The sequence below is a fragment of the Molossus molossus genome, unplaced genomic scaffold, assembly GCF_014108415.1.
Source record: "Molossus molossus isolate mMolMol1 unplaced genomic scaffold, mMolMol1.p scaffold_m16_p_1, whole genome shotgun sequence".
Classification (NCBI taxonomy): domain Eukaryota; kingdom Metazoa; phylum Chordata; class Mammalia; order Chiroptera; family Molossidae; genus Molossus; species Molossus molossus.
This window is the reverse complement of record NW_023425344.1, coordinates 193,954,477-194,098,655: the sequence shown is the minus strand read 5'-3', so window position 1 is coordinate 194,098,655 and position 144,179 is coordinate 193,954,477. Positions and strand designations below refer to the sequence as shown.

Below are 144,179 nucleotides of genomic sequence, written 5' to 3'. Positions count from 1 at the left end.
GGGTGAGGATTAAAAAAAAAAAGATTATTGTAATCCATTGAGGAGACAATGACTCTGAGCAATGTGACTACCGTTAATAGTTTCTCTCATTTGAAGAAAGTTATAGGTATAAAATCAACCTGAATAAATGATACAATTGGTGAATCATTTTCCAGACTTCAAGCTTTAAGAAAGTTTGAGGGGTTAAGCTTTACTTCTTTACAATGAAACACAAGAAAGTCGAGATGCAGTAGTTGGAAAGAAAAAGGAAAGATGGAACAGTCAGAGGAAAAGGGGAAGTTAAAATGAATGATTGCTTCTCTCTGAAATTATAACTGTTGGTAAACACTTTGATTATCGTGATCTACTACAGGTGAGAATAATTTTTAAAATATAAAGTACAGGTTATGCGAAAGGCATCAGGAAAGACTAGCACCCAGTAGAAATTGAAAATCAAACTTCAGTTAAGTATTTTACTTATTTACATCTCATTCTTCTATTGCTTTTTCCAGCCTTCTCCTTTTTAGGTAAGGGAGTCTTGGTTTGCTTTGGCTTTTACTGTGAATACTGAGATAGAAATACTAGGGCTCTATTTCCAACCTCCTGAATCAGGCTGTCTGACAAGTGGGATTCATTCACCTGCAAATTTTTAAATATGTGGTAAAATAAGCATAACATTACATTTGTTAATTGATGCTAATCATTTTTAAATGTGTACAGTTAAACAGCATTAAGTACATTCACACTTTTGTGCAACTACCATCCATCTCTAGAACTCTTCATCTTGCAAAACTGAAGGTCTAACCTCGCCCTTCCCCTTCCGCTCCCTCTTGGCAACTACATTCTACTTTCTGCCTTTATGAATGTGACTATTCTAGGTGCCTCATATAAGTGGAATCATACAGTATTTGTCCTTTTGCGACTGGTTTATTTCACTTAGCATGATATCCTTGAGGTTCATCCATGTTGTAGCATGTGTCAGAAAGTCATTCCCTTTTAAAGCTGAATAAATTCCAGTGTGTGTGTGTGTGTGTGTGTGTGTGTGTGTGTGTATACCTTTAAAAAAAAATCCATTGATTGGCACTTGGGTTGTTTCCACATTTTGGCTATTGTGAATAATGCTGCTGTGAACTTGGGTCTGTAGAAATTTCTTCAAAATCCTGCTTTCAATTATTTTAGGTATATGCCCAGACATGAAATTGCTGGATCATATAGTGATTTTATTTTTAATTTCTTAAAGAAGCACCAAACTTTTCCATAGTACCTGTACCATTTTCAATTCCCACCAACAGTGCACAAGTGTTCTGATTTCTTCATAGTCTTGCCAACAGTGGCTGCTTCCTGGTTTTGTTTTGTTTTTTTTAGAAAAACAGTAGTTATCCTAAGGGGTGTGAGGTGGTATCTCATCACTTTGAGTTTCATTTCCCTAATAAATAATCAATGATTCATGATGTTGAGCATCTTTTCATGTGCTTCTTGGTCATTTGTTCTATTCTTTGAAGAAATGTCTATTCAAATCCTTTACCCATTTAAAAAATTTATTTATTTTTGTTGTTGATGATGAATAATAAGAGTTCCCTGAATATTAATGACCTATCAGATATATGACTTGCAAATATTTTCTTCCATTCCATTGTCTTTTTACTCTGTTGATTGTGTCCTTTGCACAGATGATTTTTATTTTGATGTCCCATTTATTTATTTTTTTTCTCTTGTTGACTGGGCTTTTGATGTCATGTCCAAGAAATCATTGTGAAACCCAATATCATGAACCTTTTCCCCTGTTTTCTTCTAATAGTTTAATAATTTTGGCTCTTATATTTAGGTATTTGATTAATTTTGGATTAATTTTTTTATATGGTGTGAGGTAGAAGTCCAACTTTATTCTTTTGCATGTGGCATCTATACTTATACCTAAAGTTTCACAGATGTTTCTGTTGCTTGTGAACCAGTACATTATTTCAGTGACATCCCTCCAGTTCCCATGTCCCCCCAAAATCAGATGATCCATTTGTGGCAAAATCGGTAAAAAGGCTAAGCACAGAGACACACATTAATACAAAATCCACACCTGATTATGCTTATTGTTTGAGGGTAATTTAAAATGTGGAAAAACTGCTATCTACTATGCTATTTCCATATTTTCTCTGCTCTTTTAACATCTACTAACTGTTCCAGATACCCTAAACAAAAAATAAATAAAGCCTAGAAAAAAGCATTTAAAAAACACTGCGGGGCCCAGGCGTCACTGCTGCAGAGCATACTCAATCAGATCTTTGAAATCACCATCCGGCCCCCACCAAGCCCATCGGGAACCATCACCGCAGCCTACAGCCAGCCTCAGAACCACTCCATCCCCGTGTATGAGATGAAGTTTCCAGATCTGTGTGTATACTAAGTTCAAGAGATGGAGCTCCTCGAAGAGGTGGGGTCTGAGGGAGGGGCTCGCCCTCACACCCCACCACTACTACATGCAAATCTAACTGGGACCTCAGAAAAGTCACCTTGGATGGCAGCACCTTCCCAACTAAGCAAGATGGAGCCCAGACCCTCCCACTTCCACCTTGTCTTCCCTGAGGGCGTCGGCCACCTGGCCCTCTACAGCCAATAAGCCTCTCACCTGGAAAAAAAAAAATGCTTGGAACAAAAACAAATCTTCCTGTTGGTGGACATATCTGCAACCTGGGCCTCAGAGTGTTCCCACAAATAATGCTTCTGTAAAGATGAGCTCATGATCCAAAATTATAAATATCCAAGGGAATAATCACCAAGTGTGAGAGTCAGAAAAATTGAATACCAAAATTAGATCCCTAAGAAATATATAAATGAAATGATCAAATAACAATAAACTTTAACTTATTAAAAAATAAAAGATGAAATAAAAATTATAAGGCAAATAAGATGAAGGTATTTTCTATTTTAACACAGTATATTTTGGAATCGGTGTCCCCAAGGTTAACTGAGTGAGCAAGCTATTGCTCAGGATTACAAGCCCATCCCACCTACTCTCACAAAACAAGCAAGTAAGAATGTTATTAGAACTGTTCTGGTGGACATTAACTGATTAATGAAGAAAAAAAACTGTTATTCTCTGAATATAAAAATAAATCCTAAAATTGAATTCCCATTTAGGATGAAAACACTTCACAAGCAAGGGAATAAAATACAGTGTGAGAAGCAGTTTACAGCGTGTAACCTTTATACTACAGAATAAACAGTATAATCAACTTCTGTTAAACATCTATAAATACATGTGTATAGTTTCCTAAGGTGTTAATAACTGTAGTTTCTGAGTGACAGAAATATAATGTTCTGGTCTTATATTTAGTCTTTTATATGTCCTTTGTATAAGTCCTTTCATTTGGTCATCTATATATTCTTTCTACATATATTGCTTTTGCAATAATAAAAGCAAAAACAAAAATATTACAGCAAACATTGTACTTAGAAGTCAGATGTCAAACATATAAGTCAAGGATACCCCTATTAGTTCTTCTATTTATAATTTTATAATTTTACTGTTGGTTTTAGTCAGTTCAATAAGGGGGGAAAATTTACGGTATTAAATAGAGGAAAGAAGAAAAAAATGTTTATGGACACAGAAAACTCAAGAGAATCCATAAGATAAATAGATTTTTTTTTTTAATTCAGCAAAACTAGTGGGTATAAAGTAAATATATAGAAAGTATTTTTATTCTTATGTAATAGCAATAAACAGAAAATTATTTTTTAAAAGAACAGTACTTGACATCTATTTGCTCCCCCAGACTTACTCTTCACCCTGTCTACACTAATGCTCTACTGACTCTCAGTAACAGGCTCCCCTGTTCTCTGGCTTCTCGTTCGTTTCAGTCCGTGGCAGCACCAGCTGGAGCTCAAGAGGAAAAAAGAAGATGGGGATTATGTTACCTCACCTCTCTCCCTGTGGGGTTGTTCTTGGCTGGCTGTATGCCTTGACTGAAGGTCATAGTTCCCATCAAAGGATTCTCTCCACATAGCTTTTTGTGTCTTTGGGTTTTGGAAAATCGCCTCCATCCCTTGCCCTCACATTTAGAAGTAGTAATGGTTCCCCAAAGTTACTGAGCCTGGGTACTGTACAGTCCCTGGAGGTTTCCTTAAACCTTGTTTACATCTTTGTAAATGACCCAAATGAGGGTGCTGTTTCCTACTTAGACCGTAAGTGATTTAAATATTATTTATGATAGCAACAATTATAACACTCAATTGAAAGACATTTTTAAAAAGACATCATGGAGATGTATCCTCTACGTAGATAGGGGACATACTATCATGAAGACAAATTGATCCATAGATTTAATGAAATCCCAATCAAATTCCCAACAGTTTTTTTCTTTTCTTTTCATGAAAATTGACAAGGGAAAGCTAAATTTATATAGAGGATGGAGGGGAAAGAATAGCCAAGAAAAACTTGAACAATAAACCAGGTAGCAAATATTATTATAAGTGTGCAGTAATTAAAGCTGAATTGGTGGGTTACAGGTCAACAAGGAAAGATAAGTGCTGGGACAATGGTCATCCACATTAACAAAAGAATAAGAAAGTTGTACACCCACCTCATATTCAAAAAAATCTGTAAGCCCTATATGAAATATAGAAGGATCATGAAAACGTTATGGTCTCACATTATTAAAGGGTTGTTTAAGTAAGGCAAAAAACAAAAAACAAAAAAAACCCCAAACACATAAAACATAAAAGAAAGAATTGATCAATTTAACAACATTGGATTTTACATTTCTGCACATTAAAAGGCATTTTAGAGAAGCTTAATATATGTGATAGCTTGGAGAAAACAAAAATAGATGTACATGTAATACCATGGAATAATCTCATAAACATAATGTGGAATTAAAAGCAATTTGCAGAAGTATAGCTTAGTCTTATCATTAAAGCATGCAAAACAATATCACATATTTTTAAAGGTTGACTGACTCATAGTATTAAAGTATAAAGACATGTATGGGAATGATAAATGCTATTAAGTATAGAATAGCATCATCTCAAGGGGGAAGAAATGAGAACTGAAGATGTATACCAGTACACAGTTTCTACAGTTTTTCTTATGTCAGGTATGGAAACATGAGTGTCCATATTGTTCTTCATACCTTTCTGTAGGTCAGAAATCTTACCAATGCAAGTGGACATGACAAAAGTAGAAATAAGATATCAGAAATCAAAGTTCTAAAAATGTGGTGGGATTTAACTTTTTTTTTTTTTTTTTTATCCTCACCCGAGGATATTTTTCCATTTTTCGTACAGATAGAGTGGGAGGGAGAGAGAGGAAGAGAGAGAGAGAGAGAAACATCGATGTGAAGGGACACATCGAGTGGCTGCCACCCGCACGACCAACCAGGGCCGGGGACAAACTGCAACCGAAGTACGTGCCCTTAGCGGGAACTGAACCCGGGTCTCTCCGGACCGCAGGCCGACGCTCTAACCACTGAGCCAAACCGGCCAGGGCTAACTTTTAGCGCCTAAACTAGATGTGAACTATAATAGTTCAGGGAAAAATAGGAAAGGATCAGCATTATTTAAATGAATAGGTATTAAAAGGAAGGTAAAATAAAATACTTCTTACTAACTGGAAATCAACACTTTTTTTGCTAGAAAATTAACCAACATGTTTTTCTACTAATACAGTTCAGCTTTGACCCAAAGTAAAGGCAAGGTAAGGAAATGCAGAAGAATTAGAAAAACATAATGAAATTAGATGAGGTAGGTGTGTACAACTAAAGTCCCTGACCTCAGATGTCCTTGAGCACTTCAGAAACTGGTAAAGAATTTCACAAAACCACTGTCTGTCATTTGATAAAACTCTGGTAGAGTGCCCTCTGAGGTTCAGCATACAGGGGGGAAAAGCCACCCCAAATACTTTTTTTCTAAATGAAAAGAATGGCCTTAGTAGTATTATGTCTATGAGGTCAAAATTCTTGCCCAGAAAGCTATTGAACCTTTTGTGAAAGCATTAATTTGCAAATCTTAAAAAACAATGTTGGACTTAAAAGCAACATGAGTTGGTGAAGATTAAAACCTGTCAGTTGAATCTAATTTTCTTCTGTGATGTGTCTGTTAAAGGGCAGCGACAGTGTAATTAATTGCTTGAGGCTCAGAAACCCAATTAATCTTTACGTTGACTTTTATTTCATAGACTGTTAGTGCTAGAAGAGGCCTCAAGGATTATCTAGCCCACCCTCTTTATTTCATAGAGGAGCAAACAGAAGGCAGGGAGGTTAAATGGCTTTTTCAAGGTCAAAGAGACGGTCTGTCTTTGCCACTGCATCTTGTAAATAGGTTTAGTATTGCTTCCTTAAAGCCTTTATGAGTTTCTTTGCATCTGATCTCGAAATATATTGTTTGAATACAAGTTTTTCTTATGTTACAGCCTTTCACAAAATACATGAAAATTCATCTCATAAATGTCTCCTTGCAAGGGTTTCCAAGCTTCTGTTTTTAAAATCTGAAGCCTGTTCCATAACATATATGCAGCACAGAGGAGGTGGGAGAGGCGCCGTCCTAAGTCTACGCATTGGACAGAACTGTGGACAGAGGAGCAGCCTGCGTGGACCTGTGGGAAAATGGACCCAGTTTGGCAGTGTGAGTGACACCTAATCCTGTGGTACCTTGCCGGTCATGCCATCCCTTAAGCAGGCTTCTTAGTAGTGCCTGATTTCAAGATATAAGTAGAAAGAGCTGGTGCGTGGAGTATTTTTAGAGAAGGTATCAGTAGGGCAACAATGATAACAAAGATGACATGTGAGAAGGTCAGAGGAAATGAGACAGCCACTCTAAATGTGGGAAGCAAGGTGGCAAGCCATGTGTCAATGTGGCAGCCATGGAGATGCTCCGCTCAAATCTCCCTTTAAGGGAGCCTGCTGTGCAAAAAGTGGTTGTTGGAGAACCTCCAGCTGCTGCAGCTCGATCTGCTGCGGAGCACACGCAGAGGCCACGCTCACCCAGAGCTGCTTCCAGCCAGTGTCTGAGCACAGCCCGGTGTTAGAGCTAGAACTTTCTGGCTCTCATCTTTAATGGGAAGTCTTTGCTTGGGGATGCCCCATAATCCTGGCACTGACTTTCTCAGTTGTGCTGCGTTTGAAGCTCCTGCCTTCTCCTTTAACAGGTGTCAGACCTGTATCACGTCCCACGGCTGGTACTACTTACCTCGACTTCCCCCTCCCACTTTATCTTTTATAGGCCTTTCCCCTTGATCAGCCAATTCTGTCTTGGCATCTGCATCTCAGAAGACCCTGGCCAGTGCAAAGTATGGCATTTACCCGGGTTGATGCCAAGAAGGGATAAAGGAATGACTTGAGGAAGAACTAGGATCCTACTTTGCTGGTCCTGGGGGTGTAATAGTAATGGTTTCAGTTTGGTGGTTGTAGTTGCCATTATTGCAGTTCCTTACTTGTGCTCCTTCACAATGGCATGGCCTTGGGATATATGTACTATTGTAGTAAAATTTACTTCCAGTGGAAAAACTCCAGGTTTCATACGTTGTAAGATACTTGGGGGGGGGGGGGGGGTAACCTTTCTGAAATTGAGATGGGTCTAAAAATAGATGATGTGCCAATTTGATTGGCAGTTTTTTTCTTCTTGACTGATGAATAGTATAAGGTTGCATCCTACCGCTGACAGTGGTGTAGATTCACTAAAATACATGAGCTCAATTCAGGTCACCAGATGCCAAGTACTGAAATAGATTCTAAAGAATGAAGGGGCTGAATTAGCCTTTGTGGGTTATTATTTGGCTATTTCTTAGGTATATCTATTGGGAAAGGAAAACCCTAGGGAGCAGAATGATATGATGGAGAGGTGTATAGTGGGTAACTATGGATATATTAGTGTAGAAATAGAGATCTAATAAAGCATTACAAATCCTAAGAAGCAAGAAAATATGTTCTTTCACTTCTGACTCTATTCACTCTTTTATTCTTCCCTTTTTTGCTACTTTTATGACTGATGTTTATTTGTAGACCATGTCTACCTTGTAGTTCTGGTTATTCTGTCACACTCCCAGCAGTATCTTGTATAATGGGACATATGATGAAAGTTTTCACTCTCTGTGTCAAGCCCCATGTTGATGTGGTTAGAAGGACCGAGCGGATTCAGCAAGCTTACCAATTGTCTTCAGAGAAATGGGTGAGATGGAGGGACCAGTTGCCTGGATTCCCCAGAAATAAATCTGTTTATCTAACCACTGGGTTCCTTGGCACTGACTTCTTTTAAAATTAGGATTAAAACCACTGTTTCCTGCCCTGGCCAGTTTGGCTCAGCGGTTAGAGCGTCAACCTGCGGTCCTGAGAGACCCGGGTTCGGTTCCCGCTAAGGGCACGTACCTCGGTTGCAGTTTGTCCCCGGCCCTGGTCGGTCATGTGGGTGGCAGCCACTCGATGTGTCCCTTTCACGTTGATGTTTCTCTCTTTCTCTCTGTTCCCCTCTCTCCCTCCCACTCTACCTGAACAAAAAAATGGGAAAATGTCCTCGGGTGAGGATAAAAAAACAAAACAAAAAAAAACCACTGTTTCCTTTCTCTGCAGACAGTCTTTAAATCTAGATCGGTTTCCACTCACATTCCCTGTATTTCCAATAAGAGAAGTCTTTGCCTCTGAAAAAAACATGAGTGTATTCCTTATCTGTTACACAATTTCCGGGCCATTGTTGTCTGTGACTCTGTCAGTTAACTGATTCAGCCTCGCTTTCTCTCCCCCCTCTCACTTCCCGCGCCCGCCCGCTCTCCTGGCCGTCCACGAGCAGGGCTGGGTCTGCGGACGCTCAGCAGCCTCGCAGCAGCGCCCCTCTGCTATCTCCAGGTGCGCACGGCCCGCTCGGGCTCTTTGCCTGCCGTCGTCATCTGCCATTCCTCCTGGAGGTCACTCTGTCCCTCCTTCTCCCAGGACTTTACAGTTGCTGCTCAGGTACTGAGTGCCCAGTCATTCTGCCTTCCCAGGAGGCTGCTCGGGCTCCCAAACATCACCGCTCCCTGGCCTGCCCCTCGGGCCCCCTCGACACATCCACATTTCTCTTGGTACAGAGCTGATGTGCTCTCATTTACTTAATCATTTCCTTAGCATTACATAGTTGGCTAAACTAGAAAATTCGACAAGTGAAATAATGCACTTACTGGTTTAATTTTTTTGTTCTGGTTACTTTTTCATTAGAAAAAAATGGCCATAAATGTACCATATTTGATCAAATTAGGCACTTTTTCTAAAGTTAATAAATGAGAAAAAAAAACCTTCTGAAGTTGGTTTATATACATATGTACATATATATTAATATGTATACACATACATTTTAAAAATCAATAAGAGCTTTATAATTCAGGAGAGGACTCCTGTGCTCTTCACAATGAATTAAATGTGGTCATGTTTGCTTCACCACTAACCAAAAGACTGTCTTTGTGCCCCATATGACAAGTCCCTAAGCACCTGTTATCGGACATCACATGTTCTATATCCTGTTTATGATACATGATCTGCATGTGCTGATCCTCTGTGGACTAATTTCTATCACTTCTCATTCTCATGCCTATACCTGTTGTGTATTTGCTCTGTTTTTCAACCATGCTTTTCATGCAGAAAAATGGACAGCTGAGGCAATCATCTGGATGAAAGTCATTTTTTTTTCAATTACATAGCATTTTAAATAAAAGTGGATTTTTATAATATTACCCAAATAAAATTTTCATATCCACAATGAATAAGCATTCTTCTGTGTAGTGTTCCCAGACCCTGGAAATGCATAACAATTCTGTAGCTATTTCCCAGTTTTATTTTATTTAAAAAAAAAAAAAAGTTTTTCAGTTAATCCTTGCCCAAGGATATTTCTCCATTGATTTTTTGGATAGAGTGAAAGTGGGGGTGGGGGGTAGATAGAAAGAGAGAAAGAGAAAGACAGAGAGAGATCAATTGGTTTCCTCCCACAGGACCACAACTGCCTGGGGGTCAAACCTACAACCCAGGTACGTGCCCCTCACTGGGAATCAAACCTGAGATGCTTGCGTCCAAGGGCCAACGCTCCAACCACTGAGCCAAACCAGCCAGGGATTCCCTGGTTTAACTTTAGAATTCACAGTCAGCAATTTCCTACTTCTATAGAATTGGTGAGGGTACAAGAGCAAGAGTGAAAGTGAGACAGCAGGAAAGGAGAAACCCACTAATCTAGGTTTAAATGGGCAACAAATAAGCCACTTAATAGTGCCCTTATCTCCCCAACAATTATTTAGCACTTGCTCACATCATCACATAGTCAGTGTGATTCCAGATCATGGCAGCTAAAATATCCAGAAACAGATCTTACTTTCTTAATGAAACAATCACATTCAACATATGGAAGCTGGCCTATTTGGAATCAAGCAGAAAGTAGTCACTTCCTAACTGCATATAACAGAGACAAAAAGTAGGAAAGGAACTTATATACAATGAAACCATTAAATGCAGATTTGCCACAAGGCAAGATGGTAATGCTTGAACATTATGAAGTGCGAAAACTGCACAAACACATTATATTTTAAACACTTCATCTATTTAACCAACTATGTACTCTTCAGCTAAATAAGATGAATTGAGATTCAAGAGGCAGCATCATACTGGCAAATCTCGTCCTAAAGGCATCCATTAATATAAATCAACAGTAGCAATTTGCTTTGATCATTTATTTGCAAGAATCATTAAGGTTTATTAGCATAATTATTCCCTGTGGGATTTCATGTCGAGAAAATGAAAAATGGCATTATCAATATTTAAAAGATAAGTGTGTAATGTTCAGAGTACTTAGTCATCTGCAGGTGGTGTCCAGCTGCAGTAAATTAGATTAGGTTCAGGCATTCTTTTAAACGAAAGAAAAATTGTTTTCTCATTTATTTCATAAAGCAATCCAACTTTGTAAATAATTTCTACTGTATGGTTAGAACTTCTAAGGTATATCTATTAACATGTCTTATTTCAGATTAGCAGCTCTGATATGTTCAACCCTATTATGTTGTAACTATTGGGAAACATTAATCAGTATAATCCATCATTTATTATTAGGAAAAGCTCTTTCCCTTCAGCACTCTAAACCTTTGGTCTAGACCTGTAGGTGAAGTTATCTTCCAAAGGGAAATGAACCAGATTTCTCCTTCATGCTGGGAAGGCATAAATCCTTCCTTAACAATGAAATTCCTTTTACAATAGTAATAATTTATCATGAGAAATAATCTTTAAATGTAATAATTGTTTTTTAAAAAGCCATACAAAAGAATATTATTCAGTGATAAAAATAAATGAGCTTTCAAGCCACGAAAAGACATGGAGAAACCTTAAATGCATATTACTGAGTGAAAGAAGTCCGTCTGAAAGGCTCCATACTACATGGTTCCAATGCTGTAACATTCTGGAAATGAAAAAGTTATAGACAGTAGAAAGATTAGTGGTTTCTGGGGATTTGGGGCAAAGGAGAGAGGGACAAATAGGTGGACCACGGGGGATTTTTAAATTAGTGAAACTATTCTGCATGATACTGTGATGGTGAATACATGACATTATGCATTTGTCAAAACCTATAGACCTGTACAAAACAGAGTAAACCCTAATGTCAACTATGAACTTTAGTTAATAATGTATTAATATTGGTTCATCAATTTTAACAACTGTTCCACACAATGTATGATACTAGTGATAACGGAAATGGTAAGCAGTGGTTCTCAACCTTCCCAACGTTGTAACCATTTAATACTTACCGTTCCTCATGTTGTGGTGACCCCCAACCATAAAATTATTTTTGTTGCTACTTCATAACTGTAATTTTGCTACTGTTATGTCTTAGGCGACCCCTGTGAGTGGGTTGTTTGGTCGCAACCCACAGGTTGAGAACCACTGGTATAGAGGGACACCATGGTCTATCAATTTTTCTGTAAACCTAAAACTGTTCTAAAAAGCAAAGTCTATTAATTAAACAATATTTTTAGACTATTCTTTCCACTAAAATAAGCTAATTATTGCAATACATTAAAGTTGTTTTTTATTTAGATAAACATTCAGGCCAAAAATCCTTTTCTCTGACAGACCACCTATTAAATTACATAGATTCCTGTACAATCTACAATATCCTTAGGTAGACTGGAAACAAAGAGCTATCAATAAAATTTCCCTCAGAACCAAAGGTCCTCAGTTAGGGAAGCAAAAAATAATGAAAAGCATGCATGTTTGCGAGAATACTTCACAAACTAGGAATTTCGCTACTAGGAATTAACAAATGTTTCTCTATGCAACCTGTTAATACCCTGTTGTACCCTGGACTCATCCCCATCTTTTACCCTCATTACAAGAAACCTAACTCTTTGGGGAGAGGCTCTGTTTCATCCCAGGTCAATTTGTACAGAACGTATGGGTTACACATGTATGTTCTTGGCTAATCCTTGTACCTTCTTTCAACCAGTCCCCTAATCCACCTACTCATTGAGATCTGTCAGTCTGTTCCATGTATCCATACCTCTGGTTTTATTTTGTTCCTCAGTTTACTTTGTGCATTAGATTTCACACATTCTCATATGGCATTTGTTTTTCTCTGATTGTCTTATTTCACTTAGCATAATAATCTCCAGGTTCATCCATGCTGTTGAAAAAGTAAGAGTTCCTTTTTATGGCTGCATAGTATTCCATTGTGTAAATGTATCACAGCATTTTTATTCACTTATCTACTGATGGGCACTTGTGCTGTTTCCAGATCTTAGCTTTTGTAAATAATGTTGTTATGAACATAGGGGTCCATATAGTCTTTTTGATTGGTGTTTTGAGATTCTTAGAATATATTCCCAGAAGAGGGATTGCTGTGTCAAAAGGCAGTTCCATTTTTTTTTTTTTTTTCATTTTTTTGAGGAAATGCCATACTGTTTTCTACAGTGGCTGCACCAGTCTACATGGGTACCCCTTTCTCCACATCCTCGCCAGCACTTGTTCTTTGTTGATTTATTGATGATAGCCATTCTAGCAGGTGTGAGGTGATATCTCATTGTGGTTTAATTTGTGTCTCTCTGATGATTAGTGACATTGAGCATTTTTTTCATATGTCCATTGGCCATCTGTATGTCCTCTTTGGAGAGGTGTCTATACAGGTCCTTTGCCCATTTTTTAATTGGATTGTCTTCCTGGTGTTGAGTTGTATGAGTTCTTTACATATTTTTTTAAATTAACTCCTTATCAAATGTATCATTGGTGAATATGATCTCCCATACAGTGGGTTCCCTTTCCATTTTGTTAATGCTTTCTTTTACTGTGCAGAAACTTTTAAATTTTATGTATTCCCATTTGTTTATTTTCTCCTTTGTTTCCCTTGCCCTAGGAGATGTATCAGCAAAAATATAGCTATGAAAGATGTAATGCATTTAAACTATTGCTTACTGTGTTTGGTGTTCTGAAATACTGTCTATTTTAAGAAGCAAGTGGTATTGATATACCTAACAGCCTGACTTAATAATCTTGAGTGAGACGCTTTGTTTATTTGATTGACTAGTCTTTAAATTATAAATATTACCTTCCAAAAACATATAGTGTGATTCAGAAGTTCACTGTACATGATAGAATTTACCTTTATCAAGTAACTAAACCTTTAATGATCAGATTTATGCCCTGTTTATGCTTTACAGACATTTATTTATTCATCTGTGAGCACTGCAAGTAAATAATGTTGACCTGAATGTATTCAACCAAAAAAAATTGTCATTTTGGCCCTGGCCAGTTTGGCTTAGTGGTTAGAGTGTCATGGGCCATGGATTCGATTCCCAGTCAAGGGCAAGTACCTGGGTTGCAGGTTCAATCCCCAACCCTGGTCAATCCCCAGCCCCAGTTGAGGAGGCAACCAATATGTCTCTCTCATATCAATGTTTCTCCCTCTTTCTCTCTCTCCCTCTCTTCCATTCTATTAAAAAAAAAAATCAATGGAAAAATATTCTTGGGTGAGGATTAACAACAATAACAACAAATTGTCATTTGGTTGCTAAGCAATTAATTGGATTATGATAGGCAGTTAAGGCATATGAGGGAATCGTAATGAATCTTGACTTTAGTCATGTCTTTTTGGAGAATTATCCCAGTGAATAATTACAGAAAAGGTATAGAAATATTGGTAGTATATTAGTAAAATCAGTGCATTGGTAACTAGTTGAATGATCATGCTCACTAGTTGCAGATCTGCAGACAGTGGGAAAGAGATTCTAGTGGTGGATACCAGAGCTCTGCGTCCACCCAAACTTAGTCTACATTTTTATCTGCAAAATGCTTGAAAACATAAAAGGTATGCTCATCCAGTTTGTAAAGGACACGACCCTGGGTTTTATGAAATTTCTAGACAAACATGTTGCATTGATATTTTGGAAAACAAAACCAAGAATCAAATGTGATCAAGACTCTGAGAGCACATAGATTAAGGGAAAGGAAAAACTGGCCAGTAGCTTCTAGAAGTTAAAAAAGGGAGAGAGGAAAATATGAGAAAGGAAATCAGAGTTTTTTCACTCTACCTACTAATCTTCAAAATCAAACATTGATTTAAAAAGGCAATTAATGCAGCAAAAAGTTTTGTTTTTCTTTCTATTTTGTTGTTGAAATTATTACAGATGTCCTCCTTTTTTCCCAATTGACATCCTCCTCCCCACTCCCACCCACCTCCTGCTCTCCCCAACATAATGTCTGTGTCCATTGGTTGTGCATATATGCGTATAAGTTCTTTGGTTTAATTCTTCCCGCCCTTCCCTCCTCCTTCCCTCTGAGGTTTGTTAGTCTGTTCTCTACTTCCATGACTCTGAATTTTGGTTGACAGATTATTTTGTTCATGATGTTCCATAAATAAGTGAGATCATATGGTACCTGTCTTTCTCTGATTGGCTTATTTCACTTGGCATAATACTTTTCAGGTCCCTGCCTGTTGTCTCAAAGGGTAAGAGGTCTTTTTTTCTTACAGCTGCATAGTATTCTATTGTGTATATGTACCACAGCTTTTTTATCCACTCATCTACTGATGGACACTTGGGTTGTTTTCAGATCTTAGCAATTGTAAATAGCACTGCTACGAACATAGGGGTGCATATATTCTTTCTGATTGGTGTTTCAGGCTTCCTAAGATATATTCCTAGAAATGGAATCACTGGGTCAAATGGCAATTCCATTTTTCATTTTTTGAGGAAGCACTATATTGTTTTCCATAGTGGTTGCACCAGTCTGCATTCCCACCAGCAGTGTGCTAGAGTCCCCTTTTCTCTGCATCCTTGTTAGCACTTGTTGTTTGAGGATTTGTTGATGGCAACCATTCTGGCAGGTGTGAGGTGATATCTCATTGTCATTTTAATTTGCATCTCTCTGATGATTAGTGACGTTGAGCATTTTTTTCATATGTCTCCTGGCTATTTGTATGTCCTGCTTGGAGAAGTGTCTATTCAGGTCCACTGCCCATTTTTTAATTGGATTGCTTGTTTCCTTTTGTTGAGTTGTATAAGTACTCTATATATTTTGGATATTAACCTTTTATCCAATGTATCATTGATAAATATGTTCTCCCAGAGAGTGGGTTCCCTTTTGATTTCGATACTGATTTCTTTTGCCGTGCAGAAGTTTTTTAGTTTGATGTAGTCTCATTTATTAATTTTTTTCCTTTGTTTCTCTTGCCCTAGGTAATGTATCAGTGAAAATTCTACGTATGATGTCTGAGATTTTGCTGCCTACATTTTCTTCTAAGATTTTTATGGTTTCACAAGTTATACTTAAGTATTTTATCCATTTTGAATTTATTCTTGTGTATTGTGTAAGTTGGTGGTCTGGTTTCATTTTTTGCATGTCTTTTTCCAATTTTCCTAACACCATTTATTGAAGAGAGTGTCTTTTCTTCATTGTATGCTCTTGCCTTCTTTGTTGAATATTACTTGTGCATACTGTCTTGGGTTGATTTGTGGGTTCTCTGTTCTGTTCCATTGATCTATATGACTGTTCTTGTGCCAGTACCAGGCTATTTTTATTACAATGGTTTGTAGTATAACTTGATAGCTGGTATTGTGATCTCTCCAACTTTGTCCTTCTTTTTCAAGATTACTGTGGCTATTTGGGGTCTTTTTGGTTCCATATAAACTTTTGGAGTATTTGTTCTAGATCTTTAAAATATGCCACTGGCACTTTAATAGAGATTGCATTGAATCTGTAGATTGCTTTGGGTAGTATGGACATTTTAATGATTTTTTTTTCAATCTATGAACATAGTATATGTTTCCACTTTTTTATATCTTCCTCTATTTATGTTTTTTGATGTCCTGTAGTTTTCTGAGAACATGTCTTTTACCTCCTTGATTATATTTATTCCTAGATATTTGGGTGTTTTTTTGTTTTGTTTCAGTGGTAATGGGATTTTTTTAAGTTTCCTTTCTGTGTGTTCATTATTGGTGTATAAGAATGCCATTGATTTCTGGATGTTAATTTTGTATTCTGCTACTTTGCCAAATTCATTTATTAACTCAGATTTTCAATGGAGTCTTTAGGGTTTTCTATGTATAATATCATGTCATCTGCAAATAATGACAGTTTCACTTCCTCCTTTCCAGTTTGGATCCCTTTTATTTTTTCTTCCTTTCTAGTTGCTGTGGCTAAGATTCCCAGTACTATGTTAAATAAAAGTGGCACAAGTGGGCATCCCTGTCTTGTTCCTGTTTTTAAGGGAAATGCTTTCAGTTTTTGCCCATTGAGTATGATGTTGCCTATCGGTTCATCATATATGGCCTTTATTATGTTGAGATATGATCTCTCTATTCCCACTTTGCTGAGAGTTTTTATCAAAAAATGGGTGTTTGATTTTTTTTTCTAATGCTTTTTCAGCATCTATTGATCTGATCATATGCTTTTTATCTTTCATTTTGTTTATATGGTGTATCACATTTATTGATTTGCAAATATTATACCAGCCTTGTATCGCTGGGATGAATTACACTTGGTCATGGTGAATAATTTTTTAAATATATTGTTGTATCCAATTTGCTAATATTTTGAGAATTTTGACATCTATGTTCATCATGGATATTGGCCTGTAGTTTTCTTTCTTTGTAGTGTCTTTATCTGGTTTTGTAATTAGGATTATGCTGACCTCATAAAAAGAGCTTGGAAGTTTTCCTTCCTCTTGAAATTTTTGAAATAGTTTGAGGAGAATGGGTGTGAGTTCTTCTTTGAATGTTTTATTGGTCTATTCAAGTTTTCTGACTCTACCCCCTTCAGTTTTGGGAGACTGTGTGATTCTAGTAATTTGTGCATTTCACCTAGGTTATCCAATTTGTTGGCATATAATTATTCATAGTATTTTCTAACAACCTTTGTATTTCTGTGGTGTAAGTTTATTACTTCTCTTTCATTTCTGATTTTGTTTATTTGGGTCCTCTCTTTGTTTCTTGGTGAGTCTGGCTAAAGGTTCATCAATCTGGTTTATCTTTTCAAAGAACCAGCTCTTTGTTTCATTGGTCTTTTGAATTGATTTTTTAGTATCTATGTCATTTATTTCTGCTCTGACTTTTACTATTTCTTTCCTTCTACTTGCTCTGTTTTTTTTTCCTTACTTTCTAGTTCTTTATGTTGTAGGATTAGATAGTCTATTAAAATTTTTTTGTTTCTTGAGGTAGGATTGTAATACTATGAACTTCCCTCTCAGGACTGCTTTCACTGTATCCCATAGATTTTGTGTTGTTGTGTGTTCATTTTCATTGATTTCCAGGAAGTTTTTTTTTATTTCTTCCTTGATCGCCTTGGTAACCCATTCATTGTTTAATAACATGCTGTTTAGTCTCCATGTGTTTGAATGTTTTTGAGTATTTTTAAAGTTATTTTTCTTCATTAATTTTAGAGAGAGAGGAAGGGAGAAGGAGAGAGATAGATTCAGTGAGCGAGAACATTGATTGATGGCCTCCTGCATGCCCCCCACTGGGGATTTGGCCCACAACCTGGACATGTGCCATGACCAGGAATCAGACTGGCGACCTCTTGGTGCATGGGTCAACCCTCAACCACTGAGCCACACCAGCTGGGCTGTTTTTGAGTACTTTTATTGTAATTCATTTTTAATTTCATGCCATTGCGACCTGAGAAGATGCTTGATATGATTTCAATTCTTCTTGAACTTGTGGAGACTTAGTTTGTGTCCTAGAATGTGGTCTATCTTTGAGAATATCCTGTGTGCATTTTAGAAGAAAGTGTATTCTGCATTTCATATAATAATATATCTATTAAACCAATTTGATCTAGCGTGTCATTTAGAATCTCTGTTTTATTGTTAATTTTTTGTCTAGAGGATCTATCCAGTGATGTCATCAGGGTGTTGAAGTCCCCTGCTATAATTTTATTGCTGTTGATTTCTCCTTTGATGTCCTCCAGAAGTTTTTTTTTTAATAAATATATTTTGGTGCTCCTATATTTGGTGCATATATGTTTACCAAGGGTATATCCTCCTGTTGGATAGATCCTTTCAATATTATGTAGTGACCTTCTTTGTCTTTTGTTATGGCTTCATTATGAAGTTTATTTTATCGGATATGAGTATTGCTACCCCAGCTTTTTTTTTCTTTCATTTCCATTTGCTTGGAATTTTTTTCAATCCCTTCACTGTCAACCTCTGTGAGTCTTTTGTTGTGAAGTGGGTCTCTTGTAAACAACACATATAAGTGTCATGCTCTCTTATCCATTCAGCTACTTGTGTCTTTTAATTGAAGTATTTAATCTATTTACATTTTATGTTATTATTGATATGTAGTTATTTATTGCCATTTTTATTTATTATGGCTGTGTTTCTCTCTATTTCTTCTGCTTATTACAGCAGTCCTTTTAACATTTCCTGTAATGCTGGTTTGGTGCAAATATATTCCTTTAGCCTTTTTTTTTTTTTTTGTCTGGGAAGTTCTTTATTTCACCTTCTTTTTTTAATTATAGCCTTGCTGGATAGAGTAGTCTTGGATTCAGATTCTTGTTTTCATTACCTTTAATACTTTATGTCATTGCTTTCTGGCCTGAAATGTTTCTGTTGAAAAATCAGCTGATAGCCTTATGGGGGCTCCTTTGTAGGTAACCTGTTGCTTTTTTCTTGCTGTCTTTAAGATTCTTTGTCTTTAATTTTTGGCATTTTAATTATGATGTGTCTTGGTGTGGGCCTCTTTGAGTTCTTCTTACTTGGGGCTCTCTGTGCTTCCTGAACTTGTATGACTTTTGCCTTCACCAAGTTAAGGAAGTTTTGTGCCACTATTTCTTTAAATATATTCTCTAACCCTGGCTCACTTTCTTCTTCTGGTACTCCAATGATGAGGATGTTGTTGCATTTCATAACAGCTCTCTTAAACTGTCCTGTTTTTTAATTGTTTTTTTCTTTTTGGTTCTCTGATTGAGTGATTTCTTTTTTTCTACCCTATCTTCTAATTCATTGATCCAGTCCTCAGCTTCCTCTAATCTACTAGTTATTCTTTCCAATATGTTCTTTATTTCTGCTGTCATTCTTCATTTCTGCTTGATGTTTTTTTATTTCTAATTGGTTGATTTTTATTGTTTCTATATCTTTTTTTTTTCCCTCACCCGAGGATATTTTTCCATTTTTTTGTACAGATAGAGTGGGAGGGAGAGAGAGGAAGGGAGAGAGAGAGAGAAACATCGACGTGAAGGGACACATCGAGTGGCTGCCACCCGCACGACCAACCAGGGCCGGGGACAAACTGCAACCGAAGTACGTGCCCTTAGCGGGAACCGAACCCGGGTCTCTCCGGACCGCAGGCCAACGCTCTAACCGCTGAGCCAAACCGGCCAGGGCTGTTTCTATATCTTTACTCCTGTTGTTGAGCTCCCTCATAATCATTACTCTGAACTCTACATCTGATAACTTGCTTAACTCCATTTCGATTAGCTCTTCTTCTGTAGAATTCTCTTGTTCTTTCATTTGGTATTTGTATCTTTGTTTCACCATTTTAGCTGTTTCAGCAAGGTTTGGCGCCTGCCAGATTTTCCCTGTGAATGTCAATGTTCTGCTGATTGTGGCTTCCTCTGCTGGGTTTGGATGAGTATGGAAGGGATGGTGGAGTGTCAGTCTTACTTTCTTGGGTAGAGTCTAAGGCCAAGCAAAGATTCAACTATCCCAAACTAGCTTTTGCCTACAGGCTGACTATTAATCTCAGTTACCTAATGAGCCTCAGCTTGTAGCCCTCTGCTGAATGAACAATCCCATTTTGGTAGGCAGGGTAAGAGGTTTTCCAATGGGTGGGTCAATTGCTTTACCCTGGGATAAGGTTGCTTTGAGCAGAAAATGGTTTCTGCAATGTGGGTTAGTGGCTTAGTACAGGGACCCAGTCTTTACAGCTCAGTGAAACCTTACATTGAGAGCCAGGTCCAAGGCTTAAAGCCTCAGAGGTTCTTCTCTGCCTACTGGTTGGCAGGTAGTCTCTGGCTCAAAATTTTGTTTTTCTTAATCACTTTACCCATGGGATTAAAAAGAGATAGTGCTTGTATCAATTAGGAATTACATTTGGTCAGCAGTAATAGAATCCTGGGGGAAAAGGAAAACATAGAGGCTTAGATAAAATATGAGTATATTGCCCTGGCCGGTTTGGCTCAGTGGTTGGAGCATCAGCCTGTGGTCCGGAGAGACCTGGGTTCAGTTCCCACTAAGGGCATGTACCTCAGTTGCAGTTTGTCCCCGGCCCTGGTTGGGTTGTGGGGGTGGCAACCACTCGATGTGTCCCTTTCACATCGATGTTTCTCTCTCTCTCTCTCCCACTCTATCTGAACAAAATATCAAAAAAATATATATGAGTATATTTTTCTTTCATATAGCATGAGGTCAAGAATTAGGCAGGACCAGTATGGTAGCTCTTCAGTCATAAAAACAAAACAAAACTCCTGCTCTGCTAGCCAGAGCATTTACTATCTCATTGACAAGGTGATGGAGTGTCAACTTGGAGTGTCGACGGTTGGTGGAGTGTCAATCTTATTGTGGGCAGAAACCCATACTTACAAAGGCCCTCTGGCAGAAAGGAGCTAAAGCAGTCCACTGTGACTAAAGTTTGAAGAAGAAACTTGAAGTAGGCATACAAATCTTTACAGACCAGGTTAGGAGTTAGGAACTTTCTTTAAAGACAATGAGACAACAGTGAATACTTACCATTAAGGAAAAAATCCAATTTATGAGCCATTTCTCAGCTAGCTGACCTAATGCTGAGATTGAACCAAAACAAAAGAGAAACCCCCTCCTCCCACCACCTGGCTAGCAAGCATGAGCAACAAAAAACAGGGATCTACTGCTGGGGGCAGGAGCTGGGGTGTGGACAGAGCCACTCTCTGATGTACAGGAACATGGGGAGAGCCTAATGTTAGGGGTGTATCAGGAATACTGAGAGAGCATTCTGGAAAATCAACCCAATATAGCACAAGATAACGCTAAAGAAAGCTGAAGACAGTGGAGCACTCAACCTCTACACTAATGTTGTAGCAGAAGAATAAGTATTTTTATTTCTAGTCATAAATATATGATTTACTATAGTCTCTATTGTCTTACACATGATGTCTGGCACTTAATAAAAAAATGTAAGACCAACAAAAACAAGAAAAAAAATTGTAAGAAGTGTATAAATATGAAGCAATCGATAGAACAAAATTCACATGTGACCCAGATGGTGAAACTCTCAGATAGGAAATTTTAAATACTATGATTAATATAATTAAAGCCTCTAATGGAAGAGGTATATAATACATGAAAAGATGGGTAATTTTTGCTGAGAAGATAAAAACTATAGGAAAAAGTTAGATAAAATGTTAGATAAAAATCAAAACAGTAATGTATATGAAGAATGCCTTTGACAGGCTAAACAGAAGGCTTAACTCAGAGAAGAGTCAGTGAATTTGAAGATATAGCAATAAAAATGACCCAAACAGAAACACAAGGAGGGAAAACAAAAAACAAAAAAACCAGAGCATTTGAGAATGTTGAGGTAATACCAAACAGTCTAACATATATATACTGTGGATTTATATATGTAAAAGTAAAAATGTATGATAATAGCACAAAATATGGGATAGAGGAAGTGGAGTCATACTGTTGTAAGATTTATACACAACAAATGAGACAGTATTTGAATATTTAAATATACATATATTAAATCTTAGGGCAATTACTAAAAAATAATGAGGTATAAATAATAAGTTGATAGTGAAAATAAAGTGGAATCACAAAAAAATTATCAGAAAAGATAGAAAAATAAGAGAAAATGAACAAAATAGGTGTAACAAATTTTAAAATTAGAAAAATTGTATATTTTAACCCATCTATATTAATAATATGTAAATGTCATAAGTATCCCAATTAAAAGACAGATTGTCAAATTGCATAAAAAACAACAACATCCAACTATGTTCTTGCTATCTATGGAAAGACATTTTAGACACAGATTCAAAATAAAAGCATAGAGAAAAATGTATCACATAAGCACCAGTTTAAAAAAATGTTCAAAGTCACTAATCATCACAGAGATGCAAATTAAAACAACAATAAGGTATCACCTCACACCTGCCAGAATGGCTGCCATTTACAAATCAACAAACAACAAATGCTGGTGAGGATGTGGAGAAAAGGGAACCCTAGTACACTGCTGGTGGCAATGCAGACTGGTGCAGCCACTGTGGAAAACAGTATGGAATTTCCTCAGAAAGTTAAAAATGGAACTGCTGTTTGACCCAGTAATCCCACTTCTGGGAATATATCCTAAGAAACCTGAAACATCAATCAGAAAGAATATACAACCCCTGTGTTCATAGCAGCAGTATTTACAATAGCTAGATCTGGAAACAGCCCAAGTGTCCATCATCTGTAGATGAGTGGATAAAAAAGTTGTGGTACACAATGGAGTACTATGCAGCTGTAAGAAAAGAAGGATCTCTTACCCTTTCAGACAGCCTAGATGGACCTGGAGAGTATTATGCTAAGTGAAATAAGCAGTCAGAGAAAGACAAGTATTACATGATCTCACTTACATGTGGAATCTAATACACAAAATAAACTGATGAACAAAATAGATCCAGAGACACGGAAGCATGGAACAGACTGATGAATCTCAGAGGGAAGCGGGGAGGGAGGGGAGGAAGAGATTAAACAAAGAACTTATATACATATATGCAGAGCCCCTGGACACAGTGCTGTGAAGGCCTGGGGTGGGGTGGATGGGAGCTGGGTGGAGGAGGTTAATGGGGAAAAGGGAAGACATCTGTAATATTTTCGACAATAAATTTTTTAAAATAAATGTATATGCTGTCCAGCCAGTGTGGCTTGGTGATTAAGTGTTGACCCATGCACCAAGAGGCTGCTGGTTCAATTCCCAGTCAGGACACATGCCCACGTTGTGGGCCTGATCCTCAGTGTGGAGCATGCAGGAGGCAGCCAGTTGATGTTCTCTCCCATCGATGTTTCTGTCTCCCTCTCCCTCTCTCTCTCTAATATCAATAAAGAAAAAAAATTAATGTATATGCTCAAAGTAGATAAAAATAAAATTCACCAAGGCCACCATGCAGAGGCAAATTTTGTTAACATTTGCTGTATTTTTTTTCAGATTTCATATATTTTAAAAATATAGTGTTGGGCTCATAAAACTTCCTATGCTGTCACATTCATCATAATAGTGTAGGCATTCTAGCTATAAACTTAATTTTATAGTTGTATAATAGCCCATTATATGAGCATATTGTAATTTACTTAATCAGTTTTTGGATGTTGACTTTTTTTTCATATACTGAAATATTATACTATTTTAAAATAGTACACTAACACTACATACTATAGAATATACATACTTTCTCTGTAAGTTTAAAATTATTTCAAGATAAATTATTTATAACAATCAAATAATACTTTGACAAAGAAAAGAATTGTATCCTTAGAACAAAATTATCTTTGGCAATTCTTGTAATTTGTATTGAAAATTTTAGAGTTCAGCTTAAATTATGCAAGAATTTTGTAACTTACATACACACATACATCTATAATCATTTCTATATTTATGTATGTATATTTTAAACATGGTTTCACTAAAAAGTAATAACTAGTACTTGAACAAAATTAAAAACTTCTGTAAAAAATAAAGCTGGAGTGGCAACATTAATATCAAATAGACTTCAGAACAAAGACTATTACCAGTGATAAAGTCATTTCAAAATGCTAGTGTCAAAATGTTATCAGCACACAACGATAATCCTAAAGGTATATACACCTAACTAAAAAAGATAGAACTGAAAAGAAAAATAATCAATCTACAATTATATCTGATGACCTCAACACTTCTCTCAGTAACTGATAAAGCAAATAGAAATAGTTTAAGGCTTTAGAATACAACATACTTGAACAGCATGCTCAACCAACTTGACTTTATTGACGGTTATAAAACACCTCACCAACACCAGAGTACATTATTTTCCAGTGCATATGAAACACTCACCAGGATAGATCATATTCTGTACAATAAAACAAACACCAACCAATTTAAAAGATTTAAAGTTACTCAGAGTATGTTTTTGATCATATTGTAATTAAACTAGAAATCAATAACAAAGATACCCAGACAACTGAAATATTTAGAAAGTTTACGAAACACTTCTAAATAATTCATGGGTCAAAGAAGTATTTGAATAGTTTGAATTGAATGAATGAGAAAGCACAGCGTATCAAAATCTGTGGAAGGTGATTAAAGCAGGGCTTAGAAGGAAATTAATATTATACATTTGTATTTCAAAAGAAGAATCATCTTAAAGACTTAAGCTCCCACCCTGAGAGAGTATAAAAATAAAAGCAGATTAAACCCAAAGCAAGCAGAGAAACAACTAACGCTGGTAAGAGCAGAAAGCAATGGACTTGAACATAGAAAAATAGTAGAAAAAAATTAATAAAGACAAAAGTTTTTGCTTTGAAAATATAAATTAAATTAATAAAACTGAACAATATTTCTTCAAAGTTATTTCTGGGTAAAGCTTTCTCTTATGTGTATAACAGCAAAATAATTTTAATAATTTGCTCATTTGATAACTATTTATTTAGCATCAGTTATATGCCAGGCCCTATCTTAAATGCTTGGGATACATCATAGTCCAAAACAGACAAAAATTTCTGGTGACAACCTAGTCAGCAAGTTTTCATTAGAGGCTGCTTTATGAGAAGCTATATGTAAGCTATGTTTTTGGTAGAGTCCTTATGGTAGCTGCTCAACTAATGGGATTAAATGCACATGACCGTTGCATCCTACTTTCAAAATGTTTTGCACTGTACACACCCTGTAGTCAGGTTTAATTTTGTGTTAACTAGGTTTATAATAATAAGCCCCTCCAAAGACAGAAACATTGACAATACTCACCCACCATACACACATGTACGTTCCTCTTCTAATGTAGAAAAATAATTTTAGTCTAAGGTGAGGTCTCCAAGCCCAGCAGGGTTATCTTTTCTCTATTAATCTTTGAATTTCAGTTTGGGAAGTTTCTATGGACATATCTTTAAGCTCACTGATTCGCTCCTCAGGGGTGTCTAGACTACTGCTAGGCTTATCAAAGGCATTGTCATTTGCTGCTGTTTTTGATCCCTAGAATCTCTTTTGGATTCTTTCTTAGAGTTTCCATATCTCTGCTTACATTACCCATCTGTTCTTGCATGCTGCCCACATTTTCCATGAGAACTCTGTGCATATTAATCATAGTTATTTTAAATTCCTGTTCAATAATCACCAAATTTGTGTCAAAGGTGAGTCTAATTCTGATGCTTACTTTGCCTTTCAGACTGTATTTTTCCTTGCTTTTTAGCAACTTGCCTTTAGCCTCGTAGTTTTGTTGTTGAAAGCTGGACCTGGTATATTGGGTAACAGGAACTGAGGTAAATAAGGCTTTAATGAGGTGTGACGTTATTTATTATATCATATCGCTAGAAGTTGGGCTGTGTTTCATGTTTGCTCTGTCTGTAGGTGCCAGAGCTTCAAATTCCTCTAGTGTTTTGTTTTTGTCTCTTGTTGTCCTTGGATTTTCCTAATAACTTCTCGTTAGCTGGAGTGTGTGTTTTGCAGCATTCCCAGGTGTAATCAACTGTTATTACACCGGGGCACTGTTGGTGTGGTGGTAACCCTCAGAAAAGGGAAAGCTTTTATAATTTTATGACTAAATCTGTAGGGCTTTGTAGGGCTGTGACCTCCACAGGTGTTTCTAAGCTTCTCTCTCTCTACTCAGGTGAGACAGGAAGGCTGGAGGAGGCTGTAGTCCAAGAGGTGTCCCAGGTGGGATAAGGCTGGAGATCTTTCTTGGCTTTTCACTGTGAGAACCTACTGAGGTTCCTAGAGGCAAAACCCATGGAAGTGTGGGGGCCTCTCTAAGACTGCAGCCTCCAGTGGTGTCACTCAGCTAGTCCACACTCAGTCTCTATCAGTTCATCACAATTACCACTTACGTGTTACTAGTGTATGGCTTCAGTGGCTTCGGCTCCAGGCAAGTAGTTCTTGGCAGTGACTCCCTGGTTTCAACTTTCACTCCAGATTGCAGGGTGGTGGGCTGTCCTGTGACCTTGGTTTTATGATTAGGCCAAGAAAATGTATTAATTTTTACTTTATTCAGCTTTTTCTGGTAGTAAGGATGGAAATAATGACTTCCAAACTTTTTATATTTTGGATCTGAAACTGGAAGTCCTTTTTGCTATTAATCCTTAAGCAGAGATATTGCTACACAAGATGGACTTCAAATTAGACAACACAAACTAAGGTTCTCACACTACCTTAATTTTTTTTTTATTTTTTATTTTTAATAAGATTTCTCTAAATATGTCATCTCTAAAATCAATATTTGACTAATTTCCCCAACCCATTCCTGTCCTTAAGTTCTTTTTTAAAATGGACTTTGGTCCTGGCAGGTTTGGCTCAGCGGTTGGGGCAGCGGCCTGCAGACCAGAGGGTCTCGGGTTTGATTACCCGTCAAGGGCAGGTACCTGGGTTGATTCCACCTCCCCGCTCCAGTTGGGGTTGTTCGGGAGGCAGCTAATCTGTGTCTCTCACACATGTTTCTCTCTCTCTTTCCGTGCTTCCCTGCCACTCTATATAAAGGATCAGTGGGAAAATATCCTCAGGTGAGGATTAACTAAAAAATAAAATGGACTTTAGCATCTAACCTGCCAATAGAATAAACCAGACCTACATCCTACCATCTTTATTTTCTCTAATTGGTACCCGGGACCAAGTATTACATAGCAGGATAATATCCATGTGGCCCACACATTGCATCCCCAAAACTTACTAACAGCCTCAGTGTGTGTGGGAAGGGGATGGGAGGTTGGGGAAGGCTCCTGGAAGCGGGTGCCACCCAGTGCCGCACGGTTTCCCGGCAGAGGCAGGGTGAGGCGGGGGCCAGAGGCAGGGTGAGGCGGGGGGCAGAGGCAGTCATCTGCCCAGGCGGAGCAGGCATCGAGCGCACAGAGGTTTTGTGCGTCGTAAGTGACTTTGCCCTCATGCTAGATAGGAGTTTGAGTATTTTTACGCAGTTTCCTCGACCTGGCTCCCTAACCCACCAGAGTGGGGCCGGGAGGGAAAGCCTGGGCTCCCTAACTGACTGTGAAGGGATCACGTCAAAACACTAGATCTGAACTTCCCGCCGCTCTGCTGTAGACCTATGGAAGTAGACGCCCTGCCGGCCTCCCAAGAAGCTCACAACCGATTGGGTCCTGCTTGTCCAATGGGCGGCCGCACCGTGCTCAGGTTGGGGGGGCCGTTGCCGGGAAACCACGCAAACACCAGAGAGCACCGCTGGGGTGTGGCCTCGGGAGCCCCGGAGCCCGACTGCTGGATATTTCGGGGATTTTTGTGCTCCAAAATGGTGAGTGAGTGGGGAGGGTGGAGAGGTCTCGAAACTATTCGTGTATCTGTTGATTGAGTTGTAGTTTACAGCAAGCCTGCTTCTAGAAAAAGGATCTGAAACGCCCAACCTCAGGTGGGAAAGTTGTATTTAGTTTCAGAGGCCTCAGGTGCAATTACTTTAGGGCCGCTCGCGGTAGATTCCAGCTTTTTTTTTTTTTTTTGCATTTTCTCTACACTATCAGATCTGCCTGGTAAAAATCTAATTTCCCATACTTCAGGGAACTTTGGGAAAAGATTAAGGACCGCTGAACAAATGAATGAGTGGAAATAAAAGCCCGGGAGAGAACGAAGGAATAAGTAGCAGTGGGTTGACTTATTAAACCTGATGGGCATCTTAACAGCACTTTATGGCCAAGCTGGGGGATGGGGGAGGGGAAGGGGAAGGGAGGAGGGGTGAGGAGAGGAGGAATTCCCTGCGTAGAGATAAAAGAGCTGGGCGTATAGAGCTCGACTGCATGTCTTTGAATCCTAGTACAGCTATTTATTATCTGAAGAACCTTGTAAAGTTCCTTTCACTTTAGATGCCTCGTCTATAAGGTGGGGAATAATAATAATACCTACTTCATTGATATATCAATATATTTACCTAGTACATTTACACTTTTATTATGGTATAGCTCTCTGAATTTAGGAAGGTAGCCAAAGACCCTTCTTTTATTACATTCACCTATATTTGTATCATTTGTTCCTGGGGCTTACATAAATACATTAAAAAATTAGATTTTGGAACACCAAAATATGCATACTTTTATTTATCTTTTGCATTACAGGCTTCCAAAAGGAGAACTTTGAGCTTCAGTGAAAGGCACCAGAAATTAGTAGAAAAAAACTACAGCAAAAAATTGCATGTTGAGGCACTAAAAAAGATAGAGAATCAAGTCAGGGACCAAATGGTGCAGAATGAAAATGATGACCGTGCTGAACGTAAGAGATTCCTAAGATTATTACAGAATGAACAATTTGAGTTGGATATGGAAGAGGCCATTCAAAAGGTAAGTTTTACTATTCATTCTTATACCATTTTTTTCATTTTCATTTTCTTCTTGGAAATGATGAAAGCTAACTGCTCATACTAGAATTGAGTAGCTAGACATCAGGCAAAGGATGCCTGCCCCACTGTTAGTCAGCCCAGCTTAGTGGTTAAGAGTTGGGTTTTTGGAGCTAGATTAGGTCTTTGAATCCTTGTGCTGCTGTATATTGGTTGTGAAATCTTGGGTGGGTGGCTTTTACTTTTTATGCTTTGTTTATAAAATGAGAATAATCATAGTACCTACATCATGTGATTGTTTTAATGAGCTAATACATGCAAAGGCCTTGGGATAATGCCTGGAACAAAGTTAGCACTCAGGTTTTTGTTTTGTTTTTTTCATAAATATGAAATCTGTAATTACTAATGAAATCTGTCCACGGTTTTGTTCACATAAGTATAATTCTGTTGTCTTCCATAAAATTAGAAAGGGAAAGTTTAATACCTTTTGAATCTACTGAAATTAAATGTGTATTATTAAGAGGTAGAAAATGAACACTTACATGTTTGGCATAAATTTACTCGTACTTTTTATTTGTGAAATACTGCCTTGAAGAATTCAGATGCAAGTTATATGTATATAACTCCTAAAATATGTAGATACATTTTCAGTGGAAATTTCTAAATATTTAAAGTGATGAGGGTGGTAGAAAAAGGGAAACAAATAAGAAAATAAATGAGTTCTCAGTAATGTGAAAAAGGAGTTCTGATATTTCATTATTTTTTGAGTATCTGTTTTATATTCAATATTTTTTAGGAAGTGACAACAGCAAGTTTTTTGTTTTTTTAAAATTTGTTTTTATTGGTTTCAGAGAGAGAGGTGGTGGTAGTTGGGGGTGGGGGGAATAAAGCATATACATGCCCCCTACTGGGGATCAAGCCCATAACCTAGGCATGTGCCCTGACCAGGAATAGAACCAGTGACCTCTTGGTACATGAAACACACTCAACTGAGCCACACCAGCCAGGCTGGCAAAAGCAAGTGTTAAAAGTAGTATCTATCTCTCTGAGTTCCAAATTCCAGAAACAGACAGGACTTTTTACCCTGAGCAAGATCCCTGGATTTAGATTTTTTCTTATTCTTTTTTTTTTTTTCTTTAAAGCTATCCTATCAGTTATCTCCTGCATACTTCAGTTTGCATTCTATAAAATAGATATTTTCTTACATAATGCCATTATCTCACCCAATAGAATTATCAGTAACTTCTAGGTATCATTTATTACCACTTCATAAGCAAATTTCTCTGATTGTGTCAGAAATCTGCTTTTTCATTTGGTTTGTTTTAATCAGGGTCTGAACAAGATTCATACAGTGTATTTGATTGTTATGTCTATTAGGTTCCTCTTAATCTAAGACAGCCCCTCCGTCATCCTTAATTTTTTTTAACTTCATGTTTCTAGCTTGTTAGCTAGGCCAGTTGTTGCATAGGATATCCCACATTCTGAATTAATCCACTTACTTCCTCACTGGTTTCTTCGATTTGTTCTATCCCTTATATTTCCTCTAAATAGAAGTTAGCCTTAAAGGCATGATTAAATTTGTGTACTGTACAACTTTTTGGCAATTACTCCATAGATGATGCTCTCCTTGACATTGCATCACATCAGCAGGCACATGATAACTGGTTGTTTCACTTTTAGCAATGCTAATGTTGACAGTGGGTTTAGTGACCCACCTGGTCCCTCCACTGTAAAGATCCCCATTAAACTCATCTATGTTTCACAGTGAATCATTTCCTTCATTAGGGGTTGCAAAACACTGATTTCTAATTTTTTTATTCCTTTCACATTTAGCTGAAATTCCTCTATAAAGAACTTTCCCTCATCAGCTATGGTTATTTGGTACCCTAAAATGCAGTTCTTACTGGACAGGGAGATAGTTAATTTTCAGAGTAAAGAATTGGTGCCCTAGTCACTTCCATTGGTGTCTGCCTATGTTGTTGTTTAAACTTTTGTTTTGTTTAGTTTTTGACTTTTAAAAAAAATATCTTTATGGACTTATGAATTGCATTTATTATTAATTAAAAATTTTATGCTCAAATTGTCCCATCTTTGACCAATGGATGCCCTTTTATTATTTTTGTGTCCTTTTGACAAGACTCCCTTAATTTATGATATTTTCCTTACCTTCTGTCAGAACAAAATGTTCCAGGCTAGTGATGGTTAATTTTATGTGTTAATTTGACTGGTCTGTCGGGTGCCCAGATATTTGGTCAAACATTATTCTAGGTGTTTTTGAATGAAATTAACATTTAAATTGGCAAACTGAGTAAAGCAGATTGCCCTCCCTAAGGTGGATCAGCCTCATCCAATCAGTTGAAAGCCTGAATAGAACAAAAAGGCTAAGAGGACACTCCTCCTTCTTGACTGCCTTCCACCTGGGAGGGACACCAGTTTCTTTTCCTACTCTTCCTGAGTCTTAAGCCTGCCAGCCTTCAGACAGGAATTACACCTTCAGTTTTCTTGGTTCTCAGTCCTTCATACTTCGACTAGAACTAAGCCATTATTAGCTCTCCAGAGTCTCTAGCTTTCCAACTCACCCTGCAGATCTTGGGACTTCCTGCCTCCATAATCACTTAAGCCAATTCCTTATCATGTTAGTTCTGTTTCTCTGGAAAGTCCTGACTAATACAAGGCAGCTTATCTTGTATGTTTCTTGTTTCACACCTGGAATTGGCTGTTGTACCAAGGAGTTTTTATCGTTCAGTGGAAATAATATTTAGCGTCAATTTGGGTGCCAGATTTATTATCCTTGGGTTATCATTGATTCTAGGTCTTTTAGTAGAACTTGGAAATATGCATATTTCTAACTTTTTATTTTGAGATAAATTTAGATTTATGGAAGAGTTGCAAAAATAGAATAGAGAATTTCTGTGTACTCTTCACCTGAATTCCCTTTATGTTAACATTTTTTTTTTTTAAATCCTCACTCAAGGATATTTTTCCATTTATCTTCAGATAGAGTGGGGGGAAGGGAGGGAGGGAGGGAGGGAGAGAGACAGACAGACATTGATTGGCTGCTCCTCACTTGACCCTGACCATGGTCAGAGACCGAACTGCAAACAAGGTACGTGCCCTTGACCAGAAGTGAACCTGCGACTCTTTGGTCTGTGGGCCGAAGCTCTAACTGCTGAGCCAAACTGGCCAGGGCTATGTTAACATCTTAAATAATTGTAGAACAATTACTAAATGCGGAAATTAGCCTTGGTATAATACTGGTAACTAAACTACAGGATTTTTTCAGATTTTAAATACTGATTTACATTAGTTTTTCCATTAATATATTTTTTCTGTTCCAGGATCAAATTGCATTTAGTTGTCATATCTCTTTAGTCTCTTCCAGTTTTAGTCTCCTCCGGTCTATGAAAGTGCCTCACTTTTTCCTGTCTTTCATGATCTTGACAATTTTAAAGACTACTGTTCATTTGTTATTAGTTTCTGTTGCCGTGTGACAAATTTTTACAATTTAGTGACTTAAAACAATACCATTGATCACCACAGTTTCTGTAGGTCAGAAATACAAACGTGGTATAATAGCTGGATAGTCTGCTCAGTCTCGTGAGGCTGAAATCAAGGTGTTGGAATGCATTCTCATTTGGATCTCAGGGTCCTCTTGGGGTTGACAGATTTTATGTTTTTATAGTAAGACCGAGGCCCTTCTCGCTCAGAGGTTGCTGAATTCCCTGCCATATGATCCTCTCCACAGCATAGCAGTTTGCTTTCCTGAGTTCCACAGGGCAGTAACTTCAGCTATTCCTTGTCAGTTTAAAGGCTTACCTGATTAGGTCAGACCCACCTAGGAAAATCTCCTTTCTGGTTAACTCAAAGTCATCTGATTGGGGACTTTAATACCCTATTCGTGCATTATATCAGGGGCACATGATGTTGATATGTATTATTCTTAATAGCAACCTTGATCACTTGATTAAGGTGCTTATCTACCAGGATTCTCCCCTATAAAGTTTGCACTTTAGAATTGTCTTGCAGTTTGTAAATAATAAATATTTTGAAGGAGATACTTTGAGACTCTGCAAATATCCTGTTTCTGTTTAAATTTTTGCCCTCTAATTTAGCATTCATGGGTGAATCTTACCATCAGCAATTATTACTTTTGGGTTCTAATGATAATTTTCTATTTGTCTCATTCTTCATTTATTTATTGGAATTTTTCTATAAGAAAGAGTGATCCCTTCTCACTCATATATTTGTTCAGTTATTTATATCAGTGTGGATTAATAGATATTTATTTTATACTTTTGGTTATAATTCATACTATTGTTACTTACTTTGTTGCTCCAGTTGTTCCAATTTTGCCTTTTGGAAACTTTTTTCATGTTGTCTTTTGTCCTCTTCTGATATCATGCTCTACTTTTTATTTTCTTTCCTTACCCCATCACCCCCTTACTTGCTTTTTGATACCAGAAGATGTTCCAGGCTCATCTTATTCTCCCATTGTCTAAGAATCAACTATTCCTCTAAGGAGATTTTATTTCTTTTACTGGAGAATGGTATTTAGAAACCAAGATATGAATGATAGGTGTGCTCATTACTGGGGTCTACTCCCTGTAGGTGAAAAGAACTAGAAAATAAATGTATAGTAATAAATGCATACATACATATCTATGTTTACTTTTGTGTCTATCTACATAGATTTATTAATAAAAAAAAATATGAGCCAACAGTGGTACTGCTGACTCCAATCTGGCACCACATTGGTCATTATAACCTTTGCCTTTGCCTTATTTGCACCTGCTCTCTCCAACAAAAAGAAAGCTGGCTCTCATTATCTATAATATACCTACTCTTGCAACCCTAGTATACAAATAAAGTGGTTTCATAATTGCTAACCTGCACCCCTGTAAACAACAAATTTACTTACTATGATGCAGATTTGAGTACAGTTTTTTCTGTCTTTAGCCTTATGGTATCTAATCAAACAGTTTTCCAAAGTTACTTATGTCCACTCCTGCCTGTCTTCATCATTGTGGTTATGTGATTACTTTTTAATACAGCTAATTTGTCATAGTCTGCATTCCATTGTTTCCCCCACATCTGGTTTATTTCATTAAAACTTTTTTAAATGTTGAAATAATTACAGATTCTTGGGAAGTTGCAAAAACTGTGTAGGGAAGTCCACTGTGTCCATGGCTGGTTTCCCTCAATGGTTACATCTTACATAACTGTAGTTTAATATCAAATCCTGGAAAATGACATTGGTACAATATGCTCATACCCTTCTATGTCATTTTATCACATGTATAGATTTGTCCAACCCTAATGTCATTCAGGATACAGACTTATTCCATCACTGCCAAGATCTCTTTCGTGTTACCATAGTGTAGTTACACACTTGGAAACCATCAATATGTTCTCCATCTCTATAATTTTGTCATTTCAAGAATGTTATGTAAATAACATACATATGTGGAATCATGTCTGTGACCTTTTGAGTGGGCTTTTTTCATTCAACATAATGCTGTTGAGATTCAACATGTTGTTGGATGTATCAATAGTTAATTCCTTTTTATTATCAAGTAGTAGTACATAGATGGGTGTACTGGTTGATTTCTTTTTAAATTTGCATATTATAAAATCCATTCTTTGTGATGTACAGTTCCATGGATTTTGACAAATGCTTAGATTTGTTTCCATCATCACAATGTCATGCAAAATTCCGTTACACCAGAATCCCCCTTCATGCTGCTGCTTTGTTGGTCAGCTGCTCACTTCTCCATCCCTAGAAACCACTGACTTCTTTTTGTCATAATAGGTTCACTTTTTCATAGTATCATATAAGTGAAATTATATAATATGCAATCATTTGGGTTTGACTTTTTCAATTAGCAAAACAAATTAAAATTATATATTGTTGCCCTGGCCGGTTTGGCTCAGTGGTAGAGCGTCAGCCTGCAGACCAATGAATCACGAGTTCAGTTCCAGCCAAGGGCATGTACTTTGGTTGTGGTTTGTCCCCGGCCCTGGTTGGGGTTGTGTGGGAGGCAACCAGTCAGTGTGTCCTTCTCACATCAATGTTTCTCTCTCTCTCCCTTCTGTCCCTCCCACTCTATCTTGAAGATAAAGAGAAAAAAATATTCTCGGGTGAGGATTAAAAAAAAAAGATTCCATATTGTTGCATGAGTTATCCACCACCCCCCCCTTTTTTTAAAGAAATTTCCTGTGATTGATTTTAGAGAGAGGAAGGGGATGTGGAAAGAGAGAGAGAGAAACATCAGTGTGAGAAACATCGATCAGTTGCCTCTTGCACGTGCCCCAACCAGGTATCACACCCACAACCTGGGTATGTGCCCTGACCAAGAATCAAACCTGCCACCTTTTGGTGTATGGGATGATCCTCTAACCAACTCAACCACACCAGCCAGGGTGAGTTATTCCTTTTAATTGATGAATGGTATGGTAGTATTCCATTATGTGGATATACCATAGTTTATCCATTCACAAGTTGAAGGAAATCTGAGTTATTTCCAGTTTTTGGCAATTATGTATAAAGCTACTATAAACATTTGGTGACAAACATTTGTGTGAACATAAATTTTCTGATCTCTTGAATAGAAACCTGGGATGGAATGGTAGGTACATATTTAATTTTATGAAACTGCCAAAACATTGTACAAAGTTGCACTATTTTACATTTTCCCAAGTAATGTGTGAGAATTCTAGTTGCTTTGCTGTTGCTTTTTGTTAATTGAAGTTTTTATTGTGGTAATTGCATATTAGCTTTATAACAAACTACCAAACTGTTTTTCAGAGTGGCTGTATATTACATTCCTGCCCAACAATGTGTGTGTAATGGAGTTTCTTACAGCATTTGGTTTTGCCTCTCTTTTTTATTTTAGCCATTCTAATAGGTATGTAGTGATACATCATTGTAGTTTTCACTTGCATTTCCTGGTGGCTAATGATGCTGAACACGTGCTTATTCTTCTCTAAATACAGAGTTTAATCAAGCCTCTAGATTTTTCTACCATTTTACAGGAAATACAAAAGGGAAACAAGTTAAATAATATCCTTGGAACACAATAGGTCAAATTCAAAATATGGAACATTATATGGGAGATAGGTCCTAATTTCTACAATAGGTCAATGGCTCAGAGTGAAAAAGTGTGTATATGGGGGTGACTGCTGCAGAATAAAACAAACTAACAAGAAATAATAAGATGCAATATATGGACCTTGTTTGGATTTTTATTTGAACAAACCAAAAAAGTATCTTTGAGACAATCTGGGAAACCTGAATATGGACAAGGTATTAGATCTTACTAAGGAATTATTGTTAATTTATTTAGACATGTTAATGGCATAGTTGTTATATAGGAAGAAATTCTTATTAGGTAAAGATCAGTACCCAATTATATACATGGTAATGGCATATCTAGGATTTGTATTAAAATATTCTAGGGAAAAAAAAAAAGGAAAAAGTAAGAGTGGAGTGGAAGACTAGAGCAGACAAAAAAAGGTTAGCAAAATATTGATAATCAACTTCCAGTCAAGATGGCAGCATAGATAAATGCCTCCTCCCACAAACACATCAAAATTGCAACTACAGAATAACCATCGTTCAAAACCACCTGAAATCAAGCTCAATGGAAGTCCTACAACTACGAAATTAAAGAAGAAGCCACATGGAGACTGGTAGGAGGGGTGGACGCACGGACGGGCTGGTCTTACACCCACGTGTGGCGGATAAAAATCAGGAGGACACCTTGGCTATGAAGGTCCTCCCTGAGGAGTGAGGGGTCCCCATCCCACACCAGGTCACCAACTCAGATTTTCAGTGACAGGAAGAAAAGTCCCCATAACTTCTGACTATAAAACCACCAGGAACTGAGGCTGAGGGAGGCTGAGGCTGTTGGAGCCTCAGGCAGCTCCTCTTAAAGAGCCCGCACATGGGACTTACTCAGACCTGCTCCCTCTGAGTTCCAGCGTTGGGGAGGCAGCTGGAAAGGCACCAGAGACATACAGGGAAGAACTGAATTGTATGGCATTGGGCAAGGGCTGGAGAGGCAGTTTTCTCTTGGGCAGATATGTTGACGGAGGCTGATGTTCCTTTGGTGAGCCCTTCCCCCACAAGACTGGCAGATAGCCACCATATCTGGGACTCCAGCAACCTGGCTCATACTATTTGCCCCGCCCTGGTGATTCCCTGAGGCCCCGCCCCACCCAACTTTCAGGCTTACCCAAGCTGTTCCCAGTTGCTTTACCATAAGAATGGCCAGTCTTGGATACTGCTTCTGATTTTCCTAAATTCTCTCAAACAAGCAGCATCTGGTCTCAGGAAGCCCCATACCTCTTGTTAAGTGGCCCCAGCCTTGGCACTAGGAGCAGCCAGCCTGGGTTCACAACTTGGCTTTTCCTGGGCACCTCCAAGCCCAGCACAAGAAGCAGCCATCTTCAGACTGCTTTGTAGCTTATGCTTGGTGGCCCAGGGTAGAACACAGGCAGTGGCTGACCTTGTCCCAGACCAGCACACCCAGTGGACAGCTCAGACCACATGGAAGCACCACCATCCAACTACCTCTACAAGTGACACACTCAAGGAATGGACTCAGTGGGTACCAGAGCCTTGCTGAAGTAAGTCTTGCTCTGTGTGGTGGGCCCGTGCACAACTGATCATCCAAGGTAGTCAGAGGTCGGTGGATAGTGGGCATAGCCAGTTCTTACAGCTGATCAGCCTAAGGAAAACCCTCTTGATGTGCCAACAGCAATCAAGATTTAATTATAACAGAAGGGTGTAAAGTCCACATGAGGGGTGCACCTTGAGGGCCCTGCTGGGAGACCAGGGAGGCTGTGCCACTGGACCCTAAGGACACCTACTACAATAGGCCACCCTACGAAGCCCAGGAGACATAGCAACTCTACCTACTACATAGAAACAAACACAGGGAGGCAGCCAAAATGAGGAGACAAAGAAACATGTCCCAAATGAAAGAACAGAACAAAACTCTAGGAAAAGAACTAAACAAAATGGAGATAAGCAATCTAGCAGATGCAGAGTTAAAAACACTGCTTATAAGGATGCTCAATGAATTTAGTGAGATCTTAAGTGAACTTGGTGGGGCCTCAAGAGCATAAAAAAGGACCAGTCAGAAATGAAGGATGCACTAACTGAAATAAAGAATAATCTACAGAGAGTCAGTAGTAGAGTAGGTAAAGCCAAGAAGCAAACCATTGATTTGGAATATAAGGAAGCAAAACACACCCAATCAGAACAGCAAAAAGAAAAAAGAATTAAAAAAAAAATGAGGATAGTGTAAGGAGCCTCTGCGACAACTTCAAGCATACTAACATTTGCATCATGGGGGTGCCAGAGGAGAAGAGAGAGGACAAGAAATTGAAAACCTATTTGAAACAATAATGGCAGAAAACTTCCCTAACTTGGTGAAGGAAACAGACATACAAGTCCAGGAAGCACAGAGAGTCCCAAACAAGATGAACCCCAAGAGCCCACACCAAGACACATCATTATCAAAATGCAAAAGGTTCAAGACAAAGAGAGAATCTTAAAAGCAGCAAGAGAAAAGCAGTTACCTACAAGGGAGCTCCCATAAGACCATCAGCCGATTTTTCAAAAGAAACTTTGCGGACCAGAAGGGAGTGGCAAGATATATTCAAAGTGATGAAAAGCAAGAACCTACAACCAAGCATACTCTATCCTGCAAAGCTATCATTTTGAATCGATGGACATATCAAGAGTTTCCCAGCCCTGGCCGGTTTGGCTCAGCGGTTAGAGTGTCGGCCTGCGGTCCGGAGAGACCCGGGTTCGGTTCCCGCTAAGGGCATGTACTTCGGTTGCAGTTTGTCCCCGGCCCTGGTTGGTCGTGCGGGTGGCAGCCACTCGATGTGTCCCTTCACATCGATGTTTCTGTCTCTCTCTCCCTTCCTCTCTCTCCCTCCCACTCTATCTGTACAAAAAAATGGAAAAATATCCTCGGGTGAGGATAAAAAAAAAAAAAAAAAAGTTTCCCAGACGAGAAAAAGCTAAAGGAGTTCACCAAACCAGTATTATATGAAATGTTGGAAAGTCTTCTTGAAGAAAAAGAAGATAAAAAATATGAGCAATAAAATGGCAATAAATACATATCTATTGACAATTGAATCTATCAACAAAATGAACACGCAGACAGAAACAATCTCATAGATACAGAGAACATTTTGTTGGTTGCCAGATCGGAGGGGGATTGGGGGAATGGGTGAAAAATGTGAAGGGATTAAGAACTACACATTGGTTGCTAGACTGACAAACATCAAAGGGAAGGGGGGTGGGGAGGTGGGAAGAAATAAACCAAAGAACTTATATGCATAAACAATGGACAGAGACAACAGTGAAAAGGCAGGAGGGGGGCGGGAGTGGGGAGGAGGGGGTCAATGGGGGAAAAATGAGGAACATCTTAATACAGTCAACAATAAAGATAAGTTTAAAATATATATATATTGATAATCATCGAAGAAGAATTCTGGCCACCTGAGGGTGTATTTTAATATTTTTATTAACTATTGATATTTGAAATTTTCCATGCTAAAATATTTGGAAAATTATTTATTTATTTATTTATTTTGTTCAGGTAGAGTGGGAGGGAGAGAGAGTAACAGAGAGAGAGAGAGAGAAACATCAACATGAAAGGGAAACATCAAGTGACTGCCACCTGCATGACCAACCAGGGCCAGGGACAAACTGCAACTGAGGTATGCACCCTTAGCAGGAACCAAACCCAGGTCTCTCGGGACCGCAGGCCGACGCTCTAACCGTTGAGCACAACCGCCCAGGGTGGAAAATTATTTATTTAAATAATAGTTTATATATATTTTTTGTTGTTAATCCTCACCAGAGGATATTTTCCATTGATTTTTAGGTAGAGTGGAAGGGAGGGAGAGAGAGAGAGAAACATCGATGTGAGAGAGAGACATCAATAGGTTGCCTCCTGCACAACCCTGACCGTGGCTGGGGATTGAACCTGCAACCGTTCAGTCCCTGGGCCGAAGCTCTAATTGCTGAGCCAAACTGGCCATGCCAATAATAGTTTGTATTTTAAAATAAAACATAAGTAAGTGATTGTTGCTTTGAAGGCACTTGCAGTTTCCTATTATAAACAAATAAATTCAACCTTGATGAAAAAAATCTGATTCTGGAAGATAAATATCTAAAGTTATGTATCTCTTTTTAAATTATTATTCAGGCAGAAGAAAACAAAAGATTGAGGGAACTCCAGCTTGAACAAGAAGAAAAATTGGCTGTGGAACTGGCAAAACTAAAACACGAAAGTCTAAAGGATGAAAAGATGAGGCAACAAGTAAAGGAAAACAGGTATCTTGGTTTCTTTAAATTTCATTTATTTAGTTTTTATCTTTAAACTTTTATGTAATGCTTAGTACATAAGAGTGAAATGTCTTTATATCATTGCATTTAGGTAATATTTTGCCTGGAAATAATTACTGTTTTATATCCTACATAGATTCATTTGAGAAAAGAAATTGTATTCCTAGAAGTAAAGTGATAATATTTAAGGTGAAAAAAATGTTAATTCCCTCTGTGCCTTCCTCTAGACATAATTTTAAAAATGACCTCTTATTAAAAAAATATAGACTCATGGAATTCTCTTCTTAAGAGAAACTTTTGGTGATACCTCATTTGATTTTATACTCATGTACACTTCCTACAGTATTTCTGGAAAGTGGCTGTTCAGTTGAGGTCAACAACATGACTCTGATAGGAACTATGGGAACTTTCTTTTTCATTCAGACCTAACATTTTTTTTCTTTTTATTATTTATTTATTTTTTACATATGTCTCTCCTTTTTCCACCATAACACTTTCCACCCAGCTACCCCCGACCCCGCCACCTTCACTCTACTATTATCTGTGTCCATTGGTTATGCATATAAGTTCTTTGGTTTATCTCTTCCTGCCTTTCCACCCCTCTACCCTCTGAGGTTTGTCAGTCTGTTCCCTACTTCCATGTCTCTGGATCTGTTTTGTTTATCAGCTATTTTGTTCATTATATTCCACAAATAAGTGAGATTGTGTGATATTTGTCTTTCTCTGCTTGGCTTATTTCGCTTAGCATAATACTCTCCAGGTCCCTCCAGGTCCTCTCAGAGGGTAAGAGATCTTTCTTACAGTTGCATAGTATTCCATTGGGTAAATGTACCACAGCTTTTTTTTGTTGTTGTTATCCTCACCCGAGGATATTTTCCCATTGTTTGTACAGATAGAGCGGAGGGAGAGAGAGGAAGGGAGAGAGAGAGAGAAACATCGATGTGAAGGGACACACCGAGTGGCTGCCACCCGCATGACCAACCAGGGCCGGGGACAAACTGCAACCGAAGTACGTGCCCTTAGCGGGAACTGAACCTGGGTCTCTCCGGACCGCATGCCGACGCTCTAACCGCTGAGCCAAACTGCCAGGGCTACCACAGCTTTTTTATATACTTATCTACTGATGGGCATCTGGGCTATTTTGAATTGGATTGTTTGTCTTCCTTTTGTTGAGTTGTATGAGCAACACATTTGTGGCTGAGTGATAGATATATCATTGCATATATGTACCACATATTCTTTATCCATTCATCTATCTAGGTTGCTTCCATATCTTAGTTATTATAAATAACACCAAAATGAACACAAGGGTGCATATATCTTTTCAAACTAGTGTTTTGAATTTCTTCAGATAAATACCCAAAGGTGGAATTGCTGGGTCATATGGTAGTTCTATTTTTAACTTTTTGAGGAAGCTCCATATTATTTTCCATAGTGGCTGCACCAATTTATAATCCTACCAACAGTGCACAGGATTCCCTTTTCTTTACATCTTGCCAACAGTTGTTGATTTATTGATTGATGACAGCCATTCTCACAGATATGAGATGATTTTACTGTGGTTTTAATTTGCATTTCCCTGATGATTAGTGATATTGAGCATCTTTTTATATTAGTCTGTTGGCCATCTGTCTGTCCTCTTTGGAGAAATGGTCATTCATATCTTAATGACCTATTTTTTAATCAAATTATTTGTGTGTGTTTTTATAGTAAGTTGTATGAGTTCCTTAAATATTTTGGATTTTAACTGCTAATTATATGTATCATTGGTGAAAATCTTCTCCCATTCAGTAGGTTGTGTTTTTATTTTGTTGATAGTTCTCTTTGCTGTGTAAAAAAAATTTTAGTTGATGTCCCATTTGTTTGTTTTTTGTTTCCCTTGCCTAAGGAGACATATCCAAAAAAATATTGCTAAGAGTGCTGTAAAAAACTTTACTGCCTATGTTTTCTTCTAGGTATTTTATGGTTTGGGTTTTACATGTAAGTCTTTAATCCATTTTGAGTTTATTCTTGTATATGGTGTAAGAAAATGATCCAGTTTCTTTTTTTTTTTTGGTTTAAACATATCTGTCCAGTTTTCAGCACTGTTTATTGAAGACACTGTCTTTACCCCAATTGTATATTCTTGCCTCCTAGTCATAGTTTGATTCACCACATAGCTGTAGGTTTATTTCACAGCTCTCTATTCTGTTCCACTGATTTATATGTCTGTTTTTATGTCAGTACCATGCTATTTTGATTACTATAGTCTTGTAGTATAGTATGATTTCACGTAGTGTGATACCTCTGTTGTTCTTGCTTAATATGCTTTAGCTATTTGGTGTCTTTTGCAATTTCATATAAATTTTAGGGTTATTCTAGTTCTGTGGAAAATGCCTTTGGTATTTTGATAAGGATTGCATTGAATCTGTAGATTGCTTTGGGTGGTATGGACATTTTAATCACGGTAATTCTTCCTATCCATGAGCACAGTATATCCTTCCATTTATTTGTGTCTTCTTTAATTTCTTTCTTCAATATCTTACAGTTTCCTAAGAATAGGTATTTTACGTCCTTGGACAAATTTATTCCTAGGTATTTTATTCTTTTTGATACAATTGTAAATGGGATTGTTTTCCTAATTTCTCTTTCTGGTAGTTCATTACTGTTGTATAAAAATGCAGCTAATTTCTGAATATTAATTTTGTGTTCTGTTTTATTGAATTAATTTATTAGTTCTAATAGTTTTTTTGGTGGAATCTTTAGGATTCTCTTTACTATCATGTCATCTGCAAATAACAACAGTTTTACTTCTTTCCAACAATTTGGATGCTTTTTATTTCATTTTTAAAATTTGGCAACTTCTGTGGCTGGGACTTCCAAAACTGTGTTGAATAAAAGTGGTAAAAGTGGATCCTTGTCTCTGATCTTAAAGAAAAAGCTTTTAGATTTTCACTGTTGATTATGATGTTGGCTGTGGGTTTGATATACATGGCCTTTATTATGTTGAAGTATGTTCCCTCTGTCCCTACTTTGCTAAGAGATTTTATTTTTTAATCATAATGGATGTTGGATTTTGTCAAATTCCTTTTCTGCATCTATTGATATAATCATGATTTTTATCCTTCATTTTGTTTAGTGTATCAGGTTAAATGATGTGCAGATATTGAGCCAACCTTGCATTGCAGAGATAAATCCCACTTAATCATAGTGTATGAACTTTTTAATGTATTGGAGATTTCTATTTGATAATATTTTGTTGACAATTTTTGCATCTATGTTCATCAGGGATATTGGCCTAAAATTTTATCTTTTGGTAGTATCTTTGTCTGGTTTTGAATTGGTAACACTGGCCTTGTAAAATGAGTCTGGGAGCCTTCTTTCCTCATAATTTTTGGAATAGTTTGAGGACAGGTGTTAGTTCTTCTTTGAATGTTTGTTAAAATTCACCCATGAAGCCATCTGGTATAGGACTTTTGTTTTTGGGAGGTTTTTTGTTTTTTTTTTTTTTCCTCATCCGAGGACATTTCTGCATTTTTTGTTCAGACAGAGCGGGAGGGAGAGAGAGGAAGAGAGAGAGAGAGAGAAACATCGATGTGAAGGGACACATCGAGTGGTTGCCACCCGCACGACCAACCAGGGCCGGGGACAAACTGCAACCAAGGTACGCGCCCTTAGCGGGAACCGAACCCGGGTCTCTCTGTACCGCAGGCCGACGCTCTAACCGCTGAGCCAAACCGGCCAGAGCTGTTTTTGGGAGTTTTTTGATTAATGATTTTATTTCATTAGTAGTTATTTGTCTATGCAAGTTTCTGTTTCTTCCTGATTCAGTCTTAGAAGATTGCATGTTTCTAAGAATTTATCCATTTCTTCCAGTTTGTCCAATTTGTTGGCATATAATTGTTCATAGTACTTTTCTTATAATCCTTTGTATTTCAGTGGTGTCAGTTGTCACTTCTCTTTCATTTTTTATTTTATTTTGGGCCCTCTTTTTTTGGGGGGGGGATGAGTCTGACTAAAGGTTTATTAATTTTTTTTTTTTAATTATCTTTTGTGTGTGTGTGTGTGTGTGTGTGTGTGTGTGTGTGTGTGGTACGTGCCCCTAGTGGAAACCCAACCCAGGACTCTCTGGTCTTCAGGTCAATGTTCAACCACTGAGCCAATCTGGCTAGGGCGATTTTCTTTTTTAATCTTTCAAAGAACCAGATCTTGGTTTCATTGATATTTTCTATTTTTTTCAGACTCTATTTTATTTATATCCACCCTGATCTTTATAATTTCCTTCCTCCTACTCACTTTGGGTTTTGTTTGCTGTTTTTTCCTACTTCCTTTAGGTGTAATGTTAGATTATTTGATATTTTTTTTGTTTCTTGAGGCAGGCCTGTGTTGCTATGCATTTCCCTATTAGAACTGTTTTGACTGTGTCTCATAGATTTGGGGACATTGTGTTTTTATTTTCATCTGTCCCAAGATATCTTTTGATTTATTCCTTGATTTCCTTGTTTACCCATTCATTCATTGTTTAGTGGCATGTTATTCAGCATCTACGAGTTTGAGTTTTTCAGTTTTTTTCTTGTAATTGATTTCTAGTTTCATACCATTGTGATTGGAGATTTTTTAAAATTTTACTTTAAAATTTGTATTACACATTACATAATATACTGCATGATATATAATACTCCATAACCTTCTAGCAGGGGTAGATGAGTATAACTGAGTTATTTTTCATTAATCAGGAAAATGGCTTCCTTAACTGTTCTCCAAACCCTTTTATACATAGGCATGTCCAGATCTGGTGTTAATCTTTACTATCTATCTCTTTCCATCAAAGTCCACTGATATGAGTAATAGGCAACCCTTTCCCCTTGCCCCAGTTAGTGAATCTGTGGATGTGCGCAGTGGCAGTTCTGGGGATGAATAAGCACATGCCCATGATGGCGAGCCTGGAGAGAACTGCAAACCATATCGCGGCAAGGTTACTAAGGCCAGAAAAATACCTTCTAGGTCCTTAAAAATGACTGGCTTTGATCCCCTGATTGAAGAATATTCTTGATATTATTTCAGTATTCTTAAACTTACTGAGATTTGTTTTGTGGCCTTGCCTCTGGTGGGGTCAAGTTCAGCCATTGCTTGTGACCAGCTTGGGGCCACCTGCTAGGAGCTACAAAGTAATCTGTAGTTAGTTGCTGCTTGTGCCGTGTTTGGAGATGCTTGTGAGAGGCTATGCTGTGAACTGAGGCTGGCTGCCACTGGTCCTGAGCTGGGACCCTATATTGGACACCAGGGTGTGAGCTGAGACCAGTTGCCACTTGTGGCCATTTCACTGAAGCTATGTTCCAAACCAAGACTGACCCCCCATTTATGCCAGGCTTGAGCCACCTGATGGGAGTTACAATGCAAGCTGAGACTGGTCACTGCTTGTGCCTGGCTTGGGGCTGATTAGCAAGAGGTTTAGGGCAACCAGCTGTTGCTTTTGGGAGGTTTGTGGACATTTGAGAGCTTTACGGAAGTCCACAGCATGAGCAGAGGCGGGCTGCTTGTGTGGAAGAGGTTCACGTGTGGAAGAGGTTCAGGTTGGGTATGCTAGTTGGTGAGACAGGGTTTCAAGCAAATGGTGCTAACCCGTTTAATGGAGAGCTCAGATCTGGCACCGGTCTGTGCCAGCTCCTGGGGAGGAGGAGCACTCCACAAAGAAACAATAGCGCCTGCCAATGCTTCTGTCCCTGCAGAGGGCTGCCCTGACCCATTCCCCTCCAGCTTCACCCTTAAGTTAGTCAATTTAGTTCCTCCCTGTATGTCCTTAGTGCTTTTTGAGCGGCTGCCTGTGTTGGAGCCCTGAATGGGGCGAATCCATGCACAGGCCCTTCAAACAGGTACCTACATCTCCAGCAGCCTTCTGTCTCACTTGAATGCAATCCCCCTTGGTTTTCACAGCCAGATGTTGTGGGGACTCCTCTTCCCAGCACTAGTGTCCCAGGTTGGGACCCCCTGCTCCTCATGAGGAATCTCTGAAGCTGAGATGCTGTCCTAATTCTAAATCACCTCACTGTGTGTATGGGATCTGCCCTTTCTGTGTCTCCACCCTCCTACCAGTCTTGACATGGCTTCTTTCTGTCCTTAGTTATAGGAATTCTGTTCACCTAGTCTTCTGGTGGTTCTCAGTTATGGTTGTTCTATAATTTAGCTGTAATTTTTTTTTTTTTTTATCCTCACCCGAGGACATTTTTCCATTTTTTGTTCAGGTAGAGTGGGAGGGAGAGAGAGGAACACAGAGAGAGAGAGAGAGAAACATCGATGTGAAGGGACACATCGAGTGGCTGCCACCCACAGAACCGACCAGGGCCAGGGACAAACTGCAACCGAGGTACGCGCACTTAGCGGAAACCGAACCCGGGTCTCTCAGGACCGCAGGCTGACGCTCTAACCGCTGAGCCAAACCGGCCAGGGCAATTTAGCTGTAATTTTTATGTGGTAATGGGAGGAGAGGAGCATGGTATTTACCTGTTCCACCATCTTGACCTGAAGTTTCCTAAGACAATCATTAAGAAGACCAATATTGGAGACTTCTTCTCCAGGATATGAATACCTTTTTAAAACTAAAATAATTAAGATGGTGGTGTTTTAGCACAGGATAAACATATGGATCAATGAAATAGAATAGAGCAGCTCTTCTCAACCAGAAAATTTAGGCCATAATATGTAATGAATTAACTTACCTCCTATGGATGTAAAATAATACCAGCTATAGACCATCTTTGAGACAATTAAAAATACAAATACTAAATTTTCTGTGAACCCTAGTTGAGGAAGGATGGGATAGAAAATCCAGAAACAGATCCATGCATGTATGCACACTTATTTTTGACAAAACTGACACTGCAGAGCATTCAGAAGAAACAGATATTTTTAGATAATGATACTAGATCAGTTGTATGTCTACAGTGAAGAAAATGAGCTTGATTTCTCTCTTATTCCACACACAAACATCCATTCCTAAAGAACTGTAGTCTAAAGGTGAATGGTGAAACATCAAAACTTTGAGAGACTAATATAAGAAAATATCTTTATGTCTGTGGGGGTGAGCAGCATTTCTTAAAACATGAACAAAAGTCACTGACAATGAAGAAAAAAATTGGTGAGTTAGAATACATCTCTTCATCCAAAGAAACCACTATGAAAGTAACCACAGACTGTAAGAAGATATTTGCAACGTGTATAACCAACAAGAGACCAGTATCCATAATATATAAATAACTTTTATGCAAAAGTAAGTAGACAATCCAGTATAAATGGACAAAAAATATTGAACAAGAACTTCACAGAAGGTATATAAATTACTCACAACATATGAAAAGGTCTCAGCTCCATTAGTAGGAGGGAAACATAACTTAAAACCCTAATGATGCATTAGATACCCATGAGAGTGGTTAAACTTTTTAAAAATGACTCGACTAAAAATTGTTACTGGGTATGTGTAGCAGTGGGAGTGCTTAGACACTGTTAATGAGAGTGTAAATATGTACAAATCTTTGGAAAACTGACATTATCTACTAAATTTGAATATAGTCTACACTATGACTCAGAAATTTCACTCCTAGGTATATATCCATTGGAAATGTGTGTACTTGTCCTTCAAGTAAAGGTTATTTATTTGACATTGGTTGTTTGGAATGACACATTTTTTGTACAGGCAATTATTATTAATTGTGATTGAGTTTGTACATTGGTTCACAAACCCTTGTAAACCCTTATATTTATCAGCCTCTTCGTAAAATATGTAGATTAACCTAGAAACTTAATCCTCATTTATAATATTATTTTTATGAAAGAAGGCAATCTAGTGGTATATACGTTTGCACCCACAGCAGTAAGGGCAAGAGGACACACCATAATACCAGGAATATCTTTCTCCCCTTACCCCTCTGATGAGCTCTTTGTAGGTATGGGGTACTTGTAAGTTGAGTTTGTATTTAGGTGAGGTGCCTCTGTGTTCCTGTAAGAATTAAGATAAGTATCTAGGTGACATCTATGCTCATAATACAGCTCAGAATTCTCATATTCTGTTATATTCAGAATGATGACTGGCACATTAAAATGAAAAGTTTTGTATGGCATCTTGTTTTCACCAAGGTTAGGAAAATGATGGATTCAAAATAATTTAGAGATTATTTGAGGCCAATTTCCATTTTTTCACAGATAAGAAAAACAAGTCCAGAGACGTGAAGCAAACTTTCCCATGGTCACTCCCTCTTTATCATCATTATAAAAAAAATAATTACCATTTATAGAGTATTTACTGTGTAACAGGTACCTTTCTAAGCTCTTTTTACAAATTAGCTAAATTCCCACAGCTACCCCCTTTTATGTATAGCAAAACCAAGGAACCAAATTTAAATAACTTGCGTAGGTTTAAACCTCTCTACTATAGTTCTTTTATTTTGAAAGTATATGTAGCTGGACAGAAACTGTAACCAACATTGATAAAGCAAGCAACCTTCTCTGAGTCAAGCACTGGCAAAAAGATTTTTAGTGCCTTGACTGGTTTGATTCAGCATTCAGAGCATTGGCCTGCAGACCAGAGAGTCACGGGTTTGATTCCCAGTCAAGGGCATGTACCTCATTTGCAGGTTTGATCCTGGGCCCTGGTCAGGGCGTGTGTGGGAGGCAACCAATCGATGTGTCTTTCTCATATTAATGTTTTTCTCTCTCTCTCTCTTCCTCCCTCCCACTCTATCTAAAAATCGGCAGAAAAATATCCTTAGGTGAGGATAAAAACAATATATATTTTTAGTGATGATTATTGAAAGTAGGAGGGTTGTTTTGTCCAGCAGATTAACTACAGTCTCCCATCTCACATGCATTCTGATTTTTCTTTGTATGAAGGGAGAAAGGGGTATTTTTTTCCCCAAAATATTTAAATAATGTTTTACATATTTAGAGAAACATTATTTTATTTACTTATTGTTTTTTAATGAAATACCAGGCTTTATTCTGTAAACCTCAGCATCTTCTAGTTTTCTAGCTTTGGTGGGTTGAGATTCTGTTTTTTTTATCCTCACCTGAGGACATTTTTGCATTTATCTTCATATAGAACAGGAGGGAGAGAGGCAGGGAGCGAGAAGAGAGAAATATCCATGTGAGAGAGACACATCGACTGGTTGCCACCCATATGACCCCAACCAGTGCTGGGGACAAACCACAACCGAGGTACGTGCTCATAGCGGAACTGAATCCAGGACTCTCTGGTCCGTAGGCCGATGCTCTAACTGCTGAGCCAAACCAACCAGGGTGAGATTCTGTATTTTTTCAAAATGTTTTTGTTGATTTTTTTAGAGAGAGAGGAAGGGAGAGATAGAAACATCGACATGTCTTTGATCAGCTGCCTCCTGCACACCCCCTACTGGGAATCGAGCCGGCAACCCAGGCCTGTGCCTTGACCAGGAATTGAAATAGGACCCTTCAGCCCATGGGTTGATGCTCAGTCCACTTAACCACACCAGCCGGACTAGAAAAAAATTATTGCCCTGGCCAGTTTGGCTCAGCGGTTAGAGCGTCGGCCTGCAGTCCGGAGAGACCCGGGTTCGGTTCCCGCTAAGGGCACGTACTTCGGTTGCAGTTTGTCCCCGGCCCTGGTTGGTTGTGCGGGTAGCAGCCACTCGATGTGTCCCTTCACGTCGATGTTTCTCTCTCTCTCTCCCTCCCACTCTATCTGTACAAAAAATGGAAAAATATCCTCTGGTGAGGATAAAAAAAAAAAAAAAAAAGAAAAAAATTATTTTAAATTTCAGATATAGATTAGTTTTATAGTAATGGTCCTCAACTTTAAATGTCTTTTTTTTTTTTCTTAACAGTGCTGAGCTCAGAGAATTGGAGAAGAAGTTAAAAGCAGCTTACATGAATAAAGAAAGAGCAGCTCAGATTGCTGAAAAGGATGCCATTAAATATGAACAAATGGTAATCATGTTTCTGCTCATTATGTCTTCTGTATTTTTAGGTTCATTTAAAAAAACAAAAGTAGACCAATTTTTAAAAAATTGTTGCATACTATAAAGAATTTATAGTGCTAGATTTTTCAAATGCATTATACATTTCAGATCCCTAAAGTATAGGAAATCATGGATTATTTAATATTGAGCCTTGTTTAATTTAATATTACAGCCTTTCAGAAACACAAAGGATTAGGTTGCTGCTTTGAATGAATGGTTATATTCAGAAACTCCCAGCATTCTTTGTGGTCTCTAACCAATTATTCTTTGACAAACTAATAAAGTACGAGTTGTTAGTATAATTAATATATTTTAATGTTATTAATTTTTCTTTTTTAAAAATCCTCACCTGGAGATATGTTTATTGATTTTAGAGGAGGGGGGAGAGAGAGAGAAAGAGAAATATCGATGAGAGAGAGAAACATGAGTGGTTGCCTCCCATATGCACCCTAATGGGGGATCAAACCTGCAACCTAGGTATGTGCCCTGACTGGTAATCAAACCTACAACCTTCTGGTGTACAGGATGATGTTCCAACCAACTGAGAACCAACCACCTGGCTGGGATAATTTTTCATTTTTTTATTTTTATTTTTTTATTTTATTTTATTTTTTATCCTCACCCGAGGACATTTTTCCATTTTTTGTTCAGGTAGAGTGGGAGGGAGAGAGAGGAACAGAGAGAGAGAGAGAAACATCGATGTGAAAGGGACACATCGAGTGGCTGCCACCCGCACAACCGACCAGGGCCGGGGACAAACTGCAACCGAGGCACGCGCCCTTAGCGGGAACCGAACCCGGGTCTCTCAGGACCGCAGGCCGACGCTCTAACCGCTGAACCAAACCGGCCAGGGCAATTTTTCATTTTTTTAAATGTTCTAAAAAATTAAATATAATTTTAGACAAACTTTTCTGTTTTATAAACAGCAATCTCTTATCATGTCTCCATTTTATCCCCTTTTCTAACTCCTGACATACTGCCAAATTCAGGGCAAGAGTTACTCTTGTGAAAAGGATTTTCAGACATACTCACCAATAATAAAATAGGGTTTATTGAATTAACACTTAAAAGCAGATGCAGCCCTGGCTGGTTTGGCTCAGCGGTTGGAGCGTCAGCCTGCCGTCTGGAGAGACCCAGATTCGGTTTCTGCTAAGGGCATGTACCTCGGTTGCAGTTTATCCCCGGTCCTGGTTGGTCGTGCAGGTGGCAGCCACTTGATCTGTCCCTTTCACGTCAATGTTTCTCTCTTTCTCTCTCTCCCTCCCACTCTATCTGAACAAAAAGTGGAAAAATGTCCTCAGGTGAGGATTAAAAAAAAAGCAGATGCATATCATCCCTTGAGCTCTCACTGTCACAAAGAAAGGCTGGACATAGACGGACAGGCCTGATCCAATATTATACAGACTTTACATTCCCCTTCTCTCATTGCTCTATGATGTTGTTGAACATTTTGGTGGTCAAGTTCCCCCTCTCCTAGATCACTTTCAAAAGATGTTATACGGCTATCAAAGAGAAAGAGGTTGAGGTATATGTTCTGGCTTTTCATTTTTTTTATTTTTTTAAATTTTTTTATCCTCACCCGAGGACATTTTTCCATTTTTTGTTCAGATAGAGTGGGAGGGAGGGAGAGAGAGAAACATCAACATGAAAGGGACACATCGAGTGGCTGCCACCCGCACGACCGACCAGGGCCGGGGACAAACTGCAACCGAGGTACGTGCCCTTAGCAGGAACCGAACCCAGGTCTCTCTGGACTGCAGGCTGACGCTCTAACCACTGAGCCAAACTGGCCTGGGCTACGTTCTGGCTTTTAAAGTTGGACCGAATATATGTTAGGTTAAAAGGGAAAAAAAGAAAGTTGTAGAAAAATCTAGTTAAAGAATAATACATATCACATACCATTTTTATTTTATAAACTTGTACATATATGTATGTGGATATCAACATGTGTATATATGTATGTGTTGTGTATAACAATACACACTCATACACACATACAATTAGAGTAGTACAAATATTTAATTGATACAATTAAATATCAAAATATTTAACTGGTACAGTGCAATATAGGTATCAAATAAGAACAGATGTGGCCCTGGCCAGGTTGCTCAGAGCATCATCTTGTACACCAAAATGGTTGTGGGTTCGATTCCCCATCAGGGCACATAACCTGGATTGAAGGTTTGATTTCTGGTTGGGGAGCGTGTGGGAGGCAACTGATTAATGATTCTTTCCTGCATCAGTGTTTCTTTCTCTCACTCTCCCTTAAATCAATAAATATATCCCTGGATGAGGATTAAAATAATATTTATAAAAAAGAAAAATAGCCCAGCTAGTGTGGCTCAGTGGTTGAGCATCAACCCATGCACTAAGAGGTCACTGGTTCAATTCCTGGTCCGGGCACATGCCCAGGTTGTGGGCTCGATGCCCAGTGGGGGGCATGCAGGAAGCAGCCAATTGATGTTCTCTCGTTGATGTGTCTCTCTCCCCTTTCCTCTCTTTCTAAAATCAATAAAGAAAAGAAAAATTAAAAAAAGAAAAATAGATGTTGAATATAGTGGTATGTGTGCACACATGTGTTAGTATAGAAAAAATCTCAAAGGTTATATAGTATACAATTAACAGTGATGGGTAGGAGAGGGTGAGGAGACTGTTTCTAAGCCATATAGTTCTACCCTTTCAAAAATAAAGTAGAATATAAACAATATACTGGTTGACTAGTAGTTTGCAGGGTTTTTTTGTTTGTTTTTTTATCCTCACCCGAGGACATTTTTCCATTTTTTGCACAGATAGAGTAGGAGGGAGAGAGAGGAAGAGAGAGAGAGAAACATCGACGTGAAAGGGACACATCGAGTGGCTGCCACCCGCACGACCGACCAGGGCCGGGGACAAACTGCAACCAAGGTACATGCCCTTAGCGGGAACTGAACCTGGGTCTCTCCGGACCGCAGGCCGATGCTCTAACCGCTGAGCCAAACCGGCCAGGGCAGTTTGCAGTTTTAATTACCTTGATAATTGAGGTTATTCAAGGCAATTGTAGACATTTTCTCTGATACATTAATCAATTGCTATTTTCTAAATAAAACTGATCCACAAAAGTTAAAGTCAGATACTTCTAGGACTTGACTAGGTGTCAGGGTATCTAGACGCTGGTTTTGGTTCAGTCGTTCTAAGCCTTAATTTTCTTATCAGTGAAATGAGAACATTGTCTTTATATAAGTATATGGTAATCTGTAATACATGTTTTTGTCATTTTATATTTTTTCTAAAGAACCTAGTACACCATATGCTAAGAAAAGAGAAGAAGAATTTTGATTGTCATATTAATAGTGTATATCTTAAAGGCATCAGTTAGATCAGGAATAGCATTTAGCATTCATATTTTGATCTTTTATGTTTAATGCTGCTAACCATTCTAGGATCTAACCATTTGGGATGTGATCATAATAGTAAAGGGCAATTTTTTAAGTTGCCCCAATAGATATTTAATTTAAAACTTATTTTGTTAAATGATTTAAAAATGCTCAAAACAAATAAGTGGTTTAACCCATTCAAGAATCAATATTGTCTCTAACTCAGAAGGAATGGTCTTGAATGAGAAGTAAAAGCTGCAGAAAACAGACATAGTGGCATTTGTGACCCTTTTAAGTTCAAATGACTACAGAGGGCCTTTAATAAATGTGAAAAGGGAGACTTAGAAGGCCAGTGGCAGGAAAGGAAGTTTAGGCTGGGAGAAATGTAAGAGTTGCTCAGAGCTGTTAACAGCAGTCCTGTAGGAAAAAGATAATACAGGCAGGCATACCTCATTTTACACTTCCCTTCCTCATGCTCCACAGATAGTGTGTTCTTTCCAAATTGAAGGCAAGACTCTCCACCAGCAAAAAAAATTACAGCTCACTTTATTGTGGTGATCTGAACTGAACCCGCAATATCTCTGAAGTATGCCTGCACCATCCTTACTTAACTAGCAGCTGATACATGTCAATGTAAGAAATGTCCAAACCTGTAGAGAATTTTTGTGCTATTTGAACCAAACTGATGACATGCTGGGGAGCAAGATCTCAAATGCTCCAGAGAAGTTTTGTAGCTTCTTGTATGCATTTGAAATTAAGAAGTGAACATAAGGAAGAGTACATAGAGGTGGGAGAAAGCAAAGCGGGGACTGGATTACAGGGCAGTTAACGAGATTATGTGCTCAATTGAGGGTGGTTACTGCTTTATTTCAAAGGTGTGTTAACCTAGATGCATAGAAATAATGGACAGGGCTTACTTAAGGCAAAGATAAACCTTTTAATAAAAAGTTATATGCCTGGGGCCTTAGTGCCTACTATGACCTGCCCAGTTAGAAATCTATGATCAGATCACCCTGTGAGGTTACTTTTCATAGAACCCCTTTTTTTTGTCCACATACAAATTAGAACTAAAAATTGCCATCATTAAATAGAATGCGTGTTGCCCCGAGAGAGCTCTGGACAGAACAGGAAAGCCTCGTTACGGTTTGACTCATCATTCGAACCCTTCAGGTGACTGACTTACCTTTGCTTTTTACCTACACAGATGAAAATATTTTATGTAACAAGCTATATAGTAATATGCAGTTATATCTATTTAAAATATTCTATCACACTCTGCTCAGATTTGAAAATGGAAAGATGGATTTTGTTTTAATAACAGAAACGTGATGCTGAAATAGCCAAAACCATGATGGAAGAACATGAGAGAGTAATAAAGGAAGAGATTGCGGCAGAAGAGAGACGAAATAAAGTAAAAGCACAGTACTATCTTGACTTAGAGAAACAACTTGAAGAACAAGAAAAAAAAAAGCAGGAAGCTTATGAGCAGTTGCTGAAAGAGAAACTCATGATTGATGAAATTGTCAGGAAAATCTATGAAGAAGAGCAATTGTAAGTTAATCCCAACTTTGTTACATGCTTAAATATTTACATTAATCTCAGGCTTGTTTTGAAGAGGTAAAGTACGTAAACAGTGCTCAATACACAGTAAGTCCTCATTAATGTTATCATTATTATAAACTGAAACCAACTTTTGTCTCTTAGTATGATAATTATCTGCTAATTAATAAGTGCTTATTAATTGACAATGACTAAACCTTTTTCTTAAATATGTCCATATTGTATGTCCGAGGACTTGTCTTCTGATGAATTTCCTCGGTTGACAGCTAAAGTGCAGAGTGCTGTGAAGCAGATGTTAACAGGTTGTAGCCCTTCTAAAATGTGATGCATAAAACCTCATTAATAGGTTAGAGGAGAGGCACAGTAGTCTTTTACTCAGAAAAAACACATACCTGTCATCTATTTAGTGGCACATAACAGACTCTCAAAATATTTTGTTGCATGAATGAAGAGACTATACATTTTTCAATATTTTATTTCCATTACTATAAAACTGCACTCACTATTGCATTTTAGAGAAAGACAACAAAAGTTAGAGAAAAAGAATGCAATTCGAAGGTATATAGAAGAGTTTCAGAAAAAGCAGGCTCTCTGGAGAGAAAAGAAACGTGAGGAAATGGAAGAAGAAAACAGAAAAATCATAGAGTTTGCCAACTTGCAGCAACAAAGAGAAGAAGATCGGATGGCAAAAGTTCAAGAAAATGAAGAAAAAAGGCTACAGCTTCGGAATATGGTATTACAGTAACCATTTCTTTAACATTGGAGAAATTCTGAAATGTTTGTTATAGGATTTGGTTACTATAAATGTCTGAGTGTTGTTTTTTGTTTTTAACTTAATAGCTGACTCAGAAATTGGAAGAAATGCTGCAGCAGCGTGAAGATTTGGAGCAACTGCGACAAGAATTATACCAGGAAGAACAAGCTGAAATATATAAGAGGAAACTAGAAGTAAGTTTTGGAACTTGAAAGAATGATTAACATAGAGAATAATATCATTTTGAAATGAAGCAGTAGAAAGATTTAAACCCAACAGTACTGATAATTACCATATATGTAAATGGTATAAACATTACAATTAAGAGAGAAATTTTCAGACTAGATAAAAAAGCTAGACCCAGGCAACAGTTCACAAACTGCTTCAGAAGCATGATGCACCTATGTTGTCTATAAGAAACACAATTTAAATACATATATAAAGACATATATACTTTTAAATACTATATACTTTAAATACTATATAAAGACATATATAGTTTAAAAGTAAAAGGATGGAGAAAGGTATACCATGCAGACACTGCTCAAAAGCAAGTTCCCTGGACCTCCTGGAAGTCCTATATGCCACCTGATGGCCTTTAGTAAATCCCTTATAGTTTGTGTTATCTATAAGAAAGAGCCCTGCCCATACAGCTGTTGTTAAGGCAGTGTTTTGAATGCCTTGAGGATACTGGACTAGAGCTTGTGCAAGCATTGGGCAAGGTTGGTTAGAGAAGGACTTAAAATTTACATCAGTCCTAACTGAATAGAGGATAAAGCAAAAAGAGTAAAATATAATTGGTAGAATTCAGGTGTTAGATATGTGGGTGATCAGTATAATTTGTATTTTTTTGTTATGTTTGAAATTTTTTATAATAAAATGCTGGGAAAATTAAAGTTTGTAGAAAAGGTCTTGAACTATTCCAAGTAAATTTGAATTTCCCTGAAAAACTTCTGATTGTTATTGCTAGATTGTTCTGAAAAGTATTTATCAATGATTTTAACAGTTTCATGCAAGATTCTAGAATGATTCATAGTTGGTACAAATTTCACAGAACACAGATTTAATCAACTTAGGTGAGCAAAAATAGTTTTCATATCAGCTCTTTTCAAAAAAGTTGTGTGTTAATTTTGAGTCCAGAAACAAAATGGTAAATATATACAAGTTAAAATTTAAAAACAATTCAAAATTTAAAAGGCAATTCAAAAGGAATATGTCCTTTATCCAACTAGTTTTAAAAGAATAGGGTTCAAAGTGTTATCTTGAAGAGATTTAATTTTTCAGTTATATTTCATATTGTAACACTAAGCTTAACCAAACTCTTCCATCCTTTCTTTATAAATCTGCTTTAAAGAAACAGTTACTGAATTAACTTCTATATATAAATTGCTTTTTAGGAAGAAGCAGAAGAGAAATTGAGAAAGCAAAAGGAGTTGAAGCAAAATTTCATAGAACAAATGGCCTTGAAGGAACTAGTACTACAGGCTGCAAAAGAGGAAGAGGAGATCTTCAGAAAAGCAATGTTAGCTAAACTTGCTGAGGATGATAGAATAGAATTAATGAATGCTCAGAAACAAAGAATGAAGCAACTAGAACACCGGCGGGCTGTGGAAAAACTCATTGAAGAGCGTCGCAACCAGCTCCTTGCAGACAAAGTAAGAAAGTGTTTTGGGGTTTGTTGTTGTTTTTTAACAGCAATCAGCCCATGTATTCATCCACTAAACAGTTAACTCAGAACACTGTATGTGACAGATGATGTTAGCTATTAATCATATATGATATATACATTTTTTTCCTTTCTGGTTTCCATGATTGACAAGGAGTGGTCTGAAGAAATAGTGACCCTAGTAAACTAGTTATTTCAAAGAAAAGCTTTGCATTATTAATGCTACTTTTACTAAAATAATTCTTGGCAGAAATTCATCACTATTTCAATGCTGCCTTTTAGCATCCTTCCCTGTCCAAGAGGATTTTTTGGATACATTTCCTTAAGAGTTCTTTTAAGCCCTAAAACTTTCTGGTCAGTCATCTCTTCTATACCACATGGCACAGAACTCTTTCCTGAGAAATACTCATTCTCCTTGTAGAACTCTTGCTGCTACTTCTGTGTTTCATACAGGCTTCTTAAAATTTGATGGAAATAGTTTTTTTAGATGCCCCTGTTCTGTTTTATCCACTTTTTTTGGTCTTACACTGTACCTGCCTTCAGCACCTGCCATAATGGTAAGCATTCAGTAAATAGTTGTTGAATTAATTAGGTCATCACTTCTTTGAACATTTTTTTCCTTGGTAATGAAGATATTGTCCTGAAAATATGTACTTGCTTCCTAAAGTCCCAGTCATAACTGTAGGGTGGGACAAAGTAAGTTTACAGTTGTAAGTACATGAAACACAGTTCTTGTATTTTCCATACAAACAACTGTAAACCTACTTTCACCCCACCTTACATATCACCTAGTATCTTTTGAAGTTAGTATCAATAAATAGTTCATCCATTTTCTCTAATTCACTGAAAGAGTAATTTTGACAACTTCTTAAGGTTAATGTATTGTGTGACAATAATAAAACTTTATTTACATTTCCAGCAACGTGAACTGGAAGAATGGCAGTTGCAACAAAGAAGACAAGGATGTGTTAATGCGATTATTGAAGAAGAAAGACTAAAACTTCTCAAAGAACATGCTACAAAATTACTAGGATATCTCCCTAAAGTAAGTGAGATTTGACTCAAAGTGTAATCTTCATGACATCTACTGGTGGGGAAAAACCATGGTATTAGGATTACAGAAGTCTGGGGTTTAGCTCACTTCTTCCTGTTACCAAGCAGCAGTGGGATCTTGGCCAGTCACTGAACATCTCCAAAATGAAAATTAGTGTTGGCACATTTTTAGAAGTATGAGCTAAATCAATTGGATTTAAGGTTCAAAGTTATTTTCTCATCTTTTAGTGTAGGTGTTCTAAAACTAAACTACTATAATTGTGATATTTTGGACACCAAAGCTGATGATATACAGGAAAATCTTGTAATCAGTAACACCAGTAACAGATACATGCTTGAACAGAGTCTGTGACAAATCTGCTCTGTAACAGGAGGTTGTGTTATAACTAGGTATTAGGTAACCTTGGTTTTTAAAAGTACTTCCAGCCTGGCCAATGTGGTTCCGTGGTTGAGTGTCGACCCCATGAACCAAGAGGTCACTGGTTCGAGTCCCAGTCAGGGCACATGCCCAGGTTGTGGGCCAGATCCCCAGTGGGAGATATGCAGGAGGCTACCAATTGATGTTCTCTCTCATCAATGTTTCTTCTCTCTCTCTCCCTTCTTCTCTCTCTAAAATCAATAAAGAAAAAAAAATTTTTTTAAATAAAGTACTTCCAGAAGATAGCAAATTTTCATGTACATCTGAGATACATTGTGACTATAAAATAAACCGAGTTTCACAGGCCACATAAACATCTGGGCTATGTAAATAATATTTCTATTCTTCAAATATAGAACTTATATGCCATTTGATATTTTAGTCAATTGGAAGAAGCAAGTGCATATTTTATGTTTAGTCCAGTGCAAATTAAGGAAGGAGAAAGAGAAACATGAGTAATTATTGCCTGCCCACAGGATTTTATAGTCTAATTGTTTAGACAGGATTAATGAATACAAAAGCCATATGGAATTGGTAAATTCCTAATGGCCCCAAATGATCTAAATTATTCTTTAGCTCCTTTAATTATAAATAAAAATGTAAGTTCAATTTTGTTTTAAAGAGCCTCTTATTATAAGGGAAAATTAAAGAGTAGAGAATTTCAAAGGGCTTGCTTAAGGGGTTTAACTCCAAACCTGGATTTGTTCCTGCAAGACTGAATGTTTGCTGTTTAGCCATAGAATTGAAGCAAGAGCCAACTTCATGCATGGATCTGGCAAGGCTCAAACTCTTCACCCTGACCTCTCATAGTCATATTGTACAGTTGTTTCAAAACAAGGGTAGCATACACTACAGATTAAATTCCTGCCCATTCAGCCAATCCAAGTAGTAGTACTTGTCATAGGAATCTTCTACTTTACTACTACAAGTTCCCACAGTGGAACTGATAAATCAGGAAGTCAGATCAGTCTAAGAATAATATTCAATATGTAAATCAAGTCATCATTTTCAGAAAATAGTTTAACAAGCATTTAGGGAAACATTCTGGCATTCAAAGTAACCCACATTTTTTTTCTAGGGAGTATTCAAAACAGAGGATGATATTGATATGCTTGGTGAAGAGTTTAGGAAAGCATATCAGAAAAGGAGTGAAATTCATGAAGAAAAGTGATATGAAGATTTGGTAAAACCTGGCTTCTTTTGTATGTTACCACTAGATGTCAGTGTAACTTTTGTTTCACAGTTTATTGATGGTAGGAATCTAGTCTATTTGGGTTTTCTAAAACATCTCTAGTCATCATTTGTAAATCGTTCTCTATAAGAAAACATTTATTTTATGATAAAATTACTGAATACCTCTAACTGCAAAATTAATTGCTTTTAGTCAAGGTGTTGCTTTTGTATTGGAATTTGAAGATCTGAGTTCTATAACACTACCATATTACAACATTCCATGTATATAAATATATTGTAGGCCAAATCCAGGAGAGCAACTTTTTCAGCCTTCCTATTCAGGCTGTAGTTCTCTGTGTTTATAAGTATTTAGAATTAATTTGGGTTTAAAGCATCTTTTTCTGATTCTAAAAGCCAAGGAGACGGCTCTCAGAACTGTGAGACGGTGGCTTTTAAACAGAAACTAAGTCTGTCCGGCCAATGTGGCACAGTGGTTGAGCATCAACTCACGCACCAAGAGGTCTTGGGCCCGATCCTCAGTGTGGGGCATGCAGGAGGCAGTCAAAAAACAATTAAAAGCCACCAAGTCTGTGATACTTATGGCCGCCTTAGCACACTAACCCAATGTCAAACCTAAAAATTAATGTTTAATGTAAATAGTTTTAAAAGACTTTTGAAAAAGTATCTTTTTCTGTCTACTATAAGGGAGGAGAAAAATAAAGGGTGAGGAATTTGTCAAAAAGAATTTCTCTCAGATAAACTCATTTATAAACTAGAGATCAAATATTTCCTATTTAAGTACAGCTGAAAAGGGCTATTAGGTCATAAGAAAGCAGAATCAAAAGTCAAATTCCTATTTTATTTTATAAAACATTTCCTAATAAGTGCATATCAATTACAATTCTTTGGAATTACTTTGATTTCATTATCAAATATCTTCATTATTTACTAAGAGTAAAAAATAATTCAAACCATTATAACTTTTTAAATTAAATAAAATGTATATCCATCACATACTGTTGGTTATAAGTTACAGAAACTAACTAAAGTAGCCTACTTAAGAATTTCCCCAGTCAAGTGCCTTCATAAATTCCTCTTCAGTGAAAGACAGCATCTTGGCAGCTTCAATATGCATCTGTGTTTTAAAAAATATATATATATTGTCAAATTTAGTATTAAGAATAAACCACACAACAACAGGAAATTTATAAAAGTGTATGTATAATATGCTATCAGATTACAAGCTCTGTTGTAGGAATCGGTACTATTTCAAGATCTTGTTTATTGGAATAACATTCAAGGGTCAGCCTATTTGTCCAGTGGTAGTACTGTACCAACCAACTGTTGAGAGACAATTCAATAATGTTTTAATATCAAACCTTTGCAAAAAGGAAAAGAGGCAAAACCATGACTTTGTGTCTTCTCACTACCATGTAACTCAAGTAGAGAATGGAACAATAGTGGTTTGAATCAGTTGTCACTCTTCAAGATTTCAACGGGTAAACCAGTCCCCTAAGATAATAGTTACTCTTGTACATGCTATGTTCTTTAGTTAGGGAATACTCATACTGTGTTTACCATTTTCCACATTACTATTTTCACAAAAATATCCACTTTCTTGGATGACACATTATATATAAATCTTACATAGACAAAATTTTGTGCCTAAGCATGTCAAAAGAAACATACCTAAAGTACATATACAAATAAATACTTTAGTAGGGTAGACTCACCTTCTGCCTTTTTAAAATATCAATCAATTTTAATTGTTTTTTGAACCCTATCATTAATTCTCCTTTTTGTTTTTCTAGCTTCTTGTTTTCTGATTTTAATGCTTCAATTTTTTTGTGTTCTTCATTTGCAATATCCTACAAAAAGGGAAAAAAATCCATATATACTTTTTACACTCTTCTAATAGAAAAAAATTATATCAAAGTTACAGTAATTTGGTAATGCAAAGAAAACTAATGATCAAGTCTCTCACATTTTAAAAAAACTTCTTGAAATAACAACTCTATTCTAATTCCAGTAATAGCAAAGTAGCTTGTATTGGACCAACTCTCCAGGCAGTAGCAGATATAAACTCTGGACACAATTTTAAAATCATTTGAAGACTTGGGTGAGTAATCAGTAGTAAGCAGAAAGTGGAGGTGATATGATCCTTGAAAAAAATGGAAGCGTACTGGTTGAGAGCACTTTCCAGTTCCATGGGTTCAGAAGGGATGAGACCTCAAGCCAGAAGTAATAGTCTTATTGGGCTGAGGAGTGAATGAGACAGCAGGGCTTCCAAGGTGGTAGAAACTTCCAGATGGGAAATCCTGGAAAGAAGGAAGTCCTCAAAATATGCATATATATCCCCCTCAAATTCTTGGCAGACACCTCAATACCATGTGCAGGGTGAGAGTCCTAGGAACCCCTGGAAAAGCTACAGCATAAGTCACTGAGTTTGAGAATTCAGCCACTGCCCACAACAGGGAGACTGAGTTTGTGATCTTGGTAAGACTTAACTGGATGAAATCTGAAGCAATTTGGAAAAAGATCAGTGAACTTTAAGACAAGTCAGAAGTTACTAAGTACTGGAAGATGTTACACAATAAGTCCTTACTTAACATCATAGATAGTTTCAGACATTAAGCAAAATATATGATGGAACCAATCTCATAAGCTAATTGATATAAACAAGAGTTAAGTTCCTAGGGCAAGTCATTAACATTATAATGAATCAACAGTGAATGAAATGTCATTTCAAAGACCTGCTATATTTGAAAAAAAAAGTTAGTCTTTCATGCGAAAGGAAAATGATACCAGAAGGAAATCTGAATCCACATACCCATAAAGAAAAAAAGAGTAACAGAAATAGTAATGTGGTAAAATCGTAAATGTTTCTTTAAAAGATAATTGCGAGTAATGTCTGCAAGATGGCAGAGTTGGAAGCTCTGGGCCCTTGCTTCCCAAGGAACACCCGTGGAAACACTGAATATACAATATACACACTAATGTAGCATTGTGAGAACTCTAGAAGCCAATTAAGCAGCAAGAACCACATTCAAAATACTAGGATATTTCATTGCATTTATGCTAACCCTTTCACTGCACCCTCCTGGGCACAGTGAAAGAATCATCTCAATTCCCAGCTCCTCCCTTGGTGTGGAAAGAAAAGAGCAGAACTTGGTTGTGATGTTCTGGCTTGTATCGGGGCTGCCTGAGGGACGGTGGCATAGTCTGAATATCAGGTTGGGGGCTGCTGCACACAGGGCTGCAGGGGCTCTGCAGAGAACCACAGGTGCCTAGGGGCAAAAGGTTATGGGCAGAGGAATAAAATACAGCATTTAAGGCCCTGAGAAGAAGCAGGGCCAAGAATCTTAAGAAATCAAGACATTTAAAAGAGACAAAACATTTACACAAAAAAAATGAAAGCAGGAAGTTCTTTCCTACTAGTAATAACTTGAAATATAAATGGATTAAAAAACAGGACCAACTATATGCTGTCCACAACAGCTGTACTTTCAATTTAAAGATATACATATATTGAAAATAAATGAATGCAGAAAGATAATCTGTACAAATAGTAACCAAAAGAGAACAGGTATGGCTCTAAAAGTATCAAACAAAACAGACTAAGTCAGAGGACATTATATAATGATAAAATGGTTAATTCACTAAGGTACTGTAACAATTGTAAATATATATGCACAGATATCAGAGCTGAGTATATAAAGCAAACATCAACAGAACTGGTAGGAGAAATATCCCTGTGATAACAGTAGGAGATTTCAATAGCCAACTTTCAATAATGGATACAACAATCAGAAGATTAAGGGATCAATAACTGAACGCTATAAACCACCCAGCCCTAAAAGACATATTCAGAACATTCCCCAATCATATTAGGCCACTAAACAAATCTTAGTAAATTTAAAAAGATTGAAATTATACAAAGTATCTTCCCTATTCACAGTATAATGAAATAGAAATCAACAGCAGAACAAAAACTATTATCTACAAATATGTGGGAATTAATCAAGGGAATTTATAATGAAAACACAACATACCAAAATGTATGGAATACAGTGAAAAAAAGTCCTAAGGAGAGAAATTTATAGCTGTAAATGCCTACATTAAGAAAGATCTTAAATCAACAACTTTGCAAGTAATGTAACTGGAAAGAACTAAACCCAAAGTTAGTTGAAGATAGGAAGTAATAAAGATTAGAGCAGAGTTTGAAAAAATCAACAAAATTGACAAACCTGTACCTAAATTAAGAAAAAAGAGAAGGCTCAAATAACTAATATCAGAAATAAAAGTGGGGCGTTACAACTGATATATGAGAAATACAAAGGGTCTTAAGAGAATACTAGGAATACCAGCAAAATTGGAGAACCTAGATGAAATGGATAAATTCCTAAACATTCACAACCTACCAAAACTGAATGATGAAGAAACAGGACATGTGAACAGACCTATAACTAGTAAGGAAGTCAAAGCAGTAATGAGAAACCTCCCAACAAAGAAAGCCCGGTATCAGATGGCTTTACTGGTGAATTCTACCAAACATTTAAAGACAAATTAACACCAACTATCCTCAAATTCTTCCAAATTCATTCTATGAGGCATTGTTAGCCTGATACCAAAGCCAGACAAAGACACTGCAATGAAACTACAGCCCAATATCCCTTATGAATATTGATGTAAGAATATTTTAACAAAATAATGCCAAACTGAATTCCACAGCACATAAAAAAGATTATACACTAAGTGGGGTTTATTGCTGGATTTGCAAGGATGATTCAACACATGAAAATGAATGTAAAACTCCACATTAACACAATGAAGGAAAATAATCACATGCTCATCTCAATAGACACAGAAAAGGCACTTGACAAAATTCAACATCTGTCCTGGCTGGTTTGGCTTGGTGGTAGAGCGTCAACCCATGGACCAATGAGTCACGGGTTCAATTCCAGCCTCAGTTGCAGTTCATCCCCGGCCCTGGTCCGGGGTGGTGTGGGAGCCAACCAGTCAATGTGTCCCTCTCATGTCGATGTTTCCCTCACTCTCCCTTGTGCTCTATAAAAAAAAAATTAAAAAGTTAACATCTGTTTATAAAAACTCTTAACAAATTAGGTTTAGAAGGAACCTACCTCAACATAATAAAGGCCATATACTACAAGTACAGCTGACATCATACTCAATGGTGAAAGGTCAAAAGCTTTTCCTCTAAGATCAGAAACAAGACAAGGGTGCCCACTTGTACCAGAAGTCCTAGCCAGAGTAATCAGGCAAGGGGAAAAAAAGGCATTAGAATGGGAAAGGAAGTCTCTACTTGATTACATGATTTTATATGGAGAAAATCCTGAAGACTCCATGAAAAGACTGTTAGATCTAATCAGCAAACTCAAGTTACAGGACACAAAATTAACATTAAAAAATAAGCAGTGATTTTATATACTAATAATAAATTGTCTGTAACAGAAATGAAACAATCTCCTTTACAAACTGCATCAAAAAAGAATAAAAGGCTTAGGAATAAATTTAACCAAGGAGGTGGATGATCTGTACACTGCATACTGTAAGACATTGATAAAAGTTATCCAAGACGACACAGATAAATGGGAGAATTAATGTTGTTAAATGTCCATTCTACCAAAGCCACCTGTCGATTCAATGCAAATCCCTATCAAGATTCTGATGGCATTTTTTTTACAGATGTAGAAAAAACAATCCTAAAATTTACAGAGAACTACAAAAGATACCAAAGAGGCAAAGCAATCCTGAGAAAGAACAACAAAATGGAAGGCATCACACTTCCTGATTTCAAACACTTCTATAGCTATAGAAATCAAAATCGTATGGTACCGCCCTGGCCGGTTTGGCTCAGGGCAGAGTGCTGACCCATAGACTGAAGAGTTGAGGGTTCGATTCCCAGTCAAGGGCACATATCTGGGTTGCAGGTTTTATCCCTGGCCCCGGTAGAGGTTGTACGGGAGGCAACCAATCGATATGTGTCTCTCACATCAAAGTTTGTTTCTCTCTCTCCTTCCCTCCTTTCCATTCTATCTAAAAATCAATGGGAAAATATCCTCCGGTGAGGATTAACAAACAAAAAAATAGTATGGTACTGCACAAAAACAGAAATATAAACCAATGGAACAGAATCAAGAGCTCAGAAATAAACCCAAGCACATATGGTCAACTAACATTTGACAAGGGACCCAAGAATACATAATAGAGAGTCTTCAATAAATGGTACTGGAAAAATTAGATATTCACGTGTAAACAAATGAAACTAGACTCCTATCTTACACCACCCACAAAATGAACTCAAAATGGATTCAAGACTTATATCTAACACTAAAAGCCATGAAATGCCCAGAAGAAAACTTGATAGTAAATAGTAAGTAATATATACACAAAATGTCATTACACTATGTTTAAGTCAATCACCCATAATGCAGTCAAGTCCTGGGGTCAGGAGTTTGTCTTTAACACATCTAAGTTGTTTATATAAAGGTGATGGTTTTATACAGAGTTGTTCACATACCAAGTCATTACTTAAATTTCAGAAATAGCTGGCTAGAATTAGGAGACTCATCTGTTGTCATGGAAACAAGTTTTACTTTCTACTTTTCTAATGTGTGCTAAAACAGGGATCAAATCTACAACCAGAATTAGCAAATCCTGACACAGTTGGTTATTCCACTTCATTTCCTTAAGACACCCTTTAGAATGCACCAAATTAAAGAAAATACTGTAATACCATGCAAATTATTGGCAAGTTTGTGAAGACTTCCTAACTTGTTCATTTAATGACTTCTATTAATAAATCCCCATCATCATGCCAATCATTGATGGCTCTTAAATGTGAACATAGAAAGATCATACAGTATAAACTATCTCACAGAAAACATCTTACCTTTTTTTTTAATCCTCACCTGAGGACATTTTTGTATTTATCTCCAGATAGAGTGGGAGGGAGGGAGGAAGAGAGAGAGACACACAGCGGGTGGTTGCCACCCACACAACCCCAACTGGGGCCGGAAACAAACTGCAACCGAGGTATGTGCCCTTAGAGGGGGGAACTGAACCCGGGCCTCCCTGGTCCATGGGCTGATGCTCTAACCACTGAGTCGAATTGGCCAGGGAACAGAAGGCATCTTAAAACCCTACAGTCACTGCAACATATTTGCCTCTGTTAAACTTATCGGAGGACTTATCAAGATCAGTTTTGTTCAATGGCCTATTATACTAATTTAATCCAAAACATATCATTTTATATAATGAGGGTGGCTCCTAATTTTATCATCCAAGCCATTATTTAATTTTTTTTTTTTATCCTCACCCAAGGACACTTTTTGATATTTTGTTCAGATAGAGTGGGAGGGAGGGAGAGAGAGAGAGAAACATCGATGTAAAAGGGACACATCGCGTGGTTGCCACCCACATGACCCAACCAGGGCCGGGGACAAACTGCATCTGAGGCGCATGCCCTTAGCGGAAACCGAACCCGGGTCTCTCCAGACCGCAGGCCAACGCTCTAACCACTGAGCCAAACCGGCCAGGGCCATTCTTTAATTATTAAATATTGTCCTAAGGGAGAGATTCCAGCGGAGCATCACTTTCAGCTTGACACAGAACCAAAAAGTAACAGCCAGTATTTATAATGTACAAAATGTATTCATACACATAGATATTTGAGCCTTCATTTATTCAACAGATACTTTAAGAACTGAGTGGTAATTCTATGCCAATCGTTAGTTAGATACTGGGAATACTATGGTGATTCTCGCAATAACTCTATGAAAATGTTATCTCAGGACCGGCCGGTGTGGCTCAGTGGACTGAAAATGTCGTCCTGTGGAGTAAGAGGTCCCAGTTTGATTCCTGGTCAGGGCACCTGCCCAGGTTGTGAGCTCAATCCCCAGGAGGGGGCATGCAGCTGATCAATGTTTCTCTCTCCTTTCCTCTCTAAAAAATCAATAAAAAACGTATTTTAAAAAATGTTATCTCAGAGCCAGTGACATCATCATTACCTGGGAACTTGTTAAAACTACACACATTCAGGCCTTACCCCAGACATACTGAAGCAGAAACTCTGGGGGTGGGGTCCAGCAATTTATGTTTTAACAAGCCCTCCAGGTGAACCAATGACCTGTAAAACAGTCCCTTGTATTATATATTAGAAAATTGAGGCTCAAAGAAGAATAAAACAAATGAGATAAAAAAGACATCTTTCCTTGCCATTTATCCCAAGATTAGAAAAGTGCCTGGCATATAATATGGGCACAAAATAAAGATTTGTTGGATGAAAAAACTGAATCCTCCAAAGAGTTGTGCTATTACCCAATTATAGCAATTTCCCAAACAATATAATTCTCACTGAAAATGTACATGTTGATATATTGAATGTATTTCTTCTGAAAAAAATGTGTACTATGACAAGAATTATTATTTAAAAAAAAACTTTTTTCTTTTTTTTTTTGGTACGTGCTCCTAGTGGGAACCGAACCCGGGACTCTCTAGTCTGCAGGCCGATGCTCCAGTTGCTGAGCCAAATCGGCCAAGACTTATTTAAAAAGTATTTAATTTTAACTCTTGCATAAAAGAGGAAGTTACCAAAGGTAACCATTCCATTTTCCCATACCTTGTTAGTTTGCCTTAATTTACTTAGCTCCAATTTATGCTTTTCTGCTTCTTCTAGAGCTCTATTCAAGCGAACTTCTGTGGCACTTTGACTAGTGGCAGCTTGTTTTTGTAGTCTTCTTTTATTTTCTAATTCCTGTACAGAAAAATAAATATATGGAACATTTATAAATATATCATAAGTTCCCTCTCTTTGTTTTCAACACTTTCTATTTCCATATTCATTGCATTCTCTAAAATTTTATATACACACACACACCCCACCAGAGGCTGAGCACTGAGTGATAGCGGTCTCAGAGAATTCTTAATGTGAATTGGTATTAGAAAAACACATCTTTAAAAATATAGTTGCAAATTAAGCTTTCATATTACATTTTGTTTAGAATTTTCTGCCCCTTCTTTTTTTTTTATCCTTACCGAGGACATTTTTCCATTTTTTGCTTAGATAGAGTGGGAGGGAGGGAGGGGGAGAGAGAGAGAAACATCGAGTGGCTGCCACCCACACATCCAGCCAGGGCCGGAGACAAACTGCACTGACGGAACCGAACCAGGGTCTCTCTGGACCGCAGGCCAACGCTCTACCCGCTAAGCCAAACCAGCCAGGGCTTCTGCCCCTTCTTAATGACCCCAAGATACAGTATACATGCCCTGTATATTTATTTTGTAAACAACTCTTTAGAACTATAGTTATTTCTTCAGGAATCACCCAAAACACTAATGTAAGACACAATATCATAAATACTGTGTTTGTGTAAACCTGACATGTATATAATTTTTAAAAATATTTGTTAAATATAGAGCATTCCACATTAGCCTTACAGAGAAATCCCAATTCTGAGCAAAAACAACAGCTCTTATGGGTTATTTTCCACATATCAGGGTGGGGTTAGACCTGCATTTCTGCAAGTACTCTAAGAGATGCTTTTGCAGAGAGTCTATAGGCCACACATGAAGAAACATGAACATATAGGATAAACTCTACACTCTACCATAATCTGGTACCATAGTCTCATCTCCTGTCACAGATGTTACCTTTGGCTATTATCAGCAATACATGGATCTCTGCCAAACCACCATGATTATTTCTTGCCTCTGAGCCTTTGCTCATGCTCTTCCTTCTGCCCTGATCCCTCCCTGCTCCTTATTTTTACCGGGCTAGTACATACTGACCCTTTAAGGCAGCTAGGGCTATCCACTATGGTTTATCTCCTTGCAGAAGCCTTTTCTCACTATCCTACCAGGTTATATTAGGTACCCTTTCTTCAAAGCTTCTACAGCATCTTGATAAACATATATCATAGTCCCTGTTGTGTGAAACTGAATCTATCCATATTGCTTGTTCCCCCCACTATAGTGTAAGCTCCTTGAGGATAGGAACTCTCTTAATTTCTATATTTCCAGCTCTTTAATGACATATAAAAGGCATTAATGACATATATATTGAATGGAATGTATTTTAAAATACTCCAGTCTCTTTGCATCACCTGCAGTGCCTCGTACAGAGAACATATTCAATAAATATGGAATTGAAATGACGCAGTTAAAATACAATTGTCTGTTTTCTTCTTTTGTACGTTTTTCTCCTGGCTTTATTGCTGTTCTTTATTTGAAAACTGATCTCCCTGGCTCCAAGTAATTAAAGGGAAAACAAAACAAAACACATGCTGCTCTTTATGTAAGTTTCTAAACAAATCAAACTGTGTATGGATACCATCTGCTATCACCAGCCTTCTTCACAGCTTTCTGGTGGTAGCTTACACTAAGAGCAAGCCTGCTTTCTCTCACTGTTCACATGGAAAAGGCAGATTCTCATTAACTACAAAGTCCACAATCTTTGGTGACTATGTAACCTACTTCACAGAAAAATGAAAACCGTCCTTCACATGATGTCCTCCCTGCTCCTGAATCTATACTGCCGGCCCCCTTCTTAGCAGTGAAAAAGAAATAGAACAATAGTAAAGTAGAAAGAAAGTTTTCCTATGTAAGCAAATCCACTATAGAAAGAAAAAACATTATCAAAAACTTGAAAACTTTCTATTTTCAATCATACTCAAGTACTTTCTACAAAGTGCAGACAGGATACCAATACTGTTTGAGAGAGCTTGCATCCTGAAAATACTCAACATAAAGTAAATCTATTGTTACCAAAAAATAAGCAGTTTTCATATTGATAGAGACATATTTTATGAAAAATCATAAGCCCTGAATTTCCTATTAGTTTTAAAAGAAAAAGCTGTATATCTTCAAAAAAATCAAGTCTAGCTTTGAAATTCAAATACTAGGAGATCCAAGAAGAAATAATTTGTCATTCTCTCATAATTTTTAAAGCATTCATAAGGCACTGGGAGAGGACAACAGAAAAAATGGTAGTAGCACAAGACAAAATGTTGCAAATGCTTTAAGAGTAACACAAATTGCCATAGAAATTCAGATGAGGAATAATCAGATGTGGATAAATAAATGATCAGGTATGGTTCTAGAAAATGGCTAAGGAACAAAAAATAAATAAACTTGGAGCCTGAAAACCTGTCAGCTATGATAGATTCAGTTTTCACATTTGAAATTGGGAGTAATAATATCTTTACTTACTCAATACATTTATCGAGCACTACGCGCCAAGTGCTATTCTATATGATGTGCACATGATAACTAACCAAAGTTCCTCCTCTTATAAAGCTTGAATTCTAAAGGAAGAGACAGATGATAAACACATACATATACATTCACATGCAATACTGGAATAAGGGCTGTGAAGAGAAATAAAGGGTACGGGAAAGAGCAATGGGGGAGGTATATACTTATTTCAGATAAAGTAGTTGGGATAAGGCTTCCAAATGAAGGAATGATTCATGTAAAGATCTGGAGGAAAAAATTACAGAATGGAAGAACAATGAAGACACGCAAGACACTGAGGCAGAAATCCACTTAATTCATACACCTGGGCTTCTGAACATCGCTAGACAAAATCACATACTCGTGAATGTTGAAGCCAGGAAAAATTCGTAGTTTCCCACTTCAGCTAGGGTTCAAGTTGCCAAGCAGCAATTCTACATGTACTACAATGTCTACTTGAGGCCCAAGAGCTAGTAAGGAATCCTAAGATATTAAATATATGATGAACCAGAGATTGGGCTGTGTCCTCTCACTCAATCCTTCCACACTCAAACCCTTCCACACTGCACCATTTCTGCACAGCTGCATCGCTTCCTTGTTTTCACACTTGCCCCCTAATGTCTATTGTCCACAAGCAACTAGGGTAAGGTTTTAAAAATGCAAATCAGCCCTGGCCAGTTTGGCTCAGCGGTTATAGTGTTGGCCTGTGGTCCAGAGAGACCCAGGTTCAGTTCTCGCTAAGGGCACGTACCTCGGTTGCAGTTTGTCCCCGGACCTGGATGGGTTGTGCAGGTGGCAACCACTCGATGTGTCCCTTTCACATCGACGTCTCTCTCTCTCTCTCTCTCCCTCCCACTCTATCTGAACAACAAAAAAAATGGAAAAATGTCCTCGGGTGAGGATAAAAAAAATAAAAAATGCAAATCAGATGTTAATTCCCCTGCTTACTCTTGATGGCTTTCTGCCGTACTCACACTAAAACCACTTCTTTTTTTTTTTTTTTTTTTTTTTTTTTTTAATTTTCACCCAATGCTATTTTTACATTGATTTTTATTATTATTATTTTTTTTTTTTTTTTTTTTTTTTATTTTTTTTATCCTCACCTGAGGATATTTTTCCATTTTTTGTACAGATAGAGAGGGAGGGAGAGAGAGGAAGGGAGAGAGAGCGAAACATCGACGTGAAGGGACACATCGAGTGGCTGCCACCCGCACGACCAACCAGGGCCGGGGACAAACTGCAACCGAAGTACGTGCCCTTAGCGGGAACCGAACCTGGGTCTCTCAGGACCGCAGGCCGACGCTCTAACCGCTGAGCCAAACCGGCCAGGGCTAAAACCACTTCTTATTGAGGCCTATCAGACTCCATGTGATCCCCACCTCTTGCCTAATCCTCTCTATCCACACTGGTGTCCTTGCTGATTCTCAACCTTAAAGCATTTGCCCACCACTCCTTATATACTTGCTGTTCCTCCTGATTAAAACACTCTTCCTCAGAGTTTGTGATGGTCACTCCCTCACTTCATTCAGGACTCTGTGTCACCATCCTCGACCTCCATACCTGTCTTCTTTCTTACTCCATTAGCCTGAATGTCGAGAATATCAGTACTTGAGGTTCTACTTACAATCAGAAAGATAGCCCTGGCCGGTTTGGCTCAGCGGTTAGAGCGTCGGCCTGCGGTCCAGAGAGACCCGGGTTCGGTTCCCGCTAAGGGCACATACCTCGGTTGCAGTTTGTCCCCGGCCCTGGTTGGTTGTGCGGGTGGCAGCCACTCGATGTGTCCCTTCACATCGATGTTTCTCTCTCTCTCTCTTCCTCTCTCTCCCTCCGCTCTATCAGAACAAAGGATGGAAAAAATGTCCTCGGGTGAGGATAAAAAAAAATAAATAAATAAACAATCAGAAAGATATATAGTGGGACCTTGGCTGTCAGACTTAATTCATTCAGGAAGGCTGTTGGAGAAGCCATTTGTTAGAAAACCTAGTCATTTTTTTCCCCAGTAGAAATAATGTAAATTGAATTAATTTGTTTCAGACCCCCAAATGATTCCATTTTAACCTTTCTTATATACAGTGCCTGTCTAATGTACTGTTTAATCTATAAACAAACACTTCTTTTCTTAAATTTATCAGACCACCTCCTACTAGCCTTAAATGATTACTTTCAACACTGGTTCCAAGGAGTGTCTTTTAGGTCAGCATGTAGCAGTTTCACTTTTTCACATATCACTGCCTCTGAAATGCTGTCACCAGCTAACTGCTTTATGTTTATCCAAATCAACAGCTTTTCTACTTCTTCAATTGCCTATGATCATTGTTTCTTTCATGACATTAGCAACATTAGCACTCTTGATGGCCTCTTTATGTTTTAAAATTGTGCTAATCATCCATTTCACCACCAACAAAAGCAAGAAGAAAAAAAACCACAAAAATATTCACAGCACAACTTCCTGAAATGTTAACAAGATAGGTTTAGTTGTAAAGCAGCTCGTAAGGCTCATACTGGTGTATTCTTTCCTTTGTGACCTGAGAGACACTTTTTGTCATGCTAATGTATCAGCATGAAAGGGTTGTGAGTTGAGACTGAAGTTAACCAAGACATTTTTTTCAGTGAACAACTTGGTCAAATACCAAATTGTTTGAGATGGGAGATGTTCAAGAAAAAAGGTTTAACTGTATTGGAAAACTAAGGTGAAAGATTGCCTGTTTAAAAATCACCTATAATGAACAAAACAAACTGATGAACAAAATAGACCCAGAGATACAGAAGTAGGGTACAGATTGACAAACCTCAGAAGAGGGGGTGGGGAGGAGAGAAGAGATAAACCACAGAACTTATATGCATGTATGTGTAACCAGTGGACATAGACAACAATGCTGGGATGGGGTAGTGGGGGGTAGGGATCAGGAGGAGGGGGTCAATGGAGGAAAAAGGAGAAACATCTGTAATAAAAATAATAAGTAAATAAATAAATAAATAAAAAATAAAAATCACCTCTGGCCCAGCCGGTGTGGCTCAGTGGATTGAGCATTGCCCCATGGACTGAGAGGTTCTGGTTCGATTCCCAGTCTGGGCACATGCCTGGGTTGCAGGCTTCATCCCCAGTAGGGGGCATGCAGGAAGCAGCTGATAGATGTTTCTCTCTCACATCAATGTTTCTATCTATCTCTTCCTTCCTTTCTCTCTAAAAAAATTAATAAAAACATATTTTTTAAAAATTACCTCAAAGTGTGAGAGAGAACTTGACTTTTCAGAAAGTGGGAAAGGAAAATGGCATTACACTTGATATTTGTAAATAAATTTAAAGTAGGACCAATCCAATATGATTTTTGTCCATACATAAGTCAATGGTCATGAGTAGGCAAGCGGGGGGGGGGGGGGGGGGGGGGGGGAGGGGCGGGCAGGGGTTAGGTTTAACTAGGGTTGAGTTGTTGCCACATACTACTTTGATGGTAAATTAAGAATATAGGCAATGGAGGGTGGAGTTCTGGTCAAGATGGCAACATAGGTAAATGCCATATTCACGTCCTCCCACAACCACATCAAAATTACAACTAGACTACAGAACAACCATCATTCAGAACCACCTGAAATGTAGCTGATCAGTAGACCTACAACGAAGGATATAAAGAAGCTACATCAAGACTAGGTGGAAGAAACAGGCTGGTCCCACACACACACGTGACAGGTAAAAACTGGAAGGGATATCTCAGCTGTGGAGTTCCCCTGGGAAGCAAGTGATCCAAGTCCCATACCAGCCTCCTCTCCCCCCGCCCCAATCCCAGGGTTTTAGTGCTGGAAAGAGAAGTCCTCATATATTATAGCTATAAAACCAGCATGGGTTGTGGTTGAGTAAGATGGAGGACTCCTAGTGTCCCAGGTGTTCCTCTTAAAAGGCCTGCACATGGACTTGGACTTACTTGCTCTGTGCTGCAGAACTAGGGCAGCAGCTCAAAAGACACCAGGAACATATAGGGAGGAACTAAACTATCTGGCTTTGGGGTGAGAGTTGGAGGGGAAGCTTTCTCCTAGACAGAAATGCTGGCAGTGGCCATTGTTCCTTTAGTGAGCCCTTCACCCACACAGCCGGCAGGCTGGTACCATATCTGAATCCCCATCAACCTGGATAACACTGTTTACCCCACCCTGGTGATTCCCTGTGACTCAGTCAAGTTCCACTTGCAAGCCCACCCAGGCCGTTTCCAGTGCTTTTCCACACAAATGGTCTGTCTTGGCTTGGGCTGTGGACTTTCCTAAAACCTATCAAAGGCTCACAAACCCTAAAGCAGCAGCCTCTGGCTTCAATGTGCCCTGTACCTCTTGCTAAGTAGCCCCAGGCCTGGCACTAGTGGTAGCTGGCCTTGGCAAATAGCTTGGCCTCTCCCAAGTGCCTTCAAGCCCAGACAAGTAGCAGCCATTTGCAGATTCCTGTGTAGTTCATACTGGGTGGCTCCAGGTATGGCACAGGTGGCAGCTGAAACCTCCCAGGGAGGCCTCAGAACCAACACACCCAGTGGTCAGTTTCAGACCACCTCCACAAATGATGCACTCAAGGATTAGTCATTGGGTACCAAAGCCCTGCTGGAGCGAGTCCTGCTCTATGGGGTAAGCACCCTCACAGCAGCTCATCTGCTATAGTCACAGTAGGTCCTCACAGCCAGTCAGCCCATCCAGTAATGTGCCAAAAGCAATCAGGGCTCAACTAAAACAGGAGGGTGCATATAGCCCACACAGGGTGCCCAGCTCGAGTAAATGGAGAGGTTGTACACCTGGGCCCCACAAGATACCTACTACACAAAGCCATTCTACCAACACTGGGAGATATAACAGCTCTACCTAATATATAGAAACAAATACAGGGAGGCAGCCAAAATGAGGAGACAAATATGTCCCTAAAAAAAGAACAGAACAAAATTTCAGAAAAAGAACTAAATGAAATGAAGGCTAGCAATCTACCAGATACAGATTCAAAACTCTGGTTATAAGAATATTCAATGATCCTAGGGGAAGGAGAGATTAACTCAGTGAGAACTCACACACGAGACAGAAACCATAAAAAAAAAAACAAGTCAGAAATGAAGAATATAATAACTGAAGTGAAGAATACATTAGATGTAATCAACTGCAGATTCGACAAAGCAGGGGACTGAATCAGCGATTTTGAAAACAAGGTAGTGGAAAACACCGAACAGAACAAGAAAGAAAAAAAAATAATTGATAAAAATTAGAACAGTTTAAGGGACCTATGGGAGACCATCAAGTATTACCAACATTTGTATCATAGGGGTACTAGAAGAAGAGAGGGTAAGAGATTGAAACCTATTTGAAGCAATAATGACTACTGCATCTCTAACCTATAAACAAACATACAAGTCCAGGAAGTGCAAACAGTACCAGACAAGGTGAACCCAAAGAGGCCCAAACCAATACATATTACAATTAAATTGCCAAAGGTTAAAGTCAAAGAGAGAATCTTAAAAGCATCAAGAGGAAAGCAGTTAGTGAGGCACAATGGAGCTCCCATTAGACTGTCAGCTGATTTATCAACAGGAACTTTAAAGGCCAGAGGGATTGGCAAGAAATACTCAAAGTGATGAAAAGCAAGGATCTACAACCAAGATTACTATACCCAGCAAGATTATCATTTAGAATCAAAAGAGATATAAAGAATTTCTCAGACAAGGAAAAACTAAAGTAGCTTATCACAATTAAATCAGTATTAGAAGAAATGTTAAAGGGGCATATTCAAGAAAAAAAGATAAAAAAAACATGAATATTAAAATATAGGAGAGAAAAAAATGCTCATTAAAAAATGCAAACACATAATAAAAGCAGTGGACCTATAAAGCTAGTACAAAAGTTAAAAAGCAAAAGAAGGAAATTATGCATAATTACCAAAAGAAGTAAAAAATAATGACAAAAACACAAAAGTAGAGGGGGTGAGTAAAAACAGCAATGATTTCAGAATGTGTTAAAACTTAAGGAACCATCAACTTGAAATAGACTGCTATAAACATAGCTTGGTATACAGGAAGCAGATAGAAACCACAAACCAAAAAATCTACAAGAGATATATGATCAATAAAAGGAAAGGAATCTAAACATAACACTACAGAAAGTCATAAACATACAAGAGATAAGAGCAAGAGAATAAGAAAGGAACACAGCCCTGGCCAGTGTGGCTCAGTTGGTTGGGTGTGTCCCATGTACAGAAAGGTTGCAGGTTCGATTCCCGTTGAGGGCACATGCCTGAGTTGCAGGCTTGATCCCTAGTAGGAGGCGTGCAGGAGGCAGATCAATGTTTTGCTCTCACATCAATATTTCTCTCTCCCTTCCTCTCTCTAAAAATCAATTAAAAATCTGAAAAAAAAATTTTTTTTTTATTGATTTTTAGAGAGAGAGAAAGGGAGAGGGAGAGAGAGTTAGAATCAATGAGAAAGAACATCGATTGGCTGCCTCCTGCACCACACTAGGGATTTGGCCCACAACCTGGGCATGTACCCTGACTGGAAATCAAACTGGCGACCTCTTTGTGCATGGGTCAACACTCAACCACTCAGCCACACCAGCTGGGCTCAATTAAAAATCTTAAAAATAAAAAAAAGAAACACAGAAGAACTACAAAAACAAAAAACATAAAATGGCAATAACTATATACCTATCTAATCTTTTTTTTTTAAATCTTTATTGTTGGATGTAAAATGTGTTACAGATGTTCCACATTTTTCCCCCATTGACCCCCTCCTCCCCACTCCCGCCCCCCTCCCACCTTTTCCAACACTATTGTCTGTGTCCATTGGTTATGCATATAAGTTCTTTGGTTTATTTCTTCCCACCCACCCACCCCCAACCCCTTTCCCTTTGAGGTTTGTCAGTCTAGCAATGAATTTGTGCTTCTTTTTTTTTTTTTAATCCTCACCCGAGGACATTTTTCCATTATTTTTGTTCAGATAGAGCGGGAGGGAGAGAGAGGAAGAGAGAGAGAGAGAAACATCGATGTGAAGGGACACATCGAGTGGCTGCCACCTGCACGACCAACCAGGGCCGGGGACAAACTGCAACTGAGGTACGCGCCCTTAGCGGGAACCGAACCCGGGTCTCTCTGTACCGCAGGCCGACGCTCCAACCGCTGAGCCAAACCGGCCAGGGCAATTTGTGCTTCTTAATCCCTTCACCTTTTTCACCCATTCCTCCAACCCCCTTCCCAACTGGCAACCAACAAAATGTTCTCTGTATCTATGAGAATGTTTCTGTTCTTCTTGTTCATTTTGTTTGTAGATTCCATTGTTGATAGATATGTATTCATTGCCATTTTGTTTGTTCATACATTTTATCTTTTTCTTCAAAAAGACCCTTCATCATTTCATATAATAACGGTTTGGTAGTGATGAACTCCTTTAACTTTTTCTTGTCTGGGAAAGTTTTTATATGTCCATCGATTCTAAATGACAGCTTTGCAGGATAGAGTAATTTTGGTTGTAGGTTCTTGGTTTTCATCACTCTGAATATTTCTTGCCACTCCCTTCTGGCCTGCAAAGTTTCTTTTGAGAAATCAGCTGACAGCCTAATGGGTACTCCCTTATCTAATCATTTTAAATGTAAATGGACTAAATGCTCCAATCAAAATACATATGTGGCTGAATGATTAAAAAAACAAGACCAGCCCTGGCCGGTTTGGCTCAGCGGTTAGAGCGTCCGCCTGCGGTCCGGAGAGACCCGGGTTCGGTTCCCGCTAGGGGCGTGTACCTCGGTTGCAGTTTGTCCCCGGCCCTGGTTGGTTGTGCAGGCGGCAGCCACTCGATGTGTCCCTTTCACATCGATGTTTCCCTCTCTCTCTCTTCCTCTCTCTCCCTTCTACTCTATCTGTACAAAAAATGGAAAAAATGTCCTCGGATGAGGATTAAAAAAAAGACCATAAATACACTGCATACAAGAGATCCACTTCAAACTGAAAGAAACATACAGACTGAAAATAAAGAGGTGGAAAAAGGTATATCGTGCAAATAGAAACCAAAAGAAGCTGAGGTGTAAATACATGTATCAGACAAGACTTTAAAATAAAGGCTGTGCCCTGGCCAGTTTTGCTCAGTGGTTAGAACATCGGCCCATGGACCAATGACTCACGGGTTTGATTCTGGTCAAGGGCACGTACGTTGGTTGCAGTTCATCCCTAGCCCTGGTCAGGGTCATGCAGGAGCAACTAGTCGATGTGTTCCTCTCATGTCAATGTTTCTCTCTCTCTTACTCCCTCTCACTCTATCTGAAGATAAATAGAAAAATATCCTTGGGTGAGAATGAAAACTTAAATAAAATAAAGGCTGTAAAATAAAATTAAGGCTGTAACAAGAGACAAAAAAAAAAAGGACATTTCATAATGATAAAGGGATCAATATAACCAGAGGCTATAACTCATAAACACCCATACACACAATATAGGAGCACCTAAATATATAAAGTATAGTGAATACTGATGGACATAAAAGCAGAGATCAATAGTATTATTGTCATAGTAGGGGATTTGAACACCTCAATGACAGAAAATCAATAAGGAAGCAGTGGCCTTAAATGACACACAGAGCAGATGGACTTAATAAATGTTTTTATGACATTTCACTCAAAAGTAGCAGAATATATATGTTTTTCTCAAGTGAACATGGAACATTTTCCAGAAGAGACCAAATGTTAGGAAACAAAACAAGTTTCAATAAATTTAAGAAGATTCTAATCATATCAAGAATCTCTGACCACATGGTATAAAACTAGGACTCAATTACAAGAATAAAACTGAAAAACACAAACGTGGAGGCCAAATAACATGCTACTAAAAATGGGTGGGTTAACAATGAGATTAAATGAAAATGAAAACACAATGACCCCAACTCTATGGGACACAGAAAAGCAGTTCTAAGAGGAAAATTCATAGCAATACAGGCCTATCTCAAGAAATAAGGGAAATATCAAACAATCTATCTTCACAACTAAAGGAACTAGAAAAAGAACAATAAACAAAGCCCAAAGTGAGTAAAAGGAAAAAATAAAATAAAGATCAGAGTGGAAATAAACATAATTGAGTCTAAAAAAATAGAAAAGACCAATGAAACTAAGACCTGGTTCTTGAAAACATAAAACTGATAAAAATTCAGTAGACTCATCAAGAAAAAGAGAGAGGACCCAAAATGCATAAAATCAGACAGGAAAGAGACGTGACAACTGATACCACAGAAATATAAAGGATTAGAAGAAAATAATATGCCAAGGAATTGGACAACCTGGAAGAAATAGGTAAATCCCTAGAAACATGCAATCTTCCTAGGCTGAATGAGGAAGAAACAGAACTGAAACTGGTAACTACTAACAAAGTTCAATCAGTAATAAAAAAAAAAAAATTCCTAATACACAAAAGCCCTGGACCAGATGGCTTCACAGATCAATTTTTACCAAACACTGAAAGAAATATTAATACTATTCTCCTGAAACTATTCCAAAAAATTGAAAAGGAGGATGGCTCCCAAACGCATGAGGCCAGCATTACCAAAACCAGACAAAGACACCACAAAAAAAAAAAAAAAAAACAAAGTAAATTATAGGCCAATATCCCTGATGAACATAGACGCAAAAATCCTCAACAAAATATTGGTAAACCAATTCACCAATACATTTAAAAAATGACTCGTCATGATCATGTGGGATTTATCCCATTGATGTAAGGTTGGTTCAACATCAGTAAATCAACTAATGTGACACAGCACATAAACAACATGAAGGATATGATATTAATGGATGCAGAAAAAGCACTTGACAAAATTCAATAATTATTCATGATCAAAACTCTCAGTAGAGCGGCAGTAAAGGGGACACAATTTGTTAATAAAGGCCATAAATGACAAAGCCACAGTCAACATCATACTCAAAAGTGAAAAGCTAAAACCTTTTGCTTTAACATCAAAAACAACACAAGAATGTCTACTGTCACCACTTTTTTCCCCCAACGTACTATTGGAAGTACTAACCACAGCAATCAGGCAATTAAAAGAAAAAGAATCTAAATTGGAAAGAAAGAAGTAAAACTGTCATTATTTGCAGATGACATGATACTAAACAAAGAGAACTCTAAAGATTCCACCAAAAAATTATTAGAACTGATAAATTAATTCAGTAAAACAACAGGATACAAAATAAATATCCACAAATCAGTTGCATTTTTTTAATCCTTACCCAAGGATATGTTTATTGATTTTAGAGAGAAGAAGGGGGGAGAGAGAAGAAGGTGGGGGAAGGGGGGGAGAGAGAGAAAAAAAACATCAATGTGAGTGAGAAACATGAATCGGTTGCCTCCCATACGCACCCCAACCAGGGATGAAACCTGCAGCCTAGGTATGGGGCCTGATGGTGAATCAAACCTGCAACCTTTTGTTGTAGGGGATGATGCTCCAACCAAATGATTCAGGGCATTAGCTGCATTTTTATATACCAATAATGAACTATCAGAAAGGGAAATTAAGGAAACAATCTCACTTAAAATTGCATCAAAATAAATAATAAATAAAATACCTAGGAATAAATTTAACCAAGGAGGTAAAAGACCTGTACACAGGAAATTATAAGACAGGAAAAATTAACATCCTTAATATATTCGTACTACCCAAAGCAATCTATAGATTCAAAACAATCCCTATCAAAATACTAGTGGTATATATACGTGTGTTCTGCTTGCCCTGGTATATCTCTTATTTTCACTTTTTTTTTTAATCCTCACTCGAGGACGTTTTTTGTTGTTGTTGTTGTTGTTCAGATAGAGTGGGAGAGAGAGCGAGAGAAACATCGATATGAAAGAGACACATCGAGTGGTTGCCAACCGCATGACCCAACACGACCCAACCGGGGCCAGGGACAAACTGCAGCCAAGGTACATGCCTTTAGTGGGAACCGAACCCAGGTCTCTCTGGTCCACAGGCCGATGCTCTAACCGCTGAGCGAAACTGGCCAGGGCTTATTTTCACTTTGAAATCTAAGATCCCATCCCCCCTTTTCTCCTTTGTTCAAAGTGTCATACATCTCCGATTTTACCTTTTTTTTTAAAAATATGTTTTTATTGATTCTCTAGAGAGAGAAGAAGGGAGAGAGAGATAGAAACACCAATGTGAGAGAGAAACATTGATCAGCTGCCTCCTGCACACCCCCTACTGGGGATTGAGCCCTCAACCCGAGCATGTGCCCTGACCAGAATCAAACCAGGACCTCTCAGTTTATGGGATGACATTCAATCCACTGAACCACACTGGCCAGGCTACCTCACTATCTTTGGAATTGTTATGCTTATATGAATTCCCTGTGCATACATATTAAAATTTAAATTTCTCCTGTTAAAAAACTATTAATGGCATTTTTCACAGAACTAGAATAATCCAAAAATTTATATGAAACCACAAAAGACTCAAGTAGTGTCTACAATCTTAACAAAGTTGGAGGTATCACACTACCTAATATCAAACTATACTACAATGCCACAGTAACAGAACAGCATTGTATTGGCATAAAAACAGACACAAAGTCCTGGCCTATTTGGCTCAGTGGTAGAGTCAGCCTGCGGTCTGGAGAGACCCGGGTTCGGTTCCCTCTAAGGGCACATACCTTGGTTGCAGTTTGTCCCCGGCCCCGGTTGGGTCATGTGGGTAGCGACCACTTGATGTGTCCCTTTCACATCGATGTTTCTCTCTCTCTCTCTCCCTGCCACTCTATCTGAACAAAATATCAAAAAAATGTCCTCGGGTGATGATAAAAAACAAAACAAAAACAGCCCTGGCCGGTTTGATTCAGCGGTTAGAGCGTCGGCCTGCGGTCCTGAGAGACCTGGGTTCGGTTCCCGCTAAGGGCGCGTACCTCGGTTGCAGTTTGTCCCCGGCCCTGGTCGGTTGTGCAGGTGGCAGCCACTCGATGTGTTCCTTTCACATTGATGTTTCTCTCTCTCTCTCTGTTCCTCTCTCCCTCCCACTCTACCTGAACAAAAAATGGAAAAATGTCCTTGGGTGAGGATAAAAACAAAACAAACAAACAAAAACAGACACATAGATCAGTGAAAAAGAATAGGAAGCGCAGAAATAAATCCACGCCTATTTGATCAATTAATATTTGACAAAGGAGACAAGAACATACAATAGGGTAAAGACAGTTTATTTAATAAATGGTGTTGGAAAAACTGAACAGACACATGCGTAAAAATAAAACTAGACCACCTTCTTACACTATATACAAGGATATACTCAAAATGAATTAAAGATTTAAATGTTAGATTTGAAACCATAAAACTCCTGGAAGAAAACACAGGCAGTAAACTCTGACATTTCTTTTAGTGATATTTTTTCTGATATATTTTCCTCAGGCAAGGGAAACAAAAGAAAAAATAAACAAATGGAACTACATCAAACTAATAAGTTTTTGCACAGCAAAAGAAACCATCAACAAAAGGAAATGACAACCTACTGAATGAAATAAGATATTCACCACTGATATATCCAATAAGGGTTAATATCCAAATTTTATAAAGAACTCAGACAACTCAACACCAAAACAAACAATTAAAAAATGGGCAGAGGACCTGAATAGGCAATGCTCTAAAGAGTTCATACAGATGGCCAATAGACATGAAAAGATGCTCAATGTCACTAATCATCAGAGAATGGCGAATTAAAACCACAATGAGAGACCATCTCACACCTGTGAGAATGTCTATTATCCATAAATCAACAAAAACAAGTGATGGTGAGAATGTGAATAAAAAGGGAACCCTTGTGCACTGTTGATGGGGATTCAGATTGTTGTAGTCACTAGAGAAAACAGTATGGAGATTCTTCAAAAAATTAAAAATAGGACTACCTTATGACCCAGCAATTCCACTCCTATATATCTGAAAAAACCAAAAACACTAATTTGAAAAGATATATGCACCCCTATTTTCATTGCAGAGTTATTTACAATAGTCAAGATATGGAAGCAACCCAAATGCCCATCAACAGACAAGTGTATAAAGATGTGGCACACATATGCAATGAAATATTATCCAGCCATAAAAAAGAATGAAATCTTACCGTTTGTGACAACATAGATAGACCTAGCAGGAATTATGCTAAGTGAAATCTAAAGAACAAAATGAACGAACAACAAATAAAAACAGAAACAGACACATAGATGCATAGAGCAAACTGATGGTTGCCAGATGGGAGGAGGGCTGGGGGGCTGGGTGAAAAAGGGGAATGTAGCCAATATTACTGTAATAACTATGTGTGGTGCCAGATGGGTACTTGAAATATTGGGGTGATCATTTCATAAATTATATTATTGTCTAGCCACTATGCAGTATACCTGAACTAATATAAAATAATACTGAATGTCAACTGTAATTGAAAAATAAAATTTAGCCCTGGCCAGTTTGGCTCAGCTGTTGGAGTGTCAGATTGTGGACCAAAGAGTCACAGGTTCAATTCCAATCAAGGGCATGTACCTTGCAGTTCAGTCCGTCCCCGGCCTTGGTGGGGGTCATGCAATCAATGTACCTCTCTCACATCAATGTTTCTCTCTCTCTTTCTCTCCCTCCTTCCCCCTCCCGCTCTATCTGAAGATAAATGGAAAAATATCCTCAGGTGAGGATTGAAAAAACTAAGTGGTTCTGGCCGGTTTGGCTCAGCGGTTAGAGCGTCGGCCTGCGGTCCGGAGAGACCCGGGTTCGGTTCCCGCTAAGGGCATGTACTTCGGTTGCAGTTTGTCCCCGGCCCTGGTTGGTCGTGCGGGTGGCAGCCACTCGATGTGTCCCTTTCACATCGATGTTTCTCTCTCTCTCTCCCTTCCTCTCTCTCCCTCCCACTCTATCTGTACAAAAAATGGAAAAATATCCTCGGGTGAGGATAAAAAAAAAGAAAAAACTAAGTGAATAAATAAAATTAAATTTAAAAAAACTCCACTATTATAATCCTAAATGTACAAACAACCAAAACAGAGACTGGAAATAAATAACTAAAAGAAGAAACAGACAAATCCACAATTCTAGTCAGAGATTCAGCACTGACACCCCTCTCCCAATAAGGTATATTAACTAGAAAATCAATAAGGATACAGAATACCTGAACAACATTATCAACAAATTTTGACTCACTGATATTTACAGAACACTCCACTCAATACAACATAATATACATTCCTTTCAAGTGCACATGAAGCTTTCACCAAGAGAGGCCAAATGCTGGTCCATAAAAGTAACTGGAACAAATTTTAGAACAATGAAATCATACAGAGTAGGTTCTCAAACACAGAATTAAATTAGAAATCAATTAACAGATAGATGAAAAATTCATAATTATTTACAAATTAAACAATACACTTCTAAATGATCCAATAATCCAGAAAAATCAGAAAGAAAATTAGAAAATACTTTGAACCTAATGAAAATAAAAAGACACTATCAAAATTTGTGGGATGTAGTTAAAGCAGCACTTTGACGAAAATTTATAGCTTTAAAATGCCTCTATTAGAAAAAAGAAAAATACAAAATGAAGCCTTAAGAATCCTAAAAATATGAGATTAAAAAAAATGCTAAAGTGTAGAAACAAATAAAATAGAGAATTGACAAACAATAGAAAAAATAAATTAATGGGACTTCCAGTCAAGATGGCAGTGTAGGTAAATGCGGTATTGCCTCCTCCCACAACCACATCAAAATTACAACTAAACTACAGAACAACCATCATTCAGAATCACCTGAAATGGAGCTGAATGGAAGTCCTACAACTACGAAATTAAAGAAACAGCCACACCAAGACTGAGAGGAAGGGAGGAGGTGCAGATGGGCTGGTCCCATACCCACCTATGGCAGATAAAAATCAGGAGGGACTCCTCAGCTCGGAAGGTGTCCCTGAGGAGTGAGGGGTCCCTATCCCACAACAGTCGCCCAGCTCAGGGTTCCAGTGCCAGGAAAAGAATCCCCATAACTTCTAGCTGGAAAAACCAGCAGGAACTAAGGCAAAGGGAAGCTGCAGCTGCCAGAGCCCCAGGCAACTCCTCTTAAAGGGCCTGCACACAAAATTCCTCAGACTTGCTCCCTCTGAGCTCAGAGGGGAGGCAGCTTGAGGGGCGCCAGAGACATACAGGGAAAAACTGAGCTGTTTGGCCTCTGGACAAGGGCTGGAGGGGCAGCTTTCTCCTGGACAGAGGTGCTGGCAGCTGAAGTTCCTTTGGTGAGCCCTTCCCTGGGGCAGCAGCTGGTAGCCATATCTGGGACTCCAGAAACCTGGCTCACACTGTTTGCCCCGCCCTGGTGATTCCCTGCCCCACCCAACTTTCAGGCCCACCCAAGCTGTTTCCAGTGGCTTTATCAAAGGATTGGCCTGTCTTGGATCCTGCTTCAGAGTTTCCTAAAATCTCTCAAACAAGCAGCATCTGATCTCAGCGAGCCCCATACCTCTCATTAAGTGGCCCCAGGCCTGGCACTAGAAGCAGCAACCTTGGTTCACAACTTGGCTTTTCCTGGGCACCTTCAAGCCCAGCACAAGAAGCAGTCACCTGCAGATGGTGGTGGTTGGATGGTGGTGCTCCATGTGGTGGGCCCCTAAACAGCTGATCCTCCAAGGGAGTCAGAGGCCAGTGGCTAGTGGGCACAGCCAGTCCTTGCAGCTGATCAGCCTAATTAAATCCCTCCCATTGATGTGCCAGCAGCAATCAAGACTCAATTACAACAGAAGGGTGTACAGTCCACACTAGGGGTGCATCTTGAGGGCCCAGCTGGGGTGATCAGGGAGGCTGTGCCACTGGATCCTACAGGACACCTACAACAATAGGTCACTCTTTGAAGCCTAGGAGACACAGCAACTCTACCTAATACAAGTCCAGAAAGCATAGAGAGTCCCAAACAAGTTGAACCCAAAGAGGTCCACACCAAGACACATCATTATCAAAATGCCAAAGGTTAAATACAAAGAGAGAATCTTAAAAGCAATTAGTTACCTACAAGGGAGTTCCCATAAGACTGACAGCTGATTTCTCAAAAGAAACTTTTCAGGCCAGAAAGGAGTGGCAAGAGATATTCAAGGTGATGAAAAGCAACGACCTACAACCAAGATTACTCTATCCTGCAAAGCTATCATTTAGAATCAATGGACATATTTTTTTCCCCAGACAACAAAAAGCTAAAGGAGTTCATCACCACCAAACCAGTATTATATGAAATGTTGAAGGGTCTTCTTGAAGGAGAAGAACAAAAATAAGAACAATAAAATGGCAATTAATACATATCTAGCAACAAACAAAATGAGCAAGCAGAACAGAAACAGACTCATAGATACAGAGAACTTTTCCTTGCTTACCAGATGGATGGGGGCTGGGGTAATGGGTGAAAAAGATGAAGGAGTTAAGAAGTACAAATTGGTTATTAGATTGATGAACCTCACAGGGAAGGGGGGAGGTGAGGCGGGATGAGATAAACCAAATAATTTCTACGCATATATGCATTACCTATGGACATCGACAATAATTTGGAGAAGGCAGTAGGGGGGTGGGATTGGGGAGGAGGGGGGTCAATGGGGAAAAAAGGGGGGAATATCTGTAATAGATTCAACAATAAAGATGAGTAAAAAATAAATAAAGCCAAATGTTGATTTATTGAAAACTTCAACAAAATTGATAAGTAGCTAGTTAGACTGATTAAGAATAAAACAGAGAAGAGGCAAATTATTAATATGAAGAATGAAATAGGGGTCATTATTATTGATCATGCAGGCATTTAAATATAATAAAGGAACATTATGGACAAATTTATACCAATAAATTTGACTAAGGTGGGTTGGAAAAAATTCTTGAAAAACACAAATTGCCAAACAAACTCACAAATAATAGAAAATCAATATAGACTTATCTACACTAAATAAAATGAACTGGTAATTAAGGTCTTCCTAAAAGAAAACTCCAGTCCTTAAGGTTTTACCCATAAATTATATAAAAAATACAGATCAACAAACATGTAGAATAATGTAACAGAATAGAGTCCACAAATATAGTCAGTTCATTTTCTACACAGGTGCTGTGGTAATTATATGGAGAAAGAATAGTATTTTCAACAAATGCTGTTGATTATCTGTATGAAAAAAAACTGAACATTGATTCTTATTCTCATGCCATACATAAAATTAACTAGATCACAGATGTATTTATACGCCATACATATATACATAAAAGCTAAAACCATAAAACTTCTACAAGAAAACAGAAAATCCACATGACCTTGGGGCAAGCAAAGATTTTCTGAATAGGATTTAAAAAAACCACAAACCACAAAAAAATAATACATTGGAATTTATTAAAATTTAAAACTGCTGACTTTTGATAGATACTATTAAGAAAATAAAAAAATTCAAGTCAGATTGGGAGAAAGTATTCACAAAACATATTCTTGTAGCAAAGGGATTATACAAGGAAACACAAAGAACTCTTACTACAACCCAGTAATTTTTAAATAGTGTCACTTCACAAAACAAGATATACAAATGGCAAAAAGATATATAAAAAGATGCGCAAGATCAATAGTTATAAAGAAAATACAAATAAAACTGTAATAAGATACTACTTCTGCCCTCTAGGATGGCTAAAATGAAAAAGATTGACAATACCAAATGTTGAGGCTACAGAATAACTGGAACTCTCATATATTGCTAGTGGGAATAAAATATGGTACAATCACTGTGGAACACAATTTGACAGTTTCTTAAAAAGTTAAGCATGCACTTTCTATAATACCCAGACATTCTACTCCTAATTATTCATCATCATGAATGATATTGAATGTGTCTATACACACACACACACACACACACACACACACACAAATGTGTCTACACAAAACCCCTGTACGTGAAAATTCATAGTGGCTTTATTTCCAATGGTCCAAAGCTGGAATAAAAGAAATGCCTATCAACTGATGAACAGATCAACAAAATGTGGTAAATTCATAAACAAATACAACTCAGCAAAATAAGGGAACATAGCACACAACACACAACAGCATTAATGAATCTCACAATGCTGAACAAAAGAAGCCAGATGCCTAAAAGGTACATACTTATGATTCCATCTATATGAAATTTTAGAACAGGAAAAACTAATCTGTAGTAAAAGAATGCAAAAAAGTGGTTGCCTGGAGCCACTGTTAGAGAATGAGGATTGATGAGGAAGGGATACAATGGAAACTGAGGTGGTGGGGTATAGAAATTTTCTTTATCTTGGTTGTGGCAGTGGTTACAAGGATGAATTGGCTTGTAAAAACTCAATGAGTTGTACCATTAAAACAAGTATATTTTACTGCAGAGATCATTCACAGAAAAACAAAATCCAATACTGAAATAAAATGTTTTCTGTTTTTATATTTTAGAAATGACTTCATCTGTTAGTGTCAGCAGCTACAATAATATATATAATAACTGTTTAAATAGTTCGCTTTTGCAGGTTTATAGAAGCAGCTCCACCAAATTCAAGCTCTTTTTTGCATTTCTGCGAACTGTATACTGAGATCTGTTTGTAGAAATATATAAAATAAATGGAATTAACAAAGGAAGATTCAATCTTGAACTGCATATAACCCAGGAGAGTTACTATGGTCTCTAGCTCCTAGGTAGGTTCAAGCTGGGAAGTATAGAGCAAATGAAAGTAAAAATCTTCAGATAGCCAATGTATCATAATTACTTAGTACAGCCACTGTGAACCAAAGTTTCAAATATTTAACTCTAAACAGCAATGAGATTTTGGAACAGCTCTGTGTTTAAGTCCATTTAATTTAGTGGTAGGAGGCTGTTGGAGAAAAAGTCTACATGATTTGTAGGAAAAAACACTCTGGAGTCACACAAATACTGTTTGAATCCTGCTCTGCTACTCCTTTATGACCTTGGGCAATCTCCTTAACATCTCAGACTCGGTTTCCTTTTTATAAAATGTGTTTTGCTTGGCACATAGCACTAAAAGATGTTAGACCCTTTTCTGCCCATACAAAGGTAGAGTTATAATTAATGTAGTCCTTTGGGAATACTAATCTATTGACAGAGTACAGGATACAATAAAATAACCTGTGAGGAGGATCAGAAATAAGATAAAGGCTAAAACCATAGTAGCATGAACTAATGGGAATTGGAAAGAAGAGATGAAAAACATTAGGAAGAAAGAATGCACAGGATTGGGTACAAGGGCCAAGAACAAAAAAAGAATTAAAGATATAAGCGAGGTTTATGTGAGACTAGAGCAGTGATAGGACCCAGAGCTTGGCTGCACAATGACTGACAAAGGATGAAGTGTCAATACAAATTAAAATGGCTATTTCCCAGATACAGCAGCTTTTTTTCTTTCGACCACTTGTCCAGATTTCATAGACCAACAGAAATAGAATATAAAGCATATATTTAATTTCAAATTTTCTAGTAGCCACTTTAATAAGTAAAATTAATTTTAATACTATATTTCACTTATCCTAATATATCCAAAATATTATCTTTTCAACATGTAACCAATATAAAAAATATTAATGAGATTTTACATTCTTTATTCTCTTACATTTAGTCTTCAAAATCTGATGTTTATTTTATACTTACAGCACATCACAATTTGGACTACTCACATATAATGAGTGACTACAGTATTGGACAGCACAGGCTTAGGATATTAGATATTATAATCAATTTTTATTTCCTGATGAGTAGGTAAAGAAAATGTGGTAATGTCACACTACTCAGCAATAAAAACAGATCTGTACTATAATACAGGTGAATCTGAAATGCTTTATGCTAAGTGAAAAAAACCAAACCCCAAAGGTTACTACGTGATTCTATTTATATGACGCCTGGAAAGGGCCAAAAAATAAGAACCAAAAACAGATGAGTGAGAGTGGTTGCCTGAAGCTGCAAGAAGAGGAAGGACCTGATTAAATTCACAAGAGAATTTTGTGGGATGATGGAACTGTTTTATATCCCAATTATGGTGATGGTTACATGACTATGCATTTGTCAAAACTCATAGAACTGTATACTAAAAGGGGTGATTTATTGTATATAAATTATATGTCAACAAATCTGATGTTAAAAAATCTTTACAGAAGATAATGTTAATTATACAAGACCAAAATGTTTAAAAATAGGCTCTTTTAGCCCAGCTGGTGTGGCTCAGTGGATGGAGCATTGTCCCATGGACTGAGATACCGGCAGGGCACATGCCCAGGTTTCGGGCTCAATCCGCAGTAGGGGGCCTGCAGGAAGCAGCCTATCGATGTGTCTCTCTCACATTGATTACTCTCTCTCCCTTCTACTCTATCTAAAAAAAAATAATGGAAAAATAATAAAATAAATAAATAAAGACTGAAGTATAAAAATAAAATAAAGGGTGAGATGCAGTCTATGTGAACTGTATCTCAATAAAACTATTTAAAAAATACTCTCCTATACATGGAAGAGTTTTTAATTAATACTGACAAAATAACTAAACAACTAAAAGTTGTGTCTATAGAAATGTGTACCTCTATAGTGTTTTAGTGCATCTTTGGCATTAGGTTAGGAAAAATAGCAAAATAATTACCCTTTCTACTGAAGACAGCTGTTGCTGTAATCCATCACATTTTTTGTTTGCTTCTTCGAAAAGAGTTTTATATTTTTCTGTTTGAGACTGTTGTAAATTAATTGTTCGCTGCTGTCTCACACAATCTTCCTCAAAATTTTTTACTTGTGACTTTAAATTCTGAATTTCATCATCCTATAGTTATGAAATGATAGATTATGTGAAAAAATGCACATGATCTAGTATCAAAATATAAAGCAGAAAATGAAACGGAACTTCATATGATCTTTGATTTTCATCTTAAATGGAAGTCAGATATTTTGTGTTTAGTAGCTTACACTTGTAAGTCTAATATAGGGAATTCTAATTGCTAACAAGTATTTAAAATTCTTTAGCTCTGAAAATTCAATGTCTTAGAATAAAGTTCAGTACTTATATAATCTTTGAATTAAAAAATTAACTGAATTATATCTCAATGAAGCTATTTTAAAAATATAATTAAAATTGCTCCTAAAATGTTTTTTAAATATTAGAGCATGTATACAGAGAGGGTTTAAAAACTAACCTTTTTATTGCATTCACATACAATATTATCCAATTCCTGCTGCATAACACGGAGTTTGGCCTTCAGAAATCTGATCTGTGCTTCTGTGGATTTAAATAATTATATTTATCGCCTTTCACTGAATCTAAGACATCATCATTTGTAAGACAGACCATTATATTATGAAAAAACAAAAATGCTCAAGATGGGAATCCAACAGGAGATGCCTATTTGGGAAGACTAAATACCCCTAATGTAAAGATAAATGAACAAATCCACCCAACAGAAACAAACTGTTCACATCTCAACAATGAAGCCAAGTAAAGAAAGGGAGTAAAAAAACCAAACCACTCCTGAGAATTTGAACTACAAGGCAAGTATTCATATAAACTTGCAGACTGAATTCATACATACCAAGGTGGTCTGAAAATTTCAGAGAGATTTAAAGTGATCTAATACCTCACTGCCAAAATTTTCTCCCACAAACCCTCTTTTAGATCTACTTTTTTTCAATAATATCAGCAGTAAACCTTTGAGGTTTATAGGCCTATAAAAGTGAAAAATGAACTTAGATCTCACTTGTAATTCACTCAATCATTTATTCCAAAAATACTGTATATATTAAGTCTCTACTATGTTCCAGGCATAGAAGAGATATACGGCAAGCTTTGCCCTCATGGAGCTTATCTTGAGTAAACACTCTGAATTGTCTCCTAGAAGTCATTAGGATAAACCCCACAGAGCACAAAACATCGCCATACATATTTCCTGTTTCAAAGTTCTTATGAAGTGTCCCCAGTGTTACCACGGAGCTGATGAACTATGGTTGGCTCTAACCTACCTAACCTCCCTCTCCTTCTAGCCTCTCATGTAACTTCAGGCTAACAGGGGTTAGAAGGAGAATAATAAATTCAAAAGTGTGATGTTTACAATAGATGGTCTCTAGGGGAAAGAAGAAAGAATGGGAGAGCATGATTTTTTTCCTTCTCGCTCTTTCCCCAACTTTAGGTCCACAGCACTATCCTCCCCATCCCACTCCAACTTGAGTCTTACAAAGCAACTGTGCTGCTAAACTACTTTTTCATCTTCTACTCCAGGCAACCCAGGCAATCATCTGGAATAAAAGAATAACAGGGGAGACACCTAGGCCAAATATTCTCAAAAGGGAGGTAAAGTAGCAGAGAGGTGATTCAGCAATTAGAAAAACTAGCCATTTAAGGTAGTCTGTTTGTGCTGGTTCCCTGTATCTGGGAGGAGGAACACGGTAACAGGGCCGTGGTTCACTGTCTACTGAGGAACAGCTAACACCTGACTATTGTGTCCTTGAAGGCATCTTAACAGAGACATAAAGGCAACTTCCTGCTTCATTTAACTTCCCTCTTGACAACTAGCCCCAGAAAGCTTGGATAGGTCAATAAATGTAGTAAATGCATAAATGTATTGCTCCTCACTTATGACTAGCATGCAGCATGACAATCATCATTCATATAATTGTGATTTTCACAGAATTAGAGACATTTAAAGATAAAGTTTATAATAATCTAATACAAACTCTTCAATTTTGAAACTAAGATATTGCTATTATAGAGGGGCTAAGTAGCTTGCCTGAACTCACAATTAATTATAGTTGAGCATTAATTATACACACACACACACACACATATACACACACTGTCTTATTTTTTATTTACAATAACATCAGTGACTCCTCATAAATTTAACATAATTTTAGAGGTATTACTGGTAACTAACAATGTTTTTAGATGGTCTGAACTTAGTATTATTATTTTCCTAGTGGTATGAAGAAAATGAGTTTATAAGAAAAAAAATTATATTCATTAGAAAACTTGATAATTTTACCTGATGCTACATCTATAATTCATTTATCCTTTTGCATGTGTTAAATTAATATGCAGTAGGCAGAATACAGTAATGGTAAATAAAAAAATTCAAAGAATCGCCCTGGCCAGTTTGGCTCAGCGGTTAGAGCGTCGGCCTGCGGTCCGGAGAGACCCGGGTTCGGTTCCCGCTAAGGGCGCGTACTTCGGTTGCAGTTTGTCCCCGGCCCTGGTCGGTCGTGCGGGTAGCAGCCACTCGATGTGTCCCTTCACATCGATGTTTCTCTCTCTCTCTCCCTCCCACTCTATCTGTACAAAAAATGGAAAAATATCCTCGGGTGAGGATGAAAAAAAAAAAAAAAAAAAATTCAAAGAATCATGTTTTCTTATTTTAATGTTTCAATGATTAGCTTTGGGGCATTTTAACCTTATTTGAAGAGTGGTCAATGAAACCAACACCACAAAAGTAGAGACTAATTCAATGAAACCCTACTTACCCATGGTCCACTCATAACCAATTACTTCATTTATAATTCCACTCATTCCTTCCACCACCATGTCCCGCTAGATGATTTTGAAACAAATACATGACAATACATTTTTAAGTGCAAAAAATGTTCCTAAATATATTTTTCTAATTAATTGTGATATAAATAAAAGAAAACCTACCTGTTCCAATATCTTTACTAACACCACAAAAAATATCATCATCTATATAATCAGGTAAGCCTTCTTCTTCCAGTTGCCCTTCAATTTTGCTAACTGTTTTTGCAAGAGAAAAGTCTGAGAAATCCTCTGGAATGGCAACATCATTGGCAGTTTGTATATCAGAGTATTTCAATTTTATACTGAAAAAGAAAATTACATATATAAATGTACATAATATATATGCTTTATATATAATATTAAAAGAAGTTAAGACTCCTAGATATAAGTTGTATTCAAATTACAAAGCATGTCAAAATTGTCACAAATTTTTATCTTATAATGAAATCTATAATTGATACTTTCAAGGACTATACTATAACAGACTTAGTAGACTTTCAATCTTTATGAATCACACAACCACAGAGCTAAAGAAGGCTTTGTGAGGATAGTCTGTTAGGACACTGCCTCCAAACAAGTGAACATCAAAAATAAGAGTACTGCCCTGGCCAGTTTGGCTCAGCGGTTAGAGCGCCGGCCTGCAGTCCGGAGAGACCCGGGTTCGGTTCCCGCTAAGGGCGCGTACCTCGGTTGCAGTTTGTCCCCGGCCCTGGTCGGTCGTGCGGGTGGCAGCCACTCGATGTGTCCCTTCATGTCGATGTTTCTCTCTCTCTCTCCCTCCCACTCTGTCTGTACAAAAAATGGAAAAATATCCTCAGGTGAGGATTAAAAAAATAAATAAATAAAAAAAATAAGAGTACTAAACTTGGTCTCCTAGGTCAAATCTAGCCTGTGGCTTTTAATTTTACATGTTGCTAGGGAAGAACTGTACAAATTGATAGCACTCTAGCCATAATTCTGCAAAAAATAAAGAATAATACCTCTTGAAAAAGAATTACAGAGTGAACAGTTATTAGCTCAAACTCAACATTTTTTTCAACCTAAAGAAACACATCGTAACCAGGATCAAAGTCAACCAAAAGATTGGATTTACTTTGACACATAAATAAAGGCTTATGCCCTGGCTGGTTTGGCTCAACGGTTAGAGCGTCGGCCTGTGGTCCAGAGAGACCCAGGTTCTGTTCCTGCTAAGGGCACGTACCTCAGTTGCAGTTTGTCCCTGGCCCTGGTTGGGTTGTGCGGGTGGCAGCCACTTGATGTGTCCCTTTCACGTTGATGTTTCTCTCTCTCTCTCTCCCTCCCACTCTATCTGAACAAAATATGGAAAAATGTCCCTGGGTGCGGATAAAAAAAAAAAGCATAAATAAAGTCTTCTGAATTCTATCTAGAAAAACAACCTTTTCTTTACAAAGTAAACATGAAGTCTGAAAATAAAATAATCCTTTCCAATTATGTATGTAGTATATATTCTTTTCTTCAATTAATCCATTTTAGATTTTCTCTTCCTACCCTTTCACTCTATTTTTCCTTTCTTTTACTGAAAAAACAAAAAAGAATATAACAAAAAAACAAACTGATGAACAAAATAGACCCAGAGTCATAGAAGTAGGGTACAGACTGACAAACCTCGGAAGGGGGGGTGAGGGGGAGGGAAGAGATAAACCACAGAACTTATATGCATGTATGCATAACCAATGGGCACAGACAACAGTGCTGGGGATGGGGCAGGTTCAGGAGGAGGGTGTCAATGGGGGGAAAAAGAGAAACATCTGTAACAAATTAATAAAAACAATTTTTTAAAAAAGGTTATTTAGCCAATTAAAAGACAAGAATTACAAAGTTTTTCCCAAATTATAATGCAAATGGGAGTTTGAGTAAGTAATAGACATATAAATGTAATAACTTACTGTGAGTAAAAAGCTGATGGGTACCCAACCCAAAAAGCCTCGTGGGTCCCATTTTATGCTTAAAATACTAAGAACAGTCTTGAATTCTTTCTCATCAAACACAATAGAACAGAAATTTTTATTCTATTATAGTCTTGTTTAGAGCAAGCCAAATCATTCTATATCTCAACATGTACAATAAGGTATGGTGCCCTGTTAAATACTCAAAAAGTATATGATTATTTAGTCTACTTGACAGAACCAGGCAGAAAAAAACCATCTAGGTTCTAATCACTGTTCTAAGAAAGTATCTCACCAAAAAAATCATTTAAAATTTTGAAATGTATTTTTCTTAAGAAAATACAAAATTAACTGCTGCGAGATATTTCTGAGTAGAAAATGTTTTAAATTACTGACTGTAGATAGATATATACAGTGTAATTTTGTATATTTGGGGGTAAAAATGTTCTGGAGAAGCAGAAAAGTTTTGATAATTAAAAATGATGATACTGGCCCTGGCCGGTTTGGCTCAGCGGTTGGAGCATCGGCCTGCAGTACAGAGAGACCCGGGTTCAGTTCCCGCTGGGGGCACATACCTCGGTTGCAGTTTGTCCCCAGCCCTGGTTGGTCATGCGGGTGGCAGTCACTCGATGTGTCCCTTCACATCAATGTTTCTCTCTCTCTCTCTTCCTCTCTCTCCCTCCCACTCTATCTGAACAAAAAATGGAAAAATGTCCTCGGGTGAGGATAAAAAAAAAAAAAAAAAAATTATGATACTGTAAATTATAAAATTTAAAATAAAAGTGTACTTCTAAAACTGCATTATACCTTGAATTTGTTTTTCTTCCTTTATTTGCAGAATGTAGTTTTTTTTGAACCTTGTTTACTGGATCAACGTTTTTGGTCTCTGGCTACATGAAAAGAATTTAAATTACTGATTAGTGAGATTCTAATCATTTGCCAAAGAAAGTAATTTTGTAATACACAGACTTGCTAGTTTGCTACATAAAAGAACTGCTAGTTTCATGAAATTAATCAAACTGTGTTTTTAAAAATCCCAGAACTGTATAGCTGGAAAAGACCTAGATCATTAGGACCAAGAGATTCCAAGATAAGGGAAAGCAGTCCCAAAGATGCAAGGTCATTCAGCTAGCTGGTGGAATGTTAAATTGAATATTCTGACTCACAGAATTTAGCTCTCTTTACTGGTTACTCCCCAGACAGTCTTTCATGCATACTGTTACTTCCACATAAATCCGTATGGGTGGGGAACTTACAGACCACAGTAACCTCAGCACCTACAATACTGACCTCTACATGTAAAAATTTAAATGAATGAATAAACCTTTTAAATCACATTCTTTGTATATGAATACTTTTCTTTTTCAGATCTTCTATCTAGTAAATTTGGGCTTCAGAGAGAAAACTAAAAATTCCATAGGTTACAGACTCATTTCACTTAGCCTTTTTTCAAATACAGCTCCAAAACGTTCAATGAAATTATGAGACAAAAACAAATTCCATTTACTTTATGAGCAAAATTTCATGAGGACATCTCTTCTGAGTATCAAGGCTTATATTCTATTTCTAAAGTCATAACCCTCCCCTGTTTCATCTAAGAAAAGTCTAAAAAAAATCCCTAAATTTTACAGAATGTAATTGCATTCATAAAAAATTTGATTTCGTACCTGAGTTTCTGAATGTAAGTGAACTGTCCCTTCTGATAAATGACCTCTACAGACCAAAAATAAACATATATTAATAATAATAGATGATACTAAACTGAGACATAATAAAATTCAACAGCAATTATATTTGAAAGGAAAAATATACATCAAGTAGACTGCTATAATTCTAGGTATGCATATGTTAATTTATTTAACATGAGTGCCAAAAACAAGAAAAGTGTTTTGGTTAAATAACTCACATTAAAAGTGGGGTACTCAAATCTTCCCACAACATTAAAAATACAACTAACCAACAGAACAACCATCATTCAGAAACCACCTAAAATCTAGCTAAATGTAAGTCCTACAAGTAGGGATTTAAAGAAGTAGCCACATTAAGTCTAGCAGTGGGAGTGGAAATGTAGAACAGGCTGGTCTCACACCCACAAGTGCTGGATAAAAATCAGGATGAATATCTCAGCTGCGGAGGTCCCTCCTGAGAAGCCAGGGGTCCCAGCCCCACCCCAGGCTCCCCAGCCCAGGGTTCAGATGCCAGGAAAAGAAGTCTCCATAACTTCTGGTTGTAAAAACCAGCAGGGAACCCTAGCCAGTGTGGATCAGTTGGCTGAATGTCGCCCATGCACCTAAAGGTTGCTAGTTCAATTCCTGGTCAGTGCACATGCCCAGGCAGTGGGCTAGATCCCCAGTAAGGAACATGCAGGAAGCAGCTGATCAATGTTTTGCTCTCACAATGATGTTTCGTTCTTTCCCCCTCTCTTCCTAAAAATCAACTTAAAATTAAAAAAAAAAAAATTATAATAATAACCGGCAGGGATATGGCTAAGATCAATGGCTGCTGGAGTCCCAGGTAGTTCTTATGGCCCATGTGCAAACTTACTCGGCCTCATTCCTTCTGAGCTCCAGCACTTGGGCAGTAGCTTGAAAGGAAACAGGGACATACAAAGAGGAAATGAAATGTCAGGCATCTGAGCAAGAGCTGGGTGAAAGGCAGCTTTCTGTCAGATAAAAGTGCTGGCAGAGCCCAGAATGGGTAGCTCAGTTGCTTAGATGATGTCTCGATTCACCAAGGATGCGGGTTCCATTCCCGGTCAGGGCACATAGAAGAATCAACCAATGAATGCATAAATGAGTAGAATAACAATCGATATTTCTCTTTTTCTCTGCTCCCCACCCTCAAAAATCAATAAATTTTTTAAAATTGTTTTTAAGTGCTGGCAGAGGCCACTGTTTTGTTTTGTTTTTCCTGAGAGCCCCGCCATAGAGCCGGGAGGTGGGTGCCATATCTAAATCTCCATGCTCACACTATTTGCCCTGCCCTGGTGGATCCCTGAAACCCTGCCCCACCTAATTTGTGAGCCCACCCAGGCTGTTTCCAGGGGTTTTCCCATACAAATGGCCTGCCTTGGTTCAGGCTTCAGCCTGTCATAAAAATCTCTCCAACAAGTAACATCTGGCCTCCGCATGCCCCATACCTCTAGCTAAGTGGCCCCAGGCCTGGCACTAGCAGCAGCCGACCTTGGTTCGCAGCTCAGCCTTGCTAGGGCACCTCCAAGCCCAGCACAAGAAGCAGCCATGTGCAGATTGCTTTGTAGCTCATGCCAGGTGACCCCAGGCAGAACACAGGCAGCAGCTGACCTTGGCCCACACCTCCTGGGAGGCTCCAGAGCCAATGCACCCAGTGGACAGCTTCAGACTGTCAAAGCATCACCCAACCACCTCCACAAGTGACACACTCAAAGGGCAGACTCAGCAGGCACCAGAACCTGTCAAGTAAGTCCATCTCTGTGGGGTGAGCCCCAGCAGAGTTATCTCCATGGTGGTCAGTGATCACAGCCAGTCCTTGCAGTCATTTAGCCTGGGGTAAATCCCTTCCACTGATGTCCCAAGAGCAATCAAGACTCAACTACAAAAGAAGGGTATACACAGCCCACATAAGGGGCACACCTGATGTACCCAGCTCGAGTGAATGGGGAGGCTATGCCACTGGACCCTACAGAACACCTACTATAAAAGACCACTCTACCAAGCCCAGGAGACATAACAGCTCTACCTAATACATATAAACAAACACATAGAGGCAGCCAAAATGAGGAGACAAAGAAGCATGTCCCAAATGAAAAACATAACAAAACTCCAGAAAAAAAACTAAACAAAATGGAGACAACTAATCTATCAGATGCAAAGTTTAAAACACTGGTTATAAGGATGCTCAATGAACTTGGTTGAGAATTTCAACATAGAGATGGGAAACATTAACAACAGCGACAGAAAACATAAAAATGAACAAGTCAGGAATGAAGAATACACCAACTGAAATGAAGAATACATTACAGGGAATCTACAGTGGAGTAGATGAAGCAGAGGGTCTAATCAGAGATTTGGAATATAAAAAAGCAAAATCCCCCAATCAGAAGAAAAAGAAAAAAGAACCCAAGAAAATGAAGATAGTGTAAGAAGCATCTGGGACAACTTCAACATACCAACATTCAAATCATGAGGGTACTGGAAGGAGAAGAGAGAGAGCAAGAAATTGAAAACATATATTTTTTAATGACAGAAAACTAACCTGGTGAAGGAAACATATACAAGTCCAGGAAATAGAGAGTCCCAAACAAACTGAACCCAAAGAGGCTCACACCAAGACACATCATAATTAAAATGCAAAGGTTAAACACAAAGAGAGAGTCTTAACAGAAAAGTAGTTAGTTACTTAACAAGGGAGTTCCCATTAGACTGTCAGCTGATTTCCCAACCGAAGTTTTGTAGCCCAGAAGGGATTGGCAAGAAATATTCAAAGTGATAAAAAGCAAGGACCTACAACCAAGATTACTCTACCCATCAAAACTATCATTTAGAATCAAAGGATATACAAAGAGCTTCCCAGACAAGAAAAGGCTAAAGGAGTTCATCACCACCAAACTAGTACTACATGAAATGTTAAAGTATCTTCTTTAAGAAAGAAAAATAAAGGATAAAAAATATGAACAATAAAATGGCAACAGATAGATACATATCTATCAACAATTAAATCTAAAGAAACAAAATAAGCGGGCAAGCGGAATAGAAACAGACTCATAGATACAGAGAACATTTTGACAGTTACTAGATGGGAAAGGGTTGGGGAGTTGGCTGAAAAGGTGACGAGATTAAGAAGTGCAAATTGGGCCCTGGCCAGTTTGGTACAGCTGTTAGAGCGTCGGTCTGCGGTCCGGGTTCGGTTCCCACTAAGGGCGCATTCCTTGGTTGCAGTTTGTCCCCGGCCCTGGTTGGTCATGCGGGTGGCAGCCACTCGATGTCTCCCTTTCATGTCAGTGTTTCTTTCTCTTTCTCTCTCTCTCTCTCTCTCTCTCTTCCTCTCTCTCCCTCCCACTCTATCTGAACAAAAAATGTCCTCGGGGAGGATAAAAAAAAAGAAGTACAAATTGGTTGTTACAGAATACTCATGGGGGTGTAAAGTATAGCACAGGGAATATAGTCAATAATATTCTAAAAACTATGTATGGTGTCAGATGAGTATGAGATTTATCAGGATCATCACTTAGTAAGTTATATAATGTCTAATCACTGGGGAGTACACCTAAAACTAATACTGTGTCAACTGTAATTGAAAAATAAAAAATTATTTAAAAGAAATCATTCACCTTTGATAAGATATAAGATAATGTCCATTTTTTTGCTTTTTATTATTTTATTAATTTTTTTTATTTTTTATTTTATTTTTGTTACAGATGTTTCTCCTTTTTTACCCCATTGACATCTTCCTTCCCATCCTCCCCACCCCATCCCCGGCTTTGTTGTCCATGTCCATTGGTTATGCGTATATGCATATAAGTTCTGTGGTTTATCTCTTCCCACCCCACCCCCCAACCCCTCTTCTGAGAGTTGTCAGTCTGTATCCTACTTCCATGTTTCTGGATCTACCCTATTCCACAGACTGTTATGTTCATTATATTCCACAAATAAGTGAGATCATGTGGTATTTGTCTTTTTCTGCTTGGCTTATTTCACTTAGGATAATACTTTCCAGGTTCCTCCATGTCGTCTCAAAGGATAAGAGATCTTTCTTTCTTACAGCTGTATAGTACTCCATTGTGTATATGTACCACCGCTTTTTTATCCATTCGTCTACTGATGGACACTAGGGCTGTTTCCAGATCTTAGCTATTTTGTAAATAGTGCTGCTATGAACATGGGGGTACATATATTCTTTCTGACTGGTGTTTCAGGTTTCTTAGGGTATATTCCTAGAAGTGGGATCACTGGGTCAAATGGAAGTTCAATTTTTAATTTTTTGATGTAACACCATAGTGTTTTCCATTGTGGCTGCACCAGTCTGCATTCCCACCAGCAGTGTACTAGAGTCCCCTTTCTCCACACCCTCATCAACCCTTGTTGTTTGATGATTTGTTGATGGCAGCCATTCTGACAGGTGTGAGGTGATACCTCATTGTTGTTTTAATTTGCATCTCTCTGATGATTAGTGACGTTGAGCATTTCTTCATGTCTCTTGGCCATTTGTATGTCCTGTTTGGAGAGGTGTCTATTCAGCTCCTCTGCCCATTTTTTAATTGGGTTCTTTGTCTTCCTTTTCTTGAGTTGTATGTGTTCTCTATATATTTTGGAAATTAACCCCTTATCTGATGTATCATTGGCAATGATGTTCTCCCATACAGTGGGTTGCCTTTCCATTTTGATGGCTGTTTCTTTTGCTGTGCAGAAGCTTTTTAGTTTCATGCAGTCCCATGTATTCATTTTTTTCTTTTGTTGCTGTTGCCTTAGGTGATGTATCAGTAAAAATTCTGCTGCGTATGATGTCCGAAATTTTGTTGCCTACATTTTCTTCTAGGATTTTTATGGATTCATGAGTCACATTTAAGTCTTTTATCCATTTTGAGTTTATTCTTGTGTATGGTGTAAGTTGATGATCTAGTTTCATTTTTTTGCATGTAGCTGTCCAGTTTTCCCAACACCATTTATTAAAGAGGCTGTCTTTACTCCACTGTATGCTCTTGCCTCCTTTGTCAAATATTAATTGAGCATAGTGTCTTGGGTCCATTTTTGGGTTCTCTCTTCTGTTCCACTGGTCTATATGCCTGTTCTTGTGCCAGTACCAGGCTGTTTTGATTACAGTAGCTTTGCAGTATAACCTGATATCTGGTATTGTGATCCCACCTACTTTGTCCTTCTTTTTCAAGATTGCTGTGGCTATTTGGGGTCTTTTTTGGTTCCATATGAGCTTTTGAAGTATTTGTTCTAGTTCTGTGAAATATGTCATTGGTATTTTGAAGGGTATTGCATTGAATCTACAGATTACTTTGGGTAGTATGGACATTTTAAAGATGTTAATGCTTCTAATCCATGAACAAGGTATGTGCTTCCACTCTTTTATATCTTCCTCTATTTCTTTTTTCAATGTCCTGTAGTTTTCTGGAAACAGGTCCTTTACTTCTTTGGTTAAGTTTATTCCTAGGTATCTCAATTTTTTTGCCGCGATGGTAAATGTGATTGTTTTTCCAGTTTCTCTTTCTGTGAGTTCATCATTGGTGTGTAAGAATGCCATCGATTTCTTCTTCTTCTTTTTTTTTTTAATCCTCACCTGAGGGCATTTTTTCGTTTTTTTGTTCAGATAGAGTGGGAAGGAGAGAGAAAAGAGAGAGAGAGAGAAAGAGAGAGAGAGAGAGAAACATCAACATGAAAGGGACACATCTAGTGGCTGCCACATGCATGACTCAACCAGGGCTGGGGACAAACTGCAACCAAAGTACGTGCCCTTAGTGGGAACCGAACCCAGGTCTCTCCGAACCGCAGGCCGACACTCTAACTGCTGAGCCAAACCAGCCAGGGCCCATCGATTTCTTGATGTTAATTTTGTATCCTTGTCCATTTTTTTTTCTTTAAAGAATAATATAGCACAAAATGATTACCCCAGGGCTTTTTATTGTGTGCCTACTCAATGTTATCCTTTGTCTAAGCATTTAAATACTTGGTCAGCATCTATTTTCCCCATTATATTGTGAACTCCATGAGGGTAGCAATTATGTGTGCACTGTTCACTGCTCTATGCCTGGTTTTTATTGTAGTACCTGGCATATAAACTCTTACATGTGCACTAAATATTTATGAACAGTATAAATACATATATCTAAAATATAGTTCACCTTTACGCACAAAATTTTCCAAATACATTTATAGTGTGTTTTTTAAAATTACAGGTGACATTTAATATGACTTTATATTAGTTTCAGGAGTACAGCATTGTGGTTAGATATTTATATAATTTATGAAGTAAACCCGCAGTCTAGTACTCACCTGACACCAAACATAGTTCAAAATATATTTGTAGTTTAAAACAAAGAGTGTTTATGGGGTCTGAAAATTATGGCCCCCGGGCTCAATCCACCCATGTCCATTCATTTACACATTGTCTATAGATATTTTCACACAACAGCAAAATTGAATAGTTACAACATAAAACGAATAGTTCACAAATCCAAAAACATTGTCTGTCTCCTCATAAGAAAAGTTTGTCTATCCCTGATCAATTTTCTAGATAATCTCCAACACGTCTTAATATTTCAGAAAACCTATCATAATGTCCCCTAAGAGGACATAAAAACAAAATTACTTTCTTTTTTTTTTTTTTGGTACATGTCCCTAGTGGGAACTGAACCCAGACTCTCTGGTCTGCAGGCCGACGCTCCAACAGCTGAGCCAAACAGGCCAGGGCTAAAAACAAAATACTTTCCATCAGATGCCACCTACTGTACTAGTCATATATAGATATTTTTTCAACATTAAACACAAAGATATACTGAGGTAGACCTTATTAAATACAACATCTTAAAGAACCAGAAACAGCTCTGGAAGAAAAAATGGTTTTCAAAATATCTTAAAATTACAGACTAAAGAATCATTCTCAGCCTGGGCCAGATAGCTCAGGTGGATAGAGTGTCACCCCAATATGTCAAGGTTGTGGGTTTGATCCCTGGTCAGGGCACAAAGAATCAACCAATAAATGCATAAATAAGTAGAAAAACAAATCAACGCGTCTCTCACTCTCTCAAATCAATCGATCAATAAATAAAAATCATTCTCCATGACACAAAAATGTTGCCAAATTTTATATAAATTTCAAGTGTCCTCTTTAACCACCCTCATTTTAAATGGATACCTGCCATTTCTTTACATTTTTTGCATCTTCCATCTCCCCTCCCCCCACCAGATATATATACATATCAGCCAAAAAACATTTAACAGTTATCTGTCTCCCTCAGTTTCAGCAGAATGCTATTACTTTGCTAGTATTATTTCCATAAAAAAATAAATAAACTAAAAATCACAGTATTGATTGTTTTTGTTAAACATCTCCATGAAAGGTTTGTGTGGAATATATAATTGAAATGATTTGTATGTTAGACTTTGCTGCCAGCTATACTTTTAGGAAACTAAATTCTGGTTTCTGTCACACAATGTTTGGCAGAGTAACCCTGGATGCTGAAGACTAATTATAATATATACTGCCTGACAATAATAATTTAGGTAAATTATCCTTGTTCCAAGCTGAAATGGATTGTCTCTTTACAGAATTTATTATCTCCCATCTTCAGCCATTCCCAACTAATAGTCTAGTGCCATGTTTCATGTGGTAAAAGCTATCTGTTCAAAAAAAGTCATTTTTTTTAAAAAAACCACATGCTCTATGTAAATAGAGATGTCATCACTGCTCTGCACATAAAGAAAATTTAGTAAAAGAAAATCAACAGATTTATTTTTATGCTTGTGGAATCAGTTTCTCACTTGCTTCAACAGAAACTAGAGATCAGCTATTATTACCATCATTTTAATCTTTTAGTTCACTAAATAAAAGCCATGCACCCTGGCAGGTTTGGCTCAGCGGTTAGAGCATTGGCCTGCGGTCTGGAGAGACCCGGGTTCAGTTCCCGCTAAGGGCACGTACCTCGGTTGCAGTTTGTCCCCAGCCCTGGCTGGGTCACGTGGGTGGCAACCACTCGATGTGTCCCTTTCACCTCGATGTTTCTCTCTCTCCCTCCCACTCTGTCTGAACAAAATATCGAAAAATGTCCTCGGGTGAGGATAAAAAAATAAAAAAAGCCATGCCTAATCTTATTTGTAATCCAAAGTTTGGAATTTTGATAACTATTAAGCATTATTTTCCATATAATATCAGAGCATTACATGTAATAAGGATAAGTAGTTTCATGATATCAGATGATGAAGTAAAAAATTTTATGAAAAATTTGTTTAATTTAAAAACAAATTAAGAAGCAACACACTAGGCATTTACTTCTTGGAAGCAGGATTTGTTCTGTTTACTCACCATTGTACCATCGGTAGCTAGACATGGCAATAATGGTATTAAAAATTATTACTTTTTCAAGTTTATTGAGATATCATTTAAACGCAGCAAAATACTCCTTTTCAGGTGTACAGTTCTATAAATCTGAACAAACTGATATGACCATATAAGCACTACAACAACCAAGGGATTATTCCATCATCACAAACTGATTCCTTGTTCCACTCCCCTAAGCCTCACACACCACTTCTCTGATTTCTGTCCCTATAGTTTTACCTTTTCCAGAACATCAACTAAATGTTTTGGTCTGGTTCTTCCACTTAGCATCTATGTTGCTGCAATATCAGTAGTTCATTGCTATTTATTGCCAAGTAGTATTCCACTGCATGGATATACCATGATTTGTTTATCCATTCACTACTTGATGGATATTGAGTTTTGGCAATTATAAATAAAACTGCTATAAATATTTGCATACAAGTTTTTGCTTGGAAATATGTCTTCATTTCTCCTGGTTAAAGCTAGAGGGGAACTGCTGGATCATATGCAATAATTATTTTTGAGTACCTCAATAATGTTCCAATATTTCAAATAGGAGCCAATATACTGCTGCTTAAATACATTTCTTTTTTGTTTCTAAGCCCTCTAAGGTGTTTAAATATTACACCCTAAATTAGGGCTGTACAACTCTCACAGCCTGCTTCTTCATCTTAAAAGACTGGAAGGACCTACAGCTATTTTAAGATTTAAATACTAACAATTTAGGTCCATCACTCTTAAAGTTTCTTTGCTGGTATAACTCTCAAAAACTAGTGAGTTCCTTACTTATTTGATTCCAGTCAGTTCCATGTGCCTTTAGCATGCCCACACTTCTTTCTAAGACTTATTTCTTTACCCTGAATACTTCCCCCTCCTCTCTCTCTTTTTCTCCTTCTCCCCAATCCAATTTAAAAATGGGTTGTTTCGAGGTTGTCAGACTTCTATGGGAAGACTATACCTATAATTAGATCTTTGTCACGAGCCATTTTATCCAATTGCAAAGTTTCACTAGGTGCCATTTAATACAATTCTTGCCCTGAAGAACCTTAATCCATTGGAAAATGTTATCCATAGTTGTGAAGACCACACCTTTAGTCTGATCTTTGACTCAAGGTTGAGCTTTAATAGGCTTTGGTTCCTCAAAGATTTTCTAAATTTTATCTCGATTTTTGAGATTCAAAAACAACTAACTCTACAAAGCAAGGATAAACAAAACAGTGTAGTATAGGCATAAGATATATCAATGGAATACAATGGAGAGTCCAAAATAGAACCATGTATCTGTGGTCAGTTTATCTCTGACAAGGGTGCAAAAGTCACTGAATGGGGAAAGAATAGTCTTTCCAACAAATGCACTGAGACAACTGGATATCCACATGACAAAGAATGAAGGTTGACCCTCATCTCATACCACATACAATAATTAACTCAAAATGGGTCAAAAACCTAAATGTAAAAGTGTCATTCTCTTGAAGAAAATATAGGGATAAATCTCAATGACCTTGGGTTTAGCATTGGATTCTCAGATATGACTCCAAAAGCACAGGTAACAACAACAGAAGATAAACTGGATCTCATAAAAAATTGAAGCAGGTAACTCTTTCAATATTCGAGGCCTCTAATTCCTAAAATAATCTCCATATTCCCTTTCATTTCTACTTGCAAAACAACCAATTCTTTCCTAAACTTGTCTCCTCAAATACTGTGCCAAATCCAGCAATAGTAACAATATTATTAATAGTAATACTAATATTCCATTTTCCAACTTCCTCCCCTACAGCACAAACTCATTACAAATCTCTTCTGCCTCCCAATTCGCCAAAGGTGACAATTTTACTAAATTCGTTGCCACTATATAACAGTACTCCTCTATCTTGCCAGCCTCCAATATCAGTTTCCTTGCTAGCTACCACCTAACTGCTAAGCTAAAGCCACACTTTCAGTTTTTGTTATATAACACATGACTCTCAATATAGACTGTTATATTAGTTAGAATAGGCTAGGATGTTAATCCCAAAATCTCAGCAGCTTAACACACTCAAAGGAGGAGGGAGAGGGAGAGGGAGATGGGGACAGGGGGAGAGAAAGAGAAGAGAGAGAATATGAATGAGAGTCCATTTTTCTTTGTTTCACATGGTCACCCAGAGACCAAGCTGGGAGGTTTCACTGATCATGACAGAGAATGAGTCAGCTGCAGGTTCAAACACCAACTCCTGTCTGTTTAGGCTTGAAAGAGAATAATTTGACTTCTGCTTATAGCAAGACTAGGATATTTGGTGATCACCATTGCCTCTGCAAGATTTCATAGTTTTATTCACACAGATCCTATACTTTTCCTGTTAAATTTAATCCTGAATATTTTCTTGGTCCCTAATTTCTTGACATATCTGAAATTCACATGAAATTCAAAGAAAAAAGATCTAATATATTTTACTTTTATATATATATATATATATATATATATATATATATATATATATTTTTTTTTTTTTTTTTTTTTTTACCTAATCCTGATATGCAATTTTAAAAGAAAGGTAGTATAGTTTGTGAGAATGGGTTTAGAAATCTTATGAACTCTGATTTGGATCTCTGTGAAATCCCTATCCATATGTCCTGGGACAAGCTACTGAACTCTAAACTGCAATTTCCTGATTTTTAAAATGAGGCCAATAATATTTATTTCAAAATAATACTTTCAGAATTAAACAAAATAAAGTAGGTAAAGGGAATACACATATCTGACTGGAATAAACCCCCAATTATTAGTAGTTTATACATTATATCACTCTTCAAATTATAGATTTACTATACTTACATGCAAAGTGATTTTATATAACAAAGGATCCACATACACCATTAAAAAAATGTTCTCCCTGATTGCAAATTATATTACAAAGCTATCGTAATCAAAATAGTATGGTCATAAAAACAGACACATAGAACAGAATAGAGCACCCAGAAATAGATACACGCATATAGGGTCAATTAGTTTACAACAAAGCAGCCAAGAATATACAATAAGGAAAAAAAATTTCTTCAATAAAGAGTGTTGAGAAAACCAGACAGCTTCATGTAAAGAATGAAACTGAACCACTATCTTACATCATATACAAAGATTAACTCAAAATGGATTAAATACTTGAATATAAGACCTAAAGACATAAAATTCCTAGAAGAAAACATAGGTAGTAAGCTCCTTACCATTGGTCTTGAAGATGATTTTTTGGATTTAACACCAAAAGCAAAAATAAACAAGTGGAACTATATTAAACTAAAAAGCTTCTTCAGCCCCGCTGGTGTGGCTCAGTGGTTGAGCATCAACCCATGCACCAAGAGGTTGCCAGTTCGATTCCCAGTCAGGGCACTGCCCAGGTTGTGGGCCCGATCCCCAGTGGGGGACATGCAGGAGGTGAATTGCTGTTCTCTCTCATTGATGTTTCTGTCTCTCTCTCCCTCTCCCTTCCTCTCTCTCTAAAATCAATAAAGAAAATATTTTTTAAAAAACTTCACAGCAAAGGAAACCATCAACAAAATGAAAAGGCAACCTACTCCTTTTGAGGGTAGTAATGAACACAGAGAGAATGCTATGAAGGCCTCTAGCATGCTGCTAGAGTATAGGTGATGGGGTGCTGCCTGCCTAACCTCAAATGCCTCATGCTGCCCCTCTACAACATGCACTTCCTTGTGCCTAACCATGTCTTCCTCAAGTCTTGCTTCTGGTACTTTTCGTCTCAGCTGAAGAAGAAGGAGAAGAAGTCTTCAGGGGAAATCATCTACTGTGGGCAGGTGTTTGATAAATACTCCCTTCAGTTGAAGAACTTTGGCATCTGGCTGCACTAGGACTCCCACATTGGCACCCACAGCATGTACTGGGAGTACCGGGACCTGACCACCACAGCTATCCTCACCCAGTGATACCACACCCACACCCACTCAATCTAGATCATGAATGTGGAGGAAATCTTGCCACTGACTGGAGAGTCAAGCAGATCCACAACTCTAAGATCAAGTTCTCATTGCCCACTGGGTCCTTCAACACCAGCACAAGCATCACCAGCATAAGCCAAGCTTCACCACCAAGAGTTCTAACACCTTCTTTTAGATGCAGGGCCTCCCTGCTTCCTGGTCTAACCAAATAAACTCCTTGGGAAAATCATGGTGGGGGTTGGGGGACAACATACTGAATGGGAGAAAATATTTTGTAAATCATATATTGGATAAAGAGTTGATGTGCAAAATATACAGAGAACTCATACAACCCCAAACAATCCAATTAAAAAATGGGCAGAGGATCTGAACATTTTCCAAAGATGACATACAGATGGCCAACTGGTACATGAAAAGATGCTCAACATCACTAATCATAAAGGAAATAAAAATCAATACCACAATGAGACAGCATTTCACACCTGTTAGAATGGTTATTACCAAAAGATAAGAGAGAAATGCTGGTGAGGATATAGAGAAAAGGAACCCTTGTTTGCACTGTTGGTGGAAATGCAAATTGGTGCAGCCACTATGAAAAACAGTATGAAGATTCCTCATAAAATTGAAGAGAACCACCATGTGATCCAGCAATTCCACTTCTGGATATTTTTCTGAAAAAAACAAAAACACACTGGAAAAGATGTGCGCACCCCATGTCTATTGAAGCATTACTTATAATGGCCAAGGTATGGAAACAACCTAAATGTCCATTGACAGATGAATTAATAAAAAAGATGTGGTATATAAATGCAATGAAATCTTATTCAGCCATAAAGAAGACCCATTTGCGGTAACATGGATGGACCTTGAGGCCATTATGCTAAGTGAATAAGTCTGACAGAAAAAGACAAATATCATATGATCTCATTTATATGAGGAATGGGGGGCGGGGGGTGGAGGGAAGCTCATAAAAGCTCATAGATACAGAAAACAAATTGGTAGTTGATAGAGGCTGAGGGTTGGGGGAGAGGAAAAAACGGATAAAGGGAGTCAAAAGGTACAAAATTCTAGTTACAAAATAAAGTCATGGAGATGTAAATGTATAGCATAGTGACTATACTTAATGATACTATACTGCATATTTGAAAGCTGCTACAAAAGCATATTTTTTAAAAATATTTTTTCCTTTATTGGTTTTAGAGCGAGAGGAAGGGACAGGGAGAGAGAGACAGAAACACCGATGAGAGAGAACATCAACTGGCTACCTCCTTCATGCCCGCCACTGGGGATCGGGCCCACAACCTGGGCATATACCGTGGCTGGGAATCAAACTGGCAACCTCTTGGTGCATGGGTCAATGCTCAACCACTGAGTCACACCAGCCAGGCAAAAGCAGATCTCAAAAGTTCTCATCACAACAAAAAAATTCTGTAGCCATGTATGTAATAGATGTTAACTAGATTTATTGTGATGACCATTTCACAATATATAAATAATCAAATAATTGTTGTACACCTGAAACTAATATGTTATATGTTGATTAGATCTAAATTAAAAATAAAAACAATCTTAAAGCATTTACCCAGTTTAAAAAAAAGACATTTGAGAATGTAAGTCACTTACCTTAAACTGTAATCATCTTCCTCTTCATATGGTTTAATTTTTGTTGAAATTGACCGAGATCGTACTTCTTGCTGATCTCTCTAGTTCAATGAATAAAGATAAGTAACATAGGGGAAAAAAAACTCACAAAAGTAGGATTTATTCAAGTGCCTTTCTGATCATTACATTTCAGAGCTGTCCACAGTTTCCACAAAATCAAGGCACAGAATTCTAAATGCTATGATATGAAAATAAGATCTGTAATAATGTAGTTCCACTTTTCATCCATTCTGAGTTAAGAAAGTCAATTATAAGGGGAAAATGTAAGCATATCAATACCTTTATATGATTTTATCCGACTCCTACTTCCACACTGCATTAGAGTCTTCCATCTTATATAACATGCAAAGGAAATTAGACTCACAAGAAATGAAAATATAAATCCGTTTAATGGGTAGAAAAACTTGTCGAAAATCACACAAAACTTCAGTATTAAGAATACCATGCAAAGGCTAAAAAAAGAAGCACTAAGAGTAAAATTTTTGGGCAAAGATATATCAAGAAATGAAAGTGAGCCTGGCGGTGTGCCTCAGTGGACTGAGCACTGTCCATGCACCAAGAAGAGGTCACCAGTTAGATTCCTGGTCAGGGCACATCTCCAGTTTGCAGGCTCAATCCCCAGTAGGGATTGTGCAGGCAGTGGCTAATTGATGTTTCGCTCTCATCGAAGTTTCTATCTCTCTCTCCCTCTCCCTTCCTCTCTAAAATCAATAAAAAAAAATTATAAAAAAAAGAAATGAAAGTGAGTAAACAAATATTAAAAGTGGCAAAAATTATATCCATTAGCTTCTGTGGGGCAAGAATGCTCTCTCCCCCTTTTCCACCCCTTCCCAGTTTTCTACTCTACTCTTCTTTGAAATAAATAAATTAATTAATTAAATAAATAAGTCCTTACTAGAGGGCTCTTGGAACAGAATACATAATGAATCCTCATTCTACTATCAATGGATTTCTTTCTTCATGTATTTTCTAGCTCTTCAGACACTAACAAAAACTAAAAGATGCAATAAAAATATTCTTTTTTTTAGCCCTGGCTGGTGTAGCTCAGTTGGTTAAGCATCGTCCAGTGCACCAAAAGATTGCTGGTTCAACTCCCAGTCTGGGCAGGTATCCAGGTTGTGGATTCGATCCCCAGTCAGGGCATGTGCAGGAGGCAACCAATGGATGTTTGTCTCTCACATCAATGCTTCTGTTTTTTGCTTTTTTTCTCCCCTCCCCTTTCCTCTCTAAAATCAGTAATAAAAAAAAATGTATTTAAAAAAAAAGATTTATTTTTTAATAAAACAGTTCATTACAAATTCGACCAGTATATCTGCATCCATTATCTAAATGTTACCCAAAATGTTATTATATGTGTGTGTGTGTGTGTGTGTTTATTCTAAACTAACAACTAATAATGGATATGTATAAGGCCTTAAAATAAAATACTGCCTCTTCATTCCTTGCCCCATCAACTCCAAGATGGAGCAGAGGGTAGGGTTTAAAACAGCGGTTCTCAATCTGTGGGTAGCAACCCCTTTGGGGGTCAAATGACCCTTTCACAGAGGTCACCTAAGACCGTCGGACAACACATATTTCTGATGGTCATAGGAACTGAGACACAACTCCTCTGTCTGTCTCCAGGAGGGTCCGCCCACATGCAGATAAGCCCATATACATGAGGAACTATATTAAAGGGTCGGGCATTAGAAAGGTTGAGAACCACTGGTTTAAAAGAAAGAATTACAATTAAATTAGAGTTTAGAACTAAAAAAAAAGTTTGAGGGCAGTCACTTTATTCCTCTATGAAATGCTACTATATACTATTAATACAGGGACTGCTGATGCTTAAGGATAAATGCTTAAAGCAGGAATAACCAACTGTTACCCAAAATGAGGCAAAATATGCTTACATTGTCAAGTGTTATATAAACTCACTACATTTTTCCTAACTATAAATCTGATTATGGTCTAGCCCTAAGAATTTAAGTTATAGCCATTTGATGATTGCTATCCTTTATCCAACTTTTACCCAGAGACTACTTTATTTCTTTCCTTACTGAATTACTAGTGTTAATTCTACATAGCTACCCACAAATATTAATTTTAAAATAGTAGGACAGCCCTGGCCAGTTTGGTTCAGCAGTTAGAGCGTCGGCCTGCGGTCTGGAGAGACCCGGGTTTGGTTCCCGCTAAGGGCACGTACCTCAGTTGCAGTTTGTCCCCTGCCCTGGTTAGGTCGTGTGGATGGCAACCACTCGATGTGTCCTTTTCACATCGGTGTTTCTCTCTCTCTCTGTCTCTCTCTCTCTCTCTCTCTCTCCCTCCCTCCCTCCCACTGTATCTGAACAAAATATCGAAAAAATGTCCTCGGGTGAGGATAAAAAAAAAAATAGTAGAACAATGTATTAAATATTTTTGTTCTTATTAGATGACTGGAAATCTAAATGGAAACACTTTTAGTGACTTTTGGAAAATGCGTGCTTATTAAAAACACATGCATGCATATATACACATACTTACCTATACATATATCTTGTCCAATTTGTGATAATTCATTGAGTTGAAAATTATGCTTTGGGTACTTTTTCTGTATGTATGTTATAAATCAAATTCAAAAGTTAAAAAAATTAACACTGGCTAATGTAGCTCAGTTTTCAGTCCCATGAACTGAAAGGCTGCCAGTTCAATTCTGGCTAGGGCACGTGTCCAGGTTGTCGGGGGTGTGCAGGAGGCAGTCGATCAATGTTTCACTCACTCTCTCTCTCCCTCTCCTTTCCTCTCTCTCTAAAAATCAATTTAAAAAATCTAAAAACAAAAAAATAAAAGTTAAAAAACTAGCATTTACATGGAATTACTAATAAAATTTACTTACTATTGCTTCCTCAGCTTGTCGAACCAGATCAGCTGTTTTTGCCTCCAATTCTGCATTTAAACGCCTAAAAGTAGAAAATAATGTATTAATTAGGATATAGTGAAGATTCTAACAAAAATAAAAGTAATTAAATTTCGGTGACTATAGGTTAGCTAATCAACAAATTCTAAAACAAACATGACATTTTATTCTAAAACTAACATAGCTATTAGAACACTTATCTCCAACTCCCCATGAGTCCTCTTTTTTGTGTTTGTGGTAGAAATTCAGTCAGTATAACTCCTGTCCTCTCTCTGACCCTCACTTCAGGTGGAATGACTTATTTGGGAAGAATAAACTGATGGGTTCCTCAACGCCACTCTTTATCGTCTTGGGATGAACTACAACTGGGGACAAGAGTGAGACAGGGTGGTCTGGGGTGTTGGTGTGACATTTTTATTATATTCTCTTCTATTTTTCACCTATACACAATTTTGTACTATGTTTTCCCATAACAAACAGAAGGAATATATTTATCTCTTTATAATTAGTGCCTTAATGGATATAAAATACTATAATGAGCTAAAGCTAACATAATGTACTAATCTATTCCTATTATTATTTCAAGTACCCTTTTCACTTTTAAAGGTAACACTATAATAAACATATTCAAAAGCATGTAACTTTTTTATTCTACCCATAGAATAAAACAATAAAAACAATATTCTAGATCATCTAGGATCTTTTGAAGTTACATGAAAAAAAATATGTTAAGCAATTCTTTAAAATGAGATATTTTGTTGTTTGGTTTTCCCCCTGATATGTGATTTAGAAGTTAACACAAACCACTTGTAACACCATCACCCCACCACCCACCAAAAAAATAAAATAAAATAGGCAGCAACATGTCCCCTCTTAATGTTTTAGGAAATATTTTTATATCTTAGGATAAATTAATCAGAAGAAAAATATCTAATAAATACTTTGATATTTAAGATAGCATTTCCCTAATGAGAACCATTAAAAGCTTCTGGTAAATGTAGTAGATCAAGATGACTCAGAAGTCTTGTCTTCTGTTCATAACCCATGGAAATGCTGGATATGATGCAATGAAGGATACACTGCTAAGCTCAAACTCAGGCAAGGGAAATACCCTGGCATCAAAAATAAAGCAGCAACTAAAAGTGAGAAGAGCCCTGGTCGGTTTTGCTCACCAGTTAGCACGTCAGCCTGCGGTCCAGAGAGACCCGGGTTTGGTTCCCGCTAAGGGCACATACCTTGGTTGCAGTTTGTCCCTGGCCCTGGTTGGGTCATGCGGGTGGCAGCCACTTGATGTGTACCTTTCACATCGATGTTTCTCTCTCTCTCTCCCTCCTGCTCTATCTGAACAAAATGAAAAAATGTCCTTGGGTAAGGATTAAAAAAATAAATAAATAAATAAATAAAAGTAAGAAGAGTTAACAGGAACAAAAGACAAAGCAGCTTAACAGCTAAAAAATGATGCACGTGTGGGAGTCATGAAGAGCTACACTTATTAAACACAAATAAAAACCCTACCCATAACCTCTGGTGAACGGAAATGACACTATAGCCATTGGTGGAAAAGAATCTCTTATGAGTAGTGAGAGCATACAGGAATGTAGTCCAAGTTTTTCTTACCCAGATGGTTTAGGGACTCTATGCCAAAACTTTAATATAGAAAATTGGCCTAGAATCAATGAAAACTCTGATAAGCTAAATGCAAAACCACTTTTAGGGACATTTACTCATCCAAAACATATAGAACTCTTTCAGAAAGTAAACCCTGTTAAAGATGGCTTCACAAAAATAATAAATTACATAAAGAAACACGTCACCAAGAGGGAGGATCAACAGATGCAATAAAATTGGTACAAGAACCAAAGATAATAAAACAATCTTTATAAGATTTTTAAATACACATTTTTCATGAAAATAAAATAAGCAAGAATAGAAACTATTAGGCAAGAACCATAATTATTACAAAAGTACAATGAATATGGAAAATAACCCAATAAAAATTACATAAATGAAAACACAATCAATTAAAATTAAAAACTCAAACTCAACGGATAAGTTGAGCAAAAGAATGCACTGAGGAAGGAATGAATGAGTTAGAAGACAGATGTGAGGAAATCACCTATAGAAACAGAAACATAAAAATAAAAAAGAGGTTAATTCATTAAAGACAGACTATATGACAAAGACATATTTATATCTACCCAATAGAAGGTGCAGAAGGAAATCCCAGATAAGGAGGGAATGGCAATATTTTAAGAGATAATGCTGAGAATTTTCCAGAAATTAAGAAAGATATGGATCTCAAGCAGGATTAAGAAAACAAATCCACCACTGTATACATCATAGTGAGACTGCAGAACTTCAAAACCAAGAGAATAGCTTATAAACTACCAAAGCAAATATTTAATAAGAACAGACAGTAGTCTACCAGCATCATTATCTAAAAAGCTGACAGTAGATGGTTCATCAACATCTCTAGATGCCAATGGACAATGAAATGGTATCTTTAATGAACCGAGGAGTTGGGGGAGGCTGGCCATCTGGAATTCTATGTTCAGTAAACTGTATTTGAAAAAACATACAAAGTAAGAAATTTTTCAGAAGACTGGAGAATTTAAGACTCAAATTTTCAGAGACAAATAATGAAGGGTCTACACTTCAGGAAGAAGAAAATTGAACCTGGGGGGAAAACAAAGAATCATGATGAGCAAAAAAATGAGAAAGCATAATAATAAATCTAAATTAGTACAGACTATAAAAACAACAGGTAGGGGTATTCAAAATTAAGAGGAAGTATTATCTAATATCTAACTTGATAGATAGGAAGAAATCAAGTTAAGGCAGTCTAAGATCTTTTCAAATCAGTAAAAGAAAAATGAAGACAATATAAACTTATTTAATCCAACAGAAGGCAGAAGAACCAAAGAAAAGGCATAGTAATTACAAAACACACACAAAAATATGGCCAAAACAACTTCAAATTAACAAGCAAAATAATATAAATAAATTCACTTATTAGAAGGCAGAAATTATCAGACACAATATAAAAGGAATACTCTTAAAACTAAATGACATAAAAAGTTTGAATATAAATGAAGAAAGATATAACAGAAACTATGTAATAATGAAAAAAATAATTCCTCTAGAGGATTTAAATAAATCAAACAATATATTCTCCAAACAAAAATGGACATAATTACATGAATAATTATTTTTCAGTTAGAATTGATTTTAATATATCTCTAACAGAAACCATTAAAGCTAATAGGAAAAAAATGGTGATACACTGGTGTTATGGACATGAAAATTAATTAGCTTGATCCAACAGATGGTCAACAAATAGAAAATATACTTTCTGTCAAAGAATATTTTTTAAAAGTGCACTTGTACACAAATAAGTTTTAATGTATTTTTGAAAATCAATGTTATATACATTCTCTGACTATAGTGCAATTAGATTTTTAAATAACAAAAATAAAACAACAAACATGTTTAGAAACTAAAAAACACACTCTTTAAATAATCAATATAAAAATCATAAAATAGAAATTATTGAAACGGCTGAAGCTTGAGGAAGTTCTGTCCACTTGCTCCAAGCACAGGACTGGACCTGAGGCTAAACTGCAGGGCATTCAACTTTAAAAGTCACCTGAAAATAGCTGAATGGAAATACAGCGAGCAAGGAGCCTGGAGAGGAGACAGAAGACGCGAAGAGGGTGAGCGAAGGGACGCAGCTGTGCAGTACAGCTGGGAAGCGGGAGGGAAGGTGCGGCAGCACTGCTCTTGCCCCTTGGGCGTGGAGAACTCAGTCCCACACAGAAGTCCCTAAATGAGAGCAACCGAGAAGGGAAGGGGAACCCACATAGCATCAGATGGTGGGAATCAGAGGTGATTTAGCCCACCAGGGGGACTCAGCACTATCTCAGGATAAAAGCCAGTGGGTGGTTGGGGTGCCAGCCTGGAAAGCTCCGCTGATAATGGGAGCTGAAGAACACACAAAGCAGAACGGCACACCTGAGAAGGGGTCTGGGAATTTCACATAGCAGCGAAACTGAGGGGCTGGGTACTCGCTGAAAGAACTATGGCAGAGTGTAGCCAGAGCGCCCAGGGAAAGAGGAGAGTTTCTCCCCACCTCCAGCAAAGCAGGGTCCCCTCACCCATGGAACAGTGCTGGGCTGGAAATCAGCAACCGAGGCAGGGCCTGACGGTGCTGGAGACTCGGATGTCTGGCCAAGAGGGAGCCTGGGCAGAAGCCTTGCCCCGTGAGAGTGGGCCATGGTAACAGATTAAAGAGCCAAGCAGGGCTTTCTTTCTGTTTTGTTTTCTTTTTCTTTTCTTTCCCCCCTTTTTTCTATTCTTCCCTGCTTCAGGTGGCAACCAGGGAGTGCCAGCAACCCAGGCAGAACTGAGGCATTGGAAGGAGAGGAAGACACTGCCTGCCCCTCCTGTAAGCTACAGGCACCACTCCCAACACTAATCTATTCCAACCACCCTGACTGGACTGGATACCCTGTACAGCCCAGTGCCATGGGGGAAGGGAAAGCAGCCCAGAACAAATAGATACAACTGGAGAGCCCTGAAGGCTACCCTGCCTCTGGGCTGGGAAAGCCTCGCCCATAGACTATGAACTTCACCCTCAAGGCTTCAGCCAGGGATTCACACTGGCCTGCACCAGAGAACTGCCCAAAAGGACAGGGACCCACACCCAAGGGGCCAGATCCAACATCATCGGAGTAAAATCCAGTAAGCTCCATAAATAGCAGATCCAAGGTTTTTTGTTGCTGTGGGTGTGGTTGTTTTGGGGTGTGTGTATAATTTTTATTTTTAACTCAATTTTTTTCTTTTCTTTTCCCTTTTTGTTTACTTTCCTATTCTAACATTTTATTCTATTTAGCATTACTTTCTACAATTATTATTTTTCAGTCATTATTTTCTACCTTTTATTTTTTATACTTACCCTATTTTCTGGTCTCTGCCTTCTTTGCTTTCATGTTCTTTTTATTTTTGTTTTTTCCTTTCTCCTAACCTTTTTGGTCTCATGCCTTCTAGTACTGTGTGTGTGTGTGTGTGTGTGTGTGTGTGTGTACTGTATGTTTGTCTTTTAAGCCTTTTGTTGAGGCTGGTGCTTTTTTCATTGTTAATGCTGATATTTTTTTAAGGTGCTTTTGGTTTGGTCTGCTATTGCCTTGTCTTCTTTACGTTCACATATATATATATATTGTTTTCTCTCCCTCTTCTAATTAAATTGGTCTCATACTTTCTAGTAGTCTTTCTTCTTGGTGTGTGTGTGTGTGTGTGTGTGTGTTTTCAGTTTGTTTGTCTTTTAATCTTGTTGTTGAGGCTTATCATTGTTGATGCTGATATTTTTTTTTCAGGTTCTTTTTTATTTGGTCTGGTTGTGCCTTGCCTACTTTATTTTCATTTTTTCCTCTCCCTCTTCTAATTCTTTTGGTCTCACACCTCCTAGTATTCGTTGTGTGTGTGTCTTGTAACTTTTTTGTTGAGGTGGTTGCTTTTATTATGGTTAATGCTGATATTTTTGAGAGGGTTCTTTTTGGTTTAGTCTGGTTTTGCTTTGGTTTGGTCTGTCAATACCTATATAACAGTTGGCATGACAGGGTTGGGGTTGAGACTCATACTTAACACCCCCAAAGACTGAGCCCACCCACAAATGGACAACAGCAATCTAGACCCAAATTCAACAGGAAAGCCCACATAACCTACATAAGGGTCATTGTAGAGCACCAAGTTCAGAAGATCAAGGAGAATACTCCACTGGGTCCCACAAGAAGGACACCACACCAAGACTGGGAGGCATAGCAGTCTTATTTGATACACACCAACTTGGCCATGTAGCACAACATGCCTCACCTGTCTCTGAATTACAAAACTGATAAAAGGGTGAGACAAAGAAACAACCCCCAAATGAAAGAGAAGAAGGAATACTAGAAAAGGAACTACATAAAGTGGAGGCAAGCGTCTGTCAGATAAAGAATTCAAAGCACCCTGGCCAGTTTGGCTCAGCGGTTAGAGCATCGGCCTGCGGTCTGGAGAGACCCATGTTCAGTTCGCGCTAGGGGCGCATACCTCGGTTGCAGTTTGTCCATGGCCCAGGTTGGTCGTGCGGGTGGCAGCCCCTCGATGTGTCCCTTTCACATCGATGTTTCTCTCTCTCTCTCTCTCTCTCTTCCTCTCTCTGAACAAAAAATGGAAAAATGTCCTCAGGTGAGGATAAAAAAAAAAAAAGGATTCAAAGCAATGGTTTTAAGGGTGCCCAAACAACTTAGTGAGAACTACAAGCAACTTAATGAGAACTATGCCAGAATAAAAAAACAGGTAGAAGGTATGAATAAAAATCAAGTAGAAACGAAGAACGACATAGCTGATATAAAAAATACCTTGGAAAGACTCCACAGTAGATTAGAAGAAGCTAAAGACTGAATGAATGAGTTAGAACACAAGGTAGAAAAAAACACCCCATTAGAGCAGAAAATGAAAAACAGGCAAAAAGGAAAGAAGGGAGGGAGAGAAAGAGAGAAAAAGAGAAAGACAGACAGATAGACAAACAGGACAGTTTAAGGGAACTTTGGGACAATGTGAAATGTAACAACATTCACATCATGGGGCACCAGGAGAAGAATCAGAGAAAGGAATAGAGAACCTGTTTGAAGAAATAATGACAGAAAACTTCCCTATCTTGGTGAAGAAAAAAGTCACACAAGTCTAGGAAACATAGAGTCCCAATCAAGATGGCCTCCAAAAAGGCACACACATAGACACATCATAATTAAAACAGCAAATGTTAATGACAAAGAACCTTAAAGGCAGCAAGAGAGAGTCAAAAAGTTACTTACAAGGAACCTCCCATTAGACTGTCAGCTGATTTCTCAGTAGAAACACTGACACCAGTAGGGAGTGGCATGAAGTATACAAAGTAATGAAAGACAAGGATCTGAATCCAAGACTACTCTATCTAGCAAGGCTATCATTGAAAATTGACAGTGAAAAAAAGAGCTTCACAGACAAAATAAATGGCTAAAGAATTTAATACCACCAAACCAGCACTGCAAGAAATGCTAAAAGGACTATTAGAAAAAGAGAAAGAAGAAAACTATATATAGAGAGAAAGGAACCCAGCATAAAGAATAAAAATGGTAACAAATAAGTGCCTATCAGTAATAACCTTAAATGTAAATGGCTTAAATGCTCCAATCAAAAGACATAGGGTAGCTGATTGGGTAAGAAAACATGACCCATATATATGCTGTCTACAAGAGACACATCTCAGAATAAAAGACTCATATAGGATGAAAGTGAAGGGAAAAAATTTTCCATGCAAATTGAAATGAAAAAAAATAGCTGGTGTGGCAATATTCATATCTCATAAAATAGTCTTCAAAATGAAGACCATAACAAGCAACAAAGAAGGTCACTACATAATATTAAAAGGATTGATCCAACAAGAGGATATAACCCTAGTAAACATATATTCACCAAATATAAGAGCAACAAAATATATTTAAAAACTTCTGAAGGCCTTCAAGGGAGAGATCGAAGCAATACAATAATAGCCAGGAACTTGAATACTCACTGGATAGATCTTCTGGACAAAAAATTAACAAAGAAACAGAGACCCTAAATGATGCACTAGACCAGCTGGATTTAATTGATATTTACAGAACATTTTACACCAAAATTTCAGAATATACGTTCTTCTCAAGTGCACATGGGACATTCTCAAAGATAGACCACATATTAGGACACAAAGTCTCTGCAAGTTCAAGATTTTGAAATCATATCAAGCATCTTCTCATTTCACAATAGCATGAAACTAGAAATCAATTAAAATAAAAACACTCGAAAATATTCAAACACAAGGAGACTAAATAGTATGTTATTAAACAATGAAGAGATTACCAATAAGATCAAGAAATAAATATAAAACTTCCTGGAGACCAATAAAAACGAACACACAACAACACAAAATATATGGGTCCCAGTAAAAGCAGTCCTGAAAGGGAAGTTCATACCAATACAGGCCTACCTCAAGAAACAATAAAAACTAATAAACTATTTAACCTTACAACTTAAAATAATTAGAAAAAGAGAAAAAAAACAAAACAAGAGTTATTAGAAAAAAGAAAATAATAAAGATCAGAGGGGAGCCCTGGCCAGTTTGGCTCAGCGGTTAGAGCGTCGGCCTGTGGTCCGGAGAGACCCGGGTTCGGTTCCCGCTAAGGGCACGTACTTCGGTTGCAGTTTGTCCCCGGCCCTGGTTGGTCGTGCGGGTGGCAGCCACTCGATGTGTCCCTTCACATCGATGTTTCTCTCTCTCTCCCTTCCTCTCCCTCCCTCCCACTCTATCTGTACAAAAAATGGAAAAATATCCTCGGGTAAGGATAAAAAAAAAAAAAAAAAAAAAAAAAAAAAAAAAAAGATCAGAGGGGAAATAAGTGACGCGGAACAAAAAAAAAAAAAAATACAAAAGATCAATGAAACCAAAAGCAGTATCTTTGAAAAGATTGATGAACATTAGCCACTCACCAAGAAACAAAAACAGAGAACTCACATTTTAAAAAAATCAGAAACAAAAGAGGTGAAGTAACAACTGACACCACAGAAATGCAAAGCATTGTAAGAAAATACTATGAACAATTATATGCCAACAAATTTGAAAAAATAAACAGATTCCTAGAATCATACAGTCTTCCAAAACTCAACTGGAAAGAGTCAGAAAACCTGAACATACCAATAACAACTAAGGAAACAGAAGCAGTAATCAATAAACTCCCAAAGAACAAAAACCCTGGTCCAGATGGCTTCACAGGGGAGTTTTACCAAGCATTCAAAGAACTAACACCATTTCTCCTCAAACTATTCCAAAAAATTCAAGAGGAAGGAAGACTTTCAAGCTCTTTTTATGAGGCCAGCATAATCCTAATCCCAAAGCCACATAAATTCACTACAAAGAAAGAAAATTACGGGCCAATATCCCTGATAAACACAAATGCCAAAATCCTCAACAAAATTTTAGCAAATTGGATCCATCAGTATATTAAAAAAATTATACACTACAACCAAGTGGGATTTATCCCAGGGATACAAGGCTGGTACAATACTCACAAATAAATGTGATACACCATAAAAACAAAATGAAAGATAAAAATCATATGATCATATCAATAGATGCTGAAAAAGCATCTGAGAAAATCCAGCACCTTTTATTATTTTTATTTTATTATTTTTTTTAATCCTCAACCGAGGACATCCTTCCATTTTTTGTTCAGATAGAGTGGAAGGAAGAAAGAGAGAGAGAAATATCTATGTGAAAGGGACACATTGAGTGGTTGCCACCCGCACGACCAAATCAGGGCCAGGGACAAACTGCAACTAAGGTATGTGACCATAGCGGAAACCGAACCCAGGTCTCTCTGGACCACAGGCCGATGCTCTGACCACTGAACCAAACCAGCCAGGGATCCAGCACCCATTTTTGATAAAATCTCTCAGCAAAGTAAAAATAGAAGGATCGTACCTAAACATATTCAAGGCCATATATGACAAACCTACAGCCAACATCATACTCAGTGGGCAAAAACTAAGCATTTCCCTTAAGAGCTGGAACAAGAATGGGGTGTCCACTTTTGCCAATCATTAAATATAGCACTAGAAGTCTTAGCTATAGCGATCAGACATGAAGTAAAAATAAAAGGGATCCAAATTGGAAAGGAGGAAGTGAAACTGACATTATTTGCAGATGACATGGCATTATACATAGAAAACCCTAAAGACTCCATCAAAAATCTACTAGACTTAATAAACGAATCTGGCAAAGTAGAAGGATACAAAATTAACGTCAAGAAATCGATGGCATTCTTATACACCAATGATGAACTCACAGAAAGAGAAACTGAAAAAACAATCCCATTTACCGTCGCGGCAAAAAAATTAAGATACCTAGGAATAAACTTAACCAAAGAAATAAAGGGCCTGTTCGCAGAAAACTACAGGACATTGAAAAAGAAACAGAGGAAGATATAAAGTGGAAGCACATACCTTGGTCATGGATTAGAAGAATTAACATCATTAAAATGTCCATACTGCCCTGGCCAGTTTGGCTCAGCGGTTAGAGCGTCAGCCTGCGGTCCGGAGAGACCCGGGTTCGGTTCCCGCTAAGGGCACGTACTTCGGTTGCAGTTTGTCCCCGGCCCTGGTTGGTCGTGCGGGTGGCAGCCACTCGATGTGTCCCTTCACGTCGATGTTTCTCTCTCTCTCTCCCTCCCACTCTATCTGTACAAAAAATGGAAAAATATCCTCGGGTGAGGATAAAAAAAAAAAAAAAAAAATGTCCATACTACCCAAAGCAATCTATAGATTCAATGCAATACCCATCAAAATACCAATGATATATTTCACAGAACTAGAACAAATACTTCAAAAGCTCATATGGAACCAAAAAAGACCCCAAATAGCCACAGCAATCTTGAAAAAGAAGGACAAAGTAGGTGGGATCACAATACCAGATATCAAGTTATACTACAAAGCTACTGTAATCAAACCAGCCTGGTACTGGCACAAGAACAGGCATATGGACCAGTGGAACAGAAGAGAGAACCCAAAAATGGACCCAAGACATTATGCTCAATTAATACTGACAAAGGTGGCAAGAGCATACAGTGGAGTAAAGACAGCCTCTTTAATAAATGGTGTTGGGAAAACTGGACAGCTAATGCAAAAAAATGAAACTAGACCATCAACTTACACCACACACAAGAATAAACTCAAAATGGATAAAAGACTTAAATGTGACTCGTGAATCCATAAAAATTCTAGAAGAAAACGTAGGCAACAAAATTTCGGACATCATACGCAGCAGAATTTTTACTGATACATCACCTAAGGCAACAGCAACACAAGAGAAAATTAACACATGGGACTGCATGAAACTAAAAAGCTTCTGCACAGCAAAAGAAACAACCATCAAAATGGAAAGGCAACCCACTGTATGGGAGAGCATCATTGCCAATGATACATCAGATAAGGGGTTAATTTCCAAAATATATAGAGTACACATATAACTCAACAAAAGGAAGACAAAGAACCCAATTAAAAAATGGGCAGAGGAGCTGAACAGACACCTCTCCAAACAGGACATACAAATGGCCAAGAGACATGAAGAAATGCTCAACGTCACTAATCATCAGAGAGATGCAAATTAAAACAACAATGAGGTATCACCTCACACCTGTCAGAATGGCTGCCATCAACAAATCAAACAACAAGTGTTGGCGATGTTGTGGAGAAAGGGGACTCTAGTACACTGCTGGTGGGAATGCAGACTGGTGCAGCCACTATGGAAAACACAATGGTGTTACATCAAAAAATTAAAAATTGAACTTCCATTTGGCCCAGTGATCCCACTTCTAGGAATATACTCTAAGAAGCCTCAAACACCAATCAGAAAGAATATATGTACCCCCATGTTCATAGCAGCACTATTTACAATAGCTAAGATCTGGAAACAGCCCAAGTGTCCATCAGTAGACGAATGGATAAAAAAGCGGTGGTACATCTACACAATGGAGTACTATGCAGCTGTAAGAAAGAAAGATCTCTTATCCTTTGAGACGACATGAAGGGACCTGGAAAGTATTATCCTAAATGAAACAAGCCAAGCAGAAAAAGACAAATACCACATGATCTCACTTATTTGTGGAATATAATGAATATAACAGTCTGAGAAATAGGGTAGACCCAGAGACGTGGAAGTAGGGTACAGACTGCCAACCCTCAGGAGAGGGAGTGATAGGGGGAGAAAAGAGATAAACCACAGAAGTTATATGCATGTACGCATAACCAATGGACACAGACAACAAAGCTGGGGATGGGGTGGGGGGGATGGGGAGGAAGGTGTCAATGGGGAAAAAAAGGGAGAAACATCTGAAACAAACATAAAATAAAAAATAAATTCAGCAAAGTAGCAGGATACAAAATCAAAATCCAAAAATTGTTGGCATTTTTATACACCAAAATGAACACACAGAAAGGAAAACTAAAAAACAATCCCATTTACCATTGCAACAAAAAAAAATTAAGATATGTAGGAATAAACTTAACCAAAGAGGTAAAAGACCTGTTCTCAGAAAACTACAGGACACTGAAAAAAGAAACAGACAAAATATTAAAAAGTGGACTGCACGAATCAACATCATTAAAATGTCCATACTACCCAAAGCAATCTATAGATTCAATACAATCCCCATTAAAATACCAATGACATATTTCACAGATCTAAAACAAATACTCCAAAGTTTATATGGAACCAAAAAAAGGCCCCAAATAGCCACAGCAATCTTGGAAAAGAAGAACAAAGTGGGAGGAATCATAATCCCAGATATCAGGTTATACTACAAAGTCATTATAATCAAAACAGCCTGGTTCTGGCAGAAGAACAGGCATATAGATCAATGGAACAGAACAGAGAACCCAGAAATCAACCCAAGACATTATGCTGAAATAATATTTGACAAAGGTGGCAAGGCATACAATGGAATAAAAACAGTCTTTTCAATAAATGGTGTTGGAAAAATTGGACAGGTACATGCAAAAAAGTTAAACTAGACCACCAACTTATATCATGTACAAGAATAAACTCAAAATTGATAAAAGACTTGAATGTAACTTGTGAAACCATAAAAATCCTAGAAGAAAATGTAGGCAGCAAAATCTCTGACATCACATGTGGCAGATATTTTCACTGATACATCACCTAAGGCAAGAGAAAAAAAGGAATAAATTAATAAACGGGACTACATCAAACTAAAAAGCTTCTACACAGCAAAAGAAACAACCATCAAAATGGAAAGGGAACCCATGCTATGGGAGAACATGTGTGCCAATGATACATCGGATAAGGGATTAATATCCAAAATATATAGAGTGCTAATATAATTCAACAAAAAGAAGATGAACAGTCCAATTAAAAAATGGGCAGAAGACCTGAATAGACACTTCTCAAAACAGGACATACAATGTCCAGGAGTAATATGAAAAAATGCTCAATGTCACTAATCATCAGAGAGATGCAAATTAAAACGACTACGGGGTATCACCTAACACCTGCCAGAACGGCTGCTATCAACAAATCATCAGACAACAAGTGCTGGCAAGGGTGTGGAGAAAAGGGGACTCTAGTACACTGCTAGTGGGAATGCAGGCTGGTGCAGCCACTGTGGAAAACAATACAGTGTATCCTCAAAAAAATTTAAAATATTACTGCCATTTGACCCAGTGATTCCATGTCTAGGAATATATCCTAAGAAGCCTTAAATGCCAATCAGAAAGAATATATGCATCCCTGTGTTCATAGCAGCACTACTTATAATAGGTAGGATATGGAAACAGTCCAAGTGTCTATCAGAAGATGAGTAGATAAAAAAGCCGTGGTACATATACACAGTGAAATACAATGCAGCTGTGAAAAAAAAGATCTCTGACCCTTTGAGAGTACAATGAGGATCTGGAAAGTATTATGCTAAGTGAAATAAGCCAATCAGAGAAAGACTAATATCCTATTATCTTACTTATTTGTGGAATATAATGAACAAAATAAGCTGATGAACAAAATAGATCCAGAGACATGGAAGTAGGAAACAGACTGACAAGCCTCAGAAGGGAAAGGGGGTGTGAGGAGGCAAGAAAAGATAAACCAAAGAACTTATATGCATATATGCATAACCAATGGACATAGACAACAGTACGGTGACGGTGGGAGGTTGGGGGATGGGAGTAGGGTGGAGGATGTCAATGGGGTGAAAAGGAGGGATGTCTGTATTAAAAATTAATAAAAAGAGCCCTGGCCAGTTTGGTTCAATGGGTTAGAGCGTCGGCCTGCGGTCCAGAGAGACCCAGATTCGGTTCCCGCTAAGGGCATGTACCTCGGTTGCAGTTTGTCCTGGCCCTGGTTCGGTCATGTGGGTGGCGACAACTCGATGTGTCCCTTTCACATCATGACGATGTTTCTCTTTCTCTCTCTCTCCCTCCCACTCTATCTGAACAAAAAATGAAAAAATAAAATAAAAAAGATTAATAAAAAGAAAATAATATCATAAGATTTTAAAACAAATTACCACAAAAGAAATATTTATCTAAACAGGTCCTGCAATACAGATAAGCTATCATAGGAGAAAAATTTATAGAAATTAAATGTATTTATTAAAAAATAAGAAAACCAAAAATAAGTCCACCACAATTAGAAGAGATAAAAATAAAGATAAGACTGATGAATTAAAACACACACACATACATATATTAGCAATAAAACCAAAAGCTAATTCTCTGAAAAGACCAACAAAATACGTAAATAATATTGGAAAGTCCCCAAACGTTATGTGTTGGGTTACAGATACAGTCAAGATTTAAAACACAAGAGATAATTAGAATAAACTTATTCTAATATATTTTAAATATAATTAATGGATAGTTTTCTAGACAACTATCAAATATCAAAATTTATCCTAGAAGCAACAATTACTAAAGAAAATAAATTGACAGGCAAAAAATCCCACACCAGGGTATTCCACAATTTTAATCAAAGAGCAGATGATCCCTGATAAGAAAAGCTTCCAAGAACAGAATAAAACAAAAAAAGGAAAACCATTCAGCTTATTTCATGTGACAAGGATAATACTAGTATCAAAACCACAAAGTAAAATAACTAGGAAAAAAGTGAAAGGGCAATTTTATTTTTGTTCATAGATGTAAAAACCTACATAAAATGAAAGCAATCAAATGTAGTAGTCTTTAAAAGAAAACAAGAAAGCTGCCTTTGTAATGCAGTATGTTAAAACATGAAACAAGCCCTAGCCAGTTTGGCTCAGGGGCCTGCAGACCAGAGAGTCCCAGGTTCGGTTCCTGCTAGGGGCACATACCAAAAAAAAAAAATTAAACAAGGGGGTGAAAAAGACATTTCATCACCTAAATTAATTTGGGGGAAAAGGTTTTGATAAGACTTAACATTCATTCAAAGTAGGAATTAAGGAAAACAGATTAAGCCTGATAAAAGAAACCTACCAAAATTCTATAAGGGATCTCAAACACAGTGATAAGTTACTAAAAGTGGGCTCCTTAAAAATCATAACCAAGATGAAGATGCTCACCACCACTTTTTCTATTCCACATGGAACTGGAGGTTCTAACCAGATCAAGAAAAAAAAAGTTGCATGAGAAATTGTAAAGGAACAACACAATCATAATTTTCATATGCTATAACTGTGTTCATCAAAAATCCAAGGGTGCCCTGGCCGGTTTGGCTCAGCGGTTAGAGTGTCGACATGCAGTCCTGAGAGAACCGGGTTCGGTTCCCGCTAAGGGCGCATACCTCGGTTGCAGTTTGTCCCCGGCCCTGGTTGGTCGTGCGGGTGGCAGCCACTCGATGTGTTCCTTTCACATCGATGTTTCTCTCTCTCTCTCTGTTCTTCTCTCTCCCTCCCACTCTACCTGAACAAAAATAATGGGAAAATGTCCTCGGGTGAGGATTAAAAAAAAAAAAAAAAAAAAAAAATCCAAGGGAGTCTAGAGAATGAATGACGATTAATCAGAGAGGTTGATGGAGACTCAAATATGGTGCCAGCCTGCTGGCTCAATGGGGGAAGGGCTCAGAAAAGAAACAACGACCTATGCCAGCATTTCTGTTTGGGAGAAAGCAGCCCCTCCAGCTCTAGCCTTGATGCCAGACACTTCGGTTCTTCCCTGAACATCCCTGGTGCCTTTTGAGCTGCTGCCCCGGCACTGGAACTCAGAGGAAGTGAGTCCGACTCTTTGAAGCACTGAATATGGGATAATGTGACCAATGTGTTTGCTCCCTGTCCAGTGATCCCCACAAATTAAGAGAATGTCTCTCTCTTATCTTTTTCCTAAAGTACAGACTTAAGTATGCCCAGACAGAAGATGAAGTAAAGGAGATCTGCATGCAGATGTTCATTAAGATTGATAGTGAGGTCTGAACTGATACAATCTACTCTGCTGGTTTTATGGATATGATCAACATTGACAAAAACAGAAAGAATTTCTATGTGCTCTACGATGCCAAGGGTGGCTATGCTGTTCATTCATTGTATTATACCTGAGGAGGCCATATACAAATTGTGCAGAGTGAGAAAGATCTTTGTGGGCACAAAAGGAATCCCTCATCTGGTTACTCGTGATGCTCATACCATCTGCTACCCTGATTTCCTCATCAAGGTGAATGACAATTCAAATTGATTTTGAGACTGTTTATGGTGGTGGTCAGATGTGCTGACCTGGGAAGAACTGGTGTGATCACCAACAGAGAGAGACATATGAAAAATATCACAGTCAAATGCTTTGCCACCCAGCTCTCCAACATCTTTATTATTGGCAAAGACGGTTTCTCTTCACCACGGAAAAGGATATCTGCCTCACTACTGCTGAAGATAAAGACAAGAGACTGGCAGCCAAAAAGAGCAATGGATAAAATAATCTATAGGTGAAATAATTGAAAAAGGTTTTTAACTTAATTATGATATGGCATGAAAATATAATAAAATACTCCATCTAACAACCACAGAATACACAACCCTCTCAAGCACACATGAAACATTCACTAAGAGAGACCACACTGTGGTCCATAAAATACACCTTATAATTTTAAAAGAGTAGATATCATATAAAATAGGTTCACGTACCATAATTGAATTTAATTAGAAATCAAAAAAAGAAAGGTAGCTAGAAAAATCACTAAATATTTGGCGATTACACACAAAAAACATACTTTTAAATAACACATAGGTCAAAGGAAAAAAATAAAGGAAATCTAAAAATACTGTTAGCTAAATGAAAATGAAAATACAATTCATCAAAATCTGCGGGATGCAGGAAAAGCAAAGCTTAGAGGGAAATTTATAATACTAAATGCCTATATTAGAAAAGAAGAAAAATACAAAATCAATAATTTATGCTTCTGTGGCAGGAAATCAAAAAATGAAGAGCAATTTAAGCCTAAAGGCAGCAACAGAAAATAAAAAAAATTGGAGCAGAAATCAATGAAATTTAAAACAGAAAAACAATAGAGAAAAATCAATGAAACCAAAAGCTAATTTTTTGAAAAGATCAATGAAATTCTAGCTAGGCTAACCAAGAGAAAAAGAGAGAAGACACAAAATACTAATATTACAAATTAAAGAAAAATAATCACCACTAATCCCATGGACTATAGGATAATGAAGGAATATTATGAACAACTTTATGCCCACAAATGTGATAACTTAGATGAAATGGATCAGTTCCTTGAAAGATATAAACTATCAAATCCACACATGAAGAAATAGATAATATGAAGAGGCCTATATCGATTAAAGTAATTAATTCAATAATTATAAAACTTCCAAAGCACAAAGCACGAGGCCCAGATGCTCTAACTGGTGAACTGTACCAAATACTTAAGGAGAAAATTATACCAATAGTCTATAATCTCTTCGAGAAACCAGAAGCAGAAGCATCATTTCCTAACTAATTCTATGAGGCCAAAATAAAGGCAATAGCAAAACCAGACAATTACAAGAAAAGAAAATTACACATCAATATCTCTCATGAACACAGATGCAAAGATCTTTAACAAAATTTGAGTAAATGAAACCCAACAATGTATAAAAAGAATTATATACCACGACCAGGCAGCATTTATTTGAGGTATGCCAAAGTTGGTTCAACATTCAAAAGCAATTAATGTTATCACATTAACTAAAGAAAAAAAAATTGATCATATAAATTGATGCAGAAAAAGAATTTGACAAAAATCTAATATTCATTCATGATTTAAAAAAAAAAAAAAACTGCCCTGGCCGGTTTGGCTCAGCGGTTAGAGTGTCGGCCTGCGGTCTGGAGAGACCCGGGTTCGGTTCCTGCTAGGGGCGCGTACCTCGGTTGCAGTTTGTCCCCGGCCCTCGTTGGGTCGTGTGGGTGGCAGCCACTCGATGTGCCCCTTTCACGTCGATGTTTCTCTCTCTGTCTCTTCCTCTCTCACCCTCCCACTCTATCTGAACAACAACAACAAAAAAACTGCAAGAGATGACTCTTGGAAGTTTTTGCCTGACTTTCTCCAGACTTCACTCCATGTACCTTTCCCCATTGCTGATTTTGCTTTGTATCCTTTACTATGATAAATGATAGCCATGATACAACTAAAAAAAAAAAAAAAAAAAAAGTGAAGCAGAGCTGATAATCTATATCTGTATAAACACAAGTGTTAGGATCAACACACAAAAATCAATGTTCCAACTTCCGGTCAAGATGGCGGCGTAGGTAAATACTGTATCGCGTCCTCCCACAACCACATCAACGTTACAACTAAACTACAGAACAACCATCACTCAGAACCGCCTGAAATTTAGCTGAACAGAAGTCCTATAACTATAGAATTAAAGAAGCAGCCACGTTGAGACTGGTAAGAGGGGCGGAGGTTAATGAGCTGGTCCCACACCCACGTGTGGCCGATAAAAATCAGGAGGACACCTAGGCTGGGAAGGTCCTCCCTGAGGATTGAGGGGTCCCCTTCCCACAGTAGGCACCCTGCTCAGGGTTCCAGTGCCCAGAAGAGAAGTCCCCATAACCTCTGGCTGGAAAAACCAGCAGGAACTGAGGCTCACGGAAGATGAGGTGGCTGGAGCCCCAGGCAGCTCCTCTTAAAGGGCCCGCGCACGGACTTATTGGACTCACTCCCTCTAAGCTTGAAGGGGAGGCAGCTCGAGGGGCGCCAGAGACATACAGGGAAGAACTGAGCTGTTTGGCACTGGAGCGAGGGCTGGAGAGTGTGCTTTCTCTGGGACAAACGTGCTATCAGAGGCTTTTGTTCCTTTGGTGAGCCCTTCCCTGGGCTGCCATATCTGGGACTCCAGCAACCAGACTCACACTGGTTTCTCCACCCTGGTGATTCCCTGAGGCCCCACCCCACCTAACTTTCAGGCCCACCCAAGCTTTTGCCACTTGCTTAACCATAGGAGTGGCCTGTCTTGGATCCTGCTTCAGGTTTTCCTAAATTCTTTCAAACAAGCAGCATCTGGTCTCAGCTAGCCCCATACCTCTCGTTAAGTAATATATAGAAACAATCACAGGGAGGCAGCCAAAATGAGGAGACAAAGAAACAGGTCCCAAGTGAAAGAACAGAAACAAATCTCCAGGAAAAGAACTAAGCGAAATGGATAAGCAACCTAACAGATGCTGAATTCAAAATACTGCTTATAAGGATGCTCAATGAACTTAGTGAGGGCCTCAAGAGCATAAAAAAGGACCAGTCAGAAATGAAGGAGGCACTAACTGAAATAAGGAATAATTTACACATAAGGAACATGACAAGTATTTCAAAACATTGATAATTATTGAATTTGGGTGATTAGTAATAGGGGAGTTCTTTATAATTTTCTCTGTTATTGTATATTCTTAAAATTTTTCATTATAAAAATTAAAATAAATTAAAAAAAGGTTTCAAAGAAAAAAAAAATGAATAATTTACACAGATTCAATAGTAGAGTAGGTAAAGCCAAGAAGCAAACCATCGATTTGGAATATAAGGTAGCAAAACACACCCAATCAGAACAGCAAAAAGAAAAGAGAATCCTCAAAAATGAGGATAGTGTAAGGAGCCTCTGGGAAAACTTCAAGGGTGCCAACATTCACATGCCAGGAGAAGAGAGAGAACAAGAAATCGAAAACCTATTTGAAACAATAACAGCAGAAAACTTCCCTAACTTGGTGAAGGAAAAAGACATACAAATCCAGGAAGCACAGAGAGTCCCAAACAAGATGAACCCCAAGAGGCCCACACCAAGACACATCATCATCAAAATGCAAAAGGTTCAAGACAAAGAGAGACTCTTAAAAGCAGCAAGAGAGCCCTGGCCAGTTTGGCTCAGCGGTTAGAGCATCGGCCTGCGGTCCAGAGAGTCCCGGGTTCGGTTCCCGCTAAGGGCACGTACCTCGGTTGCAGTTTGTCCCCGGCCCTGGTTGGTCGTGCGGGTGGCAGCCACTTGATGTGTCCCTCCACGTCGATGTTTCTCTCTCTCTCTCTCCCTTCCTCTCTCTCCCTCCCACTCTATCTGTACAAAAAATGGAAAAATATCCTCGGGTGAGGATAAAAAAAAAAAAAAAAGCAGTTAGTTACCTACAAGGGAGTTCCCATTAGACTGTCAGCTGATTTCTCAAAAGAAACTTTGCAGGCCAGAAGGGAGTGGCAAGAAATATTGAGAGTGATGAAAAGCAAGAACCTACAACCAAGATTACTCTATCCTGCAAAGTTGTCATTTAGAATTGATGGCCATATAAAGATTTTCCCAGACAAGAAAAAGTTAAAGGAGTTCATCACCACCAAACCGTTATTATATGAAATGATGAAGGGTCTTTTTGAGGAAAAAGATAAAATATATGAACAAACAAAATGGCAATGAATACATATCTATTGACAATGGAATTTACAAACAAAATGAACAGGCAGAACAGAAACATTCTCATAGATACAGAGAACATTTTGTTGGTTGCCAGATGGGAGGGGGTTTGGGAATGGGGGAAAAAGGTTAAGGGATTAAGAAGTACAAATTGGTTGCTAGACTGACAAACCGCAAAGGGAAGGGGTTGGGGGGTGGGAAGAAAAAAAACCAAAGAATTTATATGCATAACCAATGGACACAGACAACAATGTGGGAAAAAGCAGGAGGGGGGCGGGAGTGGGGAAAAGGGGGTCAATGGGGGAAAAATGAGGAACATCTGTAGTAAATTCAACAATAAAGATTAAAAAAAAATCAATGTTCCTATGGAATCTTTTTTTTTTTTATTCTCACTCGAGGACACTTTTTGATATTTTGTTCAGATAGAGTGCGAGGGGGAGAGAGAGAGAGAGAGAAACACTGATGTGAAAGGGACACATCGAGTGGTCGCCACCCACATGACCCAATCAGGGCTGGGGACAAACTGCAACCGAGGTACGCGCCCTTAGCGGGAACCAAACTCGGGTCTCTCCAGACCGCAGGCCAACACTCTAACCGCTGAGCCAAACCGGCCAGGGCCCTATGGAATCTTATTCCATAGCTCTCTGGTTTTATGATATACACAGGAAACCTGGAAAATCTATTGACTTTAATGACCAGCATATTTGTTAGTCTGTCCTCTGAGATAGTGATTATTTCCTCCAATTCTGGATTGAAATCCCTGGGAAGTCCTGTGTTCAGGTCATTGGAATGGCATCACAATATGCTTAACACCAAGACAACATGTGGCCAAAATACAGTTATGAGCTAATATTCTTGCCTATGAGGATGGCCAAAGACAAATACCATTTAATTTCACTTATATGTGGAATCTAAAAAACAAAACAAAAAACCAACCAACAAAACAAAACAAACTCATTGATGCAAAGAACCGATTGGCAGGGGTTGGAGGAGGGAGTAATTAAAACTTACAGTGGTGATCACTATGTAGTATATATATTGAATTACAATGATTGGACACCTAAAATACACATGATGTTGTATACTAATTTTACCACAATTTGAAAAAAAGAATGGCCAGACATTTTACTCTTCTCCATGGCACAGAAGTGATCTACAAGCTTCAGTCAGAGCTTGGGAACTACTCTGTTAAAATGCCTCAGATTTGCACACTGTACAGTACAGGTCACAGAACTAGTAACACCTGAGCGCCTCTACTACAAAACAACTTTTGCTAAAATAGAGCAGCTCTTGTAGATGTCTGCCTTTAAGCAGGACCATATTCCAAATGACAGCCAGAGCAGGGTGCAAAATACACCCTTAAGTAAACAAATTAATTAACCTAATCAAATTAGATATTTAGTGCTATCTGGTGTATGGTGAAGAAAATAATTGTTTTGGGTTGAGCACAGCTGATTCAGAATTGTATATGGACAACAGATATGTGGCTTAACTACCCTCTTAAACTGGAATAATAGACCCACTTCATCAAATAGAGAGGGATGACTATGTTCCTACATGCTATAAGTCAAGTTGGCATGTGTTTCCTTCATCTAAAGAGGGGTACATATCAGTTTTAAATATGCTTTGATTTAAAGTACAAATTACATGGTAATTCTGTTTAACTGCCAGGATGTGTATCAATTTAGAAATTAATTACTTTAAAAAAAGTGAACTGTTAAAATATAATTTCTTTTGTAATGGTATATACAATGGTAAATAGAACACATGGTCTCAGACCCTGTGGAACTCATCATCCAGTGGAGGAAAAAGACAAAAAGTAAACTAACAAATGAATGTATTGGGACATTGTGCTAAATGCAAAGAAAAATTAGTAAGACCACAAAAAAAGAACAACAGCCCTGGCCGGTGTGGCTCAGCGGTTAGAGCGTCGGCCTGTGGTCCAGAGAGACCCAAGTTCGGTTCCTGCTAAGGGCACATATCTCGGTTGAAGTTTGTCCCTAGCCCTAGTTGGATTGTGCGGGTAGCAGTCACTCAATGTGTCCCTTTCACATCGATGTTTCTCTCTCTCTCTCTCCCTCCCTCCCTCCCTCCCACTCTATCTGAACAAAAAATGGAAAAATGTCCTCGGGTTGGGGGGGGGGGAACAACAGGGGAGCCTACTTAGCATAGTCAAAGAAGACCACTCTGAGCATTACAGGTAGAAGGCATATGTGACTGCCCTCAAGGAAAGAGAAGGAAAAAGTTTAAGGAACTAAAAGGCCAGTTAGGCTGGAGAGTGGTGGGCAAAAAAAGAGAGCACAAGGTCAAATAAGAGGCAGGAGCCAGATCTGACAGCTTTTGAAGTGCAACATGAAACTACTGCCAAGTTCTAGGCAAAGGAATGACATGGTCAAATTAAAAGATTATTCTTGGATTATCAGTGGATTGAGCGCCAGCCCATGTACTGATAGGTCCCGATTGGATTCCTGTCAGGGCACATGTCAGGGTTGTGGGCTCCCACCCGTGGTGGAAGGCGTGCAGGAGGCAGCCGATGGATGTATCTCCCTCACATCGATGTTTCTCTTTCTCCCTTCCTTTCTCTTTAAAAAATCAATAAAAATATGTTTAGATAAATAAAAGATTATTCTTGGCACCTGTATGAAAACTAGGGGATGAAGAGTGAAATAAATCGTCCAACAATGAAAGCAAGTGTTCTCAGGAAAGTCTGTAATTTACGCTGCGCAAGTAAGGAAATGAAATCCTCCCAACTCCACCACATGTGGACAAGAAGAGTAATTCCAAAAGTCCGGAGAAACAGGCTTTCAATTTAGAAACCAAGCCTAAAAGAAATTTACATACCTAAACTCTAGGAACTTGGAATTAAATGGAATTCTTTAATCTAGAAACTGAACTATGTGGCAATTCCAGCTATCCACACCACGTCGAGCAGTATTATCTGACTGACGATCCTGTTCGCTTGGGTTAAATTAAATTTTCGCTCACTTCAACCACCTAGGACGCAGGTGAGGCTCAAGTTAAAAAGATGGAAGAGAATCCTGGGCAGTGAGTAGTCCCAGAGATCCGGTCGCCAGCAAAACTACTTGTGAGCAGCCTCACTTAGGTGACAGAAAGAAGGAAAAGCTGAACCGCCAAATGTCTTACTTATATTCTTCCTCCTTGGCGAGGAAGTCCCGTCGAGGTGCAGCAGGTTGCTGAACGCTTGGCGGGAGTGGAGTCCCTGAAACAGCCCGGCTCTGTGAAAGAGACGGAGACTTTCAGACCCAGAGTTAAAAGAGGTGCGGCGTCCTCTGGCCCGCCCGGAACCTATTTACTACCCTGGAATCTTGGGTTGAACTGACCCTGCGGCCACTACTCCGCCCCGCCATCTTTCGCGATCAGGACGCCGTTACCGAGGCAACGACGTAACTTCCCGCGAGAATGCCCTCATCTCGGGCATCTTCACGCCCAGGATGCGGCTCCGTTCACTGCCGCGCTCTTAAGGGAGGGCCGCGGGCAGGGGTGTGGGCGGTCCCCTCGGCCTCTCTGCCATCAGCGCTGCCAACGTTAACAGGACGTGTTGCTGCCCCAGGAACCTAAGAGTCCAATGTCCTGCGTTGACTGATAAATTCGTAAATTGGCGTGGACGGGTTTCAACCAAAGAAGAAAGGTCCATTTGTAATACTTGGTGCGAATCAAGGTAGTAAAGTCCCTACTCTGTTGTGCTTTTCCAAAGTTAGTGGCCATCCCGACCTCCTCCTGTTTTGTTTAAAATGAACTCTTCAGTGGAATTGTAACTTCTGAGTCCTCGCAATTATTTTTAGCATGTGTCAGAGCTCAGACTCTGAAGACAGCAGGCCTAAGTCTGTGTGCTGGTTGTGCCACTTACTGGCCACGAGTTAGTCTTGGGCAAAGCACTCTGGATCTCCAGTGCTTCGTCTATAAAACAGGGGTAGGAATGGTGCCCATCTCACAGTTAATGAGGAGTAAATGAATTGTGCTTCGGATTGTGTCTGGAACACAATAAACGGTCAAAAATTCAAATTTGGGGGAAATAAACTCCAGAGTAAACCTTCACATTTAAGGTCAACTTATCTTCAGCAAGGGTGCTAAGACCATTCAATGGAGGAAAGAATCGTCTTTTCAACCAATGGTACTGGGATAAGTGGATGTCCACATGTAAAAAAGTGAAGTTGGGCCCTTATCACACACCATGTACAAAAATTAACTCAAAGTGGATCTAAGACCTAACCTTAAGAGCCAAAGCTATAAAGAAAACAAGTATAAATTTTCACCACCTTGAATTAGGTAATGATTTATTCACTATGACACTAAAAAGCACAAGCAACAAAATAAAAATCAATAAATTGGACATTGTTAAAATTAAAAACATTTTATTTTAAAGGATACCATAAATAAAGTAAAAAGACCACAGAAAGAGAGGAAAATGTGCAAATCTTATATTTAATAAGAGACTTATGTCTAAAATATATAAAAAGCTAGTAAAACTTGCCCTGGCCAGTTTGGCTCAGCGGTTAGAGTGTCGGCCTGCGGTCCAGGGAGACCGGGGTTCGGTTCCTGCTAAGGGCATGTACCTCAGTTGCAGTTTGTCCCTGGCCCTGGCTGGGTAGTGCAGGTGGCAACCACTCAATGTGTCCCTTTCATGTCAATGTTTCTCTCTCTCCCTCCCACTCTATCTGAACAAAACAAAAAACAAAAAAAAAATGTCCTTGGGTTAGAATAAAAAAAAAAAAAAAAAGCTGCTAAAACTCAAAAATAAAAAAGATAACCCAAGGGAAAAATGGGCAAGGCCCCTGAATGGGCATTACTCCAAAGAAGATATGCAAATAACCAAAAACACATATAAAATTGCTCATTGTCATTAGTCTTCAAGGAAATCAAAATCAAAATCACAGTGAGATACCACTTCACACCCACTAGGATGAGTATACAGTACAATAATAAAAAAAGACAGACAATAACAAGGGTTGGGGAGAATATGGAGAAATTCAAACTTTCATATACTGTTGGTAGGAATATAAAATTGTGCAACCACTGTCAGCCTTGTAATTTCTCAAAAGTTTACACATAGAGTTACAATATGATCCAGCAACCCACCCCTAGGTATATACCTAAGAAAAATGAAAACTTATACACCCCACAAAAAGTTATACACAAATGTTTATAGCAGCATTGTTCAAAATAATCAAAATATGAAAATAGCTGTTCATAAACTGTAATGAGTAAATAAAAAGTGGTATAGTCATAGAATGGAATATTATCCAGCACCAAAAAGAAATAAAGTACTGACAATACAACATGAATGAACCTTGAAGACATGCTATGTCACACACAAAAAAAACAAACACATATGATCTATTCAAATATGACCACATATTATTAAAATGTATGGAATAGGCAAATCTATAGGGACAGAAAGTAGATTAGTGGTTTCCTAGCCCTGGTAGATGATGGGGAATTGCCTAAGTGGTTGCAAGGAATTTTTTGGAAGGAAGAGGGAGTTAATGAAAATGTTCTAAAATTGATTGTGATGATATTTGCACAACTCTGAATATTACTAAAAGCCAATGAATAGTACAATTTATATGGGTGAATTTCAGGTATCTGAAATACACCAATCAAGTTGTTTAAACATTAAAAATAAATAAATTATTAAAATGAAAAAGTCAAGAGACAAAAAAAGTACACCATACTAACATTAATCAAAAGAAAGCTGGACTAACTATATTAATTTCAAACAAAGCTGACTTCAGAATAAGGAAAAATATCAGAGACAAAGAGGAGTATTATATAATGATAAAGAGGTCAATTCTCCAAGAAGACATAACAGTCCTTAATGTGTATGCACCTAAAAGTGAGTGTCAGACTGTATGAGGCAAAACCTAATAGGAATGCAAAAAGATATAAAAAAATCCACTAACATATTTGGAGACTTCAATGCCCCTCTTTAAGTAATTGATAGTTCAAGCTGACAGAAAATCAGTAAAGATACAATTGTCCTGAACAGCACTATCAACTCGATCTAATTGACATTTTGCCAATACTTCACCCAACAACAGCAAAATACACATTTTCCTCAAGGTCACATGGAACATTCACCCAGGTACACCACATTCTGGGCCATAAAATGCATATTAATAAATTTAAAAGAATAGAAATTACATTTGTTTTCTCAGGCTGCTATGACAAAATACCACAAACTGGATGCCTTCACAGAAAACAATATTGTCTCAGTTTGGGAAGCTAGAAGTCCAAAATCAAGGTGTTGGCAGGGCCATGCTCTTTGAAAACCTGTAAGGGAGAATCTTACCTTACCTCTTCCTAGTTTCTGGTGGTGGCTGCATCATTACAATCTCTGTCTCTGTAATCAACATAGTGTTCTCCCTGTCTCTCTCTACCTTCACATTTCTTCTTCTCAAAATGACTGCAATCATATTGGCTTAGGACCCTCTGTTTGATGTCAGTCTCAGCCTATTTGATGGTGATGCAATTGGCTAGGAATGCCTACACTCATCTGGGCCATTACTACTTGTGGCCAGCCCCCACAAACATTTTCCTTCAACACCTCCCACGCCAGATATTTCCCCAACTAGAGCCATTGTTGTGGTTGGATTGGACTTTGTGTTTCTTACTGTGATTGCAAGATGTACCTCAGCAACAACCATCAGGGAACTTTGATAGAACAAGGTTTGCTACTCACAAGTCCTAGCGGATACATGGCAAGTCTAAGGGCCATGCAGAGAGGTCCAGGGTAGAGAGAGAAGCACAAACCTTAGGTTCTCCCTTTATGGGGTCAAGGGTGGGGTGCCTAGGGTTTTGTGGGTTCACTTTTTCTGGTGAATTTTAAATTTAGGGAATTAGGGTGCAGGAAGGGAAAAGTGCAGTCACTCAGTCAAGTTATCTAGGTTATCCATGACTTTCTAAAAGGAGAACTTCAGGGGTGGGGGAGCACTGACTCCTTCTCTGGTTGTTTAGCTCGTAGTTGTGTCATCCAGTTGGCAATATGTTTATTCAAGATGGATGTCTTCAAAATGGATGCTCCAGCAACCAAAAGCTCAATATCAAGCACTTATACTACAATAAAAACACTTATTGTCAGGCTCTTACTCTACAGACCCATCCTATTGATTTCATCCTAACGTGATTACATCTGCAAAGATCCTATTTCCAAATAAGGTCATATTCATAGGTTGGTGTGGTTGTGATTATGGCTTAGATATATATTTCAGGAGTATGCAACTCAACCTATAACAGAAATCATACAAACTGTGTTCTAAGGCCACAGTGGAATTAAACTCGAAATCAGTAACAGAAAAATAGCTGGAAAAATCCCAAAACATTTAGAAATTAAACACACACTTCTTTTTGTTGTTGTTAATCCATACCCAAGGATATTTTTCTATTGATTTTTAGATAGAGTGGAAGGGAGAGAAACACATCAATTGGTTGCCTTCCGCACTGGGCCAGGGATAGATCCTGTAACCCTGATACGTGTCCTTGACCTGGAATCAAACCCGTGACCCTTTGGTCCAAAGGCCCATGCTCGGACCACGCTGAGTCAAACTGGCCAGGGATAAACACACACTTCTAATAATACATGAGTCAAAGAAAAAGTCTCAAGAGAAATTAAAAAGCATTTGAATTAAATGAAAATAAAACGTATCAAATCTTATGGTATGCAGTGAAAGAAGTGCTCAGACAAGTGCTTTACATTCAATGCATATATTAGAAAAGAAGAAAAATCTAAAACCAACAAGCTAAGGTTCCACCTTAGGCAACAAGAGAAAGAAGATCTACTTATGCCCAAAGAGAACAAAAAAAGAGATAAATAATATATATAGAAAGAGAAAGGGAAAAAAAAAAAAAAAAATATATATATATATATATATATATATATATATATTGCTACATAAAGGAAGTAGGGAAGATTTCTGTGTCCTCCTGACATACTCCCATCCAGCTCTCCGCCCCCTCAAATAAACCAAATTGATTCTTCAAATAGGCAGTTTATAATAAAAGGACTAACCTGAAAAAAATGCCCATAAAGGAACTATGTTCAAAAAAGAAGTCTTAAAGGGTCAACAGTAATATGTTGGAGCTGAGCCTGAGATTCTTGCTCTAAGCTACTTAGTTCACTGATAAAAGCCCATGTAGTTCTAGATTAGTAGTAGCCAAATCAAACACATATCTTTTTCTGACAAAAATATCTCTAATTAAGCCTACCAGATTCCTGGATTAATATTTTAAAAAATGTGAGTTTACCATAAAAAAATGACCAGGCATAAAGGAAGCAAGCCACCATGAGTGAGAAATTAGGAGAAATAAATAATATTTAGCACTCTCAAGAAAATCAGATATTAAAGTGTATTAGTTGTGAAATATAGAATATCTATTTATAAAAT

At 37.9% G+C, this 144,179-nt stretch overlaps 2 protein-coding genes and 1 pseudogene across 6 annotated transcripts; 2 read left to right on the top strand and 1 right to left on the bottom strand.

Moving 5' to 3' along the window:
* Window positions 1–27,762: 27,762 nt before the first annotated feature.
* MNS1 (meiosis specific nuclear structural 1) lies at window positions 27,763–68,014 on the top strand. Of its 3 annotated transcripts, XM_036266002.1 has the most exons (11): window positions 27,763–27,839; window positions 28,651–28,872; window positions 40,100–40,227; window positions 50,070–50,172; window positions 54,879–55,108; window positions 55,634–55,850; window positions 55,958–56,065; window positions 57,269–57,526; window positions 58,457–58,582; window positions 60,087–60,191; window positions 67,996–68,014. In XM_036266002.1, exons 1-10 carry the CDS (start codon window positions 27,837–27,839, stop codon window positions 60,177–60,179), a joined length of 1,488 nt encoding a protein of 495 aa, XP_036121895.1. In that variant the 5' UTR covers window positions 27,763–27,836; the 3' UTR covers window positions 60,180–60,191; window positions 67,996–68,014. The 3 variants fall into 3 exon arrangements, with proteins under 3 accessions (XP_036121895.1, XP_036121885.1, XP_036121905.1); XM_036265992.1 differs by lacking the exon at window positions 67,996–68,014 and having other exon boundaries at window positions 60,087–60,210; XM_036266012.1 differs by lacking the exons at window positions 27,763–27,839; window positions 67,996–68,014 and adding an exon at window positions 28,324–28,417 and having other exon boundaries at window positions 60,087–60,210.
* On the bottom strand, window positions 61,216–115,523 carry TEX9 (testis expressed 9). 3 transcript variants are annotated; one of them, XM_036266023.1, is made up of 11 exons: window positions 115,505–115,523; window positions 115,304–115,367; window positions 112,411–112,490; window positions 98,505–98,550; window positions 97,645–97,727; window positions 95,054–95,232; window positions 92,568–92,650; window positions 92,024–92,197; window positions 68,823–68,957; window positions 61,915–62,049; window positions 61,216–61,316 (listed from the first exon to the last, which is right to left on the bottom strand). In XM_036266023.1, coding segments are annotated over exons 1-11 (1,059 nt in total). In that variant the 5' UTR covers window positions 115,507–115,523; the 3' UTR covers window positions 61,216–61,238. The 3 variants fall into 3 exon arrangements, with proteins under 3 accessions (XP_036121916.1, XP_036121935.1, XP_036121925.1); XM_036266042.1 differs by lacking the exons at window positions 97,645–97,727; window positions 115,304–115,367; window positions 115,505–115,523 and adding exons at window positions 94,882–94,948; window positions 112,729–112,808 and having other exon boundaries at window positions 61,239–61,316; XM_036266032.1 differs by lacking the exons at window positions 97,645–97,727; window positions 112,411–112,490; window positions 115,304–115,367; window positions 115,505–115,523 and adding an exon at window positions 99,382–99,396 and having other exon boundaries at window positions 61,239–61,316.
* Window positions 115,524–116,334: 811 nt separating this feature from the next.
* On the top strand, window positions 116,335–131,865 carry LOC118622818 (annotated as a pseudogene).
* The last annotated feature ends 12,314 nt before the right edge of the window (window positions 131,866–144,179 follow it).

What these genes read in the sequence shown, in the direction of transcription:
- TEX9 (XM_036266023.1), bottom strand. An exon ending in GAAGATGATTACAGTTTAAG is followed by an intron (nt 98,551 to 112,410) that starts GTAAGTGACTTA and finishes TTTGGTCTGTAG; the next exon opens with AGGTCATTTATCAGAAGGGA. An exon ending in ACTTACATTCAGAAACTCAG is followed by an intron (nt 97,728 to 98,504) that starts GTACGAAATCAA and finishes CTTTTCATGTAG; the next exon opens with CCAGAGACCAAAAACGTTGA.
- MNS1 (XM_036266002.1), top strand. An exon ending in CAACAAGTAAAGGAAAACAG is followed by an intron (nt 40,228 to 50,069) that starts GTATCTTGGTTT and finishes TTTTCTTAACAG; the next exon opens with TGCTGAGCTCAGAGAATTGG. An exon ending in GGCTACAGCTTCGGAATATG is followed by an intron (nt 55,851 to 55,957) that starts GTATTACAGTAA and finishes TTAACTTAATAG; the next exon opens with CTGACTCAGAAATTGGAAGA.